The sequence below is a fragment of the Vanellus vanellus genome (genome assembly GCF_965231255.1).
Source record: "Vanellus vanellus genome assembly, chromosome: 4".
Classification (NCBI taxonomy): Eukaryota; Metazoa; Chordata; class Aves; order Charadriiformes; family Charadriidae; genus Vanellus; species Vanellus vanellus.
In genome coordinates, this window is record NC_138909.1 from 69,432,110 (window position 1) to 69,560,514 (window position 128,405).

General features: G+C 44.9%; 2 protein-coding genes across 2 annotated transcripts; one reads left to right on the top strand and one right to left on the bottom strand.

Moving 5' to 3' along the window:
* Positions 1-7,166: 7,166 nt before the first annotated feature.
* On the top strand, positions 7,167-12,944 carry CHRNA9 (cholinergic receptor nicotinic alpha 9 subunit; the record flags this gene model as incomplete). The annotated part of the gene is made up of 5 exons (XM_082482992.1): positions 7,167-7,236; positions 8,329-8,474; positions 9,276-9,430; positions 10,081-10,613; positions 12,388-12,944. The coding sequence occupies 5 exons, from the start codon at positions 7,167-7,169 to the stop codon at positions 12,942-12,944; spliced, it is 1,461 nt and encodes a 486-aa protein (XP_082339118.1).
* Positions 12,945-40,400: 27,456 nt separating this feature from the next.
* On the bottom strand, positions 40,401-119,052 carry RBM47 (RNA binding motif protein 47). The gene is made up of 5 exons (XM_082482930.1): positions 118,611-119,052; positions 46,585-47,744; positions 44,875-45,081; positions 41,079-41,281; positions 40,401-40,718 (listed from the first exon to the last, which is right to left on the bottom strand). Exons 1-5 carry the CDS (start codon positions 118,637-118,639, stop codon positions 40,464-40,466), a joined length of 1,854 nt encoding a protein of 617 aa, XP_082339056.1. The 5' UTR covers positions 118,640-119,052; the 3' UTR covers positions 40,401-40,463.
* Positions 119,053-128,405: the final 9,353 nt, after the last annotated feature.

Sequence of the window (128,405 nt, forward strand, 5' to 3'; positions counted from 1 at the left end):
GAATGCACCAATTGCTACTGACTTGTTGAATCACCTCTTCCAATGAGATGTCAAAATGAGTTGCCGTCTCATTCTCTGAGGCTGGCTCAGTGTTCACTGCAACATGTTGCTTAACCATACCAGTGTCTTTTTTGCTACTTACATTGCCTTGGAGTACTGGCAGAAAGGAAGGAGCTAGACAACAACGTGTACCACAAATCCCATGCTTTTTTCCTTATGTAGTTTTCCACCAAGAACAAATCAATTACCCATCAGAGTGCAGACTTGACCATACTTCAGTCATTAATACCACGGGATTAGGAGCAGCTCTCTGAAATGACAATGTGATGTGCTGCCTTTGCTAAGGCCCAGGCGTAAAGCTAATACAGCATTTGTTGCTAAAACTGTTCCAAGTTATAGCAATGTTCTTATACTAGCTCTTTTATACTAGTTTGAGGAACTGGCTTTTGCCCTTATATACATTTCCCAAAAGCTGTAACTTCAGGATGTCTGTCTTCTCACAGCTCTGCTATAGCTATAAGCTGTGCACTAATCCTCTTGCCTTTTCCCCAACATCGTGGTTCTGTTTCAGAATAAAATGCCCTTCATGCCTTTCCTTAAGCTAAAGGCAGCTGAGCAATTGGCGAAGATACTTCACAGCCCCCTGCCAATTGTTGGCAGGCAAGCAGCAAATATTTTCCAAAGCACACAAACCAACCAGGTATAATATGTGGCTATAGTAGCATTTTAATGTTAGAGCACAGTTGTGTGGTTTGGTTTGTGTTTTTTTTTTTGCCTTAACAGCTTTTGTACTGCATATCACCTTCCACAGAACTTGAAAAATACCAGTTACTCAGCCTGTAAGATTCAGATCTGTGTTGTAGGCTTACACTTATAGACAGCAAATCTTTTGCCTTTATGGACAAAATAAGTTTTGTCAGCCCAGTTAACCAAAGAAAAGGATGTTCCTTGGTGCTGATTCCCTATATTAACACTTGAACTTTTGTCCCTTGGAAGTACTTTGAAGTACTAAACCTTCATTTCAATGCATTTGTTGTGGGTTGAAAAGAAGGAATGGTGCTTTTGCCAAGAGAGTTGGACCAGATGATCCTTGGTCCCTTCCAACCTGGTGTTCTAAGATTCATTATCTTGGCATTGGACAATTTCTTAGAATTTTGCAGATGAAAACCAATGGTCTGAACACAGCCTTTCAACTGATCTGCAGCCACTGTGCTCAGAGATGCTCAAGGAAAGGGATGCTGTCCTCAGCTGAGATGGTGGTGCTTTGTCCCCAAGATCTGTGACAGAATAAGCATAATTGGGAGAGTTTGAATAAAACTGCAGGTTTACCACTGTATTTTGCTTGAGGACTTTTTTTTTTTTCTCAATCTATAGCATAATGTAGCTGTCTTCATGCTAGGACATTCTAAAGAATGTCAGTACCAACGTACCATAAGATGTTTCATTAGCTAAAACCATGACTTGTTAAAAGCTCTTTTCCCTCAAAAAGCTGAGGAGCTGCTGCTCGCCTTATCCTACAGGGAGGTTTGTTCAGGCATAAATACATGGTGATAATGTAGAGTTGTGTCTTCCCCCATGTAGTTGCTCTGATATTTTTAAAGTGGGCAGCTCTGCAGTATTTGTAATCTTGGAAACTAGTTTATTTGGTTTAGAAAAACCTTGCTCTTGGAGTGGCTTGCCAAGGTGGGCATTTTGCACTCTGTGTAAAGAAATATTTTTGTTTTCTTCCTGTAAATTCTGGGATCATGGAGAAATCCCCTGGGTAGGTTGTGTGTGATTAGATGGAGCAGAAACAATTAGATAATGCCAAATGTTGCAATATAAATGTTTGCTTAGTGTCTTTTTCCAAGAGGTTTGTATTACAATGTAAGTAAAACTGTATCAACACTGGTCAAGTAGCATGTATTAATAATGTTTTTGCAGTCATCTTGCAACATGACTTCTGTGAGTTCCTTGAAAACACAGTTAGTTTAGGTGGATATATTATGGTCTGCATTTTTTTTCATGTATTCATCATCAGACAGCATCCTGTCTTTTCAGCCAGCTGCACTGTATTAGTGCACAGCATTAGTCTTAGCTCTTTGTAGGGAACTCTTAAACTCTGAGGAACTCAGATAATGACACAGAAGTTTAGATGTATCATTTTCTGCATTGCAAGGTGGATATGAGCTTATCAGGAAAGCAGCTGTTTTCAGGGGATGCTAGACCCTCTATGCAGATACCCTTGTGAACATGATGAGGTTCAGTAGTGTTTTAAAGGGATGTTCTGCCCGCTTTGAATTTTGGAGAGAGTGAAACTTTAGTTTTGAGTTAGTATCTGGACTGTTGCCCTTCAGTCTTTTTTCTTCAGATATCAGTTTAATCTCAGATTTTTGCGATGTGCACGCAAGCTGAAGGAATTGCTTTCTGGGGAACCTAGAGTTGTGTTCGGCCTGCACTGGTAGCTGGAGGGCTTCCCTCTGCTTCCGAAAGCTGAGGTAATGTGCTGTCTTCCATGGCTCAAAAGTGGAAGGTGCTTGAGGATGTCTACATTCTTGTAAAAGGGTAGAAATATTTCTGCAACCCACTTGGTTTTGGGGCATCAGGCTGCCTGTCAGAGCAAACCTGTGATCTGGAAGAGTGTCTAGGCCCAGAGGTTGTCTTTGTGTAGAGCACAGATCCTGTGATGAACCATTCAGAGGCATGGTACAAAGCTGGAAATGATCCTAATGAGAAAGAGCTGTATAAAAAATGGCTTTCTGATAACTGAAATTCCAAACTAGCTTTGCTCTTAACTCTGCCAGATACTGAATGCTTCTCAAGGATGGACAAAATACCAGTCAGCTTGCAAGCATCCTGGTGAAAAAGGATGAACATGCTGCATTTTATATCACATTAAATTATACAAGGCTTCTAGGGGCAAAAGGTTTCTTTACTTCAGGTGCTGGGAGGTGGTCAGCAGAACTGCCTGTGTAAGTGTAAGACCCGAATAAAATTCATATTCAGAAAAACTCACAACTGTGACACATAAATTAGGATTTCCCATCTCTGGAAAATGGGGCTAATATTCTACACTATCTCATGACCTGACATTGTGAATGCTTCCTAATACATTTCCTATCTTGTATGTGTACAACAGGGTGGAAGAAAACATGAATGAGTATGGTGGTTTCAGGTGGTAGGGGATTTTTAGAGAGAAGGAAGGAGGAGGCACTTGGCGGGTGAGAAAAAAATGAGGCGGACAGAAACACACTGCATCTAAATGAAGTGCTGTATTCTTCTCCAGAGCAGGCGCAGTAAGGCTATTCTGCTGGCAAGAAGAGCTGTTGTTACCCATGCTGTTAAGACTTCAGTTAGTCTAAGGAGAGAAGTCTGACTCTGAACAGTTAGTGTGCTGCTTGACCCCATCACAAGATAATATTCTGTAGCAAATGCTCCGAAGAATGTGAACGCAACAGCTTCTGGGGAGAAAAATTGGCAGGAAGGCAAGTAGAAGCAGACTGTGAGACACTTCTTACAAACTGTGCTTAGAAACCAATCTGTTCTTCTTTATTGTTCTCGGAGGAAGGGACGGATTATAAATGGTACAGACGGCCTTGAGGCCTGTGATAATACAGTATCTGTAGCTTTTCCAGTTGGAGGCTTAAAAACTCTTAATGCTTTTTATGCAAAAAAGGGTTAGAATCCATTAAAAAAATTCTGAAAATGTACATGTCAAAACCTCAGCAGCAAATTCTTGTTTTAGGCAGGAGAGGAAAGATTTGTTTAATTGAAAAAAACAAAATTTAAAATATTTTTAAACTTCTTTCCTGCTTTGCTTATAGTTTGGCTAAGATAAATATCTAAAGTTGGATGCCTCCAATCTCCACTTCAGTCTGTCCTTAAAGCGCATGCAAAGTTAAATTTGCCTTACATGGCAGTACACTGAATTCAGATATTTTCGTTGTCTTGATAACAGCATGTGTCTTTGCCTAGAACCATAAAAAATTACATGTCATGCGTGTCATGCAAGCTCAGTGCACCAATGAATGGGACGCTCTTGTCCCACTGAATGTCAGTACAAACACAATGTTCTGCTCCGTTAATAGCCCATGCACATTCTCACAAAGTCAAATGTTTGAATAAAATATGTGGAAGCAGGGTCGGCTATTGTGCCGTGGGCCTTAACCGCTCTCTGCATCAGCAGAAGCGGTCTATGCTCTAAATATGGTTTTGTATTGTTCAGTTGTTGACAACGATATATATTTGCTTGCCCTGAAACCCTCTTGTGACTGGTCTCGTGTACGGTAGCCAGAGCCGAAAGCCGGATTCAGCCACTAAGCGGTTTTGTTCTTTCTGCATATCTCTTTTCTTTAGAAGAACATTTTCTCTGTTTGTCTTATATCGAATGTAAGGCAAATAATCAGCGAAATTAATCGAAGTATCTTAAAATGCGATGTGATTTCTGTGTGATAAACAAAAATCGTCTTGAATAGCTGGGTAGATCAGTAGGCTGGCTAACAGGGCCATCTGCTGGCAGATGCACTTTAACAGGATAACTCCGTATTTCCCTGGGAACAAGTCTGGTTCTGGGAGAGGTTAATGGCTTGACTTTTAACTTCCAAACACCCCTGACTCTTCTTAAATTATCTTTGTAAGCTGCTGTGTACTTGATTTTAATTCCTGACTTGGTAGCAGAACGTCTTACTGCAAAAACAGAGAACTGCTTAACTATAAATTTGAGGTCCATTCAAATGTTAAATGGGATGTTTGATCTGGGAGTAGTATTGCTGTAGATTGTGCCACAATTTAAAACTATATTCTGAGGAAGCATGGGTTTATAGATAAATTTCACAGATCAATAAACAATGATTAATGTTAATACTAGTTCTTTGCACAAAATGTCTACATTAGGGACATTTTGATTAAAATTACAGATCAGATATCTTGTGAACAAACGTAAAGAAGCCAAATGATCTGGCATACTAAGATTGTTAAATTTCTTGTATCTGTAATATTGAAAAAGCTTTTGGATGTATTTTAGTTTTATATTTAAAGCACTGTGTAATCGATGCAGCATCTCAAGTATAACAAGTGTTTTCTTGTATATGTGTGCACATGTTTGCCTGTCTGTATGTTCAGTGGGTGGCAACTATTGGCTGTATTTGATGACTGGAAAGATGATAGATCGTAACCTCTCAGTTATGATCGATCCCTTTGCAAGTTTATAGTGAATAACATGTGGAATATATGTGTGTATAAGAATAAATTGAGTAAACAACACATGTAAGCACGCTTCTTGGTTTTGTCTTTTGAGAACCTGTGGTTTCCCTTCAAGAAGATGTCATTACAATAAAGGTGCAGGGTTCTTCAATATACATGATCTTATGCAAATCAAAGTACATCAGTCTGCACTACTTGGCAGATGCATATTGCTGGTGTAACAGTTCACAAGATTGTCTCAAGCCTGTGGCAAAGCAAACTTAGTCTTGGTTCCAGTCGAGTTTACAGCAGCACACATAAAGCAGTACCCCTGGTCACTCTTGTAATTACAACAAAAGAAGCAAAGCAGTAGCTATTTGCTGATGTAATGGCAGATGTACTGTAGACTAAAGGTGTCCCCTGAGAATGCACTGATCTGACTGTATCCAAAAATCTTTCACCTTCTGTCTCTGATTTTGTCTCTAACAGCATATACTTTCTTCCCACAGAAACAGCAGGCTATTACCTACTGTCTATGGACTTCTCTGACCTTTTGGCTCCTAAACTGTTTTCCACTTTTTTCCCCTTTGGCAATGCAGCAAACGCAGTGACAGAGATGAATTTCATTACAGGTGCTTTGACTGAAATTATTTATTGCTTACCTATTAAACCTGGCCATAAATGTCATTGATTTATAGATCCCACAAAAGCACAAACATTAGCCAGTGAGTGCCAAGAGTGCTACTATATAGAAATTATGTGTATGGAGGGATCAGCTTCCTTCTAGCCTAAAGACCACACAAGAGTAAAGCAACAGTATTTTATGTTTTGTGTGGATCAGAACTATTCTGGACCAATTCTTTTTGCTGGTAGTTCATTCTATATTTTCACCTTTCCGTTTTAGTGACTCTTTTCTGTTACCTCTTCTGGAAGGCTGGCAAAACGAACTGCAGTGTATCATGAAGGATGGATTGGACCATGGAAAGGAGGAAGTCATCGCCTCTTGTCTGTGTGAAACTTGTAAGAAAATGCCTGCAGTACTAGGAAACTAACTTGGCAACATGAGTAATATAGACAGAGCTAATGAAGATCTGACCATTGGGGTAGATGTGAGACCAGGTGTGGTATTGTTTCATATTCATATTTCTCTCCTGAAGTCTTTGGCTAAATGCAAGAGCTGTCCAGTAACTCTGTAATTCTTTGTAAAGTCTTGCCAAGTTCACCTGGGAAAAACTGCTGTATTGAGAAAGGGCATTTTACCTGCAGAGTCCAGTTTTGCTTCTGATTTACTGTGCTGAGTACTGGTCTCAGTTGTGTACACCAGTGGACATTCTTGTTTGCACAGCAATACTGGGCTACCGCAAATGTTGCCTGTGTTGTCCAACTTTGGTGTAGCTGCATCTCTTCCTTGTGGCATCACTTTGGTAGATAAAAACATTATTTTGTCAGTGTGTTGTTTTTTTGTTGTTTTTTTCTGTGTGACATATTGGATGTGACATGCAGTGTGACTATACCAATTAAAGTACTGAGGCAGATCTCTTTTTTTGAGACAATCCAGAGGTTCCACAGAAGTGGTTCTGAGCAAGCTGTTGCTGAACATAGGGGCAGTAAAAACATGGCCCACCAAAGAACTCTAAAAGGGCTCTTCATAAATTGGACAAAATCTTACATTTGTAATTAAAAAAAAATGCAATGGAATACAATTTTCCTACTGATATCCCATCCATTTGTCTTCTCTCTCAGCACTAGCTTTAGCACAGGCAGCTCTCAAGTTACAGAGAGAGGGAGGGTTGATCAGAGCCCCAGGCAGTGTCAGGGACAAAACCATCCATCGCTCTAGGACTCTGACAGCTGCTGAGGGAGGACTGAGTTGCTTCTAGCAGCTCATCAGTGTCTCAGCATCTTCATGTTGCTGTGCAACTTAATTTTTTTTGTTGTTATTTTTTGATAAGTTTTGATAAACATTTTTGTGCCCTTGGGTGAACAGTTTTATTTAAGGTCCAGAAATGAAGAGAAATAGCCCGTCGTCCTTTTACGTGTCTCTCTGGTTGCTGTTCACAGCAGTGATGCTTCAAGGTGAGAATACTGCTTAATAACTAAATGTTGCATTGAGGTTTGTTTTGCTCGGACATGAACTGGTGTCCTGATGTGTCTTACACGGCTGAGCTCTGAAGTCTTTCATCTGCTTTGTTTTACTTTGTCTCACTGATGTGTAGGCAAAATGGATGATTATGTGCATACAGAACTTAAATGCTCTTTGTGAAGCTTTGATTTGTTAGGATTTCTTTTTAATCAGAAAGGTTTGCTTTGAACTCTAGTTAGTCCAGGAAGTCACTGTGAGTCACCTGAGAGTGCTGTACTCCAAAGCACTTGCTTCCTACGCAGTGCCAGCTGGCATTTGCGCAAGTCTTATGAGTGTTAGCGTCCTTGCCCTTTGCTGGCCGGAACGTGTGAATCTATCTAAAGGTAACACAGACATCGCCTAGAGGGACTGTGATGCACAAAACAGTGTGGAACAGCAAAAGTCTTGGTTAAAATCTAAAATTTCAGCGGATTATCCTTAGTGACTAAGTCTGGATAGCACGAAGCATCTCCAAACACATGGTTGGGGGAAGATGTTAGTCCAAGGATGTGTTCATACCTCATGCAGTTGCCAGTTTGTGAGGAAAAGCAGCTCAGGCTTTTTCCAAGTGGTAGTTAAAAACCAAAAGGGGTAAATTCTGGAAGTAGCATGAATGATGCATTTAGGGAGGTAACTCAAGTCATTAGCCTGAAGTCAAACCTACTCCCAGACTTTGCTCCTAATTTTAACATGGCAGATGTGTGACTGTAAGTCAATAATCTACGTGCCTATGAAAAAGATCAGTAAAATAAAGGTAATAATAATAAATAAATGATACTTACCTTCAAAAAAGGCAGGAGTCTCTGGATGCAGAGGGTTTTTTTTTTCCAGCGGGCATGAAAAGCTAGGCTTAGCTATTCATTTACTACAGGTGAATGTTGTCCTCATATAAATAGTTTCGGGTCTACTTCTGTTTCCACACTAAATGATATCTACAGTATGGGAATACAGTTATAGCAAATACTACTTGAAGGTGTAGAAAGAGGTTGTCTTCTGTTACTGCTGAGTGCTTAATCTGATGTACTAAGCAAATCTGTGTTATCTAGCTGTAGAGTCAGCCAAAGGAAAATATGCCCACATGCTGTTTAATGAACTGTTTGAAAACTACTCAAATGCTTTAAGACCAGTGGAAGACACAGATAAAGTACTGAATGTCACCCTTCAGATCACATTGTCCCAAATTAAAGACATGGTGAGTAAGAGTACAGTTCTGTTTTTCTAAAGATGTGCAGAAATGTACTAGCTGTAAACCTTTTGCTTGGAGTGGAAAAAGCAACTTGCTTTTTGGTGTGACCACCTCAGTAATGCTTCTTCACGAGGGTCATGTTCTCCAGTTCTTTATAGACTCTTGTCGGATTGCAATGCTAAGACTTCCATTATAAGTCTGCAAACTTACAGCTGCTGAATTGTTGACTTCTTTTGTAATTATGTGTTGGAATCACACCCTCCAGGCAACTTTTGCTGACTTTTAAATAGAAAAAGCAAATGCTTTTTCTAAGATGCAGTTAATTTCTACATAAACTCCCGGTTTTAGCCTTCAGTAACTTTTAAAATTTCTTTCAGCCAGATATACTTTTAAGGCAAAACAACATTTGTCTGGAAGGAGAACGGAAAATCACTTTTGTGGCTTCTAAATTACAACCTCAAGGCCTGACCGAGCTTTCAGAGAGTTTGTTAGACTGAATCTGTTAGCTGTTCTTTGTATTCTGAAGTTCGCAAAAGGAAATTTTTAAGATACTGGGAGCCTTAGACAACTGTTACTAAAGCTAAGGGAGTGTGCATGGGGAAGAAGGTTTGGATAAGAGAAAGTCCACATAAATAACCTCCCTGTACGGTGTATGGGCATATGTAGCTGTCTGAGAACTAATTTTGTGGCCTGTCAGCATTCTGGCCTCTTTTGGGCGCTACTTTGAAGCCATACAACAAATGCCATCTGCATCTAGGATGTGCTTTTGTCACCTTCAGCTAGAAATATTTCTACATTTTTATACAGGATGAAAGGAACCAAATTTTGTCAGCTTACTTATGGATTCGACAAAGCTGGTATGATGCATACCTCAAATGGGACAAAGATAAATATGATGGGTTGGATTCTATCAGGATCCCAAGTGATTTGGTTTGGAGACCAGATATTGTCCTGTATAACAAGTGAGTGTGGCTGGAGAAAAATCAGCTTGAATATTTGTCTGAGGGAGGGAGGGGGTTGAAGGAGGAATTGACCCAGAGACTGAATTTGTATCACTACCTTACCTTAGCAAGGGGTTTGTTTGTTGTCTTAACATTTGCTGTTGATCATTTAAATATTTTGCAATAAAGCCATAAATAGCAATTGATTATGCTACACAGCAAAGCTGTTCTGAATTTTGCTGCACTGGGAATTGAATACCCTGGCAGGTTGAGTGCTTTCTGCTGAAGAGCTCTGGAAGATTGTGTCCACAAAAAGGTGGTGCGTGAAGGCTGCACTCCTTGACTGCTTTCCCAGGCCCGTAGTGACCAACAGATTATTTTCATCTTTGAACGGATTCTTTTCCTACTGTACCCTGTTTGAGGTCAAGTTTGAAGAAGCTATGGCCAACAAATACAACATAATTTAGCAGCGCTGATGTTTGGTATTAATGGGCACTGGTGCCTGTAAATAATAGTTAATAGTAAATTCCTAATGAAATTAAGTATAAATAAATAATATGATTTCAGAAGCATGCTTTTAATGGTGTGAAGCAAGGGACTCCCCACCTTGTCCCAGCCCACACATTAAGTTCTTGCCTGTTGATCTTGACTGTTGCTCTTCTGTCTTTTAGGGCTGATGATGACTTTTCAGAACCAGTGAATACTAATGTTGTGTTGAGATATGATGGAAAAATCACTTGGGATGCACCTGCTATCACAAAGAGCTCATGCGTAGTAGATGTATCTTATTTTCCTTTTGACAGCCAGCAGTGCAACCTTACATTTGGGTCCTGGACCTATAATGGTAATCAGGTAGACATCATCAATTCTCTTGACAGTGGTGACCTCTCTGACTTCATAGAAGATGTGGAATGGGAGATTCATGGTATGCCAGCGGTTAAGAACGTTATCACTTATGGTTGCTGCTCTGAGCCTTATCCAGATGTGACCTTCACACTGATTTTGAAAAGGAAGTCTTCATTCTACATATTTAATCTGTTGCTGCCTTGCATCTTGATCTCTTTCCTGGCCCCACTGGGATTCTATCTCCCTGCAGACTCTGGTGAAAAAGTGTCTCTGGGTGTTACGGTTCTGCTTGCTCTGACTGTGTTTCAGTTGATGGTTGCAGAGATCATGCCTCCCTCTGAAAACGTACCTTTGATAGGTGAGCTTTACACACTTTGTCTTTCAACATGGCTTATTAATAGCAGGGCTGTATGTCAGGGAGACCATATGAAATTTGTGGTTTCTGGGAAGATAAAGGTGCTGTATTTTTAAAACGCAGTGAAATACTTAAAATGTGCATGGAATTTACCTGCTTTGGCGGGGGGGTTGGACTAGATGATCTCCGAATTTCCCTTCCAACCCCAACCATTCTGTGATTTATACAGGTATGCTGAAGCTTTTAAAGGTTATTTTGTGTTTATTTTAAATTATATATTACCTAGCTATTTCTATTTATTAAATATAGTTAGAAATGTAGAACTACATACTGTCATAAAACTAGTAATGGAAAACAATTTTGGAACCAGTGTACGAAGTGTAAGCAAGAGCTGTACACACAAGACCAGACTGTTTCAAGACATGTTTCCTCTCAGGTGCAGATGGTTGGGTGGCCTGGCTGGGACACTCGGGCTTGACTTAATTTAATATCCAGCAATTGTCACATTGAATTGTAATGCCTGACAATCCATTATGCTGAATTTTAATTTGTGTCTAAGAGTTCAGAAGAGCTGATGTGTAGTGAAAAGGGTGGTGTTCAGCACTGTCCTGTCTGCCTTCTGCCAGGACTCTCCTGTTTCTGGCTGTTCGATCCCCTGTGGCAGGAGGCTGCCCAGCTGCCCTGGTGGGATTTCTGGAGGACTGGGAACACAGTTGTCTGCACTTTGGCTTCCAGCTTTAAGATAATTCAGATAATAATAAGTTAATTATTATTTTTATCATTATTACTGTATGTATGAAAAGTACATGGCTTACTAAGACCAGAAATTGGTCAATGAATAGGAAAGTTAATGCATTTCCCACGCCAGCAGCAACTATTCCCACCCAGAACATGGGCTTGCTGTACTGGAGTACCTTCCCTACCCTCCTATCGTACTGTCTGAATTAAGGAGGCAGGACCCTAGCCTCAGTCTTTCTCTGTTGCTTCGCCATCCTTTCCAACCCCCTTGAAAACATTCCGGGATCACATCTCGCTTGCCTGTGGTGCATCCTGTGCCCTTTGGTTGTCAAAAGCAGCGGCTGAGGGGTACAGCTTGCAGTCGCTGTATTTGCTGTCTATTCCCGGCCAGAGCGAGCTTTGTCCTGGTTTGGACTAGCCGTGCTAAAATTTGCACAGTCTGAAGAAAATCCAGATGACAAGTCTCAAGAGGCAGCGGAGCCGCCCTTCAGCTCTACGCCTGGCCTCGGCTGGCGGCACGCTGGTTGTGGACACCAGCAAGGTCTTGGGTCTTTACTGGCCTGTGTGAATGCGAAGGCATCAACCTGCTGGCGTTGGGCGCGTCCAACAAAACGTTGTCACTGCTTTTGTTAATGCATTCGGGAAGTGGGATTTCCAATGTGCCACGTGAATCAACACTGGCATTTTACAGACACCAGGAAAAGACCAAGGCTCCTGATAAACACTTTTAAGCTGGTTTTGGATGGGTGTATTTTGAGAAATCAGAGGTTTTGGTTGGCAGATATTTACCATGCTAACACAACAGTGATTTACTCATCTGATAAAGGCATGCCAGAGTATGAGGTTTTACTTTAATGGCTTTAATCTTTGATTTTAAATGGTAAATTAAGTGTGATCTGATTATATAGAGAATCAAGGTGATCTAAAAACTGATTTTACTTGCACTTACATTTAGCACAATGTTGTCACGTTGTTATTTCTGCATTGAATTTTTTTATTCTTGTAGCACCTTTTAATACGGTTTTATTTTGTGTTCCAGGAAAGTATTACATAGCAACTATGACCATGATCACAGCTTCCACTGCATTGACGATCATTATCATGAATCTCCATCACTGTGGTTCAGAAGCAAAGCCGGTTCCACAATGGGCCAGGGTGGTTATTTTGGACTACATGTCAAAAATCTTTTTTGTTTATGATGTGGGTGAAAATTGCACAAGTCCGAAAAGAGAGAAGGAAGAAGAATGTAAGTTAGAGGGGGGTGATGGGTGTCAGAGGAGGCACAAAGAGGTAAAGAGTCACCTTTCCAATAGGAATGATAACCCTGATCTTAAGGAGAAGCTCAATGGAAATTTGAATAGAAGCTATGGAGTTCATGGTGAAAATGTTAGGGAGACTGTTAATTGCTGTTCCTGTTACAAAATGCTGATTAAAAATATCGAGTATATTGCTAATTGTGTTCGAGACCATAAAGCAAACCGGGCCAAAGGAATTGAGTGGAAAAAAGTTGCAAAAGTGATGGACAGGTTTTTCATGTGGGTTTTCTTTATTATGGTGTTTTTTATGAGCGTGCTGATCATTGGGAAAGCAGCTTAACTGAAGATGAACACATTCCTTTTGTAAATCTGAATATACAGGGTTAGCTTGTTTCGGGGGAGCTCTGGAACAGGGGTGCTTTTGAGATCTTTGTCTTGCATTCTGTAACAATAAACAAATTGATGCTGTAGGCTGTGACAAGCGTGTTGAGACATTGCTCGGCTGAGAGCTTTGTTGGTGACTGTCCTTGCCTTTTTGGTAGGGAGCACAGCCCTGATGAGGCTGCTGGGTTAGGAACTCTGTGCATCTTGATGGGTGGTGGCCATGACTTCGGGAATGGGGTGGAGCACTGCAGTGATGGGACCCCTGTATTCACAGGGCTGCACCTTGTAACTTGACCAGCCTTTTGCCTCCCCTAGAAAAAAAATAAGTATATTTGTGACTTGGCAGCAGTTCCTGGAAATCATCCCTGTAGGGCACTGTCTTTTTTTCCTTTTTTTAGCTTGTCTCCCTAACTTGCCTTTTTGTTACGGCTCATTCTGATCGCTGTTCCTATCGTTTCATAGGCTCTACATGTCTGTCTGCTGTGCATTTCACTTCTAATACCATTGAGCTTACTGAATATGATGATTACCTTGATCTTCCTCTTTATCATTTCCTGCTGCTGAATATTACCCTATTGTCACCACGGCTCCAGGAAGCCTGATTCCCAGGGCTTGTTCCTCACCAAGTGGGAGGGCCAATTTTCCATTCTCTTTCTCTTGAGCCTAATAATAGGAAGAACTCCTGTCCTTCCTAGATGTCTCATTCCCCTGGGCATTTGTGCGAGATGGGCCTTTAAATGCCACTTGAGACTGCTGAAATAGGAGGTTGTGACTTTTGTCTCTGCTCATTTTATTGACCTTCAGCAATGTTCACCCCGTGTGTCCCTTGTTCACTCTTACATCCTCTTTAATACTTTAAAATTTAAAGTGTTTACAGGAATGCCAAGGCTACTCTGTGCATTACTTAGCACAAAAGCATGATCTTACAGGCTTGTTAAAGTAGTGCCATAATCAACACTCCTTGCTCAACACCTCAGTACTTACGTGTATGTGAATGTGTCGCTGACAACACCAAAACCCCCTTTTCTGTGTGTTAATTTCTGTTAACCCTCTCATACTAATGGAGCTCTGGAAGACGTCTCGTGTAGTAAAGTGAGAAGCTAGTACCCCAGGCATGCCTGCGGCAGATAAATTGCTTTTACAGAGCACCCTGAACTTTGAAACCATGATATTCTAGATGCAGTGGGAGAGGCTGAATGACACTGTAATGGATCCCAGTCAAAAGTTCATGTGATAAAACTCATTTTCATAATTGTTGCAGTTAATAAGAGCATACCTGTGGAGCTGTAACTTAAGAGCAAGGAGTCAAAATGACAAAGTGATGTGGTTGTTATGCCCAAATTTATTGGAAGAAAGGGAATTGTTATTACCATTATTATGATGCAAATGATGCATTGACTTGCTAATGGCAGGTTTTCTTTTGTGTGGAATAATTAATGCCGTAAGCTTATCTGTATTCTCATACATAATGCAAGTCTTAAAGTCCAGGTTCTAATGTAAAGCTAAACTGGGTGGCTAGCCAAGAATAAACTCAGCATGTGGAAAAAGTTTCAAGTGTGTTCCCTGGATATTACCAGTTCCCAGTCAAGCAGAGTAAGTTTGAATAGCTCCTTTAGAAGACAAGCTGTAGAGTTTCACTGTGCAGAAAAATGGTTGCGCTCATTTGCCATGGAGTTCAGGGTTTGGCACTTACACTGCCTGTTTGAGGAAATGGATTTTTTTGTTGTTGTTGTGGAAAAAAATGTTGCCCCAAAAGCTGAGGGAGCAAAGTATTTAAATATAAGTTAAAATATTCAGAACATGGGTCGTTGGCATGGAAAACTGATGACCGAGGGTTTGTCCAAGGCTTTTGGGTGGCATAAAGAATGTAGAGAGTTACTGTTCACTGTGTCTTCCCATATAGGAACTGGGTACACCAAATACACATGGTGTGTGACAGGGGAGGAGTCTGTACAATGTGTGAGAAGGCTGAGGAACTCCTTGCAACAGGATTTGTGAATGCTGAAATATTGCATGGATTTAAAGAGTCAGGGAAAAACATGGAAGAAAAATATATCACCATACTGCTAAATACAGTCATGAAGTGTTGAAAGGTGGAGCAATATTTTAGGGATTCATGACTGCATGTTCTTCTTCAGTGCTCTTCATCCTACTGGTGGCACCCATTGACGGCACCTTCCAGGTTTAGACAGGCCTTTAGTCTGACTCAAATATCTATCTTAGAAATTCAGATTGTGCCCATGACATTTTGTTCGAAACAAACTGCTGCAGTTCTGGGGTCCCCATGTATAAGAAAAAAGCTTGCAGCCATAGGTGGATCGTGAACCTATTTATTCTGCTCGTGCTCTTCAGTATGCTGCATGCTTGGATGATTATGTTGAAATCATACTTTGCACTTCCCTAGCATGTTTTGTGTGAAGATGTGATAGCACTAAAGAATTCTCTTCCTTACAAGAATATGATTTGAAAATTATTCCTAGCTATTTCAATTTATTAACCATTACATTTGCTTTTTCATTATTTTGTTACCCTTTCTTTGGATCGCCAGGCATTCTCAAGTGTTTCTCGTCCTTTATTTAAATATGGTGAATGTTGTTCTTGCTCTTGTAACAAACACTTTTCTGGTTTTAGTTCATAAGAGTCTTGGATTCAATGAAGAATTTGAGCAGCAGATGGTGGGTGTTGGTAGAAATACCTGAATTGTTACTGTGAAGCCTCATGCTAGGATCCTCAGAGTCACATCTTTGGACTTGATCATTTTCCAGGGTAGAAACATAACGTGATGCTGCAGGGCCATGCTTCTGGTGACGAGGCTGTCCATGCCAGGGCTGGCTGGTTTAAAGCTAGCTCAGGAGCTTCTAATTAAACTGTAGGGGCTGTAGTTTGTGCCCCTCCAAGGTCTTATGTTTAGTTTGTATATCTCTGTATTTAGCTATTGCAGTAAGAAAACAACTGCTCTCAATCAACCAAGTGTGTTAGCAGTCAGAACTATGTGGCAACCCTAGTGCTGAGTGGAGACAGGAACGTTTAATTTAATTCTGTCTGTCCTGGTCTCTTCCTCTTTCCTTTGTGTGTCTCCTGCTTAGATCCAGTAATCTTTCAGGAAGATTAAATCCAGAGATGATGAATGACTGATTACAGTAACAGAAAAATGACTATTTACGCTCTTGTCTGAGTAACTCTGCAGGCTTAACATGAAGGCAGAGGGGTGACTTTACTGAGGAGGACAATGGTGCTGTAAAAATACCGTTTGAGATCTGTGTGCTGCAGAGGCCTTTGAGGAATGAGCTGACAGCTTTTTTTGTTACCGTCTCTTGGCAGAGAGATCACCTCTCTCCTCTTGTATTAAGTCATTTCAGTGTTAAAATGAGGAGAAAGGTAAGCTATCTCCTGTGATGCCTTCACTGTGCTCTCTTCCGCGAGCAGAATTACAGAACTGAAGATGAAGTGTCATGGGATATTGGGGTGTTGAGTTTCCAACAGTGCAGGAAGGTAGGAGATGCTCTTAGCTACCCCAGGAAATCTGTTTCTGTTTGTGGCAATTGCAGCTTGAGGATTCAGGCTAAACCCAAAAGGATCATGCTGGACAGTAAATGACGCCTTGAAATAGAGAACTGGGTTTCCCCATGTTTCAGCTATCTGCATGTTTCGTCCTCTGGTTAACAAAGCTTTGTTCTCTGATCCTGCCAGAAGTATGGGAAGTGTCTGAGAGTTGTTTCTCAAGAAGTGCAGGAGTGTGGCAAGAATCCTGATTGTGCATCTCTCTCCCAATTTGAGAAATGGAAGACCTGTAATGTGATTGTTTAGGAGATGGGGAAAAGGAGAGTGTGAGGTGAGAGGGAATTCCTTTCATTCTCTTTATAAAACGGGGAAGAATCCATCTTTTCTTCTTAGAAACTTCTATTACTCGTTGAAGAAAAGAATACGTAAACTCTTGTTTTGATTCTTAAAATCTTTTAATCGGTGACAGGATGTAGGACCAAAGGCGGCCTCTGGAGATTGTGTGCAACCACCTCCTTTGTACGTGCAGGCAGAGTGGGTAACCTAGAGCTCTATTAAAGGAGGGAGAGCAAGCTGAACATCTCTTTTCTCACTGTTCTGAAGTCCACTAAAAAGGAGAAATCTTTCCTCTTTGTTAGAGACAAGTCCAGCTGGGTGGAACGGACAAGAGGTAGCAGAGGATTTTGTATCTAGTTTGTGTTGTGCAAGTTAGAGCTTCATTGTCTCCAGACACCTTTTAAGAACTGCATTCTGCAAGGTGGCAGTGAACAATACTGTTTTTACTGTTTTTACCTGGACTTATGCAAAGCATTTGATGCTGTCCCACACAACGTCCTGGTCTCTAAATTGGAGAGACATGGATTTGACCAATGGACCTGTGGGTGGATGAGGAATGGGCTGGACAGTCTCACTCAAAGAGTTGTGGCCAATGGCTCCCTGACCAAGTGGTGAGCAGTGACAAGTGGTGTTGCTCAGCAGTCGGTACTGGGACCAGTACTATTTAACATCTTTGTTGGCGACATGGATGTTGGGATTGAGTGTACCCTCAGCAAGTTTGCCGATGACACCAAGCTGGGTGGAGCAGTCGACATACTGGAGGGAAGGGATGTCAGAGGGACCTGGACAGGCTTGAGACGTGGGCCTGCGCAAACCTCATGCAGTTCAAGAAGGCCAAGTGCAAGGTCCTGCACATGGGTCGGGGCAATTCCCTTGCGCAAATACAGACTGGGTGGAGAACGGATTGAGAGCAGCCCTGAGGAGACGGGTGTTGCTTGATGAGAAGCTCAACATGAGCTGGCAATGTGCGCTCGCTGCCCAAAAGGCCAACTGTATTCTGGTCCCTCCTCTGGACCCGCTCCTTTGGTTTGATGAATGCACTGGTTTCAGTTAATCTGAATGCAATGACAGAGCTGGCAAAGGAAAAGTGGACCAAAAAATAACAGGGTTTTTAAAATTGCTTAAACCTAAACCAGATTGTTGTAGGCAGAGTGTTCCAGTGAATAAAATGAGTAAATTGGGATTTGCTGGGTATTTGCTTGCTATGTGTCACCACTGACAGATAACTTTGATTAATAGTGGCCTTAAATACTGTATAATAACTTTGTATTCTGTTTTTGTTTGCTTGTGAATTCTTCATTGGTATGCTTAAGAACACACTAGCAGGAAATGTTTGAGCCAGTAGAATGTGAACAAAGAAAGAATGATACTGTGATTAGTGCATGTGTCTGCGTGGTCCTGTTGTTAGTGTGCCATAGGTAAGTAAGAGATCTGGCTCTTTTATTCATTTTGTATTTTCAGTTCTAGCTGAATGCTACCAAGCTGCTCACTACATTGCAGTGGCAGGATTGCCTTTTGTTAGTGTTTCCAAAAATGGACTCTAAAAATAAAGTTAAATAAATGGTGATGTCATCTGGAGTAGCCACCAGAAGCTAGAAAAGCCCTTCACGGATAAAGCATTTGGCTAGAACGTAGGGTCCATGTTCAATGGTGATGAACATCATCTGGGGAGGAATAACCCCACGCATCAGTACAGGTTGGGGGCTGACCTCCTGGAGAGCAGCTCTGTGGAAAGGGACCTGGGAGTCCTGGTGGACAACGGGATGACCATGAGCCAGCAATGTGCCCTGGCGGCCAAGAGGGCCAATGGCATCCTGGGGTGCATCAAAAAGAGTGTGGCCAGCAGGTCGAGGGAGGTCATCCTCCCCCTCTACTCTGCCCTGGTGAGGCCGCATCTGGAGTACTGTGTCCAGTTCTGGGCTCCCCAGTTCAAGAAAGACGGGGATCTGCTGGAGAGGGTCCAGCAAAGGGCTACAAAGATGATTAGGGGATTAGAACATCTTTCATATGAGGAAAGGCTGAGGAACTTGGGTCTCTTTAGTCTAGAGAAAAGAAGAATGGGGGGGGATCTTATTAATGCTTTCAAATACTTAAAGGGAGGATGCCAGAGGGATGGGAGGAGTCTTTTTTCAGTGGTGCCCATTGATAGGACGAGGGGTAATGGGCACAAGCTTGAACATAGGAAGTTCCATCTTAACATGAGGAGGAACTTCTTCACTTTGAGGGTAGTGGAGCACTGGAACAGGCTGCCCAGAGAGGTTGTGGAGTCTCCCACTCTGGAGACATTCAAAACCCGCCTGGATGCTGTCCTGTGCAACCTGTTGTAGGTGACCCTGCTCTGGCAGGGGGGTTGGACTAGATGATCTCCAGAGGTCCCTTCCAACCCTGACTATTCTGTGATGGTGTGACCTTCATATGGCAAAGTTGCTTAGAGGATGGAAGCAGACACATCTGTGTTGCAAAATAATGCTACATGGTGTTTGCAAAATGAGGAAAAACTAAAAATGTGGTGAAAGATGTAAAATTACGGAGACTATCATTCAGCCCCTGTGAGTTCACTAGAGCATGTTCTTGCTGTGATATTGCTACTTCCATTTTGTGCCCCATTCACTGGCCAGTCTGTATCCAGGGGTGGACTGCCACCAAGTCAAAGGCAGCTCCTACCCTGGGGCTGTATTGCAGCGGTGGGTCTGTTCTGGGGTAAGGGCTACTGGCTTAGTCAGGGGCAAGGTGCCAGCTTACCCACAGTCCTGCTGGTAAACTAGTTCCAGCTCACCCCTCTGTTCAGTTCCTGAAGGCAAGTGTCTGGTGGCCCTCAGGGTTGAAGATTATCACCTATGTGGTCTGGAAGGTTGGCTTCCTCTGGGCTGCTTTATAGTTGTAAGTTCCTTCTGGCTCCCGTGTATGTTCAAATCCCATTCTGTCCAGCTCACCTGCTTTCTTACAAGAAGTCGATAGATGTGCTTCTGACATGGTTAAGAGCTGTTTAAATGTATTGTCGTGTCCTGCAGGTTGTCGCCACTTCTGTTCAGCATGTTAATGCTCTAGGTGGCTGCCAGTAATATATCTGTGGTGAGTGAAACTTGTATTGCTTTTATGCTGGTGGCATAGCTGGAAACAGAATGGCCATTGTGAGACAATCTCTTTCTTCATAGCTAAAGAATGGGAATTTTTCATAAAGACTTAACACTAATGTCACAAACCCAAAGGTAAATTTGGCCCCTCACCCCCTTGTACTGAACCAGTACTGCAGTGCAAGTGAGCTCAGGGGTCTGTTGTTCAGATATGGGCAAAACTTAGTCACCTTCAGGTACGCTGCCTTAGTTCTGCTTTTGAATGCCATGTTCACTACCCTGCAAAGGTTGTTTGAAATATAACAAAGAGCATTTCTGAACACCATGATTCCAAGTGGAGTAGGGTGGATAAGCGCACCCTTGAGCTGCAGGAATTCTCAGCAGGGCTTCAAGCCAGCAAGTTTTGTGTTTCTAGGAGCATTACACTGGGACCCTCAGTTCCTGAGGCATCGGCAGCCAACCAGCCTGGAAGTACTGCCCTCAGGGAAGGGGAAAAGAGGAGTGAAGGGGTGGTGGTGAGAATGAGTCCAGGGCCCAGGTGCCTCTGCTTGAAAGTCAGCACCTTGCAAAAGCTCTACCTGTGGAGACAGTTCCTCACCTAAACCCTGAGACCTCTAGGGGTCATACAAGTGCTGTTCTAGTTGCCTGGGTGCTTCAAGGTAAGGCTTTTAGGCAATTTTTTAATGATTAAAAAAAACCCCCAAGCTGCTCTTAAGTCTAAATATTCTGTTTTCTCCAAGATGCCACAAGTGATATAGGCTTGGTGCCCTGTTAGAGTGGTTGTTCGCATGGCCTAGGTAAGTGAAGAATTGTATCCCATGGGCAAGTGCAAAGACTGCTGTTCTGAAAGGCTGTTTCATGGCTTCCTCAAAAGCCATGCTTTAATTTATAGTGTGATCTGGGGGCTGATAGTCTTATGAACAGAAGTGATTTGAGCTAGTTCGTTAGTCCTCAAAGTACTGCAGATTGAAGGCTTCATAAGCAGTGGACACATAGTGCTGAGACCAAGAGAAAATGCCTGCTGAAGGCATTGGGTGCTACAGCAGGAGGAACTTGAGCCCTTAGCCAGGTGAGTAGACGTGTTAACTTAGGGTTTCTGACCAACTTCAAATGACAGACCTTGTGCAGATGGCTTTCTTCCATTGATCTCGCTTTTCTCTGAGTTGCTTCTGGGTTCTTCAGCCCTTTTTCTCCTCTAGTCCTTATATTCTCTTCTGAGAGTAGAAAGAATCCTGTTAAGCCCTACACCATGACCATACCCACTATAAGAAACAACTTTAGCATCATGGTACTGTTCCCTGTGTCCCACAAATGTGTCTCTGAGTTCAGTAGCCACAGAGGTTGACTGGATAGGGCAAAACCCCCGACATGGAAGAAAGAGGGATCATTTACTCTCATGATTACTTTACAACTAATCTACCCTGCTCACTGCACACACACAATATTTGTGTTAAAGCAAGTCCTCTCTGTGTAAAAGACTGTTTCTACAGCCAGCTAGATTGAGGAGGGGGAAATAATTGAGGCAGTTTCGTAGGTGGCTTTCACTTCAAAAGGTGGACACATTGGTAAATGCAATTTGTGACACTTTTGAAGAAGGCAGAAGGCAGTGTTCTGGATGGTTCATTCCAATCCTGCACTTGTTTCTGGATGGTGGTTCTCAAAATGTCAACTTAAACTTCCACTGTCACATCAGACTGCAGTCCTCTGGAGGATTCCTGGAGTGTGGAGACTGTGCAACTCATATGAGATAACGGGTGGAATAAAACTGTGCTGGATGTAATTTGGTCCAGTTCAAGTGATGCACAGCACTTAAATTGTGGCCTGGTCCTTGCTTATGTCCCCCAGGACACTGTTTCCATTGTAACCTCCTTCTGCTTCTTGGAGGTTGTCCCCCTGAGCCCAGCTAGCTGGGTGACTGCTTCCCCTTCCCTCACCATCCCAGAGGTACTTGCACCTGAAGCTCTCCCTGCATGTGGCAGAGGGGAGGAGACACTGTTGCTGAGAAGGCAGAATGGCTGCAGACACTACCAGACTCTGTCATCGATCTGGGTCTATTTGCTTGAATGGTGGTATGGTCAGTTTGTGGAGTAGGACTTCATCTTTGTGTAGCAACAAAACACAAGTCTTCATTCATTTCCATTGCACTGCAGTTGTCTGTTACATTGCTATTTTGTAGCATGTATTTTCTTTAAAAAAACAAATGCAACCCCCAGCCAGAACAAAAATGTAATTATTTAACCAGATATGTATGAGTATTGGCTTAAATCCATTAAATACATCAAGCCCTGCTTGTAGTGAAGGAGCATGGGACAGTTGATGTCAGAAATTCCTGTCCATACGGGACATCTGAAAAGTTACAAGTGGCGAACTCAAAAAGAAAGAAGCCTTGCAGGGTTGCAGTGGGATCTAAAATTGCGGGTTTTATACATGGATGATGGGGCTTTATCACAGACCAGAGAGAGCCACTGGGCAGTTTTGCAGTGGTTAGGCATCTAGTTTCATTGAGATACTTTAGGATGTCAAAAATGAGGCACTGAAATATCATTGTAGCTCTGGGCCATCATCCTGCCACTGATGGTCTCACTGTTGTGATTTTCTTGCAGGATGTGTGACTAAATTCCTGTAGATGGGGGTGAATACAAGACACAACAGAGCAGTACTGTTTTTTTTTTTTTTCCATTGCCTGATATGTTTAGTGGGGGTGCTTAGCTAGGCCAGTGTGTATTGTTAGTGATTTCCCTATTCCTTCTACTTACTACTGTAGCTTTTTTTCCCAAAATAAAGCATTTCTTGACAAGTTTAGAGATGGCACTTAGAAATAGAGTATACTGCTAGAATAGCTGCCGTGATGAAGCTCTGGATCTCACCTAGGCTGCTGGCACCTGTTGGGTGCTTTGTGACCCGGGAGCAGGACCACCACTTTGGAGGTGTCCCAAAGGTGTGTTGGGCTTACCTACAGCTCTGCAGTTCTCAGGTGTTGACCCTTCAGGTGCTCATAGGTGATATTGCTGAATAAACAAACGCAGGCAATTTGTATTACAGAGATAAAGATTTCTCTTAAAATGGATTAAAACTGCAGGGAAAGGGAATAGTGAATTACTTTAATCCAGGAAGAGCTGGAGCGATGGGGGGAGAGGAGGGTGCGCCCAACAAAACCCAGCTTTGTTAGAATTTCATTACTCTTTACCTTGTATGTGAGCCTCCCATCTTTTTATCACTCCTATGGATTATGCTCTCTCACTGTAAGTAATAATCTCTCCAAAGACCAACTTTATCTATACCAAGTAATTCACCTAATTGCATGCTATTGAGAGAAAAGGGTTTCCCTCTGGTACCGAGCTAGAAGTTCCAAGGTTCATCGCAAAACTGGGTGAAAAACTATCTTATCAGGGATCTATACAGTCCCTTGTAGTTTGCTCTTGTTCCCTTAAATACTGTCCAACAGCTCCAGATCCTGCATGAAATAAGTGGGTTCAGTTTTATGACCTCAGTATATAACAACTATGCGACGTTTTGCAAACCTCCTCCTGTGAGAAGATCAATGCTAATTCCTTTCGCTGCAGTCAGTGGCTGTAGCGTAGCCTGGATTCTGTCTTGGCTTTTCTGTTTTAACCTCACAGAGTTAAATGCCAGAGGTTTATTACGTGCTTTCTATCTGGGTTAATTTTTTCGGCCTCCGAATCTACTAATTGCCGTTTGTAAATTTTCCTGGTGGTAAAGGTTACAAAGATAACTTGGCCCCTATAGCTTAACCTCTTGGTGCATCTCAGGTTATGAAAGGCGGTGTTGAAGTCTACTGATTAAATTAATTACTCCTTTGAGGTTTCATCATAAAGGAAGACTATTTTGCCTTTGCAGTTCACTTCCATCTAATTTTTGCATGACCTCTCAGAGTTGGGTTAGGAACCTCTAATTTTACTGGGATGCAATCAGGTGGTTGAAGCAGCTTTGTCAGACATAAACCTGATCCTGAACTAACTGTCTGTTGCATGGGCGCCTTCCCCTTTCTTCATGAGACTGGGACCCAGGCTGTTGCTTTTGCTTTCATTCTAAACTTTCTGCCTTCACTAGGAACATAGAATCGTAGAATCATAGAATTGTCTAGGTTGGAAGAGACCCTTGGGATCATCGAGTCCAACCATCTACCCTACTCTACAAAGTTCTCCCCTACACCATATCCCCCAACACCACATCTAAACGTCTCTTGAACACATCCAGGGATGGTGACTTAACCACCACCCTGGGCGGTCTATTCCAATGCCCGACCACCCTTTCTGTGAAAAATTCTTCCCTAATATTCAGTTTAAACCTACCCTGTTGGAGCTTGAAGCCATTCCCTCTTGTTCTGTCATTAATTACCTGTGAGAAGAGACCAGCACCAACCTCTCTACAGTGTCCTTTCAAATAGTTGTAGAGAGTGATAAGGTCTCCTCAGCCTCCTCCTCCTCAAACTAAACAGTCCTAGCGCCTTCAACCGCTCTTCATATGATTTGTTTGCTAGGCCCTTCACCAGCTTTGTTGCTCTCCTCTGCACTCGCTCCAGCACCTCGGTATCTCTCTTGTATTGAGGTGCCCAAAACTGAACACAATACTCGAGGTGTGGCCTCACCAGTGCTGAGTACAGGGGCACAATCACCTCCCTACTTCTGCTGGCCACGCTATTTCTAATACAAGCCAGGATGCCGAAATACATCTCCAGGCTGATGAAATTAGAGCAAAGCCTGAGAAGACAAGGGTGTTTTGGTACCTAATGCTGCACCAGGCAGCACTCAGCATTCACTCTCTAGCCCCTGCAGACAACTCGCTCACGAAAGTGGGTGTTTGTGAGGGTCAGGTTTGCTCTCCAAAGCCCCACGTGTTTACAAATAGGGGATCCAATGCCCAAACCAGCCTGTTTGTGTTTGAGGGAATCAGGAGCAGTTGACACCAAGGTGTCTTCATAGAAACCTGGGGTCGTGCTGCTCCTTCCATCTGGCACTCCTGGTTAGCCTTTGCTCCCTCCCACTGAAACGCTCGGGGCTGTCTCCACTGCCCTTCCTGGAAGTCACACTGGCAGAGTCCGGCAGGGCAGGTAGAGCTGATCCTGCAAAATGGCCCTTTGCGTGAGCTGTTGGAAGCACATGTAGGGGGAGGATGTGCTGAAGCAGATGCCCCTGTCCTTTCTGCATGCTGTCCCTTTCAGCTCATCTTTGCTGAGGTGGTCCTACTGTGTTCTGTCACTGGGGACAGCATCACCAAGGTAGTGTCGCAGTTTTCTGGAGCTGGTCGTGGAGGTATGCTAGAGACTTAGCAAACTTCAGAAAGCTCTCCAGAAGAGTTGTGGCAGAAAAGACCACTACTTGTAGAAGTGGTCAGCCCAGGGATGTGCACGAGTCTCGGCTATATTCTCTTTATGCTTCAGGGTCCCTATGGACTAGCATCACAGCCTTACCTTCCCTTCCAGGAGCATCTCTGAGGCAGCTGCAGCAAAGCCACTGTGCTACCTGTAAAATGTAACTGATGATTTTAAAACTAGGCAGTAAAGTGCACTTATGGCTATATGAATCATGAGGCAAGATGCAATTCATTACATTAAATGGGAAAATCCTGAAATGCTGATGAGGAGTCATCAAAAATAACTAACAATGAATTTTTTCACCTTCAAAGTGCTTTGTAAGTACTTATGTATTTGCACTAGTGAATCAGCTAGATGCCCATCTGGATCCCAGTACTGTACCCCAGCTCAGGCACTGGGGCCGCTGGTTGTGCTCTGTCAGGGTGCCATGGCTGCAGCCCAGGGCTTGGCCTGGGGGGTTCACCTCTGTCTCCTCTCTTGCAAAGAGGTCTCCTTTCTGCAAGTCCAGACCTGCAGGGGTTATGCAGAGCCTATGGAGGAGGAATGAATGCTGTAACATTTGTGTCGTGTTGTACTGGGGAAAAGCTGATTTCGGCTGTCTCCAGCCCCTCTGGTGGATCATGTTTTAGCACAGAATGTGAATGCAATGATCAAATGTACCTTAAAGCAGTTTTTGAGGCAGCGTGTGGTAGAAGCTAGGGCAGGTTTAGAAATAAAAGGTCTCCAAACATGATCTAAAGGCAACACTCAAAATTATTCTGAAAAGAAAATAAAAATATGCATTTGCCTACCTTCCCTTTCCGGAACATCCAGTCCTTGTGTCTTCTCCTTTTTTACTTACTCACTGTACATCATTTTTCCAAAGCCCAGCTTCACAGCTCCTCTGCTCCATCATTTCCCAACTTGGAAATCATTTGCAGCATGTCCTCGGTACTTGATCTCAGATAGATGAGTTTCCCAACTGCAGCCAGCCTTCGTTTCACCTTGCGCACAGGACACGCTGGATACCTGAGTGATACTATGCCCAGTATGCCTATTACATCTGCTGCATTTCTGGCAACTGTCAGGCTATATTCCTGTCCAGCACAGTGTTCAGGCATGATCTGAATAGCCTGAACACCTATGGCAACCCCTGGCACTGAAGCTGCCATCCACCTGCCCATACAAATGGCTTTCTGCAATAGTGGGTATGTTGTAAGCTTTAATTGTTCCTCTGGGCAGAGCGTGGCTGCTATTTCTCCATATGCTAATCTAGAGTTTTTGTGGAAAGTAGCTCTTTCATCCATAATTCCTTCCTCAAAATCAATGGCAACAAATACCAACATTTTCAAATGTGATCAAGATGAGATTTTTCAAGGGCACATCTCTCTAAACTGGCTTTAGCGTCGCCAAAAAATGTTTTGGCTTAATCACTAGAATGGGGGCTAAATCTTCAGAATTGTGGAGCAGCTGCTGCTGGATGAGTGGGTCAGCATGTCAGAGTGAAACATTGACCGTCTACCGCACTGTCTCCAAAGGTGAATGCTCCTTCCCACCTTCCCTGCAATGAGACATTGTTCTCGTCCTACGTTTCAGGCCCAGGGAAGTCATGTGTAGTTGAAATGGAAGCAATTGTGTGACAGGAAGTAAGGGGAATGTAGAAAGTACCTATGCAAAGTAAGGAGGAAGGATGACTGATTGAGCTGCCTTCAGTTTGATTTGAGAGAAAGAGAACTCGGTAGAGGTGTCCATTGACAGTTACTAAATAAACAGAAAATATGTTCACCTGCAGAAATCCCCTGAGCTGGAAGGAGTGCTAGGGCGCAGTAGGTAAACTTGCCCTGTTCTTTTTCTTTCCTGGCTATTGTCTTCTGCCATTGCTGGAGACTAAATCTTGGGCTAAATGGATCCTGCATGAGACTCAGCACAGCTGCCCATAAGTTCTGACTGTGCAGCTGCTAAAAAGATGGAAAGATCTTCCTGGGGAATTCATGAATTCTCTGTTAGGCTGTAAATGGTGTGGAAGTAAATAGATACCATCACTCTGCTGCTTCTACACCATTCATCTTGGACTACTTTGAAACACCATCTTCTCTCTTAGCATTCCTTGTAGTAGCAAGCAAATTAGATAAATTCAAGCTACTTTGCAGTTTGGGCTGAGCAAGCCTAGAAAGGAAAAGGTTTAAAATAAGGCAAAGTTGACTCTCTTCTGGCAAAAAACCCTGCATACTCTGTTGGACCAGAACAGCCATCACGTGAGGCTCCTTATAGTGGGTGTGTCCAATCAAAAATCAAAATTTCACGGGAGCAGTCGCTTTGGCAACAGACCGCTAGCAAGCTGTCATCCAGCAAGCTGCCAGGCTAAGTCTTCTTACCAAGCAGGGAGGTGTTGGCAGCTCGAACTGGCGAGACCCATCCCGCAGGAGCAGAAGTGAGGGGGCCAGGGCTGCAGCACGGGGGCTGACGCTACAGCTGCCCAACGCCGCGCTGCTCGCTCAGCGCGCGAGCGTCTGTCCTGCTTGGGATGCAGCTCAAGCGGATGCCTCTGAACAGCTTTTTGGCAGAAATCTCACCGTGGTTTGCCCAGCTTTATCATTTGCTGGTTCCTGTATCAGTTCATCTTTGACACTGATCCTGTTATGTCTATTTAAGCGCATCTATTTCTAGCTTTCATCAGTTTGAGCCTCATGTTTCTGAAAAAAGTGTGCTTACTTATGCCAGTCACTGGTTGTCCAGAAGTTGCTTTCTTACTAGAAAACTGTAATCCACTTTATTTATCATTCAATTAGAGATATTAGCTTATTTGGACCTGCTTCTCATTTTTGATCAATAGAACCTATAACAGTCATCAAAAGCTTTTGTTCCACCTGATCAAAGAAGAAAAGTAAAGTTTAGAGAATCACCTCCATTTTCTTTAACAGTCCTTTGCTTTTTGAGAAGAGGAGCCCTGTTCATTGTCTGTTCTCTCTTCTCCATCCTCCCAATCCTCATCTACTATTAAATCTTACCTTTTGGGTTTCCATTATATAAGCAAAGCCCTAATTACACTGAGTTTCTGAATTAAAAACACTGGGCAGCAGTGCCTTAACCAGCCCCACTGTTTCTGGAGTGAAATAGCTGCTTGCATAAAGCTGCCCTTTGTTTCCCGTGTTGACCTCTTGCAGGTTTTTCCACTCTACCTTCATTTTTTTTCTTCCCTCTTCTGGTTTCATTAAAAGAGTAGCTTTCATCTTTTGTTTCGGGAGGTGTGTGTTCCCATGCGCACTCATGTGATGACCCTTTTGTGCTGCTTTCACGCCAAACTCGACACAAGTGGAAAACTTGCAGGGAACAAGACCTTGAGACCGCTAAGCTCCGTCAGACCCCGTGACATTGTCCTGCCCATCACACTGGGGCTGTAATGTCAGACTCCAAGGAAAAACATTCTGGAAGTGCACGTAGATACAACTGTCAGATAACGAGTATACTCCCACTCCTTCTACTCACTACGGGATTTAAACCTTTTGGGGCTTATGGACTGACAGGTAAAAATAAATAGACAGGTAAAAATTAATTTTAAAGAAAAAGAAAAATGACTGTTCTGGTAAGATGGGAATCAACAATAGGAAAATACGAAGGGGCTCTAGGAAAGCTTGCCAAGCATAATTTATAATAAAGCTTTTAAGTTTGTAATGAACTATCAGCCGGCTATTCTGAAATATCTTTCTTGCAGGCATGTTCTCTTTTTTTCCCCAGCATAACGTGTGGTGCCAGGATGTTTTAGTAGCCTCTTCTTAAAGACTTGTCTTGAAAGATCCAATTTCATTGAGTTATGAGTATTTAAGATTATTATATGCGATCGCTCAACTTATACAGGCCATTTGAAGGTGTTCATAAGTTTTGTCAAAGTCAACTTTTAAAATGCTTCTTGGTAGGAAATTTTCTGTGGTCGTGGTAAAATGAGAAGAAAACACCCCTGCGCAGGTGCAGTCTGAGCTACACCAGTCAAATCAGACACGCAGAGGAGCCATGCCACAGGAAACTTGTTCACCTTTTGGGTTTCATTAATTTTTTTGCCCGTTCCTTATTCAAAGGCGATGTAATCTCTGCGACTCACGGCGGCCAGGTCAGCTCTCCTTGTTTGCAAACCTGAAAACCCATTTCTCGAGTTAACTGGGGTCAAACCTCTCGAAGAGCGAGGGGGTGGTTGCGGTGTCTGTGGGAGCGCTGCCATGGGCAGGAGCCTGAGGTGACCGCAGGAAAAAGCCAGTGGGGGCAGCGCTGGAGCTTTCCCAGGAAGGGAAAGGGGCAGAACAATTTTATTTGCTGCCCCCACATGAGAAAGAGCTATCGGTGTTTGATCCTCCTCTCGCCGATGGCGCTTGCTGCCAGCCCTACGTCCCTTCCTAAGCCTTGAGGGGATGCGTAACACCATTGCACCAGTGGCAGGAGAGCAGATGAGCAGAGGCTGGTGGAGCAGGTCCTGGGGAAACACAACTCGGCTGGTGGCAGGGAGCGTGGGGCCGCGCTGGGCCCAGGAATTATCTTTGGGAAAAACCTACTGACAGGAATAAATGGGAGCAGGTGAGCTGCCGGTTAATAAAAATGGCTCGGAGCAGGAAATACTGGGGCAGAACATCAGCAGCCTCACGGGAAGAGTCACATTGCCGCTGTAAGAAGTGGCATTGCCCAATTTCACCTGCAAGATGTTTTCTGTGCCACAGGTGGGGCTTCCGCATTGCTCAGCCGTGCTCACCTGCCCAGGGCATCGCCAGCTGTGCATTTCTTCATGTGCCCTTGCCATCGCCCCCGTGGATGGGGGCAAGCTGAGATGGGACCAGATGCCGGGCTGCTCCTGGGGAGCTCCCTTGGGCTACACAGGCTCTCCCCTCTGCCTACTGCCTGTGCCGGTGCACTGGTTCGTGTGGGGACGTGGCAGACCACACCAGGAACCTGAGCCTGGTTAAACACAAGCCCTCGCTCCTCCCTTTCAGCTCTGCGGTGGCTGATGGACCCAGCACCAGGGCTGGCAGCAGTGGTTCTCTGAGGATGGTGGTGGGTGCTTGGGGTGCGTGGGTCACCTGCTCTTGCTCTGGGCTGGTCAAAGCTGAGCCAGCTCCGGTCAGGAAAGCTGGATGTCATGCTCTCATAGCACCTGAGATGAAAAACCCTGCTTAGCCTGTGCAGATGCACAGGTAGCGTGTCCCAGGGGATAGCAGCAGCAGCACCTTTACAAAGGTGCTTTTCAAGTTTAGCTGTTATCTTGCTTGGGCCAATGTTTCCATGGGTTGAGCAGACTGCAGCAAAAAGTTGTTTAAGTAGTCAGGCTAATGTTGCCCTAAAGAAAATATTGGTATGTGTTAGCACGTGGGGGTGCAGCCAAACAGAAAAAAGCCACAGTTCTCAGAAATCAGCGGGCACGCCACCCTCAGTGCTGGAGAAGACAGCCTCCAGTGACTGGCACTCTGACAACAGCTATTGCGCCTATCAATCGTTTGCGGGGCGGTTCTCTGTGCTCACAGGAAAATGGCGGTGTGTACCCTCGTGGGCAGGACAGACCACGCTGGGGGGGACTCATGGGCACCGTCTGTGGAGTTTCTTGCACACCTTCTCTTTCCATTAACATTTTCCCAGCCTGTGTCCTCAGCTGACAATGCTGACTAACCATTGCCTCACCGAGGGTGCTCCCCCACTCATAACTTAACGTAAAGTGTCTCAGAGGTGTGGGCTGCCCATGTCACTGGGGGAGCTGTGCGCTGCTCCCCAGGGATGCTCCGGCAGGAGGGAGGCACTGAGTTCGCCTCAGCCGCTCCGCACCAGCGACATGATTCGCGCTGCCCGCAAAATGGTGGGAGCATGTTCCTGGTCCAGGGTGGCAGCAGCCCTGGCTGTTGGACCAAACTGGCTTTCCCTATCCCGGTACACTGGTGTGCCCAGCTCACCAGGCAGCACTCAGCTTTCACTTCAAAAGTTGATGACATTCTGGAAGTGGAGCAAAGTTGTAAAGCTTGCTGCTTTCCAGAGTGATATGGTGTTAAATAACTTCCTAACGACTTATATGTGGGTAATTGCTGCTGCTTTAGCTTTAAAAAGCAGTTGGCTTTTGGAAAGTTGTTATTCATACTCTAGTTGCAAAAGCAAGTGGTGGGCAATCCTCACATACAATGCATTGACATGTCCCTAAATGCCACAGCCAGGGAGAAACAGTGATGCTCACTGAGAGTTTTCAAGCTAGGGAAGGGTATTTGGTCGAGAACAGCTGCCCTGTCCCAGCCTTCCCTAGGCTAAACCACTCTGTCGTGGTGGTTTTTTTCTTCTCTTGTGGGCAAATCATTTACTGTAATTTAATGATCACAACCAGATAAAATTCACTTCCTTGTGGTAAAAAAAAAAAAAAAAAAAAGGATTAAATGTCTCAGTTTATCTTTCCACGTAGGTCACATGGCCAGAGCTGGTTGTAAAATGTTGAAAAACTAGTTTGAGGTGTACCCAGTGCCAAGTGCTGTACATTTCCGTATTCTCCCTCCCTTCCTATCGCTCACAAAGACGCCACAGAAAGACAAGGAAGTTTGCTTTCTCAGGGAGTGGATTTTTATTTTTTTTTTTTTAAATAAATTTAAAGCAGCATTTATTATTCTTAAATCTAATCCTTTAAGACCTCGGTGCTGTCCTAGTCCCAACCCCAAAAGGAGCAGCCCGAGAAGAACTCGTACGAAAGCCAAAGTCACTTAAAACAATCAGAGAATGTCTCAAAAACCCATTCACGCTGCAGGGACGGGGTCCGGGTCTCAGTCACCCCGGTGAAATTAAGAAATGCTAGGTGAGCTCAGGAGGACACCCTTGTGCAGCACCTAGCCTCTTGTGCAAACAGCAAGGCAGTTCCCTGTGGTTTTTGGGTACCCACGCACCCCTTGGAGCCGGGCTGGGGGCTCAGGCAAAGGCGAAGTGGCTGAACCTGGTGAAAACCCGCCTGCCCTGCCAGGGACGGTGAGGAGGTTGGCAGGTTGGATCGGCATTTGGGAATTTAGCTCCTGAGTAAGGGCTGATGGGTGTAAAGGAGTTTGGGATTCTGAGACAGCACGGTGCCGAACAGGACTTGACTTTTCTTCCTAACTACAACTTATAGCAGATTTCCATGATTTCTTTTTCCATGAGCAGCAGGCTCGTGTCGGTTGTGCTCGAAGCAGCTCCTGGGCTTTCACTGCTTTGGAGCTCTGGCTGGAGCAAGCCCTGGCAGCTGGTGAGTCCTCGTCCACCACTGCTCGGCGGTGGCAGTGCTTGTGAACGCTGAAGGCATGCTGACACCTTGCTCAGCTGAAGTCTTTGTTACCAGTAAAGCTTCAGCTGAAGCACTTACGGGTGAAACTCAACCCTGTTGTGGGACCCAGCCCGAGGTCTGCGCTCTGCTGAAATCCTCTTCTGCTTTGTGTGAGAAAAGAGTGAAACCACAGGAAAAACACATTGCTAATTGGAGTGTAACTACTTTATTTAAAGTACAGTTGGCAACATTTTTGTCAGACAGAGTGTGAATGCTGTCTGGTTTTAGGGAAAGCAAGTGACAGGTCCTTCCAGTAGTGCCCATGGGGAAGAAGGAACATTTTTCCTAAGCTTAGATGCACTACCATAATGATGTCTGTAATCTTATTGGAGTTGATGATAGTGGTCACCTTGCTGGTACAGGACTGGTCAACATGAGAGATGTTTAAAAAGCATCCCTCTTACTTCAATATCAAATACAAACCCATAATTTGATTTTCAGTCACTTTGCATATGTGTATTTGACTATTCCCATCTCTTGGAGAGAATCAGATTTTCTTTGTTGTATGTCATATTCAGTATATTCTTTGGCAAAAGAGAAATAAGCAGTTGGACCCAAACAGACTGTCAGAATTATTTCTTTTTGCAGGGCCCTGAGAAAAAAGTCCCAATTGGGATGGAGTGGGAGGTCTCAGCCAGGTCAGCTCTTCTTACCGTCCTCACTGGCTGTGGGAGAGCAGGCACAGGGCTGGGGGATCAGTTCTGGTTGTTTCCATTTCCAGCCCACTCTCTTCCCCTGTGGGTACTCTGGGGAGGGCTGGCTTGAAGGTGAATGAAGTATCTGTCAGCAGAAGCAAGACCAGCCTCTCCGTGCATCTCCCTTCAGAGGTGTGAGGAGGAGAGAGGGGTGTGTAGCCAATGCACTCGTGTCATCACTGCCCTTCTGGGTCCGCAAAAGAAAAGCAGACAAGACAGATATCGGTATTTTTTCTGCCTTTTGTGGGTGTTGCCTAATGTACCCAGCCAATGTCCTCAGTTTGACAAGCCAATAGTGGGGAAAAACCCTGAACACAGCCAGGTGCATCAGTGGGGGAGACCTGCTCTGCAGACCTCCATGGAGGGAACTCCAGTGGGGAGAGATGTGTACCCAAATTAAGGACACAAAACAATTTCTTCCCTGCCACAGGCTCGCACCTGTCTTCTCTGGCCAGCTTTCCCACAGACCAGGGCCTTCAGGATGCCACCCCATCATCACAGTTTCCCAGTCTGTCTGGATGATGTCTGCAGTGCCTTCTCCAGGTACATCTCCACCAGTACATCATCAAACACCTCATGACTCAAGCTGCAAGTCCAAGTCAGACATAATGCTCTTCTTCATCTTTCATTTTTGACATGTATGCCAAGCCTCATGTACTTCACCTTGTGCTTCTTGGGGCTCATTTGCAACCTGAGAGCCTTTGGGTGTGCTCCAGGGCCTGCTGCAGCACTGTGGGGTCAGGGAATGCCGAACAGCACTGCCAGGACACCGTAGGAGGAGGTGTGGGCTGCAGGGGTGCCACAGCCCTCTCAGGCTGCAGTGCTCCATTGTGTGGATGCAGGGGTGGACAGTCTTTCTTTGAGAAGAGTTTACTGCAATGCTTTGGGTGGTAGCAAGAAACTACCCAGCTGGTGGTAGTGGAGGATTAGTGGAGGGGAAGCCTACACCGCTTACATGATGCTAAAGGGCAGGGCTATTGGGTGTTTTTTTGCTTGGATATGTCCCTGATGACCTGATTGTTGGTGAGGTGCTGGTGGTCCCCAATGTTTTGTCTGTCAGAGTGCTCTGCCAAGCTCTTGGCAGCCGCAACACTGCTGCTTGGAGAACTGCAGGATGACAAGTGCCTCCACGGCGCTGCTTGGATGCCAGCATTGCAGCTGCTGCTGAGGATTGTGTCCCTCTGCATCCTGCACAAATGCCGGTGATCCAAGGGATCTATCTGTCTGCCTGGAGGGAAGCCAAGCCTTGAGGGAATCCTTAGCTTATCCACGTGGCCAGATAGCTCTCCTGTGAGGGACAGCAGCCGAAAAGTCAAAGACTGGGGAAACTAAGGATGCCTTGTGTACAGCCAGTGCATGCATAACAAGTTTAATAAGTAATCCCTTGTTATTGCCTGCCCTATTGAGTGACTGCAAGACACCCTGATCCATACCCTACAGATTTGTTACAGGAGTGAGTATTGCTCGTTGTTGTTATTGCTTCAAAGCTTTGGAACAAAGGAACTGCTCTAAGTGTAGGCTGTTTTGCCTCTGACCAATTTAAATGCATGTCTTTCTCTGCTGGTTAGCTTGAGGTCACTCCCGTGGCTTGTGTAGGCTGTTTGTGTAGGGTTTTTTCATGCTTCAGGAAGATCTTCTGGCTTACCTGTGGCTTCCCGCTTCCCACCAGCATGTGGATCGCAGGCAGCGGCTGAACTAACGCTGAACTTCAGTGACATTGCAAAAACGTGCAAGAACAGGCTCAAAGTGCAGCCTGGCTGGAAAAAATTACGTGTGTGTGTTTGGAAAGAGGTTAAAAAAATGAACAAAAGCCTATCTTGCTTCAAAGTAAAACTAGAACTGTGGGCAACCAGACCAGGAAAAGTGACACAGCTTCTTTCAGCGTGGTGGCCACCCTACAAACCAGCTGCATGCAGAAATGCAGTAACAGTCAGGGTGGGCACAAACCCACAGCCCAAGTTTGTGATCTGGCCTCTCCAAATGCCCTGGGGAAAGGCGGCTGCGGGGAGCCCCGGGTGGATGGAGGCAAAGCCCTGGGGCCTGCCGTGGGGCAGACCATCGACTGGCACAGCCTGTTTAGATGGAGACATCTGTCACCGTATAGGGAAGACACGGCTGTTTGGTGCATGTGGGACAAACCTGAGCACATCTGAGCATTTTTCCCCATAACGTTTTCTGGTGAAGACTTAGTTCTTGACTGCTCATCTCCCACATGCAGCATCTGCGGTTTTGCCTGAGCGAGGACTGCGAGGCAGAGATGCTGTCTTCTTTGATTAGGAAACCAGTGGACTGCAGTCCTGGTCTTCTGAAGAAAAAAAATATCTGTCATCAGCTAGACGGAAAATATTTCATATGGAAGGACTTCTACAGTACCACGTTTCTAAAAATTTCGATAGTGGTTTTGCTCTTTGCCATCTTGAATGACCATAATTGCATGGCACAGCCTGTCTTTGTGCCAGGAGGGAAGGACTTCGTGCCACAAAACAGCCTTTTTTTTTTTAGTTCCCTAACTTGTGGCTTCTCCCTGCAACACTCCTCCAACCGTTCTGTTGCCAGGCAGGACTTGGCCCTGAAACTCAGTCAAGTGTGATTCAGCGTTTAATTGACACACTGGAGCATAAAACCTGACTTTGCTGGCTTTTAGATGCACAGCAGAGGTAGTTTCTCTTGTTACAAGGTTGGTCTGGGTTTTATTTATTTTACAGGTCAGCATGATGGGCCAGTTTTGTGGCTGATAGGCATAGAGGGAGCAGAGAGCTCAGCAGGTGCTCAGGACCCAGCCAGACCAGAGATGTTAGGGCTCTATCACCAGCCGCAGAGAAGGAGATGGGGTACGGCATATACCTTTTCAGATGTATCAAAAATGCATTTTGCATATACTTTCAGCTCTAGTGCTTATATAAATGAGATATTGCAATATCAAAATGGTGTTAATCCACTTGAATTTCTTGTTAATCTGTTTATATAGTAGCTCTATAACAGTTGTGTTAATGGGTGGTGTTTCCTGAAGAAAGTCAAAGCTGTTTTTTAGCGATTTAGGTCAATACCAGCCACGGAAGCACATGACTGCTCTTCAAGATCATCAAGAAAGACATTCAGAAAGGGAATGGGATCGACTTGGCAGTGTGTTGGGTTGTCACAGTGCCCAAGGCCTCAGCAGAGCTCCTGACATTCCCAAGGCAGCAAGGTCATCTTGAAAGCACAACTGCATTTCTCTGGCGTTGTTTATGTTAATATCCTGAGAACGACTTGCATATTTCAACCTTACGATGGGTTAATCATTAATTAAGATCTTACAAAACTGAAGTCAGAAACCAGCAGTCTAGGAAAACAAAAAAATTCTCTTGTAAAGTGTCTGTTTAGAAAAAGCTGTGTAGATTCATTTTAATCTTGGGTAGCTTGGATAAAGGCAAAGAGGAAAGAGCCAGAAACACGTTTCAGTGTGGCACAGTTCTTCACCTCACTTGGAAAATGTTGCTTTTTGTGAAGGGCATGACTCACGTCTGAACACCTGAAAAGGGCCATGGTTTGTTGATGGTTTCTTTCTCATCCAAGCGAACGTAGGTGGACCTCTAGTGAGTGGAAAGGTCAGCAACGAATTTCCAGGAAGATGTTAGTCTTCTTGTGTGACTTGATGATTTGTCTGACAGGTGAAGTTCTAATGTGGCTATACCTCCTTGAAAGCTGTTTTTAGCATCATGTTGATTACCCATTCCCTGAGCAAGATAGATTGGCCTGGTAGTGGAAATGATTTCTGGGACACACAGACTCCTAAACCAAACCTGCAATGTTTATACAGGGAAAACAGGTGAAATTAGGTGACTCTATCTCCACACCCAAATCCTACACAAAAATTTAAAAAATGTATGTTCTTTCCATTTCCTTGCACAAAAAAAGACTAGGGAAACCTCTCATGATTAATGTCCTTCGGGAAACCCAAGGCATGTTGGCATGCAGTGCCTTGTCCTAATTGCATTATGAGAAGTGATGCTAGAGGTAGGAAGTTGCAGACACTTTTGCTTTCTTATGAGGGCCGTAGAATGTCATGCAGTATTTATTCTGCTCTCCTTCTCTTTTGGATTATTCACTAGTGCTAGTCCCTGCCTTGGTGGCCAACACTTCTCCCATCTCTCTGCTCTGCCTCAGTTTACCTCTGCTCCCTCACACTGCTCTTCTCCCCAGACCTGGTATTTGCAGCAATTTTTATCTGGGTGGACTTACACCAAGGAAACAGCCAGGGATTCTGGAGGACTGCAAATACTGCCAAGAGGTGCAGCTTAGCATTCTGTTCGTTTGAAGGGTAGAGCATGCCAAGATGAAAACGCTGTGCTAGTCCATAGGGCTTATGCCCTGCAGCGACGTGCAGCAGATCTACAGGGGTTTTGTGCGCTGGGTGGATGGAAAGCATGGCAGGATGCCAGCTTCAGCTCCATCCACATCCAGGCACTGACTCTAAACTGGATGCGAAAAGAGATTTAGGCTGATCAGAGGCTCTTGGAAGAACGGGGAGATGCCCAATAGGCCTGCTGGGAAGGTCATTGTCCTCTGCAGGTGGTGGGATGGGGGATCCAGTGGGACAGTGCATCTCCTCTCCCCACAGGAGCCTGTGGGGATGCCGGCTGCAGCACCCCGTTCCCCTCCTGCCCCCAACACCCTCACCCCAGCTCGGAGAGGAGCACAGCCTTGGCAGAGTGGCTAAACCTGGCAGTGGGATGTTGCAATGAAATAACAGTCTCCATTTTTAAAGAATGCTTTATTCACTACATCCTAGAAATGTACCGTAAATGGAGCAAAAACTAAATAAACTCAGAGGTTTCTGACAGTACAGAGAACAGAGATACAATAAAACACCTAAAATATCAGCTCTTTTGAGAATAAGGCACACTAGGTTTTTTTTTTTTTATATATTTTTTTTCTTTGAATAGTTTGTTCTTAACCTAGAGATGTTCACATTTCAAGTTATCAGACTTACCTCAGTAGTAGTGTACATGAAATGGTTTAGAAGCAAGTGTAAAAGGCACGGGCGGGAGGCTCGGCGTGACCCGGCTGCCTGCATCCCCGCATCCTGCCTGCGTCCCCAGGTCCTGCCTGCTCCTGCCCCGGTGCAGGCAGCACCCACGGTGGCCTGGGGCACCTCAGGGTTTGCCCTCGTTGGCTCCTTTCTCTCTCTGCCTGCTCTACGAGCGGCAGGACCCTCGTCCTGCCGGAGGGGAGAGGGTGAGTGGGAAGGGAGCCATCATCCTTCATCCCTCCTCTGTGGGTTGGCTGTGGCGTGGAGCTGGAAAGGGGCCGGCAGAGACCCAAACCACTAGCCTGCCTTTTCCCAACCCCAGGGCTGTTTGTGCGGAGCTCACGGACCCACAGCCGCATTTAGGGTAGAGCTGTGCGAGGCCTTAGCTGGAGGGCTGGCTGGGGGGTGGGGGCGAAGGTCTGGGGACGCTTCCAGAAGTGCAGGGACAGACCATAAAAGTCTCCCGGGGAAGGGGCGCGGAGGGGCAGAGTCCGACCTAATGGTTAACCTCCTCACAGTGCTTTCACAAAGGGGTCGGTGGGGTTAAGGAGATCTCAGCTTGGCTGAGCAAGAGCACCTAAAAAACAACTGCTCGATTTTGAGGCAAGGAAAAAAAAAAAAAAGGTGTATTGAAAGGTCACTTAGCTGAGCTGGACATGGTCTGGAAGTGGTTCAGTTGTCAAAATACACTCGGTACGAACCCCCTTCGGTTGGTACTTATTCCACAAAAAGTAAAGGAACATTGTTTGCTCACTGCCTGCTTCACACCTCACGTCACCAGAGCTGTGTTTTGCAGGGCTGATGCACTTCATACAATGGGCAAGATATTTCTACACCATTTTACTATATTTTACATTCACCACACTACTAAATAAAAGCCTTTAAACAGGCCACAAAACACTGCAATAATATATTTACTTCTTAATAAAACAAACATTTTTATAACATTGCAATAAAAGGTTTTTGTTTTGTGGCAAACCACATACCATGTAAATTTGCAACATAAAATGACTTTAAAAATGTATATTAAAAGATATTTACAAGCTCTATGTCTTAAAATCATCAGGTCTAATCGCTCCCACCCCTGATGTGCATGTACAACTCCAGTTGCGGAGAAGGGGAATTAAGCATGGAAGGGAGGCCAGGAGGGAGGCTAGCCCTGTTTCACTAATTCCAGTATCTCTACCACCCCTAGTACCTCGGAAATTTCTCATGGAACATGATGGAGCAATGGGTAAGTAACGCTGCGCATCCTCTCGGCCAGAGCCCGCCTGCTCTCGCCGACAGCAGCATACATTCTCAGTCACTACGACATATACTTCAAAGAACAAAATAAAGAGCGTTGAAAAAGAGCCTAGGCTTTATACTGGATGAAGATCTAAGTCAAGACACCTCGCGCGAAATATCGGCTACTCGTTTCCGCATACGCTCCAACTACGAGTAGCTTCAATAAATAGAAAAAATCCAGTTGTTAAGGAAAACTCAGAGCCTTTCCTTTACTTAACACAAGCCTGCAAATCACACTGTGAGAAGGTTTGTGTGAGGAGGCTTTTGGTTTTTTTTTCTCTTTTTCCCAAACGGGCAATATTAGTTACTTCTGATTTCAAATAAGAACGAGCAGATTGTATTAATGCCAGCATAAAAATGCAGAGGTCTCGCACATTTTTTCAAATTGCACTTTCCAGTATAATTTTTTAAATAAGATAGTTGTTGTTTTTTTCCTAAAAAAAAAAAAAAAATCTAAAGTATGTATTCTTTAAATATTGAATATATTCTTCAAAATATATTGTTAAAACTTTCCCTAGCTGCTCAGGTGTGCTTTTTAATATATAGCTGATATATTATTAAAGGCACTACAAAATAGACATCTCTGGAGTGCAGAAGTTACTAAAAAATAACCTTCATACCACAAATATATTGAAAATATAACTGCTAAAAAAAAAAAATAGACCCTATGCAACCCCACTAGGATGCGTATAAATGTACATCAGCGGTGGGCTGCATGCATCGAGGTCCTTTAGAAATGTATGAATACAGGTATGTTAAATTTTAAAAATAGCCTAAAAAAGTTAGTGAAAACTTCAAGCGTAGAAAATATTTCAAACACGTTTTTCTATGACATTCTTCACTTTCTGCATCAGTTTACTGAGCCCACACGTTTACTCTTTCGCAGCCGGTTCTTTCTTCATAAATAGTAAAGTGTTCCTTCAGTGTGTGTTTCTCCGCTGCCCTCCTCTGCTGACAGTCTCAGTACGTCTGGTAGACATCGTGGATGGGGACCTGGATGGTCGCAGCTGGGAATGCCGGAGGGATGTAGCCAGCGTATCCCCCATAGGCAGCGGCGGCGGCAGCAGCGGCAGCGGCGTTCTTCTGTAGCGTGGCTATTGTTGCTGTCGCCGCAGCGGGTGCCGCGAATGGCACGTAACTTGTCCCGTAAATCCCGGCGGTGGGGATTCGCTGCACGTTGGGAGCCATGGTGTACACTGGTGTGATGGGGCGGCCCTGGAAGGGAAGCATCGGGTTCAGACCTCAAAAAAAAGTGCTTAAATTGCTGTAATATCCCGTTTCGACCCCCTGAATTGCAAATCCCCTAGAAGGGGAGGTGATAACAGGAGGGTATGAGACTTATGCCATGATGGGGGATGTTCCTTCCCTCCCAGATTTCGGTCGCCCAGAGGGGGAGACCAACTGTCTGAAATGCAGATGTCTAAGACATGTCCAATGAACTGCAGGGCTGTTGGGCACCGTAACGTCCTTCACAGCATCCTCTGAAGGGGAGCAGGGCAAGAAGCCAGGCTTTGCCCCCGACCCAGGTATGCGGGGCAGGACGTATGGGAAGTAGGACTTATGTGCTGAGCTCACCTGGAAGGGGGGAGGTGTTGAGACGGCTGGTATTACAGCTGCGGCCGCGGCTGCCGCAGCAGCTGCTGCACTAGCTGGGTCCTGCTGGACAGCTATAGGGTTGATGATGTGCTCGACAGTGTGGATTTTGCCGTCTTCCATCATCTTGGCCGGCGGAGCAGCCTGAAACATGGAGTACTGGGCACCGATGGCAGGGATGGCCACTAGGAGAGACCAGACACATCAGGTGTGATGGGAGAGGGTTTCCAGGACCTCATCTCAAAGAGCCCACCCTCCTGGCTATGCTGGCTCTCCCACAGCAGTCCTGTGCTGCTGTCACCAGGGCAGGTAGTCCCACGTGCTGGTGGGGGACCTGGGGCACCTCTGCCCTCCCCATGGGTGGGAGCACTGTGGCTGACGCACAGTAACGGGCTTGGTGCTGCCTGCTCTGCCCAGTGTTTCTCCCCATGCTCCTGGCACAGATGTCCCAGGGCCAGAGCCACGCTGGGGACAGGGAGCTGTGACCTGGCTTTACACAGCCCCTTCTGACCACTGCTGTCCCATGCTCCTGGCAAAAACTACGGCCTGAGCACAGGGACAGGTGGGAGCACATACTGTCCTGGTGGGGTCCCTGCTCCACCTGTTGATATCAAGGGACATGTAGTTGCCATAGGTAGAGCTGCTCCAGGAAAGAAAAGTGGGGTTTGCATTGCAGAAGTTGCAGGCAGCAACTGGTCCAGTCTATATGCTGTCCTTTGGCCAACCCTGTGAGATATCAGCTCAGTTACTATTATGTATTTCCCAGGATGAGCTTGGCTAAATATGTTTTATCCCATCTTTCTGCTACAATCAATCTGTTTAATGACACTAAAAAAGAAATTGCTCTTAAGAAAATTCTCCCTTGTGCCAAAATTGGACAACCCAAAATAATTAGAGCTATGGTCTTTCAGACAAAGGGAAAATGCTCTGGTCAGAATGACGGTGTTCAGAGATGGTGAGTTTGTGTGTGGTCCAAAATGGAGCTTTGTGGCACTGCTTAGGGAAGAAATGTGCTTTGCTGAACTTTCCCAATAATAAAAAAAAAAAGGATATGAGCTGGCAATGTGCACTTGCAGCCCAGAACACCAATCTCATCCTGGGCTGCATCAAAAGAATTGTGGCCAGCAGGTCGAGGGAGGCAATTCTGCCCCTCTGCTCTTCTCTGGTGAGACCCAAACTGGAGTACTGCTTCCATCTCTGGGGTCCCCAGCAAAAGACAGACATGGATCTGTTAGAGCAAGTCCAGAGGAGGGCTGCAAAAATGATCAGAGGTCTGGAACACCTCTCCTATGAGGACAGACAGAGTTGGGGTTTTTCAGCCTGGAGAAGAGAAGGCTCCAGGGAGACCTCATTGTGGCCTTTCAGTACTTAGAAGGTGCTTATAAGAAAAATGGGGACAGACTTTTTAGTAGGTCCTGTTGCAACAGGACAAGGTGTAATAGTTTTAAACTGAAAGAAGGTAGATTTAGATTGGACATAAGGAAGGAATACTCTATGATGAGGGTGACGAGACACTGGAACAGGTTGTCCAGGGAAGTTGGGGATGGACATGTTCAAGTTCAGGTTGGATGGGGCTTTGAGCAACTGACCTAGTGACAAGTCACTAGGGGATTGGACTAGATCCATGCCAGGGGGATTGAACTAGATGATCTTTAAAGGCCCCTTCCAACCCAAAATGTTCTATGATGCTATGATTTCCATTGTTGCCTCATAGTGCACACTTCAGCATTCAGCTTGCGAACATTGCAACAGTAAGGTTATTCACCAGGAAAACAGAGCAATCAATAAATGATGGACTAAGAGGTGATGTTGACATCTATGGGAGGTGCAGCCCGGAAGGCAGAAATAAAGCCAAATATGCACACAGGTTTCTTTCATTGGGATGGAGCTTTGCAATGTGGAAGTGTGCAATTCTGCCTGTGGGAAGGACAGGTGCCAGCAAGCAGTACTCTCATTTTCATCCTGGAGACTGCAACAAGGGATCTGATCAGACATTTTTCAGGCAGAGATGTTTCCACTGCCGGTGGACTACCACCGTTTTCTCAAGCAGAGACCTCCACCCATGAGCTTTTCCAGTTCTCTTTCTACACCAAATCTACCCGATCAGCTCTAACCAGTTTTATCACTAGTTTAAATAACCTGGATAATTTCTCACCGAAGCAAAGGCAGAGAGCTCACGTGCTCTGGTCTGTGGTAACTTCTGGCAGAAAAGCAGTAATTGGCAGCTGGGGGACTGGGGTGACCTCTCAGGAGTTTTCTAACCATTTGCGAAGAAATGGTAGGAAATTTTCTTCTAAATGGTAGGAAATTTTGCAGTCAGTACATCTCTAGTCCTTTGTTCTGGTAATGTGCTTTCAGACTCATACTCTTTTAATAACAGAGGTAAGTCTTGCACGTGGTACCTCTTAATAGATCATCTGATCTAGTTGGGGAAAACAGACCAGGTGCTTCTGTGCTCAGAGGCTGTGCTGAAATAATACGAGAGGGGAAGACCTGATAAAGAAATCTGAATCTCAACATGCTTCAAGTGTAGAACATTTAGACTTGAACTTCAGGCTTTTGCTGGGCAGTCAAATGAATTACAGACACCACTAATAGGTGTGCATTTCAAAGCCCACTTTTCAAGCATCCTTTATTAATACCTGGAATTCCTGAAGTATCTTTACAAACACACATAGCGGTAATATTTTCTGATGGTGAGCGGGCAGTTTTCTCTGGAAGTCTGATCTTCCTTTGGAAACGGCTCTAATCTTAACAGCCTTCCTTTGTCTCTAGGCCTCTTCTCACAATGTCTTATCCAGCTGTTATGAAGAACTCTTCACAGCCTTCATTAAATGCAAACTGTAGTTTCCACTGACAGTATGGAGCATGTTTTGGGAAACCACAGCAGCTCTATTATTAAGCACCACTTAGGTCCCGCAGTTATAATTTACTTGGAGAGATGAATGGGGAGAAGACTTGAGGACTTCTGCAAGAGGGCATGGCCCCATCACCTGGAAGGATCTTCTTCCTTGGGCTTCTTTTCCAAATAATAATCTTTCCGAACAGGATCTTGAGGAATTGCATCCTGTTCACTTGGGAAGGTCAAGGGCTGGATACTCATCTGAGGATGTAGCAGAAGGGGGCAATCCCTGCCCTGGCCCTTGGACCGGCTCCCCGCAACCCAGCAGAGCTGAGAGCTCTCCTGTAGGTGCTGCCCCGCTACAGGCTGGACCCTGAGGGCTCCCTGCATTGCTCCTTCCCCGTGCCACTGAAGGTGACAGAGGAGCTTGCCTCAGCCAGGTACTTTCCTGCAATGGGAAAGCCCCAGGTCCTTTTCTCAGCCTCGCAGCACCAGAGAAATACAAACTAAGCAGGGGAGAGCTCTGGCCTGGCTCGAAAACTGGGGTGGGAATCTCCCAGGAGAAATTAGCATTGAAGAAATTAAAAGAGAGGAAGATTGCTCTTGGTGACCGTGCTCTAGTGTACATGACTAGATGGAGAGGAAAGTTCGCTTCTTCCTGAGGAGGCACAAAAGGGGACAGGAGGGGTGGGCACAGCTTCAGCCTTTTTTCCTTTGGTCTGAAGAGCTCCCAGATGTTCATGTTCCCTGTCCTGCTGTGTGCCTCTTGTTTGCCAGGAAGGATCCGGCACAGGGGAGCGCTGAGCCCCAGCCCCGGGGCTGTCCCCACCGCCGCAGCCATGGGCTGGCCCTGGAGGGGTCCCCACATGCCTGACCTGCTTGGAGCAGGGTCTCACCCGCCACCTCTGCTTTCCTCCCCTCATTGCACATACTAACCTGCACCAGGCTTAATGGCCACCGGATTGACCGCAGGCAACTCCAAGTTGGGTACCAGCTCGTATCCTTTCTCTTGCTGTTTTCCTTTGCCTTCGTGGTACCTGCTGTAGATGCCACGGCCAGCGGAGTATCCCCCCAGGTAGGAGCCCCTGGGGCCTGGGGCTCTGTTGCCAGCTGCACCTCGCCCTCTGCCTCGTATGCTGCCTGCTTATGATAACAACACAGAAGAGCGTGGTGAGTAATGGAGAGTGACAGCCCCGTGGGGAGCACGGACGGCTCCAGGCTGAGAATGGGAGGCATCTGCTTAGAAATGAGGCTGCTGAAGTCAGTTTGATCTGAGTCTTAGTGACCTTGCTTAGGAAAACAGAAGAGTTTCACCTTAGAAGCACCCAGTAAGCCTATGCAAGTTCTGCTCTTGATGTTTCTGACCATATATTAACTGCTTATTTGTACTGATGCAACTTTTGTGGCTGGTGTAATGATCTCAGCAGAGAGGGGGGGGGTCCTCCAGGGTGATTTCTATGCAGTAGGAACAGCTTCTGGTGTCAGCTGTCCTCCAGAGGAGACCCAGCCTCTCAACTGGCCGTGATGGGACCCTGCAGAGATGGCCCAAAGTTGTACCTGGCCTTTAACCAACTTTGTCCCACCATTGCATATATTTTTACTAGTGTTGTTTGTTTTCTCTGCTGTCTTATTAGCAATGTGAATATACCCCATCTCCAAAAATATTGCCTTTATTTCTTTTAGCAACTCCATGCACGTTATGACAGTACTTTGGGCACTGCGGTATTAATGCACTCTATGATGGCCTAATTGAATATTTAGACTGTCAGTTAACTCCTTTGTAGTTCATTGCAAGTACAAATCTGGAAACTGAGAAGCTGAAATCCTTGATCGACTAGGGTTAAGAATATTTCTTGGTTTACATGGGTGCTTTAAGAATATATTCATGCTAAACTGCCTGTTATATGGAAAGACACATTAAATTTCAGGAAACTATAATTCCTGTAAGTACAGAATAATTGTAATTATAACACCAGTTATAGCTGCTAGGGGTTTTTAAGAGTATCTGATTTTTGGTTAATTTTTAATGACTAACTGATAACTAATTAAAGTATAAATAATAAGAGAATTATTTTGCACTCACGTGATTCCTTCTGCTTATAGTTCTCAAATGACTTTATGAAGGACACAGCACTACTGTCATTTTAGTGCAGAGGGCAAATGACACCTCGAGAACTCCCAACTGAGGCTTTCCCTGACATCCCTCCCTTTGGACGACCAGGTCACTGTACCCACACTTCCAGGAGAAGGCAAAGGGAGAACTCCGACATGATCTCTAATAATTAGGAACCATGTCTCTGGAAGGAGGCATCAGAAGCCTTGGATTTGTTCAGACTTAGTACAGCACTCATAAAAACCAGATCCCTCGCTTCCCCATCCCGTGCTTGGCCTTTTAGCTCATTCTTAACCATAGTTTTGATGCCTCTCTTATGCTAGCCTGTACATTAGCAATTATTTATAGATAAATACACTCTGCATAGTCATAAATTAAAATGAAAACGATCAGAAATACGGCAAAAGGACCTGCAAAAGAGTGTTTCAGAAAGAAGTGCACAGCACCAGCTGTCCTTTGGCTTGGGCAGACTTTGGGTCACACCAGTCTGAGACCAAACCTGCCCATCGCATCTGCTAATTGTGCTTACTAACCTTTCACAAAGTAATCTCTGTTGGGCCCGATCAAGGCATTGTATGGATATCCATAATATGCTAGTGTGTACGGATCACAAGAGTAAACATAATTAGGTTGCTGAGTTACTTCAGGCGTTGCTGCGGCCCCTCCTTTTGCTGCTTTCTGGTAGCGAGTGTATTGCTCCTTGTCTACTGGCTTGGCCAAGGTAACCTCCAGGCAGGAGCCTTCCAGTTCGACACCATTAAGGTTGTTCATGGCATGAATGGCATCTTCCCTGGTCGTAAAGTGCACAAAGGCGTAATCGCGTATTTTTTTCACCCGCTCTACACAGCCAGGGTTAAACTGCCCAAAGACCTTTTTAATGGTGTCCTCTGTGGTCTCAATCATTAAGTTCCTCACATAGAGGATTTTAACAGTCTCCATGACATCTTCATCCACATCTATCTCTGGTTCTGCCCAGTCAACAGCAATTTGGTGTCCCCACAGCTGGATCCTTCCTGGCATGAGTTTCCTCCTGGCCATTGCTGCTGCTCGGTGGCTCTCATACTCCACAAAGGCAAAGCCTCTGTTCTTCATCTTGTCTGCAGCACTGGCATATACGATGACATCCAGTACGCCTTCTGTCACCTTGGCGATCTCTTCCAGGATCTCCTCTCTCTTCTTCATCTTGGGAATGCCTCCAATGAAGAGCCGACAGTTATCCACGCTGCAGCACACACCTAGCAGCCTGCCGGGGCGGATTTCATAGTTGTTCAGCTCCCTGACGGCACGCTTCGCCTCATGCTTCTGTGTGTACATCACGAAGGCATAGCCGCGGTTCTTCCCATCAAAGTCCATCATAAGTCGCATTTCATAGATGCGGCCGACGGACTCAAACACGGGGACGAGCTCATCTTCGTAGACGTCACGGGGGATTTTGCCCACAAAGACTTCACAGCCGCGAGGAGGGTGCAGGCCCTCCCAGCCGGGAGGAGGGCCACCGTACTTGCGTTGCCCGTTCTCCTGGATCATGCTATATCCAGTGCGCTCCATGAGGGCCAGCAGAGCCGCCTCATTGGGTGCACCAGCCACGCCTTCAGGGACTTTTGTGGTAGCCACATTGGAGGAATCGTTGCTCATCCTTGCAGTGGAGTCCTCAGCGGTCATGGTGTCAAACTCATTCACAGACTGATAAAACCTGGGCAAAGGAAGGAGGACACTCATTAGAAGCTGTTAGCTACCACCAGAATCCCACCCCTCTCTTTTGTCTTCCTGCAGTTGTTCTGCAAGTTTGTTTTCCAAACTGGAACTAAGGCTGCAGAAAAGCAGATGAACCAGCCACACCAGCCTGAGCATTTATATTGCAGCGGGAGCGCATCCTGGATGTCAGCACAGCCCCTCTCTGAGGGGGTTGAGAGGATCACCTGCCTATACCACCCCACCACCGAGAGCTGCTGCCACAGAAGGCTGAAGTTGCATGAAGGGATGCCACCAAGCACCTCAAAATCTCAAGACCCAACGGAGGCTTGTCTCCTCTTTGAACGTGTAAGAAGGAGCTGGCATGGGATTGGGAAAGGGAAGATATTTCTATGGAGTGAGTGTTTCCCACCTCCATAGCCCCCTCCTACCTCTCGGTCATTCCTTAGTTAATCCATCTAGTCCTGAACAGCTCAAGTGCCAGGTGCCATAACTCACAGTGAAAGGCAGCGAATGCATGAGAAGCGCCAGGCATGGTTCCCATTTGATAACAACCCCTTGCTCCTCTAGGCCTTCACAGTAATGGTTGAGTAGGAAATAATAAATATGCTTTAGCATTGGGGGACCAACTCTTGTTCTCCTATACAAGGGGTGGTGATCTGGCAAGCATCTGAGTTGCCTGCTGCTTGTGGTACAATGTCTGACCTGTTTGCCTCTTCTGTTATTACAACAGGACTTCAAAAAGCTGAGGAGAATCACTCCCTTATGACAGGCAACTTGCTTTAGAGCAACTGGCCAGCATAGCCCTGCAAGCCAGCAAGAGGAAGGCAAATCCCAGAAATCTCATTCTGCATTTGAACACATGCAGAGAGCAGGAAATGCCTACAGGAGAGATGACCGTGATAGTGGCCACAACTGCAAGACTGTGGGCTTCCTCTCTAAGCACAATTAAATAAGACACTTTGAGACTCTGAGAGTAGTTAATTCATTGACTTTTAAAGCTGGAAATGTCTATCAGACCATTTAATATGAGTGATTGTATACAACATGGACCATTACATTTTATTGTTATTTGCACATTGAGCCCTATAACATTTATCTGAGTAAATTGTATCTTCCAGAAGGACTTTGGTTTTAAGGAATCAAAGAGCTGTAGACCCCACCACTTCCCTTTATGGCTTGTTTGCTAATCAATCCCTCAGAGAAGCAAGTGTGCTGTATTTCTCATGAGAATTTGTCTGGCTTTTTCTTCCAGCTAGGATTACCTGCTAAACCTTTGTCTGATAGACTAAAGAGTCTTTCAAGACCTCTGCTTTTGCCTTATGATAATATTTAAGTTGTGTAATCAAGCCACAACTCTGTCTTCTTAATAAAACTTGCAGGCTGAACTCCTGAATTCCTTCACAATCAGTCATTTTTTCCCCTAAAATTGATTTTGTGGCTTTTTCAACAGTTCTCTAGGCTTTCAGTCTTTTTTATTCTTGCTATATACAGGGATGAAGATCATCCCTCTTTCTTCTCTCCACATCTCTGTATTGCCAAGGCCTGTTTCTCCACACCTTCTCACTAGCAAACCATGTGGAGTTTTTCTGTCATTCCTTACCCCAAATCCCTTCCAGAAGCATCACTTGCTGGGGTTATGTCCCACACTGTAGGTGTGCCTTGTGTTTGTTACTCCTAAATGCCACAACCTTGTGTTCAACCCTACTCCAACAGCCTTTTGAGCAGATCCCACCTACTGAGTGCTACATCATTGGCTCCTCCTCAGTGTTTTTTACAACTCCATCAGCCTTTGCATCATCCACCGGTTTATTTGCCACAATTTGCATTTATGACCACTTTGTTGATGGAACGGTCAAAAAACACTGGCCCCTGTAGGAAACTCTGCAAACCACTGTAAGAAAGACTCCCAATCTGGGTTTGACAGGCTTATTTTCCAAAAAAAGGACAAAGCTTCAGCCAGATTTAATTACTCTCTGTAGTCGTGTTATTCGGTGGGACACAGGTTTCTGTCTGTCCCACAAGGACTCTGATATATACACTTCGTTATAGCGATCTGGCCATTTTCAGTGCATTGGTTACCTTGTAGGCAGGTCTCTCCACTGGTACAGCAGGCCCAAGTCCACAGAGATATGGGTGCAAAATTTAGGCACCTAAGTCTGATATGTATGGTCCACAAAACCCATTTAAAACCTAGTAACCTTAGCACCTTGGATTTTTTTCAGTAAAGCTCCTGAGCTGCCCAGAATTGTGCTGAGCTGTATCTAGAGATGCCTCTGCACCAGCGAGGGCAAACACCACTGTGCCTGGTTCAGCTCCTGAATGCATTTTGGACCGGGAAACCAGACCTCTGAGCCTCGGTCTGTGGCAGGGCCTGATCCTGCAGGTGTATTTGGGCCATGGGTGTTACACGCTGCTGCTTGTGAGCCATTTTCATTCAAAAATATGGAGAGCAGAGGGGGAGGCAAAGAAGATGGAGGACAGTAGTAGTCATGCTGATGCCCAGGCAATACTTTGGAAAACATAATTTCTTTGAAGCCAGGTTTTTTGTGGAAGTGCATCAGTTTTGATAGCTCCTTGCTTTAAAATGTTGTTAAGCGTGTTTCTCTCATTTTCAAATGTTCTCCCTTTTTAATGTGTCACAGTCAGACATTTTCATTTTACTCATGGGAACTATTTGACATAATTTAAAAAATTAAGGCAGAGAAAAACATTTTCATTTTTCACGTGACAATTTGTTCCTAAAAATGTGATTTCACCTTCCCCGAATGAAGCAAAGCTTGTTAAACAAGCACTTTACCACACGGGCCACCTGTTGGCAAGTGAATTATGCCCGAGCTTTGCGTAAGTTTAGAAACGAGTCATTACCATCAGTTTTGGGTCAACTTACAAAATAAAAGTCTTCTGTTATCTGCAGGGCTCAATCGCTGGGGCTATAGTCTAGAAAGCTACAGACAGGCACTGGGACTGTGAAGAGAGGAGAGCTGGAGCAAAGCCTCCCCTGCCCACCAGAAACCAGCGGGTAATTTGGTGGCTGTCCAGGAACTGGCATGTTCTCCAGCACTTTTCATTGCACCAGCAGGATGATTTCTAGTATTGAAAGTTGTAACTGAAGCTGCTGCTAAGTGCTGATGGCCACCTTTGCTCCAACCACTGCCATACATGGTCTGTGACAGAGAATAATTAAAAATTCCTTGTGAATGTAAGATGCATTTTATCCTTATGTGATTTATTGGGAATCAAGATTCATGATCAAATGGGTTAATTTTTTTCTGTGCAGCTCCATAGAGCTGGGTTTCATAAGTATATACTCCCTAAGACAATTATAGAGCCCATGTAGTCCTACTTGATGCAGCTAAATGCACACTTAACAACATTCATTGCCACATGACACAATCAACACCTTCACCAAGTTCAGATACCGTCTACCTTGATGAGAAAAAAACCACAGGCATGTCTGGTCTGAGAGCTCTTTCCTCCTGTTGGTACTGCCTTACAAAATGGGCTGCCAGCACAACCTACCTTCTTATCCATGGCAAAAAGCAATCACGATCAAGAAAACTGTTTTCAAAATTTCCAAACTGTTCAATCCTACTGGTGCATTTTTTTATCCCATAATAAACTGGTCATGAAAACTTCCTACCATGTGTTGTAGGTGTACACAGGGCATGAGCTAACACTGCGGGTTTAGTGGGCTTAATAAAGCTTAACTGATTTCAGTACATCCACTGAGTGTGATTAATGCTAGAAGAGGCAGAAAATTAAGGTACATTAAAATATAGTGTCTTGTGAAATATAAGTGCTTGATTTCTAGTCTCTGAGCATGAAGGTACACCTGATCTCGGTGACAAAGATTCATAAAAGGAGAGACAGAGAAAAATATTAATTCCTAATGAGAAACGTTGTGCTTTGGAGACAACTAAGTTTTAAATGACTGAAACAAGCCTGGCTTCTTTTCTTCTCAGAAAAAGGTAAAGTTTGCTTGATTTTTCAGCGCCATGTTAGATGGATACTAACTGCTGCCAGCCCACCAGGAGCCAGGCTTGCGAGCCCTTCGGTTCAGCATCTCCGCTCCAAGGACTCTCCCTGGCGCAGGTGAACTCTCAGACGTGCACGTTTCAGTGAAACCATTCAAATTTCACTTCCCCTTGCTTACAAAACTCCTTCCGCACTGCCAATTGGGCGGGTGTAAATAGTTCTTGCCCTAAACATTATTTACCTTCTTTTTAATGTATCTTTTTTGCATTGCAGCAATATTAAATAGAAAACTTACTGTGTTGGCAGCGATTGACCTAAAGCGTACTGTGAGCAGGCTGATTAACTGAGCCAGATCTTTCATTACACAGAAATACCACACCTTGATTAACAACAATACGGGTCCAAACGCTGATGGCCCTTGTGCCAGGGCAAAGGCAGCTCAGGGCCCCAGCGAGAAAGCGATGCCCGCAGTCCATATTGCACCTTATCCCTGGGTTTGTCCAGCATCCGGCAGTGCCCTGTGAAGTCATGCAGCCACCTCCTCCTCTGTTGATCCCGGTGCAGTAAAACAGGCTTTCACAAACACAGGGACACAGCCGGTGTCCTTGTGGTGGCAACCGCGCGTCCACTCCGCTCACGTGCTCCTATAAAATGGGTTTGTTTATGTTTGCGCTTAATTCATCCCTCCAGTTTTGTGTTACATAGACTTAGTGGCATCATGTGTCCTTCTGCAGGTGACACAGCCGCCGGCAGTCACATAGCACGGGGATGGGTGCCGGCACCATGGCAGGCGGCAGAAATGCTCAGGGAGACCTGCTGGCTCTGTGATAAGTGCAGGGAGGAGGGGACGGGGACACCCGTGCCCCAGCTGCAGACCCTGGACCGTACAAACTCCTGCTGGGCTGGCACGGTGTGCCCCCACGGACACCGCGCGGCCGCCTGCTTGCTTCAAGAAGCCACCACAGTTTTGCTTTTTAAGCCACAGCTGCTGCAGAGGGAAGGTCGGTCGCCGAAATTTTAAGTAAATATGCCCTGTTGACAGAGGTAAATAACAGCTACTGGTTTAAGTGTGACCTTCCTAGTTTTTTAGTTGAAATAATAAGGGCAAATGGTAATCCTGCTGCTGACGTTGAGCAGCAGCTCTGGAAGCACGGCTGACGTTAAAGCTCTTTATTTTTAAAAGCTGACTGTTTTTTCTCATGGCAACTTCAGATACATAAAATGTATATACCACAACAGCTTACTAATAACAACTGTATAACTTTATCACAAGCATCAGATAGCCACAGAAATGCTTCTGCTGAAAACCCAGTTTGCCTGTTTACAAATTTATCGGCTGAACAGAAAAACGCAGTGGCCACGTCAATTCGAAATGAGGTACTGGCTTCAGCATTGCTTCAAGTATCACGTGCAAGTTATCTCCCTTTTTAAAGATAACTACGTTGTCACTACACATCAGTTTTCTTTTTCTTGGCAGGACCGTCACAGCTTTCTTACGATTTATTTGCACAAATGAGCTGAACAAAGCCGGTGTGTCTTTGGGGCTGTTTACGGAAGCCGAGCCATGGCGTGCCCGACTGCCGCAGCAGTGGCAGGGAGCTGGTCTGCAAGGTCCTCCTTCCCAAACTAATGGCGGAACAGAAAGTCCCACCTCTTTTACAAGCTGTGCCTAACGTAGCCAGCAGCCCTGCAAGTGCTCGCTGCCACCCCATGTGCTTCCCGGCAGAAGGCTTTGCCCTCTGTTTGCAGTTAGCTCAGGGGACATCCTACTGGAACCGGCGTCCTTGGCTCCTCTCCACGCAGAGCGCAGGCAGAGGCCAGGCAGGCAGCAGGTACGGTGAAAGAAAGGTCCGATCTTTGGGGAAAAATCCATGCAAAGACTTTCCCTGACTCCGAATTAATTTATATTTCAAGTGTCAAAGGTTAGTCCTCAGTGTGGTTTTCAACAGGAGTTGGACCAGGAGGTGGGTCAGTGCAAGAGAGAGTGCAGCATTTCAGCACAGCTTTTTGGCTAGGGACCTTTTCTGAAAGTCTTTCATTCAAAGGAAGGTTACTAGGGATGGATGACGTCTTCAGATTTATAACAAAAAAAGCAATACTTGAGGCCAACAGGCCGTGCGAATGTCTGCAGTGTGTCAGACACATTGCTTTACCTGCAGCTGAACTGGGTGAGGAAGTTGCTCCAGGCTAGGTTAAATGCTTTGAAAAGGTGGATTTTCTTAATCTGGATTGGTTTTGGCAAAACTCTGTGGAGAAAGTGGTGAACTGCGTCAGCAGACCTGAAGGGGCAGGAACATCAGCTGGCAAGAGACTTGATCGCTAGCTTGCGATGAGCAGCTCGGGAGGGTAATCTCATGGCTCAGATCAGCAGTAGTTATTGACAACGACACGTCTGTCTGCTGTGCAGGTTACCCTGCTGCCAGCGCCCCTAAAGCACTGCATATTCTCGGCATCATGCGAGTGTCTGAATCAAGACAATCAAACTTGTCCATCTCCAACTAGGGTCACCTGGGAGAAACCTTTTGACTCAGGTGCTACATGGGACCCAAGAAGCTGCACATGCAGTGGCATTTGCTGCAGCACATCATTTCCCACGTATGTTCAGGCATGATCACGTACAGCAGTGGCTCTCCACCCACTAGAAGTATTATACTTAAATGTAGAGAGAAACAGCGTAAAGTACCTAAGGGGCAGAATAAGACTGGCCCACTAAATCCCCAGGCTAGCTGCTAAAATTCCCACTTCTGCTAATGGTGACACTCCGCATCCTAACTTAGGGCCTATCGCCAAGATTCTGGCCACCAATTTCAGTGGGAGAGTTCGTATTTCAAGCTTGAACTTCAATTTTACTCTGGTCAGTTAGTCATGTTCCCCTTGTATGGGGCAAGTTAATATTTTGGGCCTGAAAAGCAATTTTCAGGGTGGAGCTACTCCAGAGGGGGTCCATACATGATTCTCAGCTGCTTAAATTCGTCCTAAGCGGCCTAATCAAGTTAAAAATGGTCGGTTCCCTTTAAAACACAACGAAAACTGTTGGCTTCATCTTTTGATGGTGTTCTCTTCAAAGAAAGATAAAGAAACAGGAAAATTAAGGGTGATGTTTCCAACAGTACTCAGCATCTAGCACTACTCCCCTGACATCAGTTATGAGACTCTAATGGCTTCTGTAGGGATATATTTAAGACAGTGATGAGCTCTACTGAAAATCCTGCCTTAAAAGTCTTGCAGGGACTGGTTACCTCCTCCAGGCACCAATCAAAAGTAATGTATTTGGCTCAAAAAAACATAACAAAATTCCTATAAATCTGTTCTTTTACTTCTTGCTCCTTTTTAGGAGGAAAACACCTGAAATTATTCTGTAAATTAACATTCTAGAATTTCCCAGGTTAAAACTTGAATGCTAATGAGATAATTGAACACCAAATTTGTACAGTCAACAATTGGCTACAACTTCAGACTAGGATTTGAAGGTTAAACTTCTTATTTTCATCACTATCATTAAGAACAATAACAACCACAGATCTAATTCTCTTAGCCATATTATACCAGTTCCCTTAGCCATATTAATCTTACCTCAGCAATTTTATATACAATTTAAAAAATGGAGCTGAAATTATGATTCCCCTACAAAATAAAGTCACCTTGTACTGTGAAAACTTCGTACCTATTCTGTTATCAACCTTCTCTGCATCCTTCTAAGGCATATTTAATTTGGAGTGTGATCCTGCAAAGGCTGTCAAAGTGTCATCTGTAAGCACTATCAGTGCCCAGCAGCGAACATTCCCAGGTTGGAGGTCCCTCAATGACCTAGAAGCTGCAAAAATACTATTCAATGAGATATCGATGATGATATCTCAAATAATAAACTGAGAAAACTTCCCTGAGCCTGGCGCTTTACTTCTTGCCATGTCTTTTTGATGATCACAAATGAAAATTCTGTCCATGCATATATGGTCTTCCCATGACGAGAATGAAGTGATGCTGATGAAAAAGTTATTGGTATGCCAAAGTATCACCAACACTTAGAGCATCCTACCAACATGGCTGTTATTTTCCCTACTTCTGCAATGTGAATTCTGTCAATGAAATGTATGTTTCTTGAGTGGTTTTATGCTACAGCAGTACCAAACCAGCCACCTCAGCTTAAACCACTTCTGAAGGAAGTTTGGGTAAGCGAAACCCAGTCTCCTCCCTGATTTTACAATGCACTTTGCTGCAAGTCATTCAGAACTTTGTCCCAACAAGTTGTGTAACCGCTGTGTTGTACCGTTTGCTGCAGCTCCGTCTTTTACCCAGTCCAACTCAAAATAATTCTATAACTCTCAGCTGTTTCGATAAAACCAGTTGCTGGCTGAGGCTGAAGTTATTATCCTGCAAGATATTGAAGCCACATGTTGAGGAAAGATGAGAAGATGAGAGATGGGCTGTGTAATTGTTCTTATCAGCCTTCCAAATCAGGAAGCAACACAACCCTTCCCTTCTCCCCAGATTCCCATATTTCAATCTAGTCAACAAAGTACTGTTACCACGGCCAGACAGGAAAATGTGTGACATATAAATAAAGTGCAATGTAGTCACTCGGTACGTAGCGTTTGTTTACCACAAATGCAATTAAACAGTGTTCTCTGCAGACATGCTGGTAGTGATAAGTGTGTCCTCCTCATTAACTGTCTGCTTTGAAAAGCATTCTTTGTGTGAAAGGAAGAAGTGTTTCATTCAGTGTGGACTAGGAGCTCGCAAGCTTTTGCCCTAAGAAAGACAGGAAAAACTATCTTCTGCAACAAAACCACAACTAGACTCATCTGTTAATTATTACACAAGAAAGATAAGACATTCACCTATTTCACTTGCCTCTTCGAAGAAAAATCTTGTATATGAACACGGTGATTTAATTCAATCATTGAAAATATCTGTGAAAAAGCCTTTCGAGGCTTTGCTGAACTCTGTGGAGTAGGGATATGCGTGCATGTGCTTGTGATTTTTCTCTGTTATTATGATGCAGAGCACTCTACCTGTCTGTCTATCTGTCTGCGTAAACATTACAGCAACATGTTCCACTCTACGGTGCAACCAAGAGTATCTAAAACAGTTCGTAAACTACAGTTCCCTTTTCAGCCTTTCTGATCTAACTTTTTCGGCTAACTCTTCTGGAGATCCTGGAGTGAAACATAACACGTTCTGCCTGTTCATACAAAGTCTACTCTCTTAGTTAATTTTATAACAATAAAACCAGCTTCAGTCTTTTCAGTTCACCCTAATCTTATGCACTATTTTTATCGCAACTTTCTCAGTTTTGTGTTCACCACGTGAACGTCGCACCAACGGGGGGCCCAACCTGCAACCCTGCTTTCAGCGGGAGGCAGAGATTTCAGGGAAACCTGAAAGTGGCCCAACGTGTTCCCTCCCCCTCAGGTCACAGAAATGAAAATCAGCATAAAGCGAACCGCAGTTGGGATGTGAATGTTCGCTGCTGAAAGTACATAAAACTCAAAGCATTTGGCTTAGTCAGTGGCTGGGTGTTGTTTTTTGTTTTTTTCTTTGTGCACTGACATTTGACCCCTTTTATAATACGCACCTTGCACCACTGAAACCCAGCTAGTTATTTATTAAACTCAGGTACCAATGGCTGACTTGTCCATATCACGCTTTTAACTGCCTGGTGTTGCCCGCGTGCGGAGGAGAGGGGGGATGAAAGGCAATCGTCTTTGCTGTGAAATTGTGTCATATCGGCAGAAAGGAGCTGCAAAGTGCAGCAATTTGTACCTGACCTCTGATCTAAGAAGTTTGTACAAACCTATGAACCTTGGATTGAAATTGAGAAACAAGGTTTACAAGTACTACAAGGAAGAGATTTCCAGCACTCGTTACCTGTGCCCAGGTTTAATATTATAAATTAAAAACCCAAAATGTTTAACCAAGGCAGGGACTCTCTCAGGAGGCACCATTCCTGTGCTGGGTTAATTCAAGGCAATTCAAGTCTACTGAAGTTACAGCTCAGTTGGAAATACCTATGGTTTGGAAATGAAATTTCTGTGCACTTCAGAAAAGGAGTGGGATTTGAGACAGATATCATTTGAAATTCACCTTTTGCTGACCTTAACTGGGATATTTTTTTTTTTAAATTAAGAGCTGAAGAAAGAAGACAAGCAGCATTTGATTCAATATCATTTCTTCAGCAAACAACGGAGCTGAAATGCAGAACTGAATAGAAATGATTAAAAGGAGTAGCAAAATGGCTCCTCCTTTGTTAACTTTATTCATTTTTATCCAACAGATTATCTAATCTCGGTTATACAGTGCAGAGCTATATAAGAAACCTATGGAAAAGTAATCAAACCAACATTACAACCAGGTCTTGATAGACAGTCATGTGGCCTTGACAAGCAAAAAGGACGTGTTTTGCAGTTCTGTTATATTAATTGTGTTAATTTAACTAAAAAGCTCTCTCAACAATTTCAGCCACTGGCAAGGTCTTTGGTGCAACATCATCAGCTAACACCAACACGTGCCACCATGGACTGTGTTGGCTGTGAAGGTCTTCAGAGATCAGTTGCAATAATACGAGTGAAAAAGACACCCTTCCTGCAACCCAGCCTGTCAGGCCATGGAGCATTGCAAGGGATGGCAGTAACCTTGTGCTGTGACATCCCTCACACGCTCCAAGGCCAGGCTGTCATCCATGGCAAGCTTGGGTGGACAAAGGGTGAAGGAGTACACACACATTTTGAAGCATGGCTTCAATCCCACCTAGCTCAGGATAGGACACCATTATACACAACTGCTGCATCTGGTCCAACATGTGAATGGACAATTTTGTCACTGGTTTTAATCAAACTTTACTTACAACAACTACATTTCCTTTTTTCTAAAAGGTTTTAGATTCAACTGATTTTTTCCAGACTTAAGTTCAAACTTCACTATTGTTATCAGCACTGACCCCAATAAAGCAATAAATTAATAAATAAATAAGGGTAAAAATATTAATGTCACATGTCCTATGTCATATACAAGCCTTAAATGTTTCACATGCTACTTAAGAAAAATGTGAATAGAATAATATTAGAACTTGATTCTCTTAAAATGCTATCAAATACTCAGTATTCAGAACAAGTTACGTAGATTCATTTTTATTAATAATAAATGCATATATACCTTGCTTGCTCAACCTTCCTAACCACCTTCAATCTACAAGCCCCAAGTTCTGTACCTAAAGATGATAACCCACTTTTTAAAGCTTGATCTTTATGTCAAACTCATGAAAAAGCAGAACAAAATACCAGGCAGCACAAACAGACAACGGCAGAGACAGCCCAATAGAAAACACAACATAAGGCATTTGTAAAAGGCTGCTTTTCACTTCATTAATTTAAGATAGTGGAAAAAATATCTCTGAGACACAATTTTATTTGTTTTCCTCTAAAATACCAGTGGTTTAATTTTCACTGTTCTGACATTCGCTTTGCTATTTGCTACGCAAATTCTTTTAGATATTCACACGTTGAGCTCGTAGTTCAAGCTAAGAAGTAGTTGCTTCCTTCTCAAACAACTCTTTAGGACCCTCTAAAGGAAGGCAAAACTCAAACCCGATACCTTGACAATGACATACTTTCGGTCTCAACTCCCTGATAAATGAAAAGCAGATAAAAAGCCCTGCAGAGCAAACAAGATTTCCCTTACCTCTCCAGTCCCACGATCGAAGTGCGACAGGTTAAGAGGACTTGTGCCTTTGCCCGAGCAACCTTTCTACCTAATGGCAAGAGCCGTGTAACCTGGTTATACAGTTTATGCATCTCTTTATTGGCCAGCGAGCGTTAGCCATTTAAATTCCTTGGGAGTCATTTGTTAAGGGCTCTTAGGCTGAGGCTAAGTGGGTGGGACGGGAGGGAGAGGGGATGTTAGCGCTGCCAGACGCAGAGGGCTCTCCAAAGCGGTTTGAAGATTAATCGAAAACCATCTGCAATGACGGGATCTTTGGAGGGAAGGGCTGGGTCCAACCTTCAGGGAAGCACAGGAAAGAGAAACCATGACATTTTCGCGGGGAGGAGGAATTTGAAGAGAAAGATTTCATTCAAAATTCAAAACTTGGAAAAAAGGGAGTGAAACATGTACAAACAACTCCTTCCTAGCACAAGGCGTTGTGCAAATAGCTCGAGTTACTTACAACAGATAAGATAAGAAAAGGGCATATTTTGCTTGACGGCATGAGGTTTTTTCAGTGAAACTTTTTTTTTCCTTTTCTTTACATGTGTCTGGCAAAATTATTTCAGGCTGCGCTGAATCAATTTACCTTTGGTTGTACGAAAACAAAAATGGCGTGCGGCTCCTGGAGCGAGAGAGGTGGGTTTACTGATCTCGGCAGCAGCATAGGAATAACTCAGCCTGCGCCGCGTACCTGGCCTGCACTGCTTCAGCGGCAAACACGGAAACTCAAATGTGTTTGCTTGAAAGAAAAAAAAAAAAAAAAAGAGCCTGGTGCAGGAGTAAAAGCAAAGGGGTGGTAAAACATGATTCATGACAGCAGAAATGGTCTGTACATAACAACGGAGCATTAGGCCCCGGGAGCACTTAGGCAGAGCAAACAACACACCTTCTCGAGCAGCCAAGAGGAGGAACCGCACTGAAAAACTCTTTGGATGACGGATTTCCCGGTCAGCAAGCAGTGTGCACAACCAGCCGGCGGGAGAAGAGGGAGCACGGCATGCCTTGGGAGACGACTAATTTCTGGGAAAGGACACTGCCTGGAGAAGGTGAAAAGCAAACAGCATGTTGCAGAAGCAAAAACCCTGCAGCTTTCAGTCCTTTCTCAGGTTTCTTTTTTTACTGGTGTAACCATTGCTTTCTTCTTTCTCTTTTTTTTTCAAAAACTAAAGCTTGGTCCAAATCCCCAGCCAAGGAGGACACAGGCAGCAACCTCAGGAAGAAGTGTCTTCACCTCTCAATGAGAAACTGTGCAGAGGGGTGGGTTCTGCAGAGGAAGCACCCCCAGTTCTTATCAGATGGTCCTACATAATCATTTGTTCTTGCCCTCTTGAGTGGTTTAATCCGGGCATGTAAAGCTTAGAGACATCCTTGTACTGCATAGTCAGAGGCTGGTCAATAGAGAAGAGGGGTAGGGGAGTCAACGGGTGTAGAGATAAGAGCTCTAAAATTAGAAGGCCCCAAGTTAGAGAGAGAAAAGTGGAGGATGGCAAAGACAGGCAAAAGAAACATCTTTGTGGCGGTTTCCGAGAGCGAACAGGAAGGATAGCTGTTCTACTTATACCACAAACCCAACATGTGATTGCAATCACTCTCTTCTGGCTTTTTATACTTGTTTATCCACAGTACTGTGGCCGTGGTGTGTTGGGCACTGTACAAACACACCTGCAGCCTGGATCCCAGTCCCAAAATGCCTGCAGCCCGTCTACTGTACCAGGCTTTCATCTTCAGCATTCCTCTCTGCAAATGTTAACTCATGCAGAGCAGGAGGTACTGCTCTGCTGGCAAGAAAGCTGCAGCATGAAAATTAAGTGGGGTTTGCCCAAGACTATGGAAGGAATCAGTCTCAAATCTGGCGATAAAATCTAGGAGATTCTGCCAAAATCAGATCCATGCCTCAATCCCACTGATCTATATAGGGAAGTGAGTATAACATATTTAGCTGGTATAAGCTCGCAAAACTCCCCCCTACCAGATTAATTGACTGTTTTAAGTCAGTATCCTTCTCTTTACTTTGCAGTTTTCTGTTGGAAAACAAACTAACTTTTAACCATAAGCATCGTGAATCGAATCCTATCAGCTACAATCTTGTATGTACTTGAATGCAGAGGGAAGACTATTCTGGTGTAAGTGGAATGAAAATGCACCGATGCTAGTGAGCCAGTGGGCTCATTTTTAGAAGGATCTTCAACATACCGTGTCAATTAAGCTCATGTAGGGCGGGGGCACTCAAACCCTTGACTTTCGTTTTAGACTTTCACTTTTAGCTACAGCTTGTTGGTTTCCAAGTTATGCCCCCATTATTGTTTAAAGCAATGAACACCAGCAGATCAAGCTGTTGCAGGGTATTCTGAGGTTTTAGCATGGCAGAATTTGAAAACATCTTAATTTGTCCTGCAGGCTCTGCTTTTAGAGGGAACCTAAGAAAGTTGGGCAGAGTACTGCAAGTGTGTCCCCCAGCCTTCCCTGGCGCTAGGCACCTACTTCCCTTCAGCTTCAAGCACACTGCATTCATAACGATTATGTGGCTTTTTATATTCCTCTTTATGATGACTCTGGCATCATGAGAGGGATGCACCTAAGGCAGAGTGGAAAAGTGTTACGGGCAGAGCTATCCAAGCAGCAGGGAGGATGTGTTCTGAAGACACACACACACACACACACACACACACACACACACACACACTCCTCCCCTCATGCAGAATCCGCTGCGTTGGTGTAAGGCTATAAACACATCTCTCCTAATGCACAGCTTGACTGCAACCATGAAGTGTCACCACCCATTGCAATAATACCATGAATACTTTGTTGTTTTCTCTTTTTGATGATTGACAGCTAAGCAGGGGCCAGATCCTAAGAGATGTGAAAGAGAACAGTGCAGAGAAGAGTCCGTCCAGACCAGTCCATGCCTGTGTTTCCCATAGACCTTCCATTTCCCTTTATTCTTCCCTGCAGTGGGATTACACATGTGAGGTTTTTCCTAAATAATTGTTCTCCTGAATACAGTGATAGAAAAGGCTGGACATTTGAAGAAAAAACCTGAGATTCACTGGAATGTGCTAATGCCTATTGGATGGGGAAGTGGTCCCTGACACAGCAAAGACATCCAAGGAGACGGTGTGCTTCCCTTCGGCTGGATCTGTCCTACACGTGGACACACAATCTGTCCTCTGCTGACCGGGTGCACTGGGCTCCTCCATGTGATGACAAGGACTAACAAAGTGTTAGTTCTGCTCTCTGAGATTTTCACAAAGATCGAACCCAAATGCTCTGGGAGATCCAGAGGCTGGTCACAGGCTTATCATTTTACTGGGGTGGGGTTGTTCTCTGGATGAGAGTGAGTATTTTCAATGATCATAGTAGGAAACTGGCTTCCAGGAGGTATTTCAGGGTGGCAGCTTGGCATCTTGTGGCAGTGCAGACACGTGAGCGAGTGAAAGGAGAAGGGAGAGTAAGGGGTGAGTGGTGGATTGGCTTTTACTGTTATATTTGGTCTTCAAAAACTACTGAGAGACTGTAATGGAATGAGAAGGGAATGTGCCAAGTAAAATATTTCACCAAAAAATCACATGAATTCACACATGAATTTAAGAGTGACCTCCAAGGGCTCTGATCTTAATCTCAGAAAGTCTTTACAGTTTGTCAGTATATTCACACATAAGCCCGTCCTTAGCCACAATACACTCACAAAACTTAAGATCTCCTAATGTAACAGACAGAATTTTTTTCCTTTTCTTTCTTTTCCTTCTCTTTTTAACAAAACCACTTTGTGCTTGGTGGAACAGGTTCCCGCATGTTTGTAGAACCATTTTATTGCCTATTTGAATGTTTAAAGAGACAACAGCACTTTATTTAAATGAATAACATGTTATTTTACACCTGTTCTTACACAATGTGAGTTAATACAGCACAATTCCTCATTTCCTGACTTTCGTAAGTTATTGCAGACCAAAAACCAGAGAGATCCTTCAGAGAACATACAGTCCGTACCACAACACTCTTGTTTCTTTACGGGTGGGTAGTATACAACAAACGCACATGTAATTATATATCTCAAAACAGCTTTACCGTATAGTCTCAAGAGATTTTTCAGAGGTATTCAGGCACCCAGGTAGACACTTGGAGACAACAACTTTCCAAGTTCTCTCACACCAAAGCCTTTTCCATGCTTAACCTACGTCAGTGTTTTGACGGAGGATTCCCAATAACCACCCTTGCAAGGGTGGACTCCCCTTCTGGGCCAGCCCCAGACACGTCTCCCATCCCAGCATGGAGAGGACAAAGTCACGGCCCTGAAGGTGGAATCCCACCAGGGGGAAATTTGGCCAAGGACACCTTGGGCTTTCCCTTTTTGTTTTTTTTTTTTTTTTTAATCTTAGGCTTCCCTGGTTAATGGGGAGTGAGAGTTGCCCTGATAACCTTAATGGTCACTAGAAAAAGATTTTGTTTTATTTTTAGCAAACACTTTAATTTTCATTCCGCAATGAAAGTCAGCACAGAGGATCATCCTGGAGAGTTTCGCCATGTGCAATTATGTGCTTTCATTTAAACCTGAAACCAGGCTTTGAGTTCCAAAATGTAAGAAGACAGATACTGAATAAACCCGTGGAGTGCAATACATTTTAATTAGCACATAAGAAAAAAGAAGGAAACCAGCACAACCCGAATTTTTTTATATAGCCACGACCATTACATTTCTGTGGCATGTTTACTTTCTACTAAAATAAATACAGGGTGGGTTCTGGATAGACATATCTACAAGGGAGGTTAATACGATTGCTTTTCAGTCCCTGGGTAAATAAAACAGTCTATGGGAAAAAAGTTTAGCCCTCACTAGCCTGATGTGGCTGCTCAAGACCAGCCTTTCACACTACGGTCTCACAAAATTGTTAAACTGGTGCTACAATGTAAGGTCCTTCTCCGTCCTTCCCGCAGCCACCCCGGGCAGCCTCCGCTTGTGCTGCCACGAGCCTTTGTGCGGCTGCACCCTGCGCAGACGCTTACCCGAACACCTGGGCTGGCAGAAGGGAAGAAGAAGGTGGGACCGGTCCTTCTGCCAGCATTGCTGGCTGAAAGCATTTGTCGAATCGCCAGTGTTGAGCAAATTCGTGGGAAAACAGGGGAAAGATTCCTTTTGAAGCCTGCTGAATCTAGTTCCACAGCACAGCTCCCAGTCTGGAGAAGCCGATGAGATTTCACAGTGGGGTAGATGAAAGCGTTTCTGTAACACCAAGGAGCTCACTGAACCATCCAGAGAGATCAGAGGGTGGAACAGAAAACTGTTACTCTTTATAAGTTTGGCTGCAGCCAGGGAATTGTAGTGTGGCAGGTATAGAGAGGCTGAAGGTACTGGAGGAATCAAGGATGGAGGCGCAGTGTGGTTGTGTGAGCTCCACGGGTCACAGAAAGGCACCTGGTGGCCACCACCCATGGCTAGCTGGGATACCCAGCCAGCACAAGCCAACCGTGTACCAACCAATTTTGATAATTAGAGGTTCCCAGCAAATTACATTCTCTCTTGTTCCCTCTGGGGCCTTTTTGCAAAGGAGAGCATCACAGGGTTTTGTGATACATGTTCACAAGAAGGAGGATAAAGACCTCCAAACTTAGACTTACAGGAGGCTTCCAGAATTGGGGTATGAAACTGAGCATGATCAGCACACCTAACCCTCATTTCCTCTCTTCCAGCAATTGCTTTGCCCTTTTACAAGTCGCAGAAGAACATAGGAATATTAAGTGAAAAAGCTTTTCCTCCAGCCAACAGGCATCTCAGGTTAGGGCATAAGTTTGTCTATTTTCATTCTTAATGTCTTATTTAAAATAAGACAATAAGCATCACTTGGAAATTGTTTGTAAAAAGAGGTTATCAGATAAGGGAACTGACAGTTTCCTTCAGGAAGACAAATTTATTTTTCTGCCTCCCAGTAACATGAAGGAAAAATTTAGACTAGAGGAGAGTGAATGAGCTGCAGAGGAGTCTACTGTATCCATTAACTCCAGTGTCTCTTACATTATCTTTTATTACACATTCATAACTCCCATGTCTCAGAACACTGATTTATTGTCAGGATTAGAAAAAGCACCTTCTGATGGTGTCAGCAGAGTCTGACCTGTCACACACAGAGAAGGCATCGTTACCAAAGAAGTCTGTGTTAAGCAGATGATGCTTTATACCAGTCCTATGCTGCCAGAATACCTGGGACGGGACTTTACCTCAGAAAAAGCTGCCGTGACGAAGTCACCCGTCGGCGGTGCATGCTGCCCTGAGTCGGGAGCGGGGTCACACCTCTTGGCCCATCGCCCTGCCTCAGCACGGCACAGCGCACTTGGTCCCCACGGCCTGGTGTGGATTCGCCCGTGCCGTCACATGCTCTCGCCTTACCTAACCTCACCCCTCCGCCCATGTTTGCATCCCGTCTCCTTCTCTCCCGCTGCTGACCTTCGCTACGAGCAGGCAGGATTTGGGCTGCAAACCTGCCTTCCACTGAGCTTGATTCTCAGCCGCCGGCGTTGTACCAGGCACGCTCCTCCCCAGCCACTGCGGCTTGCTCTGGTTTGGGGCTGATTTAAGCTATGCTGCCAGTCTTAAGATGTGCTTCTACGGTGGGGGCAACAGGATGGATTCGCTTCTTATTCCACCAAACACGTTATCTACAGCACAGGCAAGCCCTAGGGCTACGTCTCAACCCAGCCGCTTGCACGGTGCAGAAACCCAAGTGTAACATAAGCTGCTCTTGGTATGAACTTTGCAGCCCTGTGGTTAAACCACCCACCGTAACCAAAGACGCTTAAATAGTAAAAGGGCATTTTCACCTCTGTGGCTGCACCTGGGCTGGGGCCCACCGCCGGTGCGGGGCTCTGGGGCATCGCACCGGGGCATCGTCTCCCCCGACCGCCAGAGTTGTCCCAGGTTACTCTGTGGGGTAGAGCCGGACTAATTAAACTTGAAAGTGCTCAAGGGCTGTGTTAATGAGCAGCTCTCAGTAATCACAGGAAGGCGATTTTTTTACAGGACTACACTTCTGCTATAAAACATTTCTCTCTCAAAGAAAGACCTCAGAGCGCTGTTGACATAACTTACCTCTATAGATATCTGACAAGATAAACCAAAGTGTCTGTGATTTCAAGGACCATTATAGCTGAAATGTTTAGGAATGAGAAGAATGGTCTGAACAGCTGTAATTATTAAATCCGTTAGTCAAATTGCTCTTTCTCTTCCTCTGGAAAGAAAATGTTTCTGCTGTGACCTAGGATCTGCCGCCCTTGAGCCACTCACAAAGCCTAAGCGGGAGGTATACCTCATTCAGGACACACCTAAGCCCCGAACTTCCTATTTCTAGGGGAGGGTTTGTATTTTCAAGAGGATGTTTCCAAACTGGCAATAACCAAACCCTTGAGTTCAGACTCAGAAGCTGCACAAAATATTCCTGAGACGGGAAGATCCCTTTATTTTGGCTACAGGAAGGGTTGGAGACAGAGGATGAGCTCTTCCGTGCAGTATCTGCACTCTCAGCTCTGCCTTATTTATCTCTCATGTTTCTTCTCTTCTGCAGGGTGGATGCATGTAGACCCTGGGACTGCCCAAGGTAGGCACTGTGGGCAAGTCCACCTTGTTTTGAGGGGAAGGAGAAGACTTCAGCTAAAAGATTGTCTGCTTCGCTGCCTTTGGGTCCAGGGAAGAGACCTCAGCATGTTTTATTTGTTAGCAGAGGTTAGCAGAGGTGTAACCAATGGGACTACTGTCCTCAACTGTTGGGCATAAATAACGCTCCCCGTGCACCTGAGACGTTAGCTGTTTGCAAGGAGGCATCTGCAATTAAACAGGGAATTGCAGCTTGTCAGTGGGTTGACCAGGTGACAAATGACTGTAATCCTGTAAAAACAGTTAAAATCTTCTCGGGAACTCTAAAAGGTCGGTGGCTTTACCCTTCTCAAACCCACGCAAGGTAAATTCCTAAAGGAAGCACGTTTAATTGGCGGGGATCCATATAGGTTGCATTTTAAAAGTAAATATGTTACCAAACACCCAGAAAAAGAGCTGTTACAGTCTCCCTGCAGCTAAAATGGTTGTAATCTGACCTTTCTAGGGTTGTGCGCTGTCTTCAGAGCACCACTGGAGGTACACAGAGACCTACGTTTGAGGACCTTGCCCTTCCTGCTACATTGCTGCAGATTATGCCAAAAGAAAAAGGAAGACAATTCTGTGCAGTCTGTCCCAGCCTTACCCCATTTGTTTCACCCCATTTGATCCAGCACAGAATCTCTGAATATGAAAATGTAATTTATTGCTGTCTAGGACGCAGATTAATGTGGAGACAACCAGGTCGTCACCTGTCCTTCTGCTGCCCAAATACTTAGACTTCCACAGCACCCCTGAGGTCTGAGTTTTTTATCTGTAGAAAAAATTATTTGTTCTGTTTATATTTAGCGGTGTATGTGAAGAGATGGTTAAAATTTTGTTGCTGTGTAAATTTATCTGAACAAAGTTAATTCGCTCTTAGTGCCACATCGTCATGTTTGACATGAACAATGTTGTATCAGGGATTCAATTTGACTTCTCACATGTTTCACGGTATGAAACTGGTGGTATGCACAAGACAGCGCATCCCAGAAAATACAAATAAAGCTATCGGGTGATGATGGTTCCCTTGTTTTGATCTTTGGCCTTTGTAAATGAAGAAAATCTTTTTCTGAAGATGTGCCATAAGACCAATGAAGAGTAGTAAGGTTATACTGAGGTTTTAGACTGCTTTTCTTTGGAAACTCTCAATTCTTTTGGGAATGATTATTGTTGAAAATGAAACCTAAGCCAATTAAAATCGCCTTGCATGTAATTTCCTAAGTATACTGATGATGCCAACAAAGGAAAAGTCATTTCCTTATGCAGTCACTGAGCTACATCATTTCAGAGAGGAAAAAAATTAATAATTTCGGTTTGTGCATTTACTCCTGAAAAGACTATTTTATACATGTGAAAATGTTACTTTTGGTCTGCTATTGATCGCCTTAGAAGATTAAACATAATGTTAAAAGAGCAATTGCAGAGTACAGTGTGACGGTTGCTGTGCATGCTGCGTATACCTCCATGGCACAGGAGGACACTTGCGACCTGGAGGAACAGGAGCCTCCACAATGACTGCCCGTTTCTAGCAGAGATACTCGGTTGTACTCAGAGCCTAGTCAGCATCACAAAAGAAACAACCTTCATATCTAAGGCCTAAGTCGGCCTCTTGCATTTAGTGACTAGGAGGACAGATTTCACTGAAACGAGGATTTTCCATTACCACCTCCTCTGTGAACGCTTACACTGTGTTTTAGGGCATCTGCTACTGCCCGGGAGGCTGAAGCAGGTGCCTCACTGACCAGGCTCCCTCCGACACAGCCTGCATCCCTGCCAAATACCATAGGAAATACAACCACCATCATAATACCGCCGCAGGGTACATTTACTAACTTACGGGTCGTTCCTCAGCCGGCTGGCCACAGTAGGCTTGTTCCCCGCTAAGCTGTCACTTGCCTGGTGCCACTGTCACCGTCGCGTCCCCAGCACCCAGCCACCCGCTGCTTCGAGAACTCAGTCGGGAACTTCGTAGGTCACGGCGAAACAGTAGGACAGACCTCGTGCTTTCGGATGCTCTTTTACTCAAACTATCAAGGGAACCAAAATCATTCCAACCCCCAACGGAGGGTTGACCGGAGCTGGTTAAAGGGCACTTTACAAAAGGTTCCTCCCTGGGTACACTGTGTTCGTGTTTCGCCAAGAGCAACCAGCTTCTCTCCTACCTCCTCTGGCCAAAGGTCAGCACATCGAAGTGAACAAAGTCCAGCAGTAGCTCATGGTTAAACGGCTAAAGCCACTTCAGCTCACTGCAGGTGCTCCAGAAGTAAAGCTGCTGTGACATTCAAAGCTCACAGGTATAAATTACTGTAAAATTTGGAAGGGGAGGGAGTGCATTTCGGCACAGAAGGCAAACAGCATTTGCCGCTGTAACTGAGCAAACAGGCAATAAATAGACTCGTTGTCTTTGCCCGGCAGTTAATTTCCCTGTTTGCACATCCTAGCACTTGCACGGTCTTTCTTCCTGGTTTTGCTGAATGTGTAGTGTTCCCAGCCTGGTTTCCTAAAAACCGCCCCGCAGCCCACCCCAGGCGTCCGAACTTGCGCCGTGTCTGCCAGCCCCGTTCTCCCCAGTCACCACTTCTGGACCTACTGGCCAGCTGCGGCCAAGCAGCACACGGAGAGAGAGAGGGCTCACAGCTCACACAGCTTTCGGAAAGCCAGGGCTAACTCAGAGAGACGAAATTTGTATGTGACTGAGGGAGAGGCAGTTACAGAGAATCACAGAATCACAGAACGGTCAGGGTTGGAAGGGACCTCTGGAGATCATCTAGTCCAGCCCCCCTGCCCGAGCAGGGTCACCTACAGCAAGTTGCACAGGACGGCGTCCAGGCGGGTTTTGAATGTCTCCAGAGTGGGAGATTCCACCACCTCTCTGGGCAGCCTTAGAGCTGAGCTTTTCCCCCACCCTGAGAAGCAGTGGCCAGCAGGGCTGTCCGACCTGAGGGTGAGGGCACCCATGGTCCCCAGCAGCCGCCCCCCCCCCAGCCTGCAGGAAGGGGGTGCAGAGGCGAGCAAAGGAAGAATGCAAAGGGTGGGAGGATGGGAGGAGCTGGGGACACCGGACGGAGCTGGAATCACTCTGCATTCCTACGGCAATACTATAGAAAACCAGACTTAATAAGTTCTGCTATTCATAGATCAGCCGGTTATAATGATGTTAAATCCTCCAGTTCTTGTCTGTCAAATTCACACTGAGATAAGTAGGAACTAAGCATGCTCAAGAGTCTTTGAAGACTGTGTAAGTGCCTAGATATTGGCCTGGGGAGGTCTGACTTTAAATGCCCCTGTCTTAAAATGACAACGTATGAAAAAAAAGTGTTCTGTCTTTCAGACACAAACTTTAATCGTTATATTGCCCAACTCACAGAGACCTTATCAACAAAATTATGCAAGAAGTACACAGGTACATTCTAATCCTGAGTAAAAATCAAATTTCTGAGACTATGCTACACTTCCATTTCATTAAGCATATAACATTTTTTAATTAACCTAGACCCTAAACCAGTCCTTCTGTCTTCAAAAACACTAAATTTAGGCTTCCTTAAGTACCTAACAGATACAAAGTTGCTGGAATGTCACAAAAGTAGTAATGAAAACGTCTAAAAGTGTGGCCTACAGCAGAGAGAGAAAAAAAAAATGGGCATCTGCAGTTGTGGAATGGGGAGATGTGTGTGGAAAATCCTGGCTGCTGGTTTTGTTATTTTCAGTTCATTAATAGAAGCGCTGTCTCCAGAGAGAGCTTCTCTCCTTCCTTCCCCCCTTCTTTAGAAAGAGGACAATGCACAGAAGGAACATAATGGTTTGAAGGAGAAATTGTTTTTCTCTTATCTTTTTCCATCTTTCAGTTGCTCTTTATAACAGTGCTTAATTTTAAGGCAACATTAACAAAGGAGGCATATTCAGAAAGAGCTGACCTTCTAATAAAACAAGCAAGAAACACCTAGGACAGGTAGAAATCTGAAGAGCTGGTGATACCCTTTAATAAGGAAGTATAAGGGAACAATCCCACTAGTTGTCTGCCCGGTGGTTTGGAAACCCCTGACAGCTAATGTACTGCATACTGTTGCACATTTATTTCAGCAAAGGGAAAACCCAGTTTATTTATTATCCCATTATAGGGCTTTGTTTCTGATGTTCTTCGTCTCAAAAGCAGCAAAAGCACCAAAACAATGTGTTGTTTAATATCAAACAATGCTCTTATTTCTCATCAGAACGGGGAAATGAAGTCTTGCTCAACTGCACAGCCAGAAGGAATATAAGTATACCTTTAGACTGGGCTTATCAAAGAAAATGAGGAACAGCACGAAAGCAGGGAAAATTTGTAACAGGAGCAAAGGGAACCCATCACTACCTGTCAGGAGTTCCTCCAAGTGCCTGGCAAGCTGGGAGCACAATGTTTTACAAACCCTGGTGTCAGTTCTTAGCTCAGAAAGAGGAACCAACAGCTGAGATCTGGCTTGGGGAAAATGAGTGTGTGGCAGTTAGGTGGCAGAATGGCATGCAAAAGCCCCAGCCGGTGTAGGCAGGGCACAGGTTGCTGCTGGGGGTCTCACATCTCAGGTGGGTTCTCTGCCCTCCTGGCTGCTTTGGAGCGGTTCTTTCTCTTGGTTTGTCCCAGAAATCACATCCTGGATGTGAAAGTTCAACTGAAACTGTGAGATCTTCTGAACGCTTTTGGCTCTAATCGTGCATGCTCTCCACCAAAACTATGCTGTGTTTAAAAAAAAAAACTCCAAAACCCCATAGCATAAGCACGTAAACCCCTGCTTAGTGCTTGTCTCTCATGGAGGAGCTGCAGACACTCCCTCCTGAAGGAGGATCACGTTTATTCATACAAGGGGAAGGCAGAGGAGATTTCCAGCGGAGGAGGGGCTGGACCACTGCCTGCACTGCACTTCCATTTGGCCCGTGAGAGAGCAGAGGAGGGCACATGAGTCCTTTCCGTTGCCCCAGCTGGTAAAACCCTCTGCCCGCTTTGATCCCTGGAGCAGCTCAGAGCAGCCTCATGTGCTCTGCACATCTGCACCATGCGATAGCTCAGTTCTCCAGGTCATCCTCTGTCCTGGTCTGCTGAGCATCCACACTGCATCAATGCTTGCTTTTGGGTCCTCCTTTGGACAGAACCAACCAGTTATTCCTGAACAAAGCCCAGATGTGGCTCCAGGGACAGGGAAAATGGACGAGCCCGTGCCAGGTGTGGTTGCCTGGGCTGATGCAGCACAGTCTTCCAAGAGGATCCCTGCACCCACAGGTGTCCCTGTGTGACTCCGTGCTGTGGCCAAATGCACACCCTCAGTTTCATCACACCCCTCTGCTACACTTCAGGAGCTCACAGCTAACAGAAAGCATATGAGAAATGATAATTATGCCTTAGGACTAGCAGGGTCATCACAGGCGCTACAGAAGACCCAGGACACATGTTGTGTGGAAGACCCAACCTGCTCTGGAGGGGTTAGCAGAGAACCACAGCTTCTGATATAAATAATAGATTTATATTAATTTAAATTAATAAATTGTCTGCTACCTACTTTTTGTTTTCCCCTAAGCAACACAGCATAGTGAGTAAATGTAAATGAAAACTGCCGGTTACAAAAATTACTCTGAACAAAACCAATGTCCAGTAGGCTAAATAAACTTGGAAATCCAAGACGTAAGCTGCAAATGTTTGGTGTCATACCTCCAAAAGACTTTGTGTGATTCTACTGAAACCTGCCAGAAAAAAACTACCCTGGGCTCAGGTGAGGCAAAACTCATTTTCCTTCTGGTTCCTTGGAAGTGGAGCTGCTATATGAAATGTAAGCCTACAGCTAAAAGGTTATTTCATTTATAAGTGTGAAGAAACCCGCATCTGGCATTGGAGCATTTTGAGGGAGGTGTAAACAATAATATACACATCCCCACGCCTGCCCCTCTCACACAGGCATTTGCGGTGCGAGTGGCCAAAAAAAAACCCTAAAAAAATGAAAATGGAGCCTTCTCCCAGGAAGAGACAGGCAAGCAGAGGAGACAGAGACACCTCACAGCGCAGCCCGCCGCTGATAGTGTCAAATCTCCGAAACACACGAATGAAATACTGTGCTATTACACCCAAGTCGTACAGAAAGCTTCCCGCCGCTAGCAGGTGAGTGGGAAAGTCGTATTTCACAATCCCATTCCAACAAGGGGGTCATGCTTTGGAGATGAGAGGCTGCGCTGAAGAAACAGGCTATTTTTAAAAGTCAAGCCAAATGCTTGATGAAAACCTTCTAAAAAGTAGCCGCCAGCACAGCTGTGTTTATGGGTCTATTCAACCAGCGAGTAGCTGGCTCGTAGATTTTGAGTGCAAGTAATTATTTAACATCCTGACCCAAGCAAGAAACTGGAACACCCGAGAAACGATTTTGGCAAGGCTATATTTAATAAGTCAGAGTGTCCTGTTATGTGGTGGCGCGGTTTTACATGGTGGGAACTATTTTAATCACCGTATTATAATCCGAGAAGCTGCGAAGGGTCGAATGCTTTCCCCTTCAGGGCCAGCCCAGTCAACACCAGTCATACTTTTTTGCTTGATGTCCACATCAGCAAGGCAAAATTGCTCTCTCTCCACCGGACCTATCTGGTGCTGGTCCTGGGTATGGAGCCACCACAAACATGCCCTCTGGATGGCTGGGACTGCCCTTTGCTGTGCGTTTTCCTTCCTTTGAGGACCGGGGAAGAGGTCACATCTTCCCGATATTTGTGTCTGTTCTTTTTCACATGAGCAGCCAGAGGAATAAATGAGAAATAGACCATGCTCATGAATCAGAAATAAATCCTGTTTGAAAGCTGACTAGAACAGATGATCCGGATGGGTACATTTGTTCTGGTGATGGTTTTCTTTAAAAAAAAAAAACCCTCCCAGCCTCTTTACTCAACCCCACATTAATTTTCTAAAAAATCCCAAAATATTTGACCCTATCCATCTCTTACAGACAGAGCTGGCAGGAGATTTATACACACTATAAGTTAGCTATATGACTAAAAACTGCTACTCCCAAATATTTTTACAAGCAAACAGGAAAATCTATTGCACATGAAAATACCACCAATGTAATATGCTTATCAGAGGTCTCCAAAAGCTATGCTCACAACTACAAATATTTAACATTTATGAAGTTGCTTAATTAAAAATGTAGTGTTTTGGGGGGTTTTTGTGGTTTTTTTTTCTTTTCTTTTTTTTTTTTTTTATTTATTAGATGAAAATTAGATCTGGAATGGCGAAATGCCAGTTGCTGAGTTATGTGCAATGGGTCCTCTGCCGGGAGCTGCCATCATCTCTCATATCAAAACGCCACCAGCAGATACTGAAGTATCGAGCATTAACTGTCTTCCAGAGTTAAGGTGGTCACCCAGATTAGGGAAGAGAAGCAGAGGGAGGTTGTACTCAATGACTTACTTGCTTGCAAATCTGTTTGTCAGACCCTTGCAGGTGCCCCCCCCTTACACACTTATGCTAACAGTCTGAAGGACACAAATCAGAGATATTTTCGGTTTTTCACTTCTCTTAAGAAAGATGTGCCTGCTGTCTTAACACAGAAACTACTCATTAAGTTAGAATAAGCCTTTTTTAAATTACTTGGACTTCACTCACAAAACCATAACATTAACTATAAGTAATTTACATAATTACAACTCAGGAAAACCTGAGTTTAAACAAAACAGCAAACTCCCTAGAACTGGATTGGACAAGTAGAAAAACAAAAGAGAAGACACAGATCCTATCTCCCATAGCCTGGCATGTTAGCACAACTCTATTCCCAAAACACTGTCAAAATTTAACTTCCTAAAACACTGCAAAACTTGACTTCGTCAAAACAATTTTTCCCTTTTTTTTTTTTTTTTTAAAGACATTTCCCATATATTAAAGGACAAAACCATCAGGCCTCAAAGTTCAGCACCATGATAAACTTAAGTGCCAGTTAATAACTTGCCAAGCAGAGCAATCGTGGACTCTGGACACAAAGTCTAGTGAGGTCGCTGGAGAGAGCTACATACTCAGGGCTAATGGAGACCTGCACCATGAAGTGCTGTTATGGGCTGCTAACATCAGGTGGGAGTTTAAGTAGGCTGCTCGCTTCCATGAGGGAAGAACTCATGAAAGCATGAGTGTGTCAGTTTTGTTAGTGACCATCAGAAATTGTAAGATTCGACTACGAATGATTATTATGCATGTTTTGGAGATTATTCCTTCTTGACTTCTTTTTAACTGAGTTCTTGAGGTTTCCATAAAATAAATCTGTAATTAGACTCGTGATGCAGCATAGTATCTAAGCAAGTGAAAACACCTTAAATTTCCTCTACGTTAACACAATTACAATGTATTTCAAATGACATATGTGCTGGCTGGGGTGGACGCTACCTGTCTATCCCAAAATGTTGCCAGAGGTCTCAGTAACCTCCCTACCGCTGCAGTTAATGCACAGAAGAGCTTTCACTGTGTTTTCACGCTGCCTTGAAGACACTCCCAAGTAATTCAACAATTTCTTTATTGAAACTTCCTTGTTTAAATGCAAATGAAGAGCAAAGCTGAGCCTACAGTGTTGAATGAGCATAAATTGAAATGCCTTAACCGGATTTCATTTCCATGACTTCCCTCTTTTCTTCCGCAGGGGGGATGTGTCATGATGAAATTTAAAAGAAAGCTCTCTACGTATCCTGCTTCTGTTTGCAAAAGGCTGCTCACCTTTTCATTTGCCATTTTAAAAACTGACTAAAAAGAAACACATTCTTCATCGAAAAAAAGGCCTTTGCATCTGTGCAGAAAGCAGTCACTTTGAAAAACGCTCAGTTGCAGACATGTACATTACTCCAGCTAGTGAGAGTCATAGTATTTGTATCCCACATCAGCATTAACTCACCAGCCATTTACATCAAAATATTCTGCAGCAGAAAATAGATTACTACCTAGAGAGAAAAAATTTAGCATATAGAACAGCACCGTATTAAACAGCTGTGCATGACTCTAGTTTTAATGTGGGCTATCTGTAATTATGGTGCTAGCACAGAATCACAATGACGGTTTTCACCCTGGCTGATCAGAAAGAAATTCTTCTCTTCAGCGTCACTGGAGCAACTGTACACCACAAAATAGATCAGGGAAGGTCTTTCTTGATTTTAGTCAAGGGTGAAACCCCACTAGGGCTTTGCAGAAGAGGACTGTAGCCTGTTGAGCCTCTCAAAATACATTTCTGTCAGATTTACTGACTATTCCCCTTATCTCCAGATTGCGGAAAGGAGGGAGCGTATTGCCTGTGACCCTCTGGAAATCCTTCCCCCTCAGGTGTGGTACGTCTGGTGTTTTGGTGTACAGAGGATATCACAGGACACCGAAGTATAAGCCTTTCAGAAGCAGAAAGATGAAGAAAAGGAAGAAATCAAGACAACAGGCTCATTTAGGCACTTTTTGTTGCTCCTCAGCACTGTCGTCGCAGATTTCCACCCAGATGACCACACTCTGCGGCAGGATGCGATAAGCCTCCAAGACAGGCAGCTCCTTCGATGTCCAGACGCCTGGACATTGGCCGGTCTTGCTGCTCCCCCACTCCCTTCACCCACTTCTCTCCCCGTTTGTTTCTGTGACATTGCTCCTCTCCATGGGATTTTTTCACAGTGTTGTCTTGAGACATCAGGTGCCCAGAGCTCCTGCCCTGCCTTCCAGCCCTCCCCTCGGCAGAAGGCAGCAGGGCTCCCCCATGCCCACCCCCATTTCATACCCTCTCCACAGACAGCTCTGGGATCGGTGGTGCTCCTCATTTGGGTACACGTGTTTGATCATCTCATGCTCCTACCCATGATGCTGTTTTTGCAGCCACTGTGATCATGCCTGTACTTACAGCATTGCAGTTTCAAACAACGTCCCCCTTGCTGAGGGATTCCCACCTGAGCGCTGATGCAGAGCTAAGCTTTGTGCTTCAAGACCAATTGACAAGAAGTTTAAAGTAAAAATTAAGCAGCGGTAATGCTGTTTCCACAGTAGCTTCCGCTGTACCTAAACCCCACCATCCCTGCTGATGGTACTCACCACCAAACCAAACAAGCTTTTCCTGCAGGAATCCCAGGCACTCTTCCTACATTTTCATGCAGATATGGTGCCTGAAGAGACTTGTAGAGGTCCATAGGCACATCCTATACAGTTTTAGTACTGCAGTTTTACCCTGGAACTCCATTCAGAGCCATCCTTGCTGTTATGTCTATTTAATGACCCGGGTAGGCATAGCCCTATCAGATACAGCATAAGCATAGCCTGATGAAGTCCCTTCAGTATGCCGTACGTAACAGCAATGTAGTTCCCAAGGATAATGTTAGCAGGGATAAACACTATACCAGGTAGAAAAGGGTTTGCAGAATCAAGATTTTAGCCTACCAGTTGACACCAGCAGACTGAGTAATTCCATTAAACTCAACCTGTAGTTGCCTATCCATGAATTTTCTAGTGTCAAATCTTTTGTTTCAGCTTTATTTACGAAGTTGTCTGCCCACACGGAGCTAACTACAGGTGTGGTTTGAGCATCTCTGGGAGCCGTTCAAGTGGAAGAGCTTCATGATAGCGTGGCTGCCCTGAGTATTGCTTGGAGAAGCATTAACAAAAGTGCCATAAACCAGGTTAGAAAAACCTGTTTCTGTGCATTGCAGAATGTTTACATAGCAATTTTCCCTTCAAAGCATCCCCAATTTTTCAGGTGAAAGCATTCAGTTCAGTAAAGCTTAGCATGATGCCGTCTGACAGTCTGTCTAAGGGCTACTGCTGGGGCTGCTTTCACTTGCAATTACAAAAACTGCTCAGAGGAAAGAAGATCCAAGCAAGACGTGCGTTTTTTCTGGAGACCATTGAAAAAATACATCACTGCTATAGTGCCACAGCATTTGTCTGATAGTATCTTTGCAGGAGGCAGGGAGGACTGGAATAATGACTGTTCTCTGCAGATCTTCAGAAAGGATGAATAGTCAGTAGGGGCTTCACCTCTGCAAAACATGGGTTCCTTCACTCAACAGCCACAAGGGTTTGATTTGAACAGTGCATTTTCATTTCTAAGCCAAATACTTATTAGATACACGAGAGGCAATATCTGATGACCTCTCAAACTTGATTCCTTCCAAATATGAAGGTTAAATGGCACCACAGCTTTTGCTCAGTGTCTTTTGTTTTTCACTCTCATAGCCTGGGAGACTCAGGGAAGTAAGTCCACATGAGTCAGGATACTGCAGTATGAGAAGTAAGCCTTCATTTAGTTCAGCCATTAAAAAAAATGATTTCTGCTAAAATTATTGGTTATTGTTTCTACTTTTGCCTTCCAGCATGTAAGCAAATACTGTTTGATATTGACAGCTGTTGTTAAATATTGGAAGTAAAGGGAAACATTGTGACCCAGGACCAGGGAGGGGAGGGCAGGGCTGCCATTCATTTGGATAGATATGTTTAATCATCAACTATACACTGCACTCTCATCTGTGACATCTGACTTCTGATGAGAACAAAAATTCTGAAAGTTATTACGGAAAGCAACAAATTTCATAAGGAAATACTCTCACTGAAAGCACACATTGCAAAGAAGAAAAAACTAAATCAAGATCTAAGCATTCATTTCTCATTGACATCATTGGGAACTGCATATACATGCATCCAGCTCAAAATAATTTTGGTAATTAAAATAATTAAAGTTACTTCATTTCGCAGAAATTAGATTTCACATTCAGCTGCAATTCATGGGTTAACACTTTGTGTTATTTTAGCAAAACTGAAAAGCTGGGGTTTCAATGCATCGCTAGTACTTATGCTCAGCTGGAAATGTGCAAGGGTAAGTTTGCTTGTCTCTATTCACTGTCCTTTAAGGTTTGCATTTTACCTGATCATTTCATTCACCACAACAGAAAGAGGAAAAACAGCTTATTGTCATAAAAATATGCTTCTGCAACTGGCTCTGAAAAGGTAAATAATTTCCCTCGGAAAACTCTTAATCCTATAAAAGCCAGTAAAATCACACTTCTGCATTAAGATAATAAACTAATTAAACACTGATGTTTTAAATTGCTCCCAAAGTCACACAAAAGATATTCTGGTCATGTGGGTGTTGTACAAGTGGACAGCTATAGAAAAGCTTTTCCAATATTCAGAGAGAGAAAAGCAGGAAGCTGCATCGTCGTGGAAGGAATGAGACTCCTGCCAGAGACTGCAGACCGCTTGCTCTTCTGCCTCAAGCCCAAAGAATCTGCAATGGCCTTACCCAGGTCCCGTGTGGTTGCTCTGTCAAGGGAAAAAATAATGACTATGAAGGTCTACGCTTGGGGTATGTCCTTAAACACAGAGGTCCAGCACAGCAAACCCCAAGTAACCTGTTTGATACAGATAATTTGTTGTCAACATCTTTGTAATGGGGAATCAAGGAAAGCGGTTGCAACATCTTGGCAGTGGTGTGATGGCTGCTACGCAAACAGGCACAGTAAAAAAATGAAAGCTGCTGGAACGAGCGCTCGAGTGCAGGAGGTGGCTGAGGCACAGCCTGGATGCTCTTCGTGGCACCCTCCCGGTGACAGCCCCGTCACCCACCTGCAGACCAAGGCTACTCCCACCTCTGCAAGGGCACCGCTCGGCACGCGGGGCCCCGGCACATGCAGGCAAGCAGATATCCCCGGCACTTTCTGGGGAGGAGACGGCAGAGTTTTGCCATGTCCCTGCTAATCTTCTGTAGTTCTGGTTGCACACGGGTTTTTTTTTTGTTTGGCAGTGCTTCCTTTTTTTGATATCTGGATAATCAGCATCTCTGCTGACCGAGTATTACTCCTTTCCAAAGTGTCTGTAGAGATTACTCCCATTTTAATATATGCCTTTGCTATGGGTATTTCTGGTTCAGATATAAATCTTTCTTCTCTCCCATGATGGGAAGTTTGGAAAAGTGTCATTGTGAGATCTCTGTGGGATCCATTATATTTTATTTTGCATGGGTCTGGTAGTAACACCTGTCACAGGAACTGCCTTCAAGGATGACGACACACTTCTTTTTAACTAGCGACTCTGTAACCAGCCCAGACGAAGCATTATTCTCTATCTTCACCTCATATATCCCGAACAAGATTTTGCAAACCAGCCTGTCCTCATGATCCCTGTGCATATGTACACAGGTTTAACCAACTGAAACTTGGTAAACAGCTGTGCTGAAAATGCAGCACATGAAATGAAATCTCCTCGCTTCGTTTTAGCGCATAATAATATGTTATTATTTACTGACACAATTTAAGTTTCTCATAATTTACAGATAGTTACGACCCCCTTGTCCTGAAACCTGTCTATCTGATAACGTTTTTCCTTGATTCCTTGATTCAGAGATGGAAAGGGGTTGGAGTTGCTCTGAAAGAAGTCCTCTGTAGAGCAAACAGGACTTGAAGACTGAACAGATTTTGTCAACAGTCCTATTCCTTCCATTTAAGCCACATAATCTCCCTTATAGTCACCAACTAGAACCCTAGCCTTGTATGAAAACAGACAAGATATCATTGCCATCATTGTCTTTTGTTTTAGATTTTTTTTTTTTTTTTAAATTCAATCTCTGTGAGCTCTGCGATAAGATTTGAACTCTTTCTTTAGTTACTGCAAAGGAAACTTCTACATCAGTCCAATTTAGTGTCAAATACTGGAACCACCATTCCTGGGAGGAGAGGGCAAGAATCACGCATCAGCTATGACACACAAGAAAATCACAGGCTTTAATCACGGTCATGCTTTACGTCTACAAGTTCACCGACAGACTGAAACTGCAGTGCAGCCTTTACCAAAATTTTTCTTGAATCATATTTCAGTCCTTTAAAGCAGATACTTGTGGGAATCCAGTCACTTTGTTCTCCAGTATTTTCTTCCTACACTTTGCTCGAGGAATTTTAGTACTGCTAAGAACTGAAGCCACACTAAGACTCCTTTTAATAAAGTAAATGCGTTGCCACACTTCAGTACAGCCTAACACCACTGAGCATTTACTAGACATAAATAGCATGTCATGTGCAAGCCCAGTTAGCAAACACATCAAGAAAATCTGTCACATCAGGGAGGACTGAAGCAAGCAGCAAGCACAGCTAGGGCCTGACACTGATAAACTGGAAGCAACAATTTAAAAAAAATAAAATTCTTTTTCTTGCATTTTGCTTTGCACACAAATCACGCTGTAAATAAACTGTGAATACTGACTACATTTCAGTCACCTCACACTGAGCCCTCTGTGAAAACTCCCCTTTCAGGATTACTTGACAGTCACCTCGGATGTAAAAGGTGATTTTGGGGTAGTCATCATACCTACTTATACAAAGACACATCCAGACCAGCAAAGCATACACAGAGGATGGTTCCTGCATGAACAAGTCAGCTTCCATGGTGTGGTAGAAACTTTCAGTCACCGAGCAAACTTAGAACAATTGCTTTAATTTATTCAGGTTCACCATTCTCAATGGCATATGAATACTAGGAACTTAAATCCTTGTATTTTTTCTGTGTCTAGTGCCTTGGAACATGGAAATAATCTCGAAAAAAATTAGTCACTTTGCCTATTTTTGCAAAGCTCGTTCAAAAATCAGCAAGTATTTTTCAGCATGAGTCACTACCCACATCCTTACTGCAATAATTAGACTGCACATTTTCATTAGAAACTCTGACTCCTGGTCCTACTCTTCACTTAGAAGATGAGCACAAGCCAGCTGTTTTGAGTTTTATTAGAAAACCATGAAGTTTACAAATGCAACCATGCATTGATTTTGTTTGTTTGCTTTTTTAACTGAACATACACCCAAATCAAAACAACTAGCTCATCAAGCATGGGTTAATCAAGCCGTGCTTTAGGTGACACCGCGCCATCAACTAAGTTGACGCAAGCAAACTGCAAAACAACACTAACTCCTCTTCCAACTTCTAGGGAGCGAAACTTTGGCAAACCTCATAACCGAGCGCCATTGCCCTTCTGCCTCTCAAAGCAAGGAAAATGGAAGTGGGAAACAGTACCTGGGGAGAAGCCGGTGTGCTCCCGTGGGTGCTGGCTGCCGCTGGGCTCCTGCTGCCTCCCTCCCCGGGCAGCCCAGCACCTCCGTGGCCACAGCTGCCTGCGCGGGTCAATGTTTTACCAGGCTGTGAGCAGCTCGCTGTCCCACCCTCCCTGCAAACACCCCGTGGGGAAGGCAGCGCTGGGGCCACGGGGGCAGAGCCAGTGCCGAAAAGGTCGCCCCTCTTCTACCCGCCCTGTCCTCCACAAGACACACAAAAATGGGGAAACCTGCTAAAAGGGGGACGTAGGGAAAGCACGCCATGAAGGTGAAAAAAGAAAAAGGTACATAAATGGTGCTATTAATAGATAATTTGTGGCAGGTAAGTCATGATAACCTTTCTCCGTATTGTTCTAAGGTTGCGTGCAAGCTTAGGCGTGCCTGGCTGAAAGCTGAGAGGGAACGCTTAATTTATGGGAGTACATAAATTTCCAAACAAACCTTCGGCATAAGAGAGCAGTCATTCAAATGACAGCTAAAATTTCAAAAAAACAAAATGACAACAAAAAGGACTGAAACGGCATGATGAAATAAGGCAAAGAGAGCCTAAACACCGAGACAGGGGAAAGAAATGGCTGAGGCACCCTGCCACGGTTTACCTTGCAGGTAGAGGCTCCTGCGTCTCGGCTTCTCGGGTCTGCTTCAGAGTTAAAGCTCTGCCCGCGCTAGCCAGAGCTTTCCCATTCCCAGCAAGTTAACAATTACAAGCAGAGGGCAGCCGAAACGGGCTGGCAACCGAGCACAGTGCTGACAAGGTGCCGCTGCTGCTCCCCAGGGAGGAGAGGACCGCCGCCGAGCTTGGGAAGGACTCGGAGGTTGGAACTTGGTGGCTGTTTCTAACCTGGGAGACCTTTTCCAGGCCTGGTACACAGATGTGCGCTCACAGAGGAGCAATGGGAAAATCTGGGCTATGTTGTGTGCCCTGGTTTTGTGATACTGCCTCATCTGTCACGGCCTTTCAGTCCTGGTTTGGGGAGGAGTGATTCATTTTGTCTAATCTAGGATCCCTGACTTGAGCAGTATGTGGTTTAATGCACACGTTTAAGGAGAAAATCTACATCACTGGTTGCTCTAGCTACCCAGATTAGCTACTAAAACCTGCCACATAGTGCAACAAGGAGCAAGTCTGTGTGCTGGGTTTGCTGTTGATCTGGATCTTGTACGGCCTAGCGCAGGATGGGGTTGTCCACACTCAGTGATGCGGGGCTAAGGGACACCAGCCGAGTCTGGTCATGTTGGATGGAGAGGCTTTCTCTACCTGCTGGGCACACTGCAGTGTACTCGCAGGTGGCCAGGGGCACAGCTGCGGCCCGCTCACCAGCTGGCACGCACGTGTGACACTGTTGGTGCAGCAACGGGCTGTGGCTGGACACGAGCAGATGTGTCTCTGAAAGCAGGAGTTCCTTCCCTGAGCCTGGGCTTTTGAGGTGGATTCTTCAGGGCAAGCCCACAGAGGACGATGCGTGGCCAGCCGCTGCGGCAAGGTGAGCCCTGTGGCTGCAGCCCGTGCTGCACGCCCAAGTGCGCCCAACGCACACGAGCCTGCTCAGCACTCCAAGGTGCCACCGTTTGCTGTGGGGGCTTTCAGGTGTGGTCTTCCCTCCTGCTGGTCTGCACTCATCTCCCTTCCCTTTTGCCTGGAAAAGGAGAGTCTTTCACAAATCTGGTATTTAAGGCCACCATGGTGGCGGCCTGTGACTGCCTGGTAGGACAGGCTGTTGGCATGAGCAGAGAAGAAATATGGACTTCCCTACAGCTGCTAGACAAAATCCTCCTGCTGTAGGACAACCTGCAAGACCTGGCAATGTCTTTTGCATGAGCCTTATTAATTCCCAACCATCAGCTTGTATTCCCACTAGATAAAAAACCCTCACAGCTGCTTTACAGCATCTGCTCCCAAACCTGTGAGGAAGAGCACTGTGACGAACACACAGGGGAGGGAGAGACTGCCAGCTTCTCAGGCTTGCGACAGGACACTTGCCACGTCATGTTAGCCTCTTGGTGCCTCGCTGATCCCCCAGCTGTAAGTGGAAATAATAACAACCTGCTATTCCACAGAGCTGCTTGGAGTCTCAGCTGTGGCTGTCACCTCAGGGATCCCCAGGCAGAAAGAGGGGTCTTATCTGAAAGAGGTTATCTGCCTTAAGACCCTGCCTAACCAGCTCCAGGGAGCAGGAACTGCTCATAGCAGTCTTGCTTCATCTGGTCTTGAGAGCTGCTCCCAGAGAGGTGCACTATGTGGGCGAGGGGAGAGGTCCAGCCACGCTGTTTCTCTCTCCTGCTTGGATAAGCACTCCACTCAGCACCTCTCAGACCTTCCCAATAAAACCTGTGGGGAAAAGACCATGTTTCTGTGAAAAGGTCTGCTTTTGGTGACTCAGCGTTTCCTGGCTGCAGAAGCATTTCAGCAGAAGATTCTGGAAGAACACTGCCCACTCATCCGGATCAGATCTAGATTTTATGTCATTTCATGTCATGACACTGCCAGTCCGGTCTTTGGCAAGGTTGGAAACTGAGGCTGCAGTGGTGAGATTTGGAAGTGGAAGAGCGGCATGCTGGTACTCGGGTTATGGAGCCAGCTCAAATTTAGTTTGCTTGGCAGCATAGACAAGGTCACTGCCTGTTATGAGAAGGTTGTACAAATACTCGCTTTTCCATGGTGCTAATACTTCTGCGAAGCGTGTTAGCTGGTACAGGCCTCAGAGAGTCAAATTGTGTATTGACCCACTGAGGCTAAAGGACTTCAGAGAAACTCAGTTATCAGTCATAGCTGCCGGGTGTAGCTACTACAGAAAAATGATGGCTCTGCTATGGTACAGCTGAAGCTGTCACCCTGGACAAATGGAACAGTGGACAATTTGATGGGTCCCATCTGCCTTTGTAGATAAGCTGATATAATGCAACAGAAACCAAACATTTATTTCATTATTGCTCAAGCAATAACAAAAAAAAATATGTCTTCCCTACATACCTCTGTATGGCTACTACTACCTTATGAAAACTCAGTTTTTCGTTCACACAAGCTTGTGCAACTTTTTATCTGTTTCTCAGAGATTAACCTCTAAATGGAAATCATCCAAAACCAATGAGTTTTACCTTTCTTTGCAAGAAAGTGATAGCAGTAGTAATTTTTATAGGGTGTTACACCTGAAAGCAAGTTGCAGACACGAACGGCTGGATTAAGTACCGTTGTGAAGCATTTCCCTGAAGTGTTGATGCCTTTGGCTCTTCAACAGGCTGGGGTAGGCTGAGATAAAGTAATTTCCCAAAGGTCATGCAGCAAGACGGTACCACGCTTGCAGTCAGCTCTGCAGGTATCACAACCTGTGTTTCTGAAATGAGTTCGGTGAGCTTCTGGCCAGCCTGAGTTTAACATGCTTCTTATTTTCCGCTCTCCGAGATGAGTTTTTCACAACCGAGGGCTCAGAGAGAGGCGAATGTTTCCCAGGAGGCTAAGTCTGCCCCTGTGTCACCCAGTCCAAAGTTCCCCACGCCACGCTTTCACAGATAACCAGGGGTGGGTTTCTGATTAACACACCGCTGACAGGAGAGGCTGTGACCCACGGAAACTTGGCGTTTCAGTCTCTTCTCAGCGCACAACCTTTGTCACAGAGCACAGGTTTCAAGGGCAACGTAACACTCGCATATTTACTTACTGCAAATGGAGGAGGTGCTGGGTTGTACAGCACACAGGCTGGAGTCAAACATTAATTCAGTACAGACACCGTATAACCTCAGGCTGGCTTGCGAGCAAGTAAAGATATGGATATTAAAAGTGAAAAAGCACCTAAAATTCACAGGCTTTTGGGCAAAGGACTTTCAATGAAACACCAATTTACTTAATGTTAGCAGCCCTAACAACACATAGATCAAACAACAAAACTAAAACGTGGGGATCAGGTAACAGAAGGGGAAATTTCTGTGAATCTTAAGTGGGGTCTAATTTTGTTCCAGCTCTCTTTCAACAGCTGCATTTGAATTTCATCCTGCATGGCAACACTCACTTTGGAAAACGGTACAGGCAGATCCAGAGGGATTACTGGAGGCTTCTACTGGTGAGGCTTTGAAAACTTTACATTCCCAGTAAAGAACCTCCTGTATCTGAGCACAGGGTGCTGTCAGGACCGTGTTCAGACCCATCCCTAAGCAGCGTGTCGAAACCACCTCCCCAGGAAATACTGGTACAGCACTGATCGCCTCCGACAGGAGCCACGTCCCCTCCTCTGGAGCAGAAGGACTAGCAACTACCTGCTGCAACAGAAACAGGTGGGAGGGGAAAAATAATCGCTTTGAGCCCTGGAAGATCGTTATCGTACAGGAAAATAGCAGAGACATGAAGCGTGAACTGAGAGGGTTCCTCAGTGGCCTGAAGGTGGCACACAAGAGGACACCTCTCCATCTGTGGCTTTGGCTGGGTGGCTGGGCTCTTGGAAATTGTACCCGGCCACGCCAGCAGGACAAGACCTACAGCCTCTCCATACCTATTCTTCCCTTTGGCCCATAATTTAGTACCTTGTTCTGAGATTTCAGAGCAAAATGCCCTGTAGATCCTCATTTACTGCAGAACAAGTCCTCAGCACTGGACAGACAAAGTGCTCCTCTGGCTGATAAGAGGAAAGAGATAGTAAGGGAATTATTTACAAAACCCCTCTACTAGCTGACCCCAGAGCTGTTTTGCTGGTGGTTTCTCTGAGTAGAGTGTCAGTCATCACTATTCCCTTGGAGAGAACAGGCGTTACAAAATATATGAGATATATAAGAAAACTTGCTCACATTTCACAGAGAAACTGAATGTTGATGGGAAAGAATATTTGCAAGCAGTTTCTGTAGAGCTGATTTGTTAAACACCTGGCTAGCAAAGAATGGGCAACACTGATAAAAAATCATATCATGCCAGGCTATAAACTTCCTAAAAGAAGACATTTTATTCAAAAAACAAACAACCCTGTCCCACCTTTCTTGTTCACTCCCTTATTTGCAGCTTTTTTTTTTTTTTTTCTAAAACAGTATTTCAAAACCTTATCATCCAAAGCTTTCATGAGAACTGCCTATTTTGACTTCATTTGTGTTTTGTACGACCACACTATTCTGGTGATTTAGCAACTTCACACTGCAGACAAATATTTCAAAATATTCCCCTCTTCGTAGCTGTTCAACCACTTTTACATGTACTGCTGCATTGCATGATGCCACCCACAGTCATGCTTAGGAAAGGATCGTGTTGGAAATGCAATGGTTTAAAATCACAGATGTGCATTCCCCATGGGTTTGATTTTAGTGCAAAAGTCCCTCAGCTGAGTTGCTTCTGGGCTTTCCCTGATGTGACAATTACTGAACAGGGAGAATCTCAGGCTCAGGCTTTGATGGTGCTGATTTAGTGAGGATCCTCACCGGGCAGTAGGGGGGGTCTGTGTGGTTTGGGTGCTTGAGCAATGTCTCCATCACGTCACTGGTCCCTCGTGTCCACCTGTGCAGAGTGGGAGCAGAGGAACAAATGGGCAGGTTGGCAGTGGTCCAGCGGGAGATACCCTCAGGAACACCCTTGGCACCAGGAGTGCCTGGCAGGCACATCTGCTCTGGCCCACTGTCAGGATGGCATTGGGTGACCTAACAGTGTCCATAGTGCATTGGCGAGTGAGACAGAAGGATACCCCAGCAAAGCTGGAGAGCTCTTCAGCTGCAGCAGACGATAATTACTACTTCAGGGAGAAAACCAGAGCACATTGAGCTCCATTTTTCATAGAATCATAGAATGGTTTGGGGTGGAAGGGACCTTAAAGATCACCTAGTTCCAACCCCCCTGCCATGAGCAGGGACACCTGCCACTAAACCAGGTTGCTCAAAGCCCCATCCAACCCAACCTGGCCTTGAATACTTCAAATGATGGGGCATCGACAACTTCTCTGGGCAGTCTATGCCTGTGTTTCACAAGCCTCAGAGGAAAGAATTTCTTCCTAATACCTAATCTAAATCTACCCTCTTGCAGTTTAAAACCATTACCCATCATCCTATCACTACACTCCCTGATAAAGAGTCCCTCTCCATCTTTCCTGTAGGCCCTCTTTGGGTACTGCAAGGGGCTATAAGGTCTCCCCGGAACCTTCTCTTCTCCAGGCTGAACAGCCTGAACTGTCTCAGCCTGTCCCGATAGAAGAGGTGTTCCAGCCTTCTGATCATCTTCGTGGCACTCTCTGGACCCACTCCTACAGGTCCGTGTTCTTATGTTGGGGGCCCCAGAGCTGGACACAGTACTCCAGGTGGGGTCTCACGAGAGCGGAGTAGAGGGGCAGAATCACCTCCCTCGCCCTGCTGGCCATACTGCTTTTGATGCAGCCCAGGATACGGTTGGCTTTCTGGGCTGCATGTGTACATTGCTGGCTCATGTTGAGCTTCTCATCAGCGAACACCCCAAGTGCTTCTCCTCAGGGCCGCTGTCAATCCATTTTCTGCCCAGCCTGTATGTGTGCTTGAGATTGTCCCGACCAACGTGCAGGACCTTGCATTTGGCCTCATTAAACTTCATAAGGTTCACACGGGCCCACCTCTCAGGCCTGTCCAGGTCCCTCTGGATGGCATCCCTTCCCTCCAGCGCGTCGAGACCACGTTTTTAGAAGAACCCGCCTCTCACTTAGGCACCAAACTAAGCCTGAGTCAAAACCAGATCCCCGTAGATTACCTGGGCACAGGTGTCACAAGAGGAGTTGCAAAGAGTGGAGCAATTTTATAAATCAGACCCCTTCCCAGGGAGGTTGGCGTGGCAGTTCATACCTCTCAAACCATGCCCAAGCACTGCAAACACCAGCCCAGGACAACGGGCTTCCCAAGCGCCAAGCGACCTGCCGCAGCCAGGCAGGGTCCACAGGGACTCCCTCACAGTGGGTGCCATTTGCCACACAAATATGCTGTCAGACGCGAAGGACAGGTAGAAAAAAATGTTTCAGGGCTGAAGTATTTATAGGTTTCTCTGACTGTTGCTTACAAAATGTAAAAGTTTGAAAAATTAAACAACATTATTATCACTATAGTATTTTTACTAATTTTCTCCTGTAAAGAGGTACTATTAGGAAGAGAGATTTCTTCCACTTACCTTTCAGTTAAGACATTTTTAATTACTTGGTTAAATACATGTATTATGCATATGAATTGAATAGTTATAATCCACAGCTTGGTACATGACCTCCCCCCCTGCCCCGTAGTTCCTTTAAGATAAGAATAAAATTGTTGATTTTATACAGGACAGTACTTGTATCAAAATCTATAGGCTGTCGGCCTATCTTTACATATCTATTTATCTATTATCTCTCTATCAAGACACATTAGATTTTAAAATGGTTTGGGAGATCCGACTGGGTACGTGGAGCTGAAAAAGTAAGAATTTCTAATAAAAGATAATAAATGTGTTGCTAACAATGCCCTCATTTCACTTTTTTGGGCTTTAACATTGGATCTGAAACTAGCCTGTAGCCATTTTAGCAACGAGCAGTTGTCTTAGCACTGTCCTTAGCACCTTATGTTAAATTTGGGCAAATATTTGCCATCTCATTCAGTGCCTAACATTTGGCAACACAAAACATCTTCATCAGACTCTGCAAGTGCAGCTAGTTGCTTTGAAAGAACCCCAGGAGATAAGTAACATTTCTATTTTAAAATAATGCTTAAGAAGATAGTGCGTAGATTTTATAGCTGAATGGAAAAGTCGGGACTGAATCAGCCTTTCCAGCAGATACTGCCAAGCAGCCGAATGAAATATTTTTTGTTCTTATTTGCTTTGCTGAGAATCTCAGAGGAGATCTCTGTGAGGCCAGTTCCTGAGGACTGTACTTAAATATTTGGAAACTATTATTTACTGCTTAATTATCCCAATGCAACAAAACTCATCCCTCAGCTTCGGTACACAGATTCCTTTAACAGCACATCCACCTCATCACCAAATTCAAGGCACAAGGAAATGACATTTGTAGCTGAGTGGGCTGAAGGGCTGATCCACACAGTGGACCTCTTGCTTTGTGCTTTTCCTATCGTCTGCCTGCGAGAGGTGTCCATGTGCCTCTCACTCCTCTCTTCTGGGCCAACCTCAAGGTGGAGGGAGGCTTCCTGAAACAAACAGCTTGAAGGGAGGAGGGTGCCTAGAGGTAGCAGCGTGGCTAAGACGTGGCTGGAGCTAGGTGGGCAACCACCAAAATGTGAGGAAGATTGACGGTGCTTACAATGGAGTCAGGGACTTGATAATTGTTTGGAATCAAGTTAATAGCGAATCACAGAGATTAACAGGTGTGGTTGAGGAAGAACAGGAGTTGTGAACTGCTTATAGGGTGGGCGAGAGCTGGAAAGGAAGGTTGGGCAGAGCTGGAAGGCATCTTGCGTGTGGAAGAGATGAGACGAAATCCATAATTTCTGAAGGGAAAGAAAAAATAGGATGGGGCAACCCAGCTGCTGGGGTGAGGTAAGGTGTTTTGGAGGGAGAAGAAATAAGACACGGTAATCACAGAATTATTTAGGTTGGAAAAGACTTTTAAGATCATCGAGTCCAGCCGTAAACCTAACACTGCCAAGTCCACCACTGAACCATGTCCTTAAGTGCCACTTGTGAGAAGGGAGAAAATGTATGATCTACAAGGAGAAAATGAAGGTTGGATTGGAAAAAGGAAGCAGTAAACACGGAATTTACAGATGCTGGCTCTAAAGAAATGCAAATGACTTGGGTAAAATAATAATGTACTGAAAGAATATAACCAGAAGGACAGCTAGTCCCTGGGTGAAGGAAGAATTGGTGGGCCACCTGCTTTCAACCCAGCCCTGTACTGGGTGCTGGAAATCACGCTGGCACAAAGGTGAAAGAGATGGAGTCCACTGAGAGAGAGAAGAGGAAAAGAACAAGAGGTGACAGTGCAAGAGCGCCTGACTATGGAAAAACAGGGAAGTTAGGGCCAAAATTACTTGTGTGGTGGAGCTGGTCCTGGGGCAGGGGTGAAAGGAGGAGCAGGAACTGGAGGGGTAACGGTTCAGAAAGAAAAATGAAACAATGAACCTTTTTCCTGTTTATGATAAAAATAGCCCCAAGCGGTTTTTCATACTTATTAAAAACCTTCACATAAAAGGAGCCTAGGAGAACCAGCAATACCCTCTACAGTAGTTACATCACATGTGCATATAAAATATGTTGCTAAACTTGGTTTTTTTTCCTATGTAAGGACTAAAACCAGATATCATTTACTCCCATGCACACACAACCAGTAATATGTTATGCTTGTAGTGCTCCAGTCCATTGTATGAAAACTGGAGAACTGAGTAACACAACGTTCTGTACCAGAAAACTGCAGCATTTAGGCACTGTATCAGTTTCCCAGAGTAGTTTTATGATATTTCTATTTTTCATATCTTCCATTAACGCTGAAAGTAGATCTGTTTTTCCATGCAAAGGAATAATTTAAGAGAAAATCTGTGATGCCTACACTGGCAAGCATATTGATGCATGTTCTGAGATCGGTGGCAAACTGATCTGCAATCCGGCTGTCCTGAGGCTCGCAGCATGGCTAGTGGGAAAATCCTGATTCAAACTCCCAAGTTATAAAATCCGTCTTGCTCCTACACGTGTTTTTATAATTCAAACACCTTTTGCACGATTCTGCAAAATTCACATTGTAACCTTTCAGCTTTGGCAGACAGTGTATTTTGAGAGCTGACATACAGAACCCTGCTCTGCTCACTACTATGAAATGGGGAGTTGTTGGCTACATGTATTTAAGTGAAAAAAGGTGCTGTCTATTTTTAAGCACAGGTGCAGCTATTTGTGGTTGGCTGGGTCTCGGTCCAGCTTACCTGCAGGCTACAATTCAGATTTGAGGCTTGGACTCGATTTATGTTAAAACTGGAATTACGCAGTTTGCTCTCACTAACATTTGCACAAGATAGAGGGACTCTCAGGACCAGCTTGTTCTTGCAAGACTTCTGCTTAGAACAAGCCCTCTCTGAGGACAACAGTTTGCATTTGAGTTGAGCCCCGTCTGTACTAGAGCCAGATCTTTGGCTTAGTAGATTCAAAATGGTCCCCTAACCGGCGAGGATTTAAACACCTGAAATGAAAGTATGCATTTGATTCAACACAGCTCCTTTTATTCCATATGGATATTGAAGAGTATCGAAAGAGTTTTGCCTGTGTTGTGAACTCCCAGTTGAGTCATTTTTATGGTATTGCACATCAGTCATGGACAGCTAGATTTTTTTTTGTTTTGTAAACACTGGAGAATAGATGTATGTTCTGAAATAACATACACTCAGAGAACTAAATGGATATTACAGACCATTGTGAAGAGAGATGAAAAATTGTATTTTAATGATTCCCAACAGTATGAGCATCACCAGATTATGAGAAAGGTCTTAGAAGATGCCTTAGGAAAGATTGCTAGGTGGCTGTCTAAGAGTCACCCAACACTAATAAAATACCAGATTCCGAAACCAAACAAAGCATTAGCAGTCTGGCAATTTTGAGAAGTGTGACAATGGTATTGCAAACCCGAAAACAGGATTTTTTCATGATTGATTGTATTCTCCTTTTTCTTTTGCAACTCACCGCCTGAATCTGAACCCAAACTTGATTGGTATTTTGGAATAATTCTGAAGTACTGTGCAGTGATAGACAGTATTTCATATTACAGTCACATACTTGTGGGCTTTTAAATGCTATTAATGGCTTACACTTGCACAGCCTTTCCCTTGAAGGAATCCCAGCTCACTTGCTGAAGTATTTTCACATAGTGTTTTCGCCTCCTTTGATATACTGTCAGCTCTGACATAGAACACAGTGTGAAATGATTAAAGTTAGAAATTAAAAAAAAAATACTTGGTTTCACTAAGGTTACTGGGAACATTTTGAGAGACAGAACACATTTATCTGATCTCACACGTTAGCCAGCTACTTGTTAAAAATGTAGGGATGGCAACGCTTGGGAAACTGAGCGTCTTGGCCACTTCTAAAGATTTTCTTTTACTGAAGTACAGCACTGTCTCCAAGAGTACTGGCAGCAAGCACCATTCATCCTAGGAAAAGTCAGAAAACTCTCATCTATTTCATTATTAAAATAAAAAGGTCAGGTTGGATGGGGCTTTGAGCAACCTGGTCTAGTGGAAGGTGCCCCTGCTCATGACAGGGGTGTTGGAACTAGGCGACCCTCAAGGTCCCTTCCACCTCACACCATTCTATGATTCTAAAAGAAGGATCTAGATCACAAATAGTGTTTCCATACCTTCACCCATTGCTCAGGTAGGAAGTAGGAACACTTGACCGAAAGTGAAGAACTGCGGCGGATAAGAACAGGTCCAACACAACAAAGAGCAACATCTCTGTTTGGTTTGGGGCCAGCCAAGGCTGCGTCTGCAAATATCCTATTGCCACTTACCTGTGCTTCACTAAAGATAATAAATTATCTCCTGCTAGACACCAGGTCTGTCTGAGCCGAGGTGAGAAGTGCTATTGCATGTCTTTTGCAGAGCTACAGCACGCAGCTGGTGAGAGCCTGCCCTACCAGCCGGCACCACCTCCGACCAGCCTCATTCCTCTCTGCAGGCTCATTTCTGGGTCGAGGCACAGGTTCAAGAGCCAGACTTGAGAGCCTGCCACCAGGGCGGATCTTCTGTTGTCCTCCCCCTGCCCTGGTGTTCGCCTCCAGCGTGGCTGGGAGGATGCCGGGAGCGCCCTGCCACCCTGGCCGGGCTGAGCTGTAACCCCAGCACATTTAGGGGAAAGGTAAGGTGTTTCTTCACACCAGGCTTCCCTCAGGAATGAAGGCAATGGCGTGTTGGAACAATGTCACTCCTAGGTACAAACAAGTGAGGGCAACTCAGCCAGTACAAATAAACAAACAGAAGCACAGAGGGAAGAAAAATTGCACTTTTTGGATTTGCTGCTAGTCTTCACGTGTGCATTTGACACTTAGATGCTATTATGACGGATGCTACAGTTCACTTATTGATTAAATCCCAATTACCGAGCCCATTGGCTGATGCCACTATATTGACAGGTTAAATACAATTTCATTTGCTTGCGGTTAAGTAAATCACCAGCATCAATCAACATTTTCTTACAGTGCTAAGCCCATAAAAAATGTTCAGCGGGCAGAGTGGTGATGAATATTAGCCTGTGGGATCACACCGTGTATGAGCCTGAAATTCCAGGCTGTGAATCAGTCTGCGGACCGTGTGGCAGAGCTTGCTGCGATCTTTTGCAAAAACTGGCGCATGGATTAACACTTGCTGAAACTTTATTTTCAGCTGTGTGTTAGTCAATGTTTTGGGTGTTAGCATCTTGCTGATTGCATTCTTTGTTAAGGAACAGAAAAGAAAGTGGTAGCTCGCATCTCCTTTGCAATGCAGATCTCCCACCCATGGTATTGTATCTCCGAGGGGGAGAAATGAAGGAGGGACAGATTTAAAATCCCAGCGCTGTACCCAGGGATTGCCACTGTTTAAACAAAGAACCCTCCATCCCTGTGCTGCTCGTGATGCTGCTGGCTGTCAGGAGCTCTGCAAGCTTCGGGGCTTCTGCAGCCAGCGGAGCTGCTGGTGGGTATTGGGAGGGAATTTATCTCTAGTGAGCAAATAGTCTAATGTGTCCCATGCCTTAGGTTAGCATCCCTTGGGTGCCACACAGGACAAGCCAACATATGTCTGCTTAGTCCTGGAGACTCTGTTCCTTCCACACTGTAACTGGAAATGGAGGCAAGGGGGTTGTATTGCCTTAATTCTGCTAAAATCCCTCCCTTGCCATCTGTAGGCCCATATGCAAGGAAGGAAAGAAGATCAATGATATTCCAGAGAAGGTGACATGAACTCTGCACGGCCTTGTTAAAAATGCATATCCCTCGCAAACAGGTTTCTAGAAATCAAATTTTCTACCTATTTCACTCCAGTTGAGTGAAGAAGGAAATGGTGGCACTACAGCAGTTGCACAAAAAGAGATTTCACCCCTTTCGTATTATTGGTGACATTCTTTTAGAAAGCTGTGCCTCCGAGGTCTTTTTTGCCTTGTGACTAAGATGCAGAAGCAGTATCCAACTTAAATGGCCACATTTCTAACCTAAAGAAAAATGATACAGTGCTCAGTCATGCAAATTAATGTATCAGTCAGAATCCACCGAGTTGTCTGGGATATCAGATTATTATTTGAGACAACTTCTTTTAACCTAATGAATCTGCGTTCTTCGTTAAAGCAAATTAGCATAATTCTGCTACAGTCAAGGTAGCTATACTATTTCAGGTATGTTCTTATACCATGCTTATCATCTGAGGGCTTTAGAGCTTTAAGCAATGTCACTAATATCAGGAATAAATTGCTTTATCCCCTCTGAGACAAAAAACCTAAAAATGCTATAGTAGTTAATACAACTTATGCAGATATCATTTATAAAACTTTTTATGAAAGCCTGTATCCCAGGCAGTACAGATATGTACAGATCTCAAAAAAAAGTCCATATGAAAACATACCCTAACTCCCCACAGCCACAGAATAGAAACTCACAGCTTACGATGACATGCATTTGCGCACATATTTGACACAATTCTCATGCTTTTGTGCATATATGTGTGCACAAAATCTGCAGTATCACTTTTTTTGCTTTTTAAAAAATATTTTAAAATAATTTTTAACATTATTTATTATTTTTTAATTTTTTTTTTATTTAAATATTTAAAAAAAAATCCTAAGCAACAGGAATATCAGAGTTATTTTTTTTCCCGATTCCATAACATATATTGCTTGTACTGTGCCACACCAGCGCTCAGATTATAAACCCACAAAACACAGTGGGCCAGAATCAGCTGGTCAGTCTCCCCTCCTCACAGCTTCAGACTTTAAGGCAATGGAATTGTGCTGATGTAATATGCTTTGACAAAATGCTCATCATTGCTGCAGTATAAAAGAGGGGGATAAATAATGCCCTTTTTTTCTGGTGGTCTGAAGATAAGCAAGTTAATTTAAACTACTGAGTATAATGTTTCCTGCTATATGTTCTCAAGCACAAGGGCAATCTAAGTTTTGTTGTATTGCTGTGATGGATGTTTTACTTATTTAGAGGATAAAGGAAGAGCTTGGGGTCATTTGTTAATCCTGAAATTTAGCAAAAATTATCTTAGTTCCACAAAAGAAAGCACAGAGCTCAATTCTGAGTCCTCCTATGCACAGAAAGAGGGACAAAAAGGGGGTAGGGGACATGGAGAAGAAGGTGCTCTTGGCTAAGTCAGTCTTGTCAGGCCAGTTTAACAGGGTTAAAAAACCTTCCTAGCCTAAATAACTGGGAGCACTACAGCACATGTGGGTAGCACGGCTTCAGAGAACTTAGCCTGCATCATACTGGACCCCCAGCCAACATCCACCATCGCGCAATGCTCCTTGCCACTGAACCCTACTGTCTTCCTCTGCCTCTGGTACCTATAGCTATGGTATAGCTGAGGGAGTGACCTACTTTCCCACAGGTACTGTGGGACCCCTTCTCCCTGCAGTGCTCTCCCCTCCAGCTCAGGCACGGATGGGAAGAGAGAGCACCTTGAAATCACCTGCGCATCAGAAAATCAGCACAAAATTTGTTAACCATCCAAACAAAACCACCGAGAACAGTGTTATTACTTCAGATTTTTGAGGCCCATGTAGCACAGTAACCCGCCTGCAGCAGTGACCGCAAACTGGCCCCTACAGAAGAACAAGAGCAGGACAAGCATATGTGATCTTTCCTGCAAGTCCTCTTCCTACCTCCAACCACCTTCAGCTCAGGGGACCCCTTGAGCCTGATGTAGTTTGCCCAGTGGTGGAACCTCTCTTCCAAGTTACTTGCCCAGACTTCCCTTAAATGCCTGCAAAAACTTCTGCCGTTATCACACCCTTTGGCACAGAGTTTCACAGATCTGGTATTCAATGCATGAAGAAATATCTCCTTTTGTTCTGAAAATGGCTTCTACAGCTTTGTTTAACAGTTGCTGCCTCTTACACTGGAAGAGACAGTGAGCAGCCCACTCCCACCCACCCCCTCCCCACCACCTGGGTTTTTATAGACCTGAATCAAGGAGACCCCCATGGTGACCTCTTTGCCTGAGCCTGAGCCTACTCAGCCAGAAGCTGAGTATCGCACGAATCTTTTGACTGCTCGTTTCCAAAGGATTAAGGAATTTACTAAAACGTTCTTGTTGCTCTGGATCCCTGCGCATCCTCACTGCAAACCTTCACCCCATGCTCACTGGCTGGACACTGAACGGACTGGATGTAACAGACACACAAAGCTCAGTGTAGGCCAAAGATCCCAAATATGTAATCGCCAGTGTGGGAGCGCTGAATTCCCACAATTGCTGTCATCTTGGTAGCAAAGAATTTACTTTGCTTGATGTACTAAACTTGGGCTATTAAAGCTAAGATCCTCTCCTTATTTAGATGCACTCACTAGCTTTTAACTGTACCGCCTGACATCATGTCTCCCTTCCATCACATCACTCTGCCCGATTTTCATTTGGACTGGACTTTGTGAGCTTTTCAGTTGCCCTCTGAAAGCTGAAAGTTCAGGATGAGCTCAGACAGTGGATTTTTTAAAAGCTGGCTTCCTGAGGAACAACTTGTAATACTTCACGGTTTTGCTATTTTAACTTCCCTCGGTAAGTGGTCCATAACGGAAATTCTGCCAGATTGTGCAGAGCTTGTTCAGGCAACACACTTTCAAGTGGTCTTACACTCATTTATCAGAATGATTTGCTTTAAAAACTGATTTTACATCTAGCTAAAACATGACCAAATACATTTAAACCAGGTACCCTGCATTTGCATGTGAACCATATGGCTACCTGGTTTTCCTCCCATACTGGAAGGGGAGGGCATTTTTAATTGTTTACAGCAGGGGTAGCTCATCATAACCACATCTGTAAAAAACAGCTTGGCCAGCTCTATTCCTCACAGGTCTGTGTGTGCTAAGGCATCCCATGACCACCTTGTGCCCTGCTCACTAGGCAGATCTTCCAGGCATCTGCTCCCCTGTTGAGGCAGGGCCACCCAGCTCTGAGAGTCAGCACTGGCATCCTAAAGAGGAGCAGCTGGAGCCAGGAACCAATCTGTGGAGAATGTGGGGACAAATATAACAAATACCTCGGGTTAATTGGCAATCAGTTAAAGCTGATGTCTAGGCAAGCTCTGAGGATGTTGGAGTCAGGGCTGAAAGTAGTGGATGCTGAGGGCTCACCTCTCTGCAACTTTAAAGAGAAGATACTGATACTATTTCTCAATTATTTACTTATTTATTTCTACGATGTTTTGAGATGTTCCAAAGCAAGTTTAAGATGAGAATAGAGGCAAAAAATAACTCCACGGCAGCACTCTCAAACGGGGTGCCTCGCTCCTTAAGCAACATGATCTAGTCAAAGATGTCCCAGTTCATGGCAGGGGGGTTGGACTAGATGACCTTTAAAGGTCCCTTCCAACACCAACCATTCTGTGATTTTCTGCTCAGTGTCACTCCTACTGGCACAGGTGTTTTGAAATCTCTGTAGTGACATACACAGCAGAGGAAGATTTTACAGCTGGAAAATTGCAACAAAATGATACCCCTGTGAGCCACCACTCAGCCTTCCCCTCCAGTCTCAGCTGACCACAATATTGCTTGTTTCCCCCAGAGACCTGCCTCAGGGGCAGTGCTAAATGCTCCACATAGCTCCACAGGATCTCTGCTGAGAGACACTGCTGGAGAAACAGCCTGGACCAGAGGATCACTTACGTACGCTCACCCATGGGCTTTGCACAGCCGTGGCCCTGGTCCTGCGGCAGAGCTAGCCTCAAGTTAATAATTACACTTTTAGCATATTACACAAGCATTCCCTCCTGCTTTTTCACTGGTGTCCATTCTTCCGCTTTGTGTTAGCCACTCCTGTCCTCATTTGATTTCATGCGCTGCAGGAGCACAGGTCCCGTGGGCACCAGCGTTCCCTCCCCAGCCTCGCCTGCCCCGCGCAGTGACCCCGTGCTTCCTGGGTTTGGACCCCTATGCTGCTCCAGCAGCCTTCCTTCTGGATTCAAATTACTCGGATCAGAAGTTCAGCAGGTTCAGCCCTCGCTTGGTCTGCTGATGTATTTATTTGTTCCAGTGACCTGCCAAGTCTTCAGCAGTCCTACCAAACCCATGAGAAGATCCTCGCCTCTCTTCAGAGCTGGACTGACACAAACAGAGGGGCTGCTTTGGAGGGAGAGCAGAGACTGGGCGCTAGCGAAGGATCACAAAACCATGTTTGGAGCCGGCAAGTTACCATTAAAGAATGCTGCCCATTTATGCAGACAAACTGGGTGCCAGCCGCTCACCAACCCTGTTATTCAAGTTCTGCAGCTTGCAGCAAAAGGCTCCCAGAATTAGCTCTCCCAATCTGGTGGTGAGACACCTCTGATGTCTGAAATGGGTTTGCCTTGGGGTTGTTAAATACCTGCTCCATGTGATTGGGCTAATTAAAAGTTTTTAGCCAAACAAATCCCTGTTTGTGAAGGTATAAAAGCTAAGAGGATTAGATGTTAGTTAAACTAGACATAACTGAGAAACAAAGTTGTTGCTGTTAATTCTTAAAAATGCTACCCTAGTGCGTGCCAGTGAAAGGAGTGGATAACAAAATTAATCTGTGAAACAAAAATCTCAGATAACAGTTAAATCAGGTATATTCTGTAGAAAAAAGTGTCTCCCTTGAATTCAATATTGCCTTGTCACAGGGTAAGACTGTTTTACACACAGAAGGCAAAACCAGCTTTAATTAAAATTGTTTGATCTCCAGTGTTGTTCTTGTAAAGGAAATGTAGGTATTTTCTCTTATTCTGTAGGTTGATTACCATAGCCCATACAGGTATATACAAATAGTGCCATAAGCTGCCTAAGGACGATGTACCTCCAAACTCTCATTAGAAGGATTGTCTGCTTCTAAACCAAGAAAGCCGCCGAGTCTCATTCCTGTTGTACGGACCAACTGGGAAGTCAGTGGCTCTCAATGACTTTCCACCCTGTCCTTCCAGAGGGTCTCAGTTATAAAGAATTAGCTTCTATTCAGAAGTCAACTGTTTTCTTCCACTGATAAGGAACTGCTTACAATAGCATTGCCAGCAAGGATAGATTAGGGAAAATGGAATTTAGATCCACAGCATATTCGTGCTGAGCAAATGTTTCCTCTCTACCAAAAACCCCACCAAAAATAGACCATTAGAGCTTCCAGACCCCTCCTGCCCCTTTGAACACACAGTGTTGTCTTATGCCTGCTCAGAAATTCTTGACTTCATTCCCAGTGAGACTCTTCTGGTTCGGCAGCAGCCAGCTGCCCTCACCACCAGCATCTGCTGCTACCTGTCATTTTGCCTTGTTTTACTGCTTCTTCCTGGGCAGACGTCCCACGGATCCCAGGGCTTTATCTTGATGGTTCTGTTCTCCCCAACCAGCCTCATTCTAGAACACTTGCTAATGCTGGTAGCGCTAATTATACTTTTATTTGAATGTAAATATTTTGCTCAGGGACATAATAAACGTACACCTGATTTTGGAGCCTCTAAAAAAAGGCTGTTGTGCTGATCGAGGCCAATAAGGAAGGGGGAGATGTAAGAACTACCTCTACAGAAGTAAGTAAAATCACGTCAGCGAGCGTTCCTGGGCGCTGGAAGCCAATTGCATTCTTTAGGGCCACAACAGCCCCTGACACACTTGGGCTCATGTGATCTAAATACGAGTCGCCCAAACCAGAGGGCAGATACCACTCCCTCAGGCACAAGTCGGGGGTCAGGATGAGCTCTGGGTCGTTCTTAGCATGCAGTTTGGGTGCAGCCATTGGGTTTTGGAGGGCGAGACAACATCCTCCTCTGGAGGCAATCAGCCTCCGTGCCAGGGAGCGATTCTGGGCAAGTTTAGTTTACTAGCAGAGATGTAGCTAATGGGGAGCAGAGATAGAAAACCAAACCCCTTCTTTAACAACCAAAACAAAGAAATCTTTTACATCTGGAAATATTGAGGCAGATGATCAAATAATTAGCACTGCAACAAGTTTGTACCGCCTGCAGCTAGAAGAACTGCTCTCTATGGAAGCAGGAATGTGGTTGAGCCTGCAAAAACGCGATAAGGGATCTGTACCTAATATTTTTGGATGGTCTGCGTGTGTCACAGGTAAGTTTCCACGGAGCTGAAAGAGCATTCAGGATTGAACTCCCATGTAAAAAACTCTCTACTCAAACCAGCTGAGGGCAGCTTGGCCGTCAAGTGCCAGTGCCACATCTTTACTCCCTCTCGGAAGGTGAAAGTGTCAAAAGTAGAGGTGTGTAAACAACCTTTTTTCTTTCTATCACAAGTTGACCCTGGAAACAATAATAACAAAGATTCTTTTCCCTTGCTTTTCTCAACAAAATAGAAAAAATCAATTTGTTTGGGGTTTTTTTTTTTCCTATACTGTTTCTTTAAATTTTCCTACAATTTCCACATAAGGTGCTCCAAATTGAAAAGTGGAAATATTTTCCTTGGAATTTTTATTTTTACACAGATAAGATTGTTTTGCAAACTTGACCCAAACTTACAATAGTTTTATTTTTACAAAATCTTCACTTTTTGGGAAGTGTGTTGTTTACACAGTTTTTTTGCCCAGCTGGAATCCTGATGAACTGGCATATCGTAAGGGAAAAAGTACAGGTATGGATTTCTATGCTGTTTCATCACATGTGTGGGCTGATGCTGGCTGTAGAAATTTAGTATATACAGATCTTGCTGATCTAGTAGAAGGATTAAATAATACATCTCCTGGCCCTTTTACAGAAGGATGATTCAAGCAATCCATAGGTTCCTAGGCTGCTGCACAAGATCACAGCCTGATCACACGTGTATGATGGCACAAATAGATGAATAATAGCAACTGCATTTTCAGTCCCACCCACATTTCATCTTATTTTTTTAAATCACATAACACCTACACACAGTGCTTGGCTAAGACTGACAAACACAGAGTACAAGAAAATCAATATATTTTTTTCTCTGTGTGTGTGTCTCAGGATGAAATAATACCTGGGGTTTCTTTTTCCTTTTTTTTTGTTTTCTCTTTCTTTTAAGGAAATAAATCTGAGAAAACAGCAGGCAAGTGGTGATGGCCATTAGTTGCCATGGGATTTCAAAAGGTAAGTCCTTGCACAACCGCACGTGGGATTGGACTGGGGTGGGAGACAGCTGACCTACTCTGAAATACTGCTGCCCGTCTTCCCAATCGGGCTGCGGTCGGCTCCAGCGCACGCCATGACCTTGCCTCTTTTGAGAACTGGAAGAGTATTGCCCTTGACTTGAATGGAGGCGGGATCAAGCCCTACCCAGAAAGTTTCGTACGCTACATGTCGTATGTGCACGCCAGCATTATGCAACGGGGTGAAAAATGAAAACCTGTCAGGCACAGAACCAGTGCACTCAAGGACATATTGTTATTTGTTTTGCAGCTTTGCCACTCTAACAGGGGATTAACAATGTGCCATTGATAGCTGCCATGATAGTCAACCAAAACGCCTCAGTTTTTAACTTTCAGAACACGATCTAAACTTTTGATGGAAATGGCTTGCTTGGCCTCAAGGTTTTATTTTTTAAAGAAAAATTAAACGGAGAAAGCATTTACTTTTTCTAGCCTTGTCTCTCCACTTTCCCCCTCCTTTGTCCCCCAGCTGCCACAGCAGCAGATTGAATCCACCTCCCTATTCCTTTATTATTTATTTTTTCACCCAAGTCGGTAGGTATTGTAAGTCGCCAGCCTTTGCTTTCTGGAAATTCTTTGGTGTATTACTGCATAGCAGAGTGGTGTGACAAGGATAAAGAGATTAGAAGTAATTTCATATAACTCCTTCTTCTGTCAAAATCTGCAGAGGGCTTTTACTGGTAACTCCGAGTGCTGCTGAAATTCTTCATTAAAAACTTTCAATATACGGGCAGGAAATCTCTAAGCACTAAGACACACAGTAACCAAAACAGAGGGAGAGAAGGAATATTAAATCAAAGCCTGTACAGAGAAAGAATATGAAGGGAAAAAAACCTGCTCACGTACAACAATAATAATGCATGTTATCTCCAAGGGGGCTGACACCAATTCAGCTTTGAAAGGCAGAAAACCACGTGCTGATTTTTACCACTTTCAAGTAATTAGGCATACCAGAGCAGACACAGGCTCACCTTGCCACCATTAGACAGCCAAGGTGGCTGTGAGCTGCTGCTGGATGGTCACTACTGCAAGCTGTGCAGTGATCACACAAAATTCAGGCTGTGTTTTCCCTATATGTAGTACCAGCACACCGTACATACAGCCTAAAGGGGCAAAATCTGGCCAGCAGATGAGGAGATTTTCCTGGTAAGGCGGTTGGGTATGACCCCTAGTTTTGTCAGTGTGGGAAAGCAGGGGGGAAGCACAGGGAGAAGAAGGAATTCAATATGACCTGGCCAACACAGCTGGGCCGGCCAACACTCGCACAGCAGACCTGACCAAAGCTTTGAAGATGAAAAGAGGGCGGCTTGCATTCTCTGTGATCATCCCATTAAATGAACAGAAGAATGGGCAGACGTGAAATGATAATGTCAGTCCTGCACTTTTTGAAAAGTTACCATCATGTGTTATAAAGCTATTGTCATGCATCGCAGGTCCTCCTCAAAGCCGGTGACCTTGCAGAAGAACAGAGAAAGTACTGATGAGCTTGGGCGCAGGTGCGTGAAAGGCAACATACTGCTACCACACCGGGTTAGGAGAAGAGTTTAAACGCTGTGTCTCCTATTAGAGGGATGCAAACTCTTCTTCTGCTTTTTCATTTTTTGGTCCTTTTCTCTGTTTGTGAATCACCCACCCACCAGTTTTCAAAAGCGTCTTCACAACTTGAGCTTGCTCAATGAAGGCTGCAGCATGATCTGCCGTGTTTCTGCCCACTCGGGACTGGAGGTTTCGTCCTTATCTTCAGCCATTTGCTACACATGAGGGAGGTTCCTCTGCGTGCCTCGTTTCTGACTCTGGATTTCAAACTGGTTGACCAGGGGCTGCCTTTCCCTCTGGCGTCTGCAATACACAGTGCAACGGGCATCTTTCATTTGTCCGCTTCTGCTTCAGAACAATGCCTTAAAAGATCCAAATCTTTTCCAGTTCACGCTGGCTGGGACATTTAATGCATTCAGGCTCTGACCCTGCACGTTTTAAGTCACAGAGGCTTTTGGGATGGCTCTGGGACGCAAGGGAAGCAGCCCCCTTGCGTGGTTGTGCCTCAGCCCTAACCTGTCTGAAAGCAAAGAGCAAAGCAGAGAGACAGCACTATGCGGTGGGGCTGCTCCGAGCCCATAGTCCCCTCATCTCAGTCTCCTACCAATCTCCTGTTCCTCACCTGAAAACAGCTTAACTTCAGGTAACTCTCACTTGCAATTATCATCCACCAGGAAAAGGAGAACCAAACAGCCTGGCAGTACAGGGTGGATTGCTTCACTGGAGTCCCACTTTTACAAACCACTTTCATTAAACAGATCTCTAGAAGAGCTGTGATGTGGTGGTCAGAGCCGTGCTGGACATAATCCCTAAACAAGGAAATGTCTAATGCTAGGAGACCTAGCAAGGGCAATGTCCCAGTCCTCAGCACTGTCCTCATTATTTGCCTTCCATAATCTCTTCCTTCTTTATCCTCCCATCTTTTCTTATCATGCTAAGGACACCAGCCTCACTGATGTTTTCAACAGACTATTTTTCCAGCTGTAACACTGTCAGTGAAAGAGGCTAGCCCTGCAAGATGCTGGTCCCCTGCCTTGCTGGGTCAGGCTCACCAGCTCTCCAGCCTGCCAGCGGGGATACGTGTGGGACCATTGCATCCAGAACCATCCTAAAACCAGCCCCTAAAACAGCACAATTCAGAGCGTGGGTGACTCCCGCCCATGAGAAGCCACTGTTCGTTCCCACCTCTTTTATCCAACAGACGTGCAGGGATGTGGATAAAACACAGAAACAGGCCATGGTGCAGACATGACATCTTGGGATTCCCCCTCCCAGCCCAAAACCTAATCAGCCGTTGGTGGTGAGGATGCCTTTTCTTGTGGTTTCTCCTCCTAGCCCTGCAGCTCCCCAGCCATGCAGCAGCAGGGGGCTGGTGCCACCCCAGCCCAGCTCCTTGCCCCTGGTCATGCACCCCGACATAGGCTCTCCAGTCCCGAAGTGACTGAAGAATTTAGGACAAGAGGTAACGGGCACAAACTTGAATATCGGAAATCCCATCTTAACATGAGGAGGAACTTCTTTACTTTGAGGGTGGCAGAGCACTGGCACAGCCTGCCCAGAGAGATTGTCTCCCACTCTGGAGACATTCAGAACCTGCCTGGACGCCGTCCTGTGCAACTGCTGTAGGTGACCCTGCTCGGGCAGGGGGGTTGGACTAGATGATCTCCAGAGGTCCTTTCCAACCCTGACCATTCTGTGATTCTGTGATTGTGGTGCTTTCCCTGGGTACTCTCCATCCTGACAAGAAGTACCACTGCCCTCAACTCTGTTTCACTAGGTGAAGGTGCCAGCCTGGGTCTGGAAGAATGCTGCAGACCCGTGCTTGGGAAAGAGAGCTCTGCAATGTGCTGCTCCCCCCTGAGAAGGGTCAGAGGTCCCCTGGACCACCCAATATTTGGAAGCTGGGTGCTGCAAATTGGATCTTGCACAGCTCTGGACCCTCACGGGCGATGGTGGCCTCCTCTGCTCACCGTGGGGCACAGAGGGTGGCCCTGCTCCAGCAGAGAAGCTGGGTTTGGGCACTCATGGTGGCTGCTGTCCCCACCATTCTCCCAGAGACATCGGAGGGAATGTGGCGCCTGATGCACTGCGAGAAAGGGGAACTTGTAGCTAAGACAGATAAACAGACTCTAGATTACTGCTTTCTGTCCTCGCTCTGCACATGGATCCTGTGTATCACTGGCCAAGTCATTTAAACCAAGCTTTGTGCAGATGGTCACCAACTGCACGTTCCTTCTTTTGGGGTGGGAACATTTTGTGATCCGCAATTTGCTTGCAGAAGCAAAGAGCACTTAGAGCTGCAAGTGATCTTGCTGGGAAATGCACTTTGAAAATGTGGACCTTAAGCAAAATTCAGTTTTCTGGAAAATAGAGTCATAAGGCAAGCAGTGCGACTGACTCACGCAGCTAGATGAAGTGTCAAAAAAAAAAAAAGAGACAAATTATTTTGCCCCAAAACAAACATTTCCTTTCTGGATTCTCTAGCCCATTTTTATTGTTAAATTTGGACAATTTTTTAAATGAAATGTCATTCTAAAGGAAAAAAAAAGTGGTTGCATTATTTGGAAAATGTGGAAATAACACTTTTTATTTGAATGCTTATTTCTATTCACCCAGAATATCCTGCTAAGCTTGACATAAATCTATAGGTAGAGTTTGTTAATCCTAAAGCACATTTTTCAGTGAAGATGACCTTTAACTAAAAAAGTTCACCTCTGCCTGGCCCCGACATCCTAAATTGTACGCTCAAAACTATGGTAAACTTAATTTACATTCTGTGTCCCTATTTTTTTTAGTAAATAAATATCAAATGCTTCTTGTGCAGACTATCTCATTATTGCTTGTGGAGTATTTAAATAATATAGATGAACACCATTAAAAAGTCAAAAAGTACTAAATCTCTCTTCAGAGCAAAAAAATGCGAGAACATGAACCATTCACATCCTGAAGAGCAGGAGAAAAAAAAATAAATACCTAAAGTAAATTGCTCACTGACCACCCTCCTTTTCATACATGGTGTAAGGGAAGGATCCTACAAAAAAAATCAGCAGTACTGAATGTGACAAAACCCCATGATCATACTGTAATAATACAGACCAGAAGGCAAATTAGGATTGTGCAGGCTGTAAATCTGGCACTATCTGAATTACAGACTTCATGTTTTTTCTGAGTCTGTGCCCTGTTTTCTAAGCTTTTATATATATATATTTTTTTTTTTTGGATGCAAACTGAAACCCGCCCCCAAATTCCATCATGTGGCATCCTACTGACGCGTGTGTCACTCGGAGGGGTAGCACATGAGCTTTACCACGCAGACTTCTGCTCCGTGGAGTAACTGAGCAAATCAGAGAGGCAGTGCAGCAGCCCAGCCTGGCATTTGCTGGCAGCAGCAGGAGGAAAGGGACAAGGCAGGAGTGGGGGACTCCTTCCAGCCTCCTGAGGGAAAGGTGTTACTGGGAACAGCCCGGGATTCACATCCCCAGGTGCTCCAGCTCAGGCTCTGTCCAGGTTCTTTGGATGACGTGCCCCATGTCCCCCTTCCTGCCCCTGTCCGACACCAGTGCCCCGGGCTCACACCATTACCTCCCTCAGGTTGTTACTCCTCACCCCACGTTCCCCTGCCTGGCTGGCTCCGTTTGCAGCCCCCCTGTGCCAGACCCTGCTCCCAAATGTGCTGCCCAGTCACCAGTTCTCGGTCCCTTCCATTTGAGTTATGCCCTCAAATCCCTCTTTCCACCAGCCTCCTGACTTGCCATCAGCTTTTCCAGGCAGACAGTTGTCTTCCCTCTCCCAACCTCCTCATCTCTCTTCTCTTCTCTTCTCTTCTCTTCTCTTCTCTTCTCTTCTCTTCTCTTCTCTTCTCTTCTCTTCTCTTCTCTTCTCTTCTCTTCTCTTCTCTTGGTCCTAGATACAACCTGCTTTTCACAGCCGCAAGCCCCGGTACCTGTTCCTTTGCTTCCTTGACCTTTAGATGCCCTGTACCCTGCTCTTGAACCCAGGGGCAGACAGCCTACCAGCCTCCTACCAGACCTGCTACTAAACTCTTGCTCAGACTGGAGATACGCAGTGCGAACAGTGGTTTCTGGGACTTGGATGTTAAAAGCTGAAGTCTCCACTAAGCACATAGAAACTGTGATTTTTAAAAGGTTTATATTCTGCTTACACCTGGGTACCTCTGCACAAGACCTACTTCCCTGCTAAAGGTCTGGTCTCTGCCCTAGGAAGACAGTACAAAAATTTGAAAAGAGCAAATTCTCAAACTTTGATTTTCAGAAACAGCCTAATCATTTTATGCTAAGTGACTCCCGGGCCTCTATCCAGCCGAAGGCAGAAGTACTCACATGCCTCAGGTGGACATTTTGCCATGCGATGTTTCAGTCCAGGGACTTAAAGCTTTGCAAAATTACAAGCAAACGAAAATAGTCTCCTCCGAGAAAATGCAGGGCACCCTTATTAACCAGAGCAGCTCTGCCTTCTTCCTTTTACATCTGCTTGTACAAAATGGGAACCTTTGGATGCAAAATTTCATGCCCTTGAAGCAGATCTCTGTAGGTGGGCTACAACAGTTACATGTATTTATTACTACCAAAGCTACAGGTCCTTTAGCAGTGCGTTTCAAATGGCTTTTCCAAAAGCAGTGATGGGAAGCAGAAACCCGGGACTTGTTCCACCCATCCCCCTGGGGACTGCCGGCTCTCCCCAGGCTCCGGGGACGCAAAGCAAGCGCCGCTCACCCGCTCTGACAGCAGGACTCCCCTCTCCCTTCACAGGGGCACAGCTGGAGCACCAAATGCCACCCGCTGGGCAGTTCCCCACCCTCCCTCCATGGCTAGCACCACTGGTGATCACAAAGACCCCGACGTAGCACCAGCAGCGCTTCCCAAAGCCCCCCTGGCCCCATGGCTGCTGAGGACAGCGTAGGAAGGGGAGCTGAGGCAGGGAGCTCAGGGGCTGGCGGAGGTCTGGGTTAGGTGTCCAGCCGATCGGCACCTTCCCTCAGCCTTTCCCGGGGCTCTCCCAGGACAACTGCCCACACGCAACTGCCCAACCCTATCAAAATGGAGGCGTAAACCAAACACACAGAAAAAAACCCTGAGATTTGCCATAGCTCCCCAAAGATCAGCTGTAGCAAGACCTCACAACCCGATGGAAGGTTCAGCTATACCGGCAGAGACCAGTAACCACAGAACAGATATCCACAGCAACCAGAAACAACTTGACCGTCCCGTCGTTAACTTGCCTGTGACATTTTCTGTGGCAAGGCAGGGACATGAACCCAGGTTTCCTAAGCTGTATACTGGTGCCTTTCCTGCAAAACCAGTCATTTGTATACTTTTTGCTTCTTGTCTGGCTTGTTCTACACCCTATTGCACATATACTTTACCATAGTACGTGTGAACTCAGAAGAAACCTTTATTTAATAGTGATTGACATTTGCAAGAGCTTTAAGAATGCAATGATTTTGGCATCTGTTACTTTCCAGGTAAGGATTAACAAACCGATGAGTTAGCAACTGACTGATGTTCTTTGTTTAAAACAGGCCACATTTCAAAATGGAGGCAGCTTTTAGGTTTTTTTTTGCAGACAGATTGTGCTTTGGTTTGGAAATAGGGAAGCACAGCAAGGATTGCAACACGAAACGGATACAATTAGACAAAGAGGAAATGTGATAGAAATGGTTTGGATCTACAGAAGCAGCCATAAAATGCTGCTCATCTCACATCGTTCATGTTATAGTGCTTGTTTTGGGAGCCACAGAGGCAGCGTCCCCTTGGCAGAGGTAAGGCAGAAGCTAAGCCCTTCCTGCATTTTGGCATCACAGCTAGAGCCCAGATTTGAAGAATGTAGAAATGCTGTGAAAATGAAAGCCTGATTCCTTCACCTTGCATGTCATTCAGAGCTCCTGACATTGGGGAGGAGGGGGTTCATCCCTTCCGCTTTTCCATGGTACAAGCATCTCTGCATCCAGCTATGCAGTGCCTATGCCGTGGCGCTCCACAGACCTCGCTTTGCATCCTTCCAAACACGCATCCCACTCCAGGATCCCCAGCCATGGCCCCAGACGCACTGATGGACACAGGCAGAGCAAGAGGAGAGCATGGAGGCCCCAGAAACTGGCGCCCGAGCCGGAAGGCGAAGGCGGACACGGTAGGATGGGGAAGCAGTGAGTCAGCAGTAGGCGCTGCGCGCTGACTGCCATATCGCACTGCATGGACGGATGGATGGAGTCCGGCCACTGAGGAGTTTCGATTCTATGGTTTTGGCCAAGTTTTGCTTTGAATCCAGAACTCAGAAAGAAACTTGCACAACAACGACTAGCAAGCTTAACTAATCCTCTTTGCACCAGCCTTAGCTCTGGAGAGGATTTGTCCAACCCCTTTGTGGGTATTCCTAGGGCATGACTACATGCGTGGGGACAGATAGCCGTATCCGCTCTGTGGTAGCACGATTACGGCTTCCAACCTGCAGCAGGATCCTTTCTGATCACTTTGGAGTACAAGAAAAAAAGAAGATACAGTTGCCTACATATTAAAAACATGAAGGTGCATCCAAAGATACTATAAACTTACACCCCAGTTTACAACTCCCCTGTGCAGTCTGTGCCTTGGGTACCCGCAGCATTCACAGAGAGCTGTGGCCTTTAACTGATTCCCACTACTACCAGTGTTAAGCTTTATTGCAAGTCTAACCTTCTAGGCTTACGGATACACAACATTTTTCATAAAAATAAGTTTATTACACTGGCCATAGGTAAGTAGATTGCACTGTCAGCAGTTTTGCTTTCATTTTCTTTGGAGGCCCTGTATTTTTTACACAACGAATTTATTTAGAAAAAAAATGTTGTGTCTGTTGGAAAATATAAAGAGGGAGAGATGCTTCATGCTAGAAGCAGGTGCTTTCCTACCACCTCTTGTATATACGCAGTATGTTCTTTAACAGCCTGTCTCTGATGGCACTCCTCAGGAGTGCATTCCTACTGTTTCACAGGAGGAGATGAAAAAAAATATGTATTTCCTCTCTATTGGTGGGGATGCTATAGCACAGTGAGGGAAAATGATCCCGTCAAGATCACCCCCCTAAACTGACTGACAGTGCTTTGGGAATTAAAAATCCAGCACTGAGATTTTTGTTGCTACCTGCTGTGCATATACAGAGAAGCGTACATCTGTTGAGAAGCAGCAAGGTATTCCCCAAACAGTTGCAAAGTTAAACTTACCAAAGTCGTGCTCTTTGCACTTATATGTGTACAGAGCACTTTTACTGACTTCACTGAAGTCAGTGGTCACTGATACCAGTGTAGAAGAAAGGTTACTATTTGCACAAGGAGTGCAATAACATGTACATATATAAAATAAAAAATATAAATGTTTATGTGTTTATATAAAGACACAAACATAAATAACATACTTTTCCTTTCTGTCTCTTTTTTTTTTTTTTTTTTTTTTTTTAAAGTTCAGTGATCTGCAGATGGAAATGCCAGGATCTGGCTCAGATTTCAGCCCCCTCAGGAAAGCCACAAGTTGCGGCTGGTGAAACAGGCTCAGCCCTCCACTGTGCTGCTTTACCCATGGGGTGGACACCACAGCAGTGCCAACAACCTGCTCACAGCAACCCCACAGCCCAGGGGCTAGCAGGATCGCAGGTAACACACCCCTCTCAAATCCCTGCCGTGCTTTAATGGTGCCTTTCTTCCGGCTAGCTCACCACCACAAACCCACCTTTGGGAGATGGCAGGAATCAAAAAAGCCCCCAGCTAATGCTGTAGCTAGAGGGAAAAAAACCCTGGAACTGCTCTGTGAGCAGAAGAGCCGTTTGCCCTGGGCTTCTCTCATTCTGATGAGAAAGCCAACAGCCAAGGCCACCAGTGCCTCCAGTTCAGCAGTACTTACTCAGGGTTTCTGGCAGTTCATTCCACATCCCTCGGAGCTGTAGGTTTTATACAGTGTCCCATATATCAACCAGACAGTGAACTGATAAACTTTCCCAAGGTAGGTGGACATGGGGGGGGGGGGGGGCAGGAATTTGCACAGGAATTTCCACAGGAATTTTCTTACTTAGACTCATAAGGTCAGCAGACAGTAAAAACTAAAATTGTTTGTCAGTCTGTCTTGCTGCTTACCAGGAATGTATGCTTGCAGATGAATACCTGCAAAAGCCCAGAATTTTCAAGAGAAATGAAAATTGAATGTGGGAAGACATGGTCTCTGATCTTCTCAGCACCTCAAATAAGGACCTGCAAATACCCGTGGTAAAACACAGGTCAGAGAAAAGACTTCTCAATACCAGGAAGGGCTCCAGGAGCTGCAGGCTGGCATGTTACAAGGCAGGTGAGGAGCAGAGCAGCCAAAGACACGTTCAGGAGCTGTTGCCCGTCTTGGACTGTGTTCCCACTGGTCACACGCCACAGGAGAGAGAGCACCCTCCTGGCGTACCAGACAGCCCTCGCCACCCGTGTGGCTCTCGGGAAGATTTATTCTGCATATGTACAGTCTGACCTGTGACTCACACAGGTAAGACGAGACTCGGGACTTCAGTATGTGGAAGAAGCACATATAAGACTTCGGGTTTATTATTGCTCAATATAATTAGCTTATATGAAAATAACTTTTTTTTTTTTCTTCCTTACAGGACAACCGTGGCCTGTTTGGATCGTGCCCAGGTTGAAGCTTGCTCCTGGGTCCTGGGGTTGTGCAGCACTGCTGGGTACATCTGCAGCCGCCCTGGGCCTGGGTGCTCGGGGTGAGCAGACAACCTTGTCGGCAGCATCTCCTCACCCTGTTTACTTCGTAAACACTGAGTAAGACACCATACACAGCAGCAACAATAGGCATGATCAGATCCAACCTGAGGTGCCTCCAGCTTTGCATCCATCGGACATGTGCATTCAACAAGTCATGTAAGGTGAGTCTTTTCTTGCCCACTCCATGAGGCCAAGAAGCCAAGGACAGAGTCAGTCTTCAAAAGCCACAGACTGTACTGCAATCCCTAACGTTTGAATACACCCACCCATGAAATCTATCTCTGCTTGCAGCTTTACCTGCGACTATGCTCCTGTGAGCTTCAGGCACCTTATTAATGCTATCTTTAATGGGAATACTAATGACAGTGAAATGCTCCCTACAAGGAGCAGCACTTACAGTAGGATGTGGGTACCAGTGCATGACCTCTGGTGAAATTGCAGCATCCACAGCCAGCAGAAATTTTACAGGCAGAAGTATGCACGTGACGTGGACATGGCCTAAAGTCATGTTAATAATGTGAATATTTTATTAAGGTGAGCTGAGCGTGCTTTTTTGTTTTAAAAACATCTTGAGGACATGTCCCTGCACGCACATTCGTGTTTGACTCTATCTTGCCTCCTTGCCTTTGGTGCCTTTTTTCCCAGCTCTGGCTCTTCCTCCCTCCCCAACCTTGAGAGCTCCCGCAGTCGCACCCTGCACGCTGCCTGCCCAGTCCTCACACCTTCTATTTCTCAATCCTGCACACACTCCACCTTTAAAGACCTCAGTTAGCCACAGTCTCTTCACACTTCCCTCCCTCCGGGTTCTGAAACCTTGTTGCTTCAGCAGCAAGACTTTCAAATCCTAACAAAGCATCTCTGCCTCAGATTTTCCCTAACTGGGACCAGGCTGTATTCCATGAGTTGATCTTTTTCCCCCTTTCTCCCTCCTCCTCCTCTTTACAAGGATCCCTCATTTGTCATTTACCCCCTTCCCTTTCCAGCCCTGCAGACACCTCCCCTTCACCCAAGTCCACCACCTTCCTCCTCTGGTTTTAATTCTCCATTTTTCTCCTCTTGCTGTTGCTGATTTATGCTGATGACCCATATCACCCCCTCATGATGCTGTGTCCATCTCACCCATTCCCTTCCTCTGCTGCCCTGATCCTTTTCTTTTACTCATAAAAAAAAAGAGACCGTTTATTCGGCATGCACTGCTCAGACTCCAGGCTCTCTACTGCTGAATTTTGCCTGCGCTAACCTTCAAGTGGTCCCATTCAGCATCATGCATTAGCCTCCCCCATTATGTCCCACCATTCAGCCTCTCTGTGATTTCCACTCCATCAACCATGATGACTTCGTTTGCTCTTAACCCTCATCTTTCTACTGAGTTCAATTGCAAATTCTCCCTAGACTTCGACTTCCTTCAATTCGCTTTCCTATAATATCCAGCCCAGCTGATGCCCCTCACCCACTTTTTCTGCGGTCTTCTGAAAGCCTATCTGCTGAAAGCCTAGCCATCGTTTCCAGCTCAACATGGATAGAACAGAGTCCCTAATACCCCCACTCTCAATGGATACCCAAAATCTCTTTTCTCTCCTTTCCGCAGTGACAATTACCACTCTGTTTGCAGGCAGGGCACAGTTTTTATTTGGACAGCCTTGGTTTCAAGGTACAGCTAAGATCTGCTAATGCTTTCCACTTACACGTCAAAGACATTGCCTATTCTATCTGCCCTCATAGTTAAAACACTTCTCCGGGGTCTCACCCTGGCATTAGCTCAGTAAAGGTGACATCCTCTCCTCTGATTTCATAATTGCTATCATGATCCACTGCTTCATCTTCCAAATAGTATTACAAGGGTCATTTTCGCAGCCTCATGCTTTGAGTGTGCCACTCCTTTTTGTGCTTCCGTTGACCAGCTCTCCAGTCTCTAACAGCTAAAATGAAACGTGTCCTTGCACACAGCGCTTGCCCAGGCAGACAGAGCTGAATGGTAAATGGGTGCCTTTTGCAGCTTTTGAACTCCCACTTTATGCTCCCTATCAAGTATCTTTCCGTTTTCCCACGTAATTCCTCCCGGGGACTACCTCCCCGGTCACAACTGCAGAGAAACTTTGCTCATGTCTCCTAAAGTCCTTCTGAAACCTCTCCCTTGTTGCTGAAATAGTGCAAAAGCAACCAGGCTGGCGACATGCTGTGCCTGCCCTGTACCCAGTTGACCCCTCTCACTGTTTCCTTGTGCTCCACCCCGTGTCTAACCCACCTCTTGCCTTTCACTGGGTATTATTTCATGCATAAAACCTGCACGGCAGTGACAATCCTCCCCTTCCGCCTGCGGAGCAGGAACACACTCGGCAGCAACACCCCAGTCAGGAATCCCGGGTCTATGACAGTGCAATAATTAACGACACCTTTATAATGTTACCGAGAACTCAGCTTGCTGAGGTTGAACCTACACCCTGACTCATGGTGGAGTATACGAAGTTTCTCTGATAAAAGACAGAAATGCAGAGGCAGTACTCCAGTTTATTTCCAATGTAGAATTCAAGCACATCCACCGCGTACTCAAAAGGCCAAAACACAAATGCAAATCCTGAGCTACGTCACTTGGGGTGGTGCTTCTCCAGAGTCAATCTCCCAATTGCCCTCATGTTGGTGAATAGGACAAAGAGCATTTTAGTTGTCAGTGGTTGGCTAAGCCATGCCCACTTCGGAAATAGCTGAAAGAATAATGAGTCTCGGTCAAGGATTCTCATGCGTTTGTAGTTTTTTTCCATCTTGTGCCAAACAAGCCCACCTGTGCTGATTTAGCCTCAGCTTTATGACCTAGCTAGGTCAAAGATAACATCTAGCCTCTAAGTATATTTTGTAAAACACACTCTTAAAAAAATATCAAAACCCTCTCTCTTATTTTCAAATTAAATCTTGCTTGTGATCATGGCAAATGAAAGACTGGAAAGGACAAAAATGCCCTCAAATATCAGGTAGTCAGCTTTGCAGTTACTAAGAAGTTGCTTTGCTCTGTTGAGTTTACTGTGTCACCAAAACCCCACCAGCCATAGCTGTACAAAGCCTGCATTGTCTCAGCAAGGCTACTGAGATGTTCCTGATCTTGGCAAGAGCTAGGTGTACCCAGAAGCATTTTATTGAAAAAAAAAAAAATTACAACAACAGAAAGAAATATTATTTTCGGCCTCTTACTGGAAAGATAAAGGTCAGAGTCCTTCCTTCTGCTAAAGCAGCACACAAAAATATCCTGTTCACCGGATCCATTTTACAACCTTGAAAATTGCACCTAAAAATCCCCATACGAACCAAATTTCAAAGTGAGTCGACTACAATATAAGGAAGGATTTGTGGGTTTAGGTCATCGGCAACTTGGAAATCTGAACTTCCTGACCAAAGAGGCAACTACATACACCCATACATAGGCACAGAGATAGTCCCTTCACACTTTGTCTGTCAGATCTGCTTCCTTGCTACAAAGCAAACCTGATCTTTACATTCAACCAAGTCAATGATTTCTTATTTTCAACAGGAACAGGATTTGGCAACGTTTCTTCACAAAGGGCACATATTTTCCCCTATTAAGTTTCTCAATAAATCAGAGCAATGTTGATTTGGGAAACCATGCACAGATGGTCAGGGCCAGCGGCTTGAATGAAAAAGCCAAGATTATATTATTGCTTCACCTATAGTAGTATATAGTATATAATATATAGTATATAGGAGCATAACATCCGCTGGAGTTTGTCACTCTACTACTGCTGTGGGCTCCTACAGTAAACCAACAGATGCTTGCATACCCACTCCAGAGTAACCCCTGGTTTTTCTTCTCTAGCTGTAGTATATTAATAGATTTTGAATATGTCATTGCCAACCCAAAGAATAGGACTTCAGTATACACTTAAAACCATAAAAATCAGTTTCACTGGCTGTCAGAGACAACAATAAGTCTATGATGGTGGAAGTAAGAATTGCTATCTATGTCGCTGGGATTAAATATTTTTAATCAGCTACCAAAAAAAAGCTTAATTTCCAGCTCTTTACCCAAGCGGTCTTAATTTCACAGGAGAGAACATCTGACCGTGGAAAAAATATATCCTAACATGAAAAAGCAAACCCCTCTGCCTTCTGCCAGATGCTCTCACAGCTTCTGCAGAAGAGAGTATAGCATTTCAGAGAGCGGTAGCAAAGGAGTGAGGGGGCTCTTGCCATGTGGAGGAAGCCAAGACCCCAAAATGCAGCCCCACAAGCAGACCCCGGTGCCAGAGAAAGCCCTGCCGAAGCTAGCCGGGCACAGGCCGAACAAGGTCAAGGTTTCAGACCAAACTGCCATTGAAACAGTATTGCCTGAAGGCTCTGCCATCTCCGCTGCTTATATTAAACACTTTCATTTCAAGGTTTTCAATGGTTTTTTTTTTTTTTCAATCTGGTGTATTGGAGGCAACACATTCCTTTACTTTGGAAAACTTCAAACAAAGGTTTCGCATCTTGGGCTGCTGCAGGGACACACAGAAACGATTAGCAACCGTATTTACATGCCAGCCAACTCTAAATATTTCCCTAACAACACTTAGGGCCCGGAGCCCGTATCTCAGAAGAGGTGGGCACCCGAAAGCAGGGGAAGGAGCTGGGGTCTCCCCGGGCTGGGAGACGAGGCGGGAGCACCTGCCCTCAGCTCCCGGTGGGATACACAGCTTTAAAACCTCTCCTGGGATGGGAATATGCAGGGGAGTGGGGAGAGAGAGAACAAACGTGCAAGAAAAAAAACGTTTGTCTCTTCATTTATCTCCCAGACAGCAGTTTGTTAGCCTTTAGCACTCATGCTACGAGTCTGCCGGACACCCAACAGCGGCGTATTCCCGGCGTTATCTCTGTTTCCTCTCCGAGAGCACGCGTTGCCTTCTAGTTTTCCAGCTGTACACCAGGCTCCGCTTAACACGGCGGGCGACCTCTCGCCCCCGCGGCCTGGCACCTGCGGCGCGCCGGCAATCAATCCCGCCGGCCATCCCGCTGGCAGCCGCCCGCTGCCTCCCCGGTTGCGAAAGGCTCCCAGTTCCCCCTCTCGCATCATGTGAACTCGGCTCGACTGGCAAAGAATAATTGAAGGCTTGTCCAAATTATCGTTTGCAGAGTCTAGGAGGCACATAAAGGCAACAATATTCAATTTGTGTTAGCCTCAGGCAGCTCATTTTCAGCCCGGGCTGACACTCCTGCCCTCTGCCAGGTCAGCCCAGCTGAGCTGATAAAATTTAGGAGGGATTTTGCGATCTGTTAGGTCCCAGCCCATCTTTAACTATTATAATACTTTGGCTTTAGCTCAAAGTTTTATTTTAAATTCCTGAGAAGAAATGAGCTGTGTAGCATTCCCTCTTAAAAAGAAAAAAAAAAAAAATCAGCTATTTCTTTTAACATGAATAAGGAGTTCCTGGTATTTCTCATCTAATCACACATACCTCAGAGTGAAGGAGATGCTTGACCTCCTGATCGATAGGTGTATTTTAAACAGTCATCAGAAACTTTTCCCAGATAAGATCCCATTCTTATGCTAATGTCTATAACAGACTGGCAGACAGCAGCCTATCTCAGAGCCCTCTTGACACCTCCCTGTCACTTGTTCCCTCCGCTCTGCGTTCTGCACAAACTACAGTATTTTAAATCGTGTAAAAGAAGAAACAGCTATACAAACAAAATACTCCTTCCAAAATTTACTCTAAACACATTAGGTACCCCACACTGTGGTATTTCTTTGACACGGAGAAACATACATCGTTTAATTTAAAACTCTCAGATCTGCAGACAACTTCTCGCTCTCTCCTTGTTTAATACCTGCTTCTGCCTCTCATCTGTCATCTTTCCTCAAAATCACCAGAAATCTGTCGCTTGGAAAGAGTCACCAAAACTTCACCGAGAATCTCTGCAGTCCTCTCCATTTGCTTCCCCCCCCCAAAAAAACATTTTGAAATGTATTTTCTGAGCGAACTTCTGTCCTCTTACGTTGTCAACCCAGCCACAGAAGAGTAAAGCCTCAGGTAAGGACAGAGGAAGAGGAGAGCAAACCGAAAAGCGACGGTACCTACCTGGAGCCCGCCTCGGCGCCCAGCACCATTCGCAGCGGCAGCAACGTTTCGGGGCAGCAACCTAATGCATTTTCCTTTCTACCGCGCTTCTAAATGAGAGTTGAGCAACTCCTCACACTGCTGCTTGGAGCAACAGCTCTCCCAGCCTTAACTCTCTCTCTTGGCTCTTTGTTCTTTTTTTTTTTCCCCCTTTTTTTTTTTTTTTTTTTCAACAGAGTTTTTGAGCAGTAAAACTTGCAATTAGTACCAGCTAAGCTAAAGCCCCTGCTCGCCCCTGCCCTAAGCCGCACATTCCAGGGCGCTGAGCGGGACGCTGAGCTCCTCGCCAGCACCGCGCAGCTCTTCCACTCCCAGACCCGACTTTCTGACCACAAACTCGATAAGGCTGGAAGGAGCTCAGGAGCACGCACTGATACTCGGACAGAGGAAAAATTGGTCTCTCATCCCCAGCCTGGGTGTTGTTTTTTTTTTATCCCCCCCTCCCTCCTCTTCCTCCTCCCTTTCTCTCCGCACTCACAGTAGCAAGGTTGTCTCTTGACTACTCCCTGCCTTAAACTCACCAAACCAGATTTTTACTCCCAACACCTTCCCGTAAATCTGAACTGAAATTTTACCCTGCTCTCTGAGCCTCGGCTGGCGGAGGGCCAGTGCAGCATTCCTGTTGTTTTAAGAGGGCAGATTAAAAAAAAAAAAAAAAAAAAAAAAAGGAAGAAAAGAGAGGGAAACCTGGAGAGATGCAAAGGCTGGAAGGAAGAAAACTTTTAGAGCAGCTTTACTAAAAATGCTGTGGGAGGGAGCGATTCCCTTTTATCTTTAAAGGGCTAAACCAGTGATTTTTTTTTTTTTTTTTTTTGGCAGTGTCAGTCATGAGAAAATACCCTACTCAGGCATCCGCATCCTTCAGGTGGATGGAGATTTGAAGAGAAAATAAACCGCTGGTACTCACCTGAAGGATAGCATCGCCGGCGTTAGCACAGCAGGGAGTGGAGCCTACACCTTTGCCTGATCCAGTTACCCCAAGGCAGCGGTAATGCTGGTTGAAGAAGTGCCACATTTTACCCTTTTCTGACCTAAAGTTACATGTGGTTTCTAGAAAAGGAACAAAAGAGAAACCAGTTTATTAAAAAAAAAAAAAAAAAAGACAACAACAAAAACCCAACAAAAACCAAACCAACAGCCAAGCCTTCTTTTAGCCGCCGGGTGATGCCTCTGACCGTTGTCTCGAAGGCTTAAAGAAACAATGAGGCAAGATTGTAAACTTTCTCACCCCCTTTTACACTACCTGTCTGTGCCTGGCTATGGGCTTTGATGTATTGAAACAAAGCGCAAGACCTGTTTATAGTAAATGAAACCAACCAACGGAGAGATCTAATTCAGACTTGTGACTAAACAAACTGGAACAGGAAGCACACACCAGCAGATTTCTTTTTTTTTTTTTTTTTTTTTTAAGTAGTAATTCCTGCTTGCATTATCATGCAACAGAAAAAAAAAAAAAAAGAAAAAGAAAAAAGTTTTCAACTTCTCCCTTCAGTCACTTTTATTCAAATGCTGTCCTTTTTTTTTTTTTTTTTCTGTTGGAAAGCTTAATACCGGCAATGTTTCATCACGTATATGCAGGTACTAAATAGAACAATATTTACCAGTAGTTGTGATCTGAAGATCTTGTTCATCTATTCGTTTCCCTGTGCAGGACGTTTCTGCAAGGGACTAGCTCCCCTGCCCCTCCTCCCCCCTCGATTAACATCTGTAATTGATGACTAGGCGGAGGATCTTCATCTAGGATAGCTGGACAAAGCAAGCTCTCAACAAACAATAAATTAGCAGTCCTGCAAGTTAAATCTTTAAAGAATAAATAATATTGGAGGTTAAAGCTAGTGAGAGAAATTAATTCTTCATAACTCTTCCTATTTTTTTAAATAATTCTTTTTATACTTAATTAACTCTTAGGGATTCTTAATTAAGAATTCTTCTTAATTTTTAGAAGAAATATTCAGAGTTTAGTACACACTACGCTGCTCTGTTAATGTAATATTGCCTATGCTTTTTGAAAGCAGTTTGTCCTTCTAAACACTTTTTTATCGAATTGTATTCATTTCCCAGTAGAGAATAACCTCACAGGTTTTACCTAAGCAAATCCACCTTGACTTCCTACGAGAGTTTTGCTTGAGGCAGAAACTGATGAATCAAACTACTATTGGGATAACACGTACACCCACAGAGCCAAATATTGCAAAGTTCAAGTTAGCAGTGTGTTCTCTCCAAACTACCCTAATTCAAAAGTTGATAAAGGGGTGCGATTCCACTTTTAGCAAATGCGTCAAGCATAAAAAAAATAAAATCAGAACTTAGCAGTATTAATGAGCAAATTATCATGGGGAAAATTGTCATCAAATAAATACTTGAATTAAAATGAGAATGCAGCATTAGCTGCAGATATTTTATGCAGTTAAATCCTTTGAGGGAAAATAGTCCAGAAAAGCAAATAATGAGGGTCTTAGTGGTACAAAAATCTGTTAAGTATTCTGGCATCATCTTCCTTAAAAACGTGGGCTACTTGTCCTAAAGCAAGGCTTTTCCATAGTGTCTTCATCCAATAAGTTTGCCAATAAAGTCCCCAGGAAATCCATCTTATGTAGAGAGAGCTTAGGCTCCATTTGCTCCATTTAGAGGAGCAAAATAGGCATTACTGGCAGAAGTACTTCTTTGCCGACATGTACAGATTACTTCTTCTAAATGAGCGTCTGTAATACCATAAGTAGTATAGAAAATGGAAAGACATACCAGTATACTGCCTTGCGTATATGACACAGCTATGCTACCAAGAGCAGTGGTTGCACCAGTGCAGTAAAGCCAAGTGTTTTAAGGTATGCTGCTACAAGTGTAGCTCAGCCTGTTTTACTGACTCTTCATATGTGCTTGTGGGTCTCGCTTCTAACTGACATATCTCTGAAAACCAAAAAATTCCTCATATGGTAACAACCATACCAGTTATCCTACCATGAGACATCCTTGTCAGTACTGGTCAGACTGGATTCGGCATCTCTGAAAGCCAGTTTGTGCCTTCTTTTCTGGTAGAGGATTCAAATAAGTTTGCTTTGAAGATACCAAAGATAGGAAAGGGTTAGATATTTTTCTTAGGGCAGTTCAGCTGCAGGTGACGAGCGTTATAGCACATGGGGCATCTAGTTAGAGCTAATGCCAGGCGACAGCTCATCCAGCAATTAAAAAATCCATTACTGCTCACTGTCTGTGTGTGACAAGACACTTTCCATGGGTCCAGGTGAGACTGCAAGGTACCACATCTGTCTGCACAGCCCTGCAGGTATAGGGATGACCATGATACGTCTGCTCACAGTCATGATCAATGGATCACCAAACTTTGGTGAGGACAGCGATTTCTACACTGCACAGCTGCTAGCAAAACAGTGGTGCAAAACCTCCACTATTTATTGCTTGTGGCAGTAAATAGAGTATTTCCTACTGTACTCTGATTCACAGATTCCAGTTCAAATAACAGGTTGGTCCTGAAGTGCACTTTCCTTTCTTAGCATACAGCAGCCGTTCACATGACAGGAAAGTCTCTTCTTGATGCCCAAATGCTGGATCTATCGCAAGCTGAGATGGGATAAAAGCATCCTCGAGAATTTATGATCAGTCATAGGGATTGTTGCCACTGAGGGTTCAGGTAATCTAAAATTAAACGTTAAATCTAATTGATCTAATGGCAGTTTGAGCCATGTTTGCCATCAGAATAATTTTTCTGCCTCTGGAAGTCCCAATGTTTCAGCGGACGAAGTGTTTTAAGGCTTTGTGAGATCTTTACATAGGAAGGAAAGAGTGACCCAGTCATAATTCGCTGGAGCACCTTCCAGTCTACGGGTTAAAATGAAAGAGCAGACACAACCTTGTAGCACTGAGCAGAGATTTCCTGTTCCTCTGCCAAGCCATGGCAGGGTTTCTGACCGAAAGAAAAGAATTTAATGAGTCCATAGCAAAGCAAATTAAGCTAAGTGCAGCATGATTAGACCGTGAACACTAATCTTTAAAGGCAACAGTATTTGATTAAGGAAGGCGTCCTCCAAAACTGATCTTAAAATTGCAATAAAAAATGTCTGGCTATGAACGTTCAGTGTTGGGGGGCTTGGGTTTATTTTTGGGGGGTGGGTCTGCCGGTTTGTAACACTTCCTTCTGAATATGGCTTATTGTGGTGTCAATTGTGCAATACCTATTGTACAGTTTATGGCTACTGCCAAGAGCTGACTTTACTGTGGCAAGAAACTGCATGTTGAAAGTTTGGCAACTGCATTTCATTCAGGAGATTATGAAAACCCTTCGCCCCCCCCCCCCCGCCCCCCCCCCCCAATTGGGAAATTACGAAAAACACAAGTGAGAAAGTGTGTTACTCAGGAATGAAATGTTTCTAAATATCAGAAAACTAATTGGAGAAGTAGAATATTTGTTACTTCTGTAAAAAAAAAGAAAAATTAAAAAGCCTCTATTTCAACTCTAAATTTTTGTTTAAGCTTTCTAACACAGAATGTTTTCTAGTACAGGTTAAATATTTGGGTATAATTCAGTAAGCAAAGACAGTCTGCAATTAAGTCAGTCATCTTACACTGTCTGATTTTTTTCCCAGTTCAAGCTGAAGCTTGGAGAATGAACATTTCTGAGACAGGGCTATGAAATACTGTCATTTCCTATGTAAAAGATCTCAGTATGCTTAGCCTGTGACACAGCACCTTCTGCTCCAGAAAGGTCTTGTGGGGAGCAGATCTGGGACCCTATTTCTTGGGAAGAGGGGATGAGACAGACAGGGGCAGCTAATGAGGAGGGTAGTGGAAGGAAAGAGAGAGCCCAGCAAAATCCTCACAGATCTTCGGTCTCCCAGGACCACCCTGTCTTCCGTCCCATCCACTCTCCTGGGAGCTGGCTGATACCAGCGTAGCATCAGGGCAGAAAAAACATCCCTTTGTCAGCACAACTGAAAGCATCAGAGGTTTAAATGTTTTAATGTCTATAGGTTTAAATGCTTCTTACCGACAAAGCTCTCCATATTGTGAACACTCAGCTTCAGAATGTATTTACAGATATTTTGCTACTGATACCAGTCCAGAACTATTAAACTAACTCCTATTGCTTGGGATGCACATAGAGATCCTGTGGCTTGGATACAGTGCCTTTTACTAACAAAACTGGCTTGGTTCAAGATCAGTTTCCATCAAGACCAAAAGAGTATAATGTAAGGGAGTGAATTTCCTTTCAAAGAACAAATCCAGACACATAACTTCATGAAAGGCATCAGAGAATTTGCTCAGAGATTTTTTATGGGTAGGGGAAAAATCTTGTCTCTTTTCCTCACGTGGTCATGAAAACACCTCATCACATTGAATGCAGAAGTTTAACGGAATAGCTCAAGTTATTCTTTATAATTCTAATTATAAGGATTATCATTTGACTTATTAAGTAATTGTAGCAGCTGGCATGATTTCCCCCATCCTCTTGTCCTCTCATATTTTCTCACCTGTGCTGTTTTCTCTCAGATACTTCCACGCAGGCTGATTGCAACCTCTGTCTCCGTGGCTTCCCTCCCACCCCATCGTCTCTTCCCAGACTTGTATGTCTTGCTTTCCTACTTGATGGTTTGACCACCCTACCCCTCTCAACAGCCTCATCTTCTAGCTACACGCTTTCAGATACAGGCTTTCATTTAAACACTTCGTATCTCAGCCCTTCTCATTCTTGTCTCCACCGCAGCGCTTTGCCTCTGCCCTGCTGTGACTCCAGCAGTGCCAGCCCAGGTCACACTAATATTTGCTTTTCTAAAAGTAACCTCATGTGCTCTTCCATGCTGCCCTCACACCAAATACAATTCCCAAACTAAAAGAAGCAGGTAAAGCCACCCATGCCTCCTCCTCATTAAGACAGAGGTCTGTTGCGCCAGCGGTGAGATTCCCAGTGTTATGATTTGGGATGGAGATGACAAGCTGGGAGGTGTATCCTCACCTGGCACCAGCAGAAGCTGTGCAGCCTGCCTGGCTGCACTGGCAGCTTGCTGTCCTCTTTCTGCCCTTTGCAATAACTCTCCTCAACCCCTAAGTCCTGGCTTCCTATCCTTGTGCACCCTGTGGACCCAGTTACGCCTGCGGGAGCCAGGTACGAAGCCGTCTGTTGATTTTGAGGTTTGTGTTCGCTCTGTGCAGGAGCCCCCGGCCACGGAGATGCAGCCACAGGGGCTCTGCCCCCCAGCAAGCCCCAGTGCCGGGATGTCACAGCAACGCCTGGCTTTGATGGCAGTGGCTCCATTTCATCTTTGATGTAAGCGATTTACTCCGGGGAGCGGGCATGCTTGGTACTCCGTGTGCTCCTGCTGCGTTCGGCCAGGAAATACTCCTTGCGGGCTCCCGGAGCCAGAGAGGTACATTGGGGTTCAGGGGTGTCTGCACGATGCACCTTGGCTGCATGTAAACGTGCCCCTTAGATAGCCCCCGCTGTGCCTCCCACCAAACCCACATCTCTCAGGGCGCTGCAACGAGCTGCTGCTCTTCTTCCCTCTTGATTTTATTAAAGCTCAGGAGGGAAGGGGGCTCTGCATTGTCACATAGCCACGGGCAGCACCTCCTCCGGCACAGAAATAAGAACGGTAATGTCGTTTCTGTTATCATTGCACTGAGCTCTATCACATATGCAAAGTGGTTTTCCAGTCCTCGTAATAAAATGAGGACCTGAAAATGCTAGGGTAAAACCCTCTGAATGTAGTATTGTTCTTCTCTCTTAATTTCTCAGCTCAGAAGAGTGGGTAGTTTGCACAGGGATCTCAGGGACGTCTTCTGCCATGTGGATGGTTGAGAATTCACAAGTGGAAACATGGGTGCTCTCTTCACAGCAAACATACATTTCTCTAGCTCAAAACTGGAAGCTGTCGCTGGTGAAATCAGGAGCTGGGTAAAATCACAAGGCTATGTGGTCAGATTTAACCCTGGCTAGGAGACACACCGCGTGCTGGTCTGGTATTTACTCTGAAGTCACTTCTCTTGGAAGGGAAGTGAAACAGGCAAAGTGCAGCAGAAGCAGTTCAGCAGGAAATTATCGTTATGTACTGAAGCAAGCTCTGAGAACAGAACAAAAATCAAGCCAAGGAGAATCCAGCTATTTATTAATCCTTGTAAAAAGGGAAAAGAAAACAAAAGAAGTTGCCTAAATTCACAATTTCTGTCTCCTGGCATACAGAAGCAGCAAGGTCTGAAAAGTCCTCGAGACAACATCAGATATCACCGCAGTGCATGCAGACACTTGCGTGCTCGACTGGGTGTGAGCTTGTGTAGAGGTCAGGGGAACAGCTAGGAAGGTTTGGGCCTGTGGGAGGGAGGGGGTGTTCATGCATATCCCATAATAGTCATGGGCGGTTAGGAGAAAAAAAAATGTACTCAAATGACTTAGTGACACGAAAATAATGGTGAAAGCTGAACCCACCTCCACTCTCCAGTGACAGAAGTACTCCAGCAGGACACGGGACACAGGCTGGGAGACTGTCACCCAGAAAAAGGAACCCATCATACAGGAAGGTCACACAGATAGGCGAGATCTCTGTCCCACATAAGCCTTATGTTAATAAACAGTGATGTTTTTTTTGACCTAAATAACTAGGTAAAATTAAAAGGCTGATTGGTTTTGGTTGTTTTAGTTTTTGGTTTTGCTTGTTTGTTTGTTTTAATTAGCAGTTTGCAACAAAACCAAGAACATTTAGTGAAATTCAGACTACTTGCAAAAATATTTAAGTGCCCGATTTCTTGGACACAGGAGAAATCAAATAATCATTAAATAGTTTATTTGCAGCAACAGATTACATTAAACCAGAAGGTGCCTCTGCAGGCTTTTGGTAGGACTGTCCACCTGCACTGCTGTACACTGTCCAGATTCTTCTCTGTTCTGTGCATCATCTCACAGCTTCTGAGCCCTCAGTTGTCTCCAGTCTACCAACCCACCCAAGAGTAATGTTCTTGACCTTCTAATCCTACAAGGATGTATGCCCCAAGATGAATTTCAGCAGGAAATTATGGTTATCTGTGCATTTGCTTTGGCTTTCAGCAAAGCTCTGTGTCGATACTCAAATTTGGAAACTGTTTTTGTTTCTAATACCCACTCTGGTACAGGAGCTTCAAAGCCTCTGACAACTACCTTCAATAACAGGTGGCAGATGTCAAAAACCAACTTCCATGAGATCTAACTCATTTTCAAAGTAATTCCTTAAAGTATTCCCATGGGTCCATGATATGGCAAAAAGAAAAGTAAGATTGGGCCTTTGACCACCACTGATCAAAAGTACTCATCCTTCCTCAGCCCAGGCTTTGGGGAGCTGATGCCATCTGCCCCCACTGGTGAGGAAATCCCAAATGTCAAGTCTGGGCAAGTGCCAGCATCCGGCTGTTTACTCTCACCCTCCAAAGAGGCCACAGAAATCAATAACTGGTGATGCACAAGGGAAAAAGAGGGTGGGTGCAGACTACTAGGAGGGTAAAGCCAACCACATCCTGGGCTGCATCAAAAGAAGCTTGGCCAGCAGGTGGAGAGAGGTGATTCTGCCCCTCTACTCCACTCTTGTGAGACCCCACCTGGAGTACTGGGTCCAGCTCGGAGGCCCCCAACATAAGAAGGACATGGACCTGTTGGAGTGAGTCCAGAGGAGGGCCACAAAGATGACCAGGGGCCTGGAGCACCTCTCCTACGAAGACAGGCTGAGAGAGTTGGGGTTGTTCAGCCTGGAGAAGAGAAAGCTCCAGGGAGACCTTATAGCAGCATTCCAATATCTGAAGGCGGCCTACAGGAAAGCTGGGGAGGGACCCTTTAACAAGGAGTGTAGTGATAGGATGAGGGGTAACAGTCTTAAACTGAAAGAGGGTAGGTTTAGATTAGGTACTAGGAAAAAATATTTCACTATGAGGGAGGTGAGGCACTGGAACAGGTTGCCCAGAGAAGCTGTGGATGGCCCATCCCTGGAGGTGTTCAAGGCCAGGTTGGATGGGGCTTTGAGCAACCTGGTCTGGTGGGAGGTGTCCCTGCCCATGGCAGGGGGGGGTTGGAACTCAATGATCTTTAAGGTCCATTCTAACTCTAACCATTGTGTGAAAGCCAAGCATCAGCAATGGGGATAGAAGGAGGAATTAAACATTACAAAATATCCACACACCTTGCTGGTAAATAGGGACAGAAGGCTATGTGACAGGGAAATTTTCCAGTTCACAATATTTTCTCTCTTCTTCTTTTTTTTTTTTTTAAAGCCAAGAACTACAAAAGGAATACACATGACATTGAAGAGCATATTAGAAGCCATTATTAGAGTTGAATTTGCACAGAATAAGTGCGCTGTCTCAAATCAGGTATAGGGAAGTTAAAAACACCCTGCTTGCCTCTCAAACCAGCTTGAAACCTAGAGAGAGTGACCAGCTCAGGCAGGAATAATCGGAGGTGCACTGAGGTCCAGTTTTGATCGTTCCTATGATAATTAATTTACAGCTGAGCATGTGACACAACGCTGGTGATAATTATATAACAGCAGCACAGTGTTTCGTGTTTTAATATTTGAAAAGGACCCCTACCCTTACCAGCACCTGTAGCTTCATGGCAGCAAGATGAGTAGTACAACATAGATTTGTGATTTTATACAAAAAACTTATTTATCAGTTCAATTCACTTACCTGTAGTGTCCTGCAGTTACGTAATGATGAACATCTGTATGTTTCTAGTTTTTTCTCTTTTTCAGTATTTCATAACATCTTTTCAGCTTAGTCTGAGGGACC

What these genes read in the sequence shown, in the direction of transcription:
- RBM47 (XM_082482930.1), bottom strand. Translation starts at nt 118,639, where the DNA reads ATGGTGCTGGGCGCCGAGGCGGGCTCCAG. An exon ending in CAGAGATTACTTTGTGAAAG is followed by an intron (nt 45,082 to 46,584) that starts GTTAGTAAGCAC and finishes TGTTATCATAAG; the next exon opens with CAGGCAGCATACGAGGCAGA. An exon ending in GGCCATTAAGCCTGGTGCAG is followed by an intron (nt 41,282 to 44,874) that starts GTTAGTATGTGC and finishes GGTCTCTCCTAG; the next exon opens with TGGCCATCCCTGCCATCGGT.